At 38.6% G+C, this 144179-nt stretch overlaps 2 protein-coding genes and 2 non-coding genes across 6 annotated transcripts in view; 2 read left to right on the top strand and 2 right to left on the bottom strand.

Annotated features, from left to right (window-relative positions):
• The window catches only part of AFG1L (AFG1 like ATPase), a 221512-nt gene extending 151175 nt beyond the window's left edge, over positions 1-70337 (bottom strand). For 2 of the 3 annotated variants that reach the window (XR_007152444.1, XR_007152445.1), the window contains exons 1-3: positions 69977-70293; positions 28784-29007; positions 7646-7697 (exon numbers count right to left, since the gene is read on the bottom strand). Coding sequence is in view for 1 of the 3 variants with exons in the window: in XM_047860287.1 (XP_047716243.1) it covers positions 7646-7697; positions 28784-29007; positions 69977-70112 (412 nt within the window). In the remaining 2 variants the exon portion in view is untranslated. Of the gene's footprint in view, positions 1-7645; positions 7698-28783; positions 29008-69976 lie in introns of all 3 variants that reach the window. The other variant, XM_047860287.1, reaches the window with a different exon arrangement.
• Positions 8470-8607, top strand: LOC125166922 (small nucleolar RNA SNORA70). Its single transcript, XR_007152621.1, has one exon. It is a non-coding gene; the product is annotated as a small nucleolar RNA SNORA70 (small nucleolar RNA).
• Positions 70338-87764: 17427 nt separating the features above from the next.
• SNX3 (sorting nexin 3) lies at positions 87765-138063 on the top strand. The gene is made up of 4 exons (XM_047860595.1): positions 87765-88222; positions 126455-126550; positions 135784-135908; positions 137305-138063. Exons 1-4 carry the CDS (start codon positions 88061-88063, stop codon positions 137408-137410), a joined length of 489 nt encoding a protein of 162 aa, XP_047716551.1. The 5' UTR covers positions 87765-88060; the 3' UTR covers positions 137411-138063.
• LOC125166975 (U6 spliceosomal RNA) lies at positions 93320-93426 on the bottom strand. Its single transcript, XR_007152652.1, has one exon. It is a non-coding gene; the product is annotated as a U6 spliceosomal RNA (small nuclear RNA).
• Positions 138064-144179: the final 6116 nt, after the last annotated feature.

Here is a 144179-nt window from a genome sequence, read left to right as displayed (position 1 = left end):
GAAAACAAGCACTCCGACACACTTCTGGTGGTAGTATAAAACCAGCCCTCCTGGGGGCGCCTGGGTGACTCAGTCGGTTAAGACTCTAGGTTTCGGCTCAGGTCATGATCTCACAGTTGATGAGCTTGAGCCCCACGTTGGGCTCTGCGCTGACAGTGCAGAGCCTGCCTGGGATTCTCTCTTTCCCTCTCTCTGCCCGTTCCCCACTTGTACATGTTCTCTCTCTCACACACACACACACATACACAATAAATAAATAAAATTAAAATAAACAAAAAAATCCTTTCTGGAAGTCAGTTTGGCAGTATCCATCAAAAGATAAGTATTTAAAAATACTCAGAACCAAAATCAATAGTATAAGGAGATTTTTTTCCCCTAAATTACTTCAAAGCTCAGTCAAATCCCAATCAAACTCAACTTAGGGGGGCGCCTGGTTGCTCAGTCAGATGAGCGTCCGGCTTCAGCTCAGATCATGATCCCACGGTTTGTGAGTTCAAGCCCGGCATCGGGCTCTGTGCTGACAACTCAGAGCCTGGAGCCTGTTACTGTTATTGATTCTGTGTCTCCCTCTGTCTCTGCTCCTCCCCTGCTCGTGTTCTCTCTCTCTCTCTCTCTCTCTCTCTCTCTCTCTCTCTCTCTCTCAAAAATAAATAAACATTTAAAAAAATCAATTTAGGAATAACTTGACAACATGATCCTAAAGTCAATCTCTTGGTAAAAAATAAATAAATAAAAAATAAACAAATGCCTATCAACAGGAAACTGGTTAAGTGAATTGTGAAATGTTCATATAATAAAATATTATACCCAGTAAAATGAATGAGGTAAATCTATATGTTCTGATATGGCATGATATCTAAGACCCATGATTAATTAGAAAAAAATAAAGCACTTAACATTTGAGTAAAACAAAACACCCACACTTTTAAAAATTCTGCTGAGCAGTTAATTTCTTTTTAAAAAATGTCAAAAATGTTCTAAAACAAGATAAGTAGCAAGTAATAGAGATGGGGGGGCAAAGACAGGAAGAAGAGAAACTACATAATACAAATATACTATGAAATTAGAGAAATTATATTTGAGTGGTACTGAATTTTTTAAAAAATCAACTAAACCAATTAAGCAGATCTGAGTATATATGAGTGTATATGAAAAAAAACAGTGATTGCTAAAGACAAATGCTCAACCATTTGCAAAAAATAAAACTAGATCTCTACCATCACATTTCACACCAAAATTATTTCCAGATGAATCCAAGGTGCTAACAAATATGAAAGACCCAGCAGATAATGTGTGAACATTTGTATCACCTTGGAGCAAGAAAAGCTTGGCAATGTGTACCAAGAAAATGAAAACATTTGAGAGACTATGTGAGAGTAACTGGTTCCAGACTTGCCATCCCAATGTAAACAACTAGAAAACGGGATGAGATACATGAAACTAATGTTTTCAGACACTGGAAAATAACATACAAGACTCTGATCCATGATGGAAGGAAAAAACAAGATGAACCCTAGATCACTTCAGCTTTTGGCTTGGAGGCACCCTCCAGACTGCTGAACAGAATGGAGGAATCCAAGCAAAACACCCACAACTGGCTGAGATGGGTTAAGAGAGATCAGAATTAGGAGTCCCACAGAGGTGAAATTTGCAAGGCAAAGTGCCAGGGAAAAGGAAGCTATGAAAGAGCTCCAGAAATCAACATGAGGGTATTCTTGAGTCTTTGGCTGAATACTAGCTGCTCATGTGTAGGGTGATCCTCTACGATGTGAGGCAAAGAATGGCCACCAGGGAACTGTAAGATGAACAATTTCCAGAGATACTGAACTCATACGACTTGAATGAATGTCCAAAGAATTACGCTCAGAAAGAAAAAAACAAAAGGCCAATCTCATGAGGTTACCTACTATGCCATTTATGTAACATTTTTGAAATGTCAGAATCTTAGGAATGGAGAACAGATTCGTAGTTTCCAGGACTTAGAAACAATGGGTGACTAGGTATGGTTATAAAATTATGAGCAATACAAGGGACTCTTGCGGTGACAGAATGTGTAGTCCCTTGACTTGTGGTGGTGGATACATGAACCACCAGGTGATCAATAATATAGAACTAAATACACACATACATAAATGAGTACAAGTAAAACAAGAAATTTGAATGAGATCAGTGAATTGTATCAATGTCATTCTGTTTGTGATATTTATAGTGTATGTAGTCTTTGTAAAATGTTATCTTTGGGGAGAAATGAGTAACATGTACACAGATACCTCCATTATTACTTCTTACTAGTATATGTGAATCTATTAATTATCTTAATCAAAATTTCAATTAAAAACACCTTCAAATAAATTGAGCTGGCATGTAAGTAACTTAACCCCCTGCCAAAATAAAATTTAACATATAAAAACCATATAATCATCACACTTGAAAAAAACTCAACACGCATTTATGATCAAATCTCTCAGCAAACTAGGAAAAGCAGCATACTTTCAAACACATAAAGGACAAATACAAAAGAAACCTACAATGAAAAGATGCTCGATATCACTAATCATTTGAGAAATGCACAATGAGATACCACTTCACACTCATTGGGGTGACTATTATTTTTTGAAGAAGAAAATAACAGGGCGCCTTAGTGACTCAGTTTGTGAGATTGAGCCCCGCATCCAGCTCCGCCCTGAGCATGGAGCCTGCTTAAGATTCTCTCTCTACCTCTCCATCTGTCCCTCCCCACTCATGCTTGCATTCTCTCATAAATAAATAAATAAATAAATAAATAAATAAATAAATAAAATTTATATGGAAATGCAAAAGCCATAGAATAGCCAAAACAATCTTGAAAAAGACAAAGTTGGAAGACTCTCACACTATACCACAGGGATGCACCAGCAAGATCCAGGTTGTAGGAAATCCTACCAGGCAAATCGGTTTATATATGTATGTATGTAACATTATACATGCATTACGTATGTTGCATATATATGAACAGCCTGAATTTTGCTGATGCATTTCTGTGGTATGATGTGAGACACACACACACTCACACACACACACACAGACTAAAGACTTAACAATATCACACTGAAAACAGAAACGTTTATGATATAATTAGAAATCTGAGTAACTGAATACTTAATGAAATTTAAAATGTTAATATGAAAATGGTATGGCTTATATATACTTAATTCTACTTATTTTGTATTTGTTCTCTTATTAATTTCTACCAATATCTATTTTTTTCTCTACTTCTAACAGAGACTAGTAAATATACCCAAGTAATTATTAATATTTGACTTTCCTCAGCACCAAAGAGTGTTTAGGGAGAATAGGAGGAAAATGTTAAGTTCATGACACTAACAAAAAAAGGAAAGAAATGGTAGCAAAGATCTTTCTAAAATGTAAAATTCTTTAAATGTGTCTATGATAAGCACCATTAGATTTAGTATGGGTGGGCAAGAGCCTGTGTGTGGTAGAATTTCAGAGATGTTAAAAGACGTCTCTGCCCAGGGGGCACCTGGGTGTCTCAGTCGGTTGAGTGTCCGGCTTCGGCTCAGGTCATGATCGTGCAGTTGACGAGTTCGAGCCCCACGTCGGGCTCTGTGCTGATGGCTCTGAGCCTGGAGCCTGCCTCAGATTCTGTGTCTCTCTCTCTCTCTCTCTCCGCCCCTCCCCTGCTCATACTCTGTCTCAAAAATAAATAAACATTAAAAAAAAAAAAAAAAAAAGATTTGTCTGCCCAAAATCACCAACTGGCCAGCTGAATCACTACAGTTCTATTTCATATACTAAGTTTCAGTGAAATTCTAACTCTCAGAAGACTCTCTTTAAATGCAAATGTTCTGGAACGGTAACCCATTAATCCAATGGAACCCATTAAAAACTTAAAAAGTAGTGGTGCCTGGTGGCTTAGTCAGTTAAGTGTCTCACCTTGGCCCAGGTCATGATCTTGCAGTTCATGGGTTCAAGCCCCACGTCGAGCTCTGTGCTGACAGCTGGAGCCTGCTTCGGATTCTGTGTCTCCCTCTCTCTGCCCCTCTCCCACTTGTGCTGTGTGTGTGTGTGTGTGTGTGTGTGTGTGTGTGTCTAAAATAAATATTTAAAAATTTTAACAAAAACTTAAAAAGTAGTTTAGAATAGTTTAGATTAAAAACAACTTAGAAATAGTTCAGAAGTTTAGCTAGAAGGCTAGAAGATCCTGGAATAATATGAGTCCAACCAGGTAAGTTTAACTAGTAGAGAAAGCTGTGTCTCATGGAAGATCCAGCATGAGAAATCCTAATGCCCAAAGAGATGAAACAGCAGGAACAAACCCTAGAATGCCAACAGCTCAGAGCCTGAACCCTGATTCAGATTCTGTGTCTCCCTCTCTCTCTGTTCCTCCCCTACTTGCACTGTCTCTTTGTCTCTCAAAAATAAATAAAGATTTAAAAGAATTTTTTAAAAAACTGCCTCTACAACCAGAATTATTTTTTCATAGAATAGAATAGAAAATATCAAAATGTACCACATGTAAGGGTAAGTTTTCTTTCATGAAACTATTTTTCAGGGTGTGTGTGTGTACATATGTGTGCACACACACAAACTCACATGTAGGTCAGAATGTAAAAATATTTTTTTACTGTAGGTTATGTTCAAAAAACGTTTCTAGAGCCATCACAAGAGTCTGTAAGCTTCGGGTGAGCAAAGACTGTGTCTGCTTTTATTGACCACCACCATCTGCAGAAACAACACGGTGCCTGGCACACAGCAGACACTTGTCAAGTGAACGCAAGAATGAGGACAGATGTTGAAAAAACGTGGGGAAGAAACCAACAATAAATTTTATCTACCTCACAATTTTGCTTTGGTCTCTGCAGTATCCTAAATAAAACCTTGTATTTTTCTCAAGAGAAGATTCTTATAAAACCTAAAACCCTTTTAAGTTCTAACTTTCAAGCCTATATAGTTAGGAAGCCAAAAAGGACTACTCAAGTGCTAGCCCCCCTTCCCCACGGTGCACTTTTCACAGCCAATCTTCCTGCTAAAGGAGCTGGGGGTGGTGTCCTCCATCACTGCCCCAAGCCCAGAGTTTTGCTTCCCAACTCCTAATCCTAAAACCAGCCTGCCTTTTGACTGGTGAAATTATCAATGTGAAGCAGGTGAGGTTAAATCAGGAGGCAGCAGAAAAGGGACTGATAAACAAAAACCTCCTTTGATTCTCTCCAAATGTACCAGGGAAATCAACAACCTGCCATCACCACAGCAGTCTGCTAGCCAGAGCTGAAACCCAAGAAAGCCAACTGCAGGGTAAGAATGAAGCCACAAAACACTCCTGGGGCGTCAGTTAAGCATCCAACTTCAGCTCAGGTCATGATTTCACGTTCGTCAGTTTGAGCCCCACATCCAGCTCTGTGCTGACAGCTCAGAGCCTGGAGCTTGCTTCCAAATCTGTGACTCCCTCTCTCTCTGCCCCTCTACCAGTCATACTCTGTCTCTCAAAAAATAAATAAATTTAACATTAATAAAACATTTATATAAATATAACATTTAACATATTTATACAAAATTTTATTTAAAAAAACACTCCTATTGCAGCTTTTGGCTTCTGCAGGAGATGTGCTAATAAGCATTTTATTAGTGAAAATGAATGAAAATTACTGAATCAAATCTACTGGGGCTCCCTGGATTGAGGATCCATCTGAGTCAGTCATCTCCACACGAGTAGAAAGAAGCATGCATGACAGAGCCTAGGGCAAGTGCAGAAATAAGGAAGGGAAGGGGGTGCTATGACACAGACCTCTCTTTGTCATGAGTCTCTCTGAAACTGAACACCTGTTTCCCAAGTCTAAAAAAAGGAAAATAGTAACAAAAAAGAGCTTGGGAGAGCATTCTGAGGCTATTCTCCCAGCCAGAGAACGCCCTCAAACTGAGAATTGACCTATCTTTTAGTACCTGTTTTTGTAAGTATCCTAAACTAAACTGAGTATAGCCACCAAAATGTTCATCTTCCTTCCTATTTTAGAATTCCTTTCTCTTCCCCTCTCTACGCTATAAAGATGTTCTTAACCAAAGGTTGCCACACACCCAGCTCTGTGAACATCCCATGTTATCACATCTTCTCCAATTCCTTCAAGCACTCGGACGAATGACGCTTGTTATACCTCCCTTCAATTTGTTAGCATATGGCTGTATTTTCCAAACTAAAATCCAGTAACTTTTATAGGTTTTGGGTTTTTTTTTTTTAAAGCCCTTTTGCAGAAGTAGAAACAGTTGTGCTTTACTAACCATCTCCATTTATGGGTAAGTGGTTAAGGTAACAGGAGAAACAAAGATGTTGATTTTAGCAATGACTAAACGTGAAAGTGAAGGTATAGGAAGTAAATGTTCTCCAAAGAGGCAAAGAATAAGAGATGACCACAGAATGAGAACAGTACCCAAAGGTGTAGACACATAAAACTGTGGAATAAATTGCTTTGTAAATAAGCCTTTGGAATAAATTGTTTTCTAAATAAGAAATAAGCATATGCTATTCTTAAAAATACCAATTAGCCAATGAACTAAGAAAAAGAATAGCTTGGGGGCGCCTGGCTGGCTTGGTCAGAAGAGCGTACAACTCTTGATCTTGAGGCTGTGAGTTTAAGCCCCATGGTGAGTGTAGAGATTACTTTAAAATGTAAAAAAAAAAAACAAAAAACAAAAACAAAATAGAATAGCTTGAACTTCTTTGACATTTTCCAAATCTGTAAGCTCCAAGAACTTGATGAATCTTAAAGGACAATCTCTTATCATCCACTTGTTTATGAACTCACTGATTCTTTTTCTTAAACTTGCTAAATCTCTAAGTGTAGAGCAGGTATTTACAGGCATTCATAAACAAATGGGAAGAGGGAGGACCCAGAAAAGAACAGTTGGATCTTTAAGGCACCATAACTACTTATTCAACTCCTAATACTTTTCTGGTCCTAAAATTCTTATTAAGATAAAAACTTTTGCTACCATTTCCTCATAGCACAAATTTGTTATGGCTGTAGGGGAGCCTGAGGTTTATCAGTTGAGGAGCAAACCGATTTTGCTATACGTAAATGTGCATTTTGAGTAAGCCAATAAAAAAAATGATTGATAAGCATTAAGACCAAATAAAATAAGAGCCACCTTTATGACATCAATAAATGTGGGTAAACAGGGAAAGGTTTAGGACCAGGAGAAAAGAACTTGTTTGAAGGAAACAGAAGCCAAACAATAGACAATTTCACCGAGAACAAAGTCAGAAAAGAAGCAGACATTCATTGATTAGTTAAATCTAGAAGGTAAGCAATAGCTCATAAGGTTTCCATGAAAAGGTAAGTCTTTGTGCCCAGTATGTGGATGTGGGAGACCAAGGAAACATAACCACTCATCCATTAAGAATAGGGGTGCCTAGGAGCGCCTGGTGGCTCAGTCAGTTAAGCATCCGACTTCAGCTCAGGTCACTTCTCTATGAAAAGTGAAAGTGAAAACTAAGATAGCTCCCACCTCTCCCCTATCCTCTCCTCCTGTTTTACTTTGCCCCATCCTATTCCCTACCTGGTGGCAGACTAAGGGATGGAAATGGAAATATCCCTGGGCTAAAGCTGGGAAATTTCCTGTTTGGACCACTCAAAACTTATTTTAGCACACTTACCAACATCTCCATAAACATACAGGCCCCTTGGAGGTTTGCTCCTTGAAAACAGCTGTAAATTAAGAACAAATAATAAATCTCTAACATGGAAATAATTAAATATCACCATATACACAGTGTTCCTAACTATAACATATAGGACTAAAACAGGCTATTATACATAATGAGTACAAAAAACTTGATGTAAAAGCTATGAAGCCCAACTTCCATTTTAATGTAGGAGGCAAGAACCACAGCAGCCCAGGGCAAGGGCTGAAGTCACACAACTGGAGTTTACCTCCCTTACGTCATTTAATAACTATGCCGTCTTCCCCAAGTGGGCTCCCCAAACAATGACAGCCTAGCTCATTCCCAGCTAGCAAGAGAGCAGAGGAATTTTTCTGGAGACACTAAATAGTCTACAGAAAAGAAAAAGCCCAAAGGTACTTATGTGTGGACTTTTCCCAAAGAAATACCTGGTCCCTATTAGATCACCTCACAACAGAGCACCACCAATCAACCACCCTCTTATGATGGAGCCTTCAATCGGCTTGTCAGTATCTGAAAAGATGCTAAAATGAATTGACAGCCAAGAATCAATAGAAACGTGAAAAGAAAATGCCCAAGATGAAAGCTGGAGACCAGAGCAAGAGTACAGAGAGGATAAAAACTCAGAGGAAACAGAGACTACCTAGACAGCAAAAGGAAACTTCAAAATAAAACTGGAATCAGTATAATTAACATGCTGGGGAAAACGAGAAAAGCTTTTAAAACTGTAAAGCAAGAACAAAATGCAATTTTTAAAAAGGAACAATAAGAATGAAATTCAAAATACGGTAGCAGATCTGCAGCCAATTAAGTAAGTAGGCTGTGCTCTTTCCCTGTGGGGGCTCAGTATGCAATGGCTGCGAACAGTAGCCTCCTTGGTAGTATATGCAGCCTGGTGATTGTATGGGTTGCCCTAAGGGACCTTGGAGACAGCCCTTTCCAGTGGACATTGATGTATGACCTCACCCCATCTCCAACTTAGGCTCCAACTGTAACCAAGCTGCAAAACAAGGAACATGTGATTGAGGCCCCACACAAGGCCAAGTTCAAGTTCTCTGGCTGACAGAAGATGTACATTTCTAAGAAACGGGGATTTACTAAGTTTAATGTGGATGAATTTGAATTCATGGTAGTAGGAAAACAGCTCATCCTAGATGGCTGTGGGGTCAAATACATCCCTAATTATGGCCTCTTGGAAAAATGGCAGGCTCTGCACTCATGAGAAACTTGGCACTGTACCTTCCCTATTCATGACCACCAATAAACCCTACTGCCTGTCTAAAAAATAAATACATAAATACATAAGTACATAAATACATAAATAAATAAAATATGGTAGCAGAGGGGCACCTGGCTGGCCCAGGCAGTGGAGCATGTGACTCTTAATCTTGGGGTTGTAAATTCAAGCCCCATGTTGGGTGTAAAGATTACTTTAAAAATACAAAGTCTTTAGGGGTGCCTAGGTGGCTTAGTTGGTTAAGCCTCTGACTCTTGATTTGGACTCAGAATATGATTTCATGTTCGTGAGATCGAGTCCTGGATCGGGCTCTGTGCTGACAGCTCCAGAGCCTGCTTGGGATTCTCTATCTCCCTCTTTTGCTCTCCCCCTCCACCACTCTCTCTCTCAAAATAAACAAACATTTTTTTTTAATGAAAATACAATAAACAGCAACAATAATAAATGGAAAATATAAGATTACTGGATTAATTCATCAGGAGGTCCAATGTCTGGCCAAAAAAAAAAAAAAAAAAAAAAAAAAAGGAATTCCAGAAAGGGAAAATAGAGGGAAAAGAGAGGAGGAGTTATCTAAGGAATAATACCAAGATTTTTCTCAGATCTGAAGGACTTCATTTCTAGATTTGGGAGGAAAGAGTAAGTGCCCAGCAGAGAGAGGGAAATAAAACCAATACCAAGTCATAACCCTGAAATTTTACACACCAGGGATAGAGGAAACATTCTACAAATGTCTGAGGTGGCCATTGGGGAGGGTGACAAAGGAGTAGGGTAATAAGTCACAAACAACAGATAAAGACTTGAATAAGATTTGAGGGGCAACGATTTCCAATCTAATCTACCCTAAGTATACATCAAGTATGAAAATGGAAAATTGACATTCCAATCATAGAAGGTCTATTTTTTTTAACATTTATTTATTTTTGAGAGAGAGAGACAGAGTGTGAGCGGGGAAGTGGCAGAGAAAGAGGGAGACACACAATCTGAAGCAGGCTCCAGGCTCCAAGCTGTCAACACAGAACCCGACGTAGGGCTCAAACTCACAAACCATCAGATCATGACCTGAGCCCAAGTCAGACACTTAACTGATTGAGCCACCCAGGTGCCCCCATACGTAGCGGGTCTTAATAATATCCCCCTAACAGAAATAGGAACCCCTAGACTCCAGGAAAGACAAAGGATCCTGTGAAGGAAGCCCTGGTGAGATAGAGAATTGCTCCAGAAGCAGAGACACAAGCAGATGAAGAAGGCAATCAAGTCCAGATCAAAATAGGAGGATGGAGGGCTCCAAGGAAGAGACAAAATGCAACTTCTCTTTGCCTGATACTACTGTCAACCCAAATAACCATACTAAATTTTGTTCCACTTAGAAAAGTAACCTTTGAACTCTGCAAATTTCTAGACACCTGTGCAAAAAACCAAGGTAAGCAAGAGCAGAGAGAATTCAGGAAGGGTAAAAGCGGAAAGAGGCAAAGGTTATGCCTCTTAGAACAAACCAGAGCAGTCAGGATTTTGGCTGAGAACATACTCAAAGGCTAGATACAATCTAGTACATAATGGCTGTTGTTTTTTAGTCTGTGAGTTCACTCCAACATGTCTCAGAAACTTCTGTTGCTTTCCTGCCCCTCTCAGCCTTCTCTATAAATCCAGCCCCTGACTCTAGCATGCCCCTTCCCCACCATTTAGGCAAAAGGACGTTCTTTGATTTGATTTTGCCAGCTGACTGCATTCCCTGTGTTCCTCTGCACATTAACTCTCAATCTATTCTTAAATCTCAGCTGAAAACAGATTCCATTCCTGCCAAAACCTCTTAATTTGTTTTGTTTTAAGATCTTATACGAGCCATTCTTGTACACTGGTTATGCTATTTTCAACTTGCCAGAAAAAAGCATTATGCTCTTAAATAATTTTAGAACAGCTTCAAATTGGAAAGCTTACATAGAACTTCATAATCTCTAAGTATAGTCTATGTATTAGAAATCTTTTGAAGGGTGCCTGGATGGCTCAGTCAATTAAGCGACAGACTCTTGATTTCAGCTCAGGTCATGATCTCATGGTTTGTGAGACAGAGCCCCCATCTGGCTCTGTGCTGACAGCATGGCGTTTGCTTAGGAGTCTCTTTCCCCACCCCCCTCTCCCTGCCCCTCCCCCATCTACCCTCTCTCTCAAAATAAATTTTAAAAAATCTTTTGAAAGCAATGTTCTGTATTAGGTAACTCCAAGGGTCATAGCAATTCATAATTCTTCATAACACACTTTGCGGGAATAGTCTAGGGTCTCTAGTACTATCCACATGAGATCACCAATATATGCTAAATAAATGAAGTTCGAGGCAAAAACTTAAAGATTGGGAGGAAAAGATGACACAGAGAGAACTCAATGCTGCCAAAAAAAACCAGCATTTGGTCCTATCTTCTGTTTTACCCACTCATACTCAACATATTTTGGAAAAAAACATTTTGGCAAATGTTATTTTACACTATATATTACATACATATTTTTAAATTATATAATATGTATTACATATACATATTATATTATAATTATAACATGTTAGATACCATCTACCTAAACAAAATATACTCCAAGTATTTTCACTTTTCACTTTTTCAATTTTCTCCTAATATACTTTCAGTCATCCAAAAATTACTGAAATTATTTCAAGGGATTTAAAAATCTATATATTTTTTTAAGGTTTTTTTAAATTTGTATTCATTTTGACAGACAGAGAGCATGTGCACAGGGGAGGGGCAGAGAGAGAGGGAGAGGGAGAATCCCAAGCAGGCTCCTTACCGCCAGCACAGAGCCCAACGTGGGGCTTGAACCCACGAACCGGGAGATCATGACCTCAGCCCAAAGCAAAAGTCGGATGTTCAACCAACTAAGCCACCCAGGCACCCCTAAAAATCTATAGTTCGGGGCACCTGGATGGTTCAGTCAGTAGAGCGTGTGACTCTTGATCTTGGAGTTGTAAGTTTGAGCCCCAAGTAGAGATAGGGTGTAGAGATTACTTAAAATCTTAAAAAAAAAAAATAAAAATAAAAAGATAAAAATCTGTATTTTAAGGGGAAAATCAGAATCAAATGGTGAACAGTAAGACTATTTAGAAGACTATAAAATGGGTCCTAAAGAAGTTTTAAAATTCCTTATTTATAGTAGTGAGTTCACAGAAAGTAAGGTTCACAATTTTCTTCAAAATGACTTAGACAGAAACCCACATCATTTACATGCTCCTAATTTACATTTTCTCACAATTTACCCTATTTTTCAGTTCCATTAAATTTCCTTTATGATGCTTTAATTTTTTTAAGTTTATTTTGAGACCACAGCGTGAGTAGGGGAGGAGCGGGGGTGGGGGGGGGGGCGGTTGCGGAGACAGAAAGAGAAAGACAGAATCCCAAGCAGTGTCCATGCTCTCAGCACAGACTCTGAAGTGGGGCTCCAACCCACGAACCTTCAGATCATGACCCGACCTCAGACTCTTAACCGACCTAGCCACCCAAGCACCCCTATAGTGTTTTAATTTCTATCATTTGTTCTTAGGTCTCAGAAAACTCCACCCTGCTATCATTCTTAGGTGCTGATATTCTCCATTTGCTCCCCTCCCCCAACCATCTCCTTCCTCCAGCTCTGCACCCCAGGAGGCTAACCTTGCCGGCGGCTGCTAGCTGGCGTTAGCCTCTGTGACATACTACTTGCAGGAGATGGAAGAGAGGGAGGAAAGAAAAATCAGACCATTCCTTCCTGTTTCCTCCTGGCTTCATTGCTAGTCTCTGGCAGAACTGCATCCCTTCAGGACCATCAATCAGGCCCTCATGCCACAGCTCCAGCCCACTCCAGGCTCCTCCTTACGTTCTCCATCTCGTTTGCTGTCTTAGGCCTGATTAAGTCATGACTAAGTCATCTTGATTCAGTCTTTATTTGAAACATCTGCTGTGAACGGTTTCCTGCCAGGACTCTGATACGCACCCTATCCTTTAAATGCATGCACTTAACACTAAACAAAGGCCTGAAACTCTGAAGATGAACAAGTTTCATTAGTGACCAGTTGTAAGATTTGCTATGTTACTTGTATCTTCAGAAATTCATAAAGCAGGATGACGACACCTTCTCCACTGGGCTTTTGATAAATCTCCAATGACTCTGTATTATAGACTGTGCAGATGGTAAGATTAAAGATGATGTTGTGGGGGGCACACCTGGGTGGCTCAGTCAGTTGAGCTCTGACTTCAATTCAGGTCATGATCTCACGGTTCATGAGTTTGAGCCCCACACTGCGCTCTCCACTGACAGTGCAGGGCCTGCTTCGGATCCTCTCTCTCCCTCTCTCTCTGCCCCTCCCCTCCCTCCCTCCCTCTCTCTCTCAAAAATAAAATAAACATTAAATTTAAAAAAAAAATAAAAAAATAGGGGCACCTGGGTGGCTCAGTTGGTTAAGCATCCAACTTCAGCTCAGGCCATGATCTCATGCTTTGTGGGTTCGAGCCCCACGTCAGGTTCTGTGCTGCCAGCTCAGAGCCTGGAGCCTGCTTCAGAGTCTGTGTTTCCCTCTCCCTCTGTCCCTCCCCTTGCTCATGTTCTGTCTCTCTCGGTCTCTCAAAAATAAATAAATGTTAACAAAAAAAAATTTTTTAATTAAAAATAAATAAAGATGATGTTGAAAGATAGTGGTAACCTATCATCTGCCTCTACTAAGCATAAAAGAGCAGAAGAATACTGGAAATGAGCCCCAAAGGGCTGGGTAAAAATGCTGGTTCTGCTACTTATTAGTTTTGTGACCCTGGATAAGACTTATCAACTCAACAGCCTGCTGTTTCCTTATCTACTGAGTACAGGGCAGAGCACAGGGCGTTCCCACTAATTGCAAGGTCCATTCCTTCATGCTGAAGACTGCAAACTTTATGTTTTAGGGATGTCTGTTTCCATCAAAGTCTATGCACCAAAAAAAAAAAAAAACAAAACACCGTACCATTTGAGACATCTCTAAGATCTGAACACCAATGTGCACTCAAGCTATTTTATATCTATGTAAACCCTATGTTCAACAAATAAAGAATATATTCAGGAACATGTAGCCCAATTTCAAATATAGTCAATATGCTAAGCCATAAAGGAAACCTCAATAAATTCCAAAGAATCACTTTAGTCCAACCATAATGAAATAAAATTAAAAATAAATGATGGAAGGATAGCTAAAAATAGAAAATCAACCTTCCCATCATGTTCACCCAGCCTTCGGAATATTGCTGAAACAGTCTGAAATCTCTTTAGAGTGCAGCTTCTCGCCAGTCCCTTCATATTGCCAGCAATTCCATTTCTCTGGTTAGTTCACTCTCTGTTTCTGCAGTGCTTCTCTGGAACCTTCTCAGCTCTCTTCAAGCCGAACTACACCTCCCCCATCACTTTCAGCAGATGTCTCCTACTTCTCCTTAGAGAGAAAACAGAAGGCATTGAGGTGGAACTCTTTCAACTTCCTATATGAAATTGCAATCCCACCCATATCTGCACCCATCCTTTCCTCTCTCCCTCCCGTGACAAAGTAAGAGGATTCCTCTTCCTATGCAATGTTCTCTCAATTTCTGAATCTCAGTCCTCACCCCCACCCCCACCACCTTTTCAGGAACCATGACCACCAAATTAAATGTTTCACTTCTCCTGTAATCCTTTTCATCAACATCTTTATAAAAGCCTTCCTGTAAATTCATTTTTACAATCTTTAAGTGTAATGTCTTACAAAGCAAGACATAAACCCAAAAACTATAATGGAAAAGGCAGAAAGACTTAAAGCAATGAAATTAACCATTTCTGCTTGGGGGAAAAAATGCTAACAGTAAAAGACAAGGAAAAAATCTTGCAATATTTATTAGAGACAAGAATTTATTTCCTTAGTAAACAGAGTTTTTATAAATCAGTAAGAAAAACAAATACAAATGGCTTAAACATTTGAAAGAGTACTTCTCATTCACGATAAAAGTGGTGTGATTTAATATAACAATGAAATATTGCCATGACAAAAATCTAGAAGTCTGAGGGAATACGGTGTTGTCAAAAATGTAGGAAGACAAGGAAGGCTCATAAACTGGTAAGAATATGAACGGCTATAATCTTTTTTTTTTCATAGCACAGTGAATTTTAACGTACTCCCATTTGGGGAGGTCACACTGCACACTTTTGGAGACACCCCATAGATGTCCAGCTTTCCATTTCTGGGCATTTATCCAAAGGAAATGAAAACACTAACTCAGAAAGATATCTGCACCTCCATGTTCACTGTGGAACTATTTACACGTGTCAAGACATGACAACAACCTAAGGGTATATGAATCGATGAACAGATAAAGAAAATGTGGTGTATATTTACAGTGGGATATTAGGCATAAAAAAAGAAGGAAATCTTGCCATTTGTGACAACATGAATGGACGCTGAGGGCATCAAGCTAAGTGAAATAAATCAAGCAGAAAAAGATATGTACTGGGGTGCCTGGCTGACCCAGTTGGAGGAGCATGCAAGTCATGATCCTGGGATTGTGAGTTTGAGCCCCACGTTGGGTTTAGAGATTCCTTAAAATAAATAAACTTAGGGGCACCTGGGTGGCTCAGTCAGTTGAGTATCCGACTTTGGCTCAGGTTGTGATCTTGCAGTTCATGAGTTCAAGCCCATCGTTGGGCTTGCTGCTTTCAGTGCATAGCCTGCTTCTGATCTTCTGTCCCCCTCTTCCTCTGTCCCTCCCCTGCTCACACACTGTCTCTCAAAAAATAAAGAAAGCATTAAAAATACTTAAAAATAAATAAACTTCAAAAAATAAAAGAAAAAGATATATACTGAATGATACCACTTATCTGTGGAATCTAAAAAACAAAACAAACAAAAAATCTCACAGAACTCTCTAGTCACAGAGCATTCTTAAGTTTAGGAGACCTGCTGTAATAACTTAAATCAAAAGGGAGGATTAGGAAAAGCAGGTGTTAAAAGAGTGTCATTAAAATTTTTCAAAACAATACAGCTAAACTGCCAACTGTCCAATGAAAAATGTGCTGATAGCACCAATGTTTGGGGTCCTGCCTGTGATGTACTCCAAACTGCTAAATTCAGTAGAAACTTTTGTTTTGAAGTTTATATACAGTATATAAAAGCCCATTTACACCCATAGAATCTTTTGAACATGGGGCTTACATTGTAAGAAGTAAATATCCAATCATTATTCTACCAAAATTTTATGAGACATAATCAAATTCAAAGTGTGAATCCAAACACACACAGAGTTAAAAGGATATTTAGGGGACAACTGAAGAAATTTTAACATGGGCTTCATATTTAGGGTTACCAGAGAAAATATAGGATGGCCGGTTAAATATGAGTTTCAGATTAACATCAAATATTTTTTTAGTATATATTATGTCCCAAATATTACAAGAGACATACATACACTAAAGAAGTATTATTTATCTGAAATTTACATTTAACCAGACATCCTGTATTTTTATTTGCTAAATCAGGCAACTCTATTTTAAATAATACTATTATACCAGTGTTAAATTTCTTGGGTATGATACTGGTAATATAGTTATTCAGGAGAATATCCTTGTTAGGAAATACATAATGATTTTTTTTTTTAATGTTTTTTTATTTTTGAGACAGAGAGAGACAGAGCATGAATGGGGGAGGGTCAGAGACAGGGAGACACAGAATCTGAAACGGGCTCCAGGCTCTGAGCTGTCAGCACAGAGCCCAATGCAGGGCTCGAACTCACGGACCGCGAGATCATGACCTGAGCCGAAGTCGGCCGCTTAACCGACTGAGCCACCCAGGGGCCCCCATAATGATGTTTTTAAGGGTCAAGTGTTATTATGTTGCATCTTTCAGGTAATTAAAGAAAAAACAAAAAGAAAAAAACATAATTTAGAGAGAAAAAAACAAAAGTGGCAAATTGTTAACATTCATAGACTTTAAGTATTGTTGAAAATTTTTGTAATGGTTACTTATTTTTGAGAGAGAGAGAGAGCACCAGTAGGGTAGGGGCAGAGAGAAGTAGGTACAGAGGATCCAAAGTGGAATAGAGGATCTGAGCAGGCTCTGTGCTGACAGCAGAGAGCCCGATGTGGGGCTCAAACCCGTGAACAGAACTGTGAGATCATGATCTGAGCCCAAGTTGGATGCTTAACCAACTGAGACACCCAGGTGCTCCAAATTTTTTCAAAATAAAAAGTTGGGGAAAAAATGTGGTGACTAATAACTAAATTGCTTTTACTCCCCGCCTCCCCCTTTGGTGAAATGCTTTTACTTTTGAATTCAGTCTAAAATTATTCCAAAAGTATCTGCATATTTACATTTTAGACAACTGCTTTCAAAACTGTTACCAAAACTATTCCTTTAACTGAGGCAAAGTAAACATTTGTTATCCTCATTCTGAATATTTTGATTTAATCATTTTAACTTATGTTTTGTTCCTTATGTTAAAAATTCTAGCATTAAAAAGTAATCCGAGGTGATTTTCACCAAAGTTATAAATTGAAATAGCATGTCCTCCACCTTTCCGGGTTACTCCCCACCTGCTACTCCAGCATAATTTCCATTAGGACAATTAGATAATAAGGGTGGTGCTTTAAAATAAAAAGGGTTGTTTTCAATTTGTTTAAAATGCAGGAATACTACTTTTCCTGTTTCTCCCCACTCCCCTCATCATTCCATTATTATCTCCAAAAATGATAGAATCAGAGACAATGATTCCAGCTGGAATGCTGGGCATAATTACATCTTTTAAAAACTAGCATTATATCATTCTCAACATAGACCACTTTCTGATAAAAGTAGATCACTTCAGGTTTCTAAGGAGATCTTTAAAAACTAAAAGAATGAACTATATGTTAGCACCCATAAAGGCTCTTTAAATGAAAATCTTTTTTAAAATGCCTTCAGTTGAATTGCAGAAGAACCCTCCTAACCTAAAGTACACCAATTTGTTCAGTTTACTCCTATAATTAAGCCTATTTATGTACCTAAATAGCAAGTATGTATGGGGGGGCGAGTGGGGGGTGAGCTTAAACCTCTAGAACAACTAGGATAAGAAATGGCTCCATTTTTTATTATAACATAGTTTGAGGATGCAAATGACTTTTTAATGCCTCATGCATTCAAGCAACAAGCATTTTTAAGTGCCTACATGTGCCACTGGGAAACAAATGACGGCAGGTAATTTCTTCAGCAAATCTACACTGTCTGCTCACTCCTAACTGGTACTCTGATTCTAACTGGCTTAGACAAAGCTATACTAGGTATGATCTATTCCAGTCCACTACTAGTTCAGAGGGATATCCAAGACACAAGCATAATTCTCAAACCAATCTGGAATTCATTAAAAAAAAAAAAATGTGAAAAATATCCCTTGGTCTGAATATCCCTGGTTGAAGTTCTGAATTTGAAGAATTAAAGTGACCTTCCAGGCTTCTCCTGGATTATCAAAAACTGATGCTAAGGAGGGAATGAGAATACAAACACATCCACAGAGACACATATGGATATAGAAACTCACAGAGACACCAACACTCACACAGACACATGGATAGACTGATAGCCTATCATTCAGAATTATCAGAGAATTGACAATCAGAGAATTGTCTTCTGAATCTTCAATGATGGCTTTGTCATTCATTTTTTCATTTATTCTGCAAACAAGGATTAAGGACTGAGCACCTACTTTGTGCCAGGCAGTGAGCTAGGCTCTGCAGACCCAGAAGATTCAGAACACAAAGTATTTACTAAAGGAATATGTGGTCACCAGGTGGGCAATATGAGAGGTGCTAAACAAAAGATGAGATGTAGCATTGGCAGACTCCAAGGCAAGAGAAGGTCCTAGTCTTGCCCAAGGTGCTTCAAATAGTTTGTCACAGCTGGTGCTTTAACGGCAGAGAATTAAAACAGATGAGGCTGGCTAGAAGCAGGGACCAGGTTCTCAAGGACCCTGTAGAACACACTAATGTGTCTGTACTTTTTCCCAAGGGCATCAAGAACCCTTAAGTGGGAGAATGGTATAATCAGATTATGTGTTAGAAATATAGTTCTTGAATGACTAAAGAAGATGTGGTATATATATACAATGGAATATTACTCAGCAATCAAAAAGAATGAAATCTTGCCATTTGCAACAATGCGGATGGAACTAGAGTGTATTATGCTAAGCAAAATTAGTCAAAGAAAGACATCATATGACTTCACTTATATGTAGAATTTAAGAAACAAAAAGGTGAACATAGGGGAAGGGAAGTAAAAATAATATAAAAACAGAGAGGGAGACAAACCATAAGAGACTCTTAAATACACAGAACAAACTGAGGGTTGCTGGTGGGGTGTTTAGCGAGGAGATGGGCTAACTGGGCAATGGCCATTAAAGAGGGCACTTGTTGGGATGAGCACTGAGTATTATATGTAAGTGATGAATCACTAAATTCTATTCTGGAAAACATTACACTATATGTTAACTAACTTGGATTTAAATTTTAAAAAGAAAAAGAAAAGAAAAAAAAAAAAGCAAGAAAACACTTGTCTCATTATTTCCCCAGTACTTGAAATGGGCACATTACTTGAAAAAGACAAAACATTACCAAACATAAGATAAGATTAAATCGATATTAAATGAACACATAACTACAGGGGTGCATGGGTGGCTCAGTCAGTTAAGCATCTGACTTCGGCTCAGGTCATGATCTTGCGGTTCATGGGTTTGAGCCCCCCATCGGGCTCTGCACTGACAGCTCAGAGCCTGGAGTCTGCTTCAGATTCTGTGCCTCCCTTTCTCTCTGCCCCGCCCCCATTTGCGCGCGCGTGCACGCGCGCGTGCTCTCTCTCGCTCAAAAATAAACATTAAAAAAAATAAATAAATAAAAATGAATACCTAACTACATATATAGGACTCAGAAACATCTGGCACTCATGAAAAAGATTTAAGCCAAGACAATTCAGCTTATGGAACTTCAGAAAGAGAAAAAAATTTCCATTGCTAAAAAGTCTATAGTACTTTCTAGGCCTTTCTGAGCTATGTGCTAATAGTTCCCCTTCTTTAGTCTATTTGTAAGAAGCAAATGATGAAACAGTAGAGTCTAAAATTACATCATCAAGTTGTAATTTCCCCAAAATGATTTTTAAATTGTGTTTTTAAAATTTTTTCTAATGTTTATTTATTTTTGAGAGACAGAGACAGAGCATGAGCGGGGGAGGGGTAGAGAGAGAGGGAGACCCAGAATCTGAAGCAGACTCCAGGCTCTCACCTGTCAACACAAAGCCCAACACAGGGCTCCAACCCACGAACCGTGAAATCATGACCTGAGCCAAAGTGGGATGCTCAACCGACCAAGCCACCCAGGTGCCCCTAAAAATGATTTTAAGAAACCTGTTGAAATATCTAACAATTACACTTAAAATATTTTTACTATAGAATATAATAAATAGGCTAAATTGGATAAAATATTGAATAGCTAGCTACCTACCACCCAACTTTTTCAAATCTTTATATTTTAACATATTTATCCCAAAATTTAAGTAATAAAATATTAGACACAGCTGAAGCCTCCCTTTGTATCCTATTTCCTCAGAGAAAACATCCCCATGTTACGCAACATTCCATTTTAGAAATACATTCTGATTTATTTATCCAGTTTTGTGGCATCTGCTAGTTATCCCCACAAGACAGACTCTTCATCCATTTTTCTACTGAGGTGTTTTTTCTTCTGTTTTTGATAGTTCTTTATGCAATCCAGATAACAATCCACAATCAATTATTTTTAATGCAAGTATTCTCTCCCAGTCTGTGTTCTGCCTTTTCACCTTTTCTACGTCACTTTTTCTCAGCTAAAAGTTTTAAATTTTAGTATAGTCAAATGTATCCATCTTTATCTTCATAATTTAGGTTTTCCTATCTTATATAGGAAATTTTTACTATTCCCAGGTTCATAAAGATATTCCTTTATATTTTCTTCAAGAAGTTTAAGACATTAATTCTATGTAATTTATGTTTATGTTTAAAGAAAAAGATACCTAATTTTATTTTACTTTTCACATAATCAATTTTCTCAGCCTCTCATCCATATTTATTGACTAGACCATCTTTTTCCCCACTGATTTTCAGTGCCAAGTCAATAGCACATCAAGTTTTCATTCAAGTTCTGAACTTTCTATTTTGTTCTATTTGTCTGTCTAATGGAACACTGAATGGTTCTGTTGACTAGAGGCAGGTATATATAAAGAGAGGTAATGGGAAATCAGACTGAAAAGCTAGACTAAGTACAGTTTAAGTAGAATTGTGAATATAATGAGTGGTCTCCCACTAGCCATCAAATCTGCTCAGGTAGCACTCATTTAGAGCAGGAGTCAGCAAGTTATGACCTGTGGGCTAAACTCAGCCTGACGCCTGTTTTTGTAAATAAGTATTTGTTGAAGTACATTTATTTATGTATTTCTGTGGCTGCTTTGACTACAGCAGAGCCAAGTAATTGGGAGAGAGGTCATACGGTTCCCAAAGCCTAAAATATTTGCCAAATAAGTAAATAAATAAATAATTGCCAACCTGTGATCTAGAGATCTGACTATAATCTCAGCATAGATTCCACAGTACTGATTCCTCTTTATGGCCTATGTAATTTTGCTTCCATAACCAAAGTAGTCAGCTTTGGTTGATAAAGACAGAAAGCATTCCAATCATCAATATTATGAAGTAGGGCTATATCCCTTCCTTTAAATTCATTTCAAGGGAATTATTAAAGATATTCTCATCTATGTTGATGGCATAATTTCACCTTAGAAAATAAAACTGAATGCACTGGTTAATTATTCTGTAGATGGAAACAGGCCTATTACACTCTGTTTCTCAAATTTCAGATTTTAAATGAGTCTGGGATATGTTAGTTCTCAATAAACAATGTGGTCTGACTCCTGATCTTACTTCTTACAGACAATACCAACATTGGGTTAGGACATAATTTTGCTACAGCTTTCAGAAAATTTGATACAAGAAACATTCATTCAAAAATTATTCCTGGGGCACCTGGGTGGCTCAATCGGTTGACCATCTGACTTCGGCTCAGGTCATGATCTTGCAGTTCGTGGGTTCAAGCCCCACACCAGGCTCTGTGCTGACAGCTGGGAGCCTGGAGCCTGCTTTGGATTCTGTGTCTCCCCTCTCTCTCTCCACCACTTGCACCCTGTCTCTCTCTGTCTCTCAAAAATAAATTAAAATGTTACATATTTTTTAAAAAGTAAAAAAAAAAAAAAAAAATATTCCTGGTCTTCAATAAAGCTGTATATAGCTACAGATGTTGCCCATTTTGTATTCAAGGTTGTTTATGGTTTTCTAATAAATGAAGGGATCAGAGAAAATTTAACCAAATCATGCTGCTTAACCCATTTTACCTATAGGAAATGCTGGTTCTAAGAAGAATGGAGAGAATAAGTATTCACTCCCTTAGGTGGAAGAGAGAAGGGAAGAACTGAGGAAAAGCAGCAAATAGCCTAGTCTTGGATTCAGACAAGTAGGGCTCCCACATCCCCTATGAGGAAAGGCTACAGCCCAGCATTCCAGGTATCCTGCTCATAGCCTACAGGTACTAGAAGCCAGAACAAGAAAAGCATCAAGACCTGAGATTAGCTGGCTTTCAAGGCAGGACAGGTCTTTTCTACGCAATCTATGCATTGTTCTTAGGAGGGTAAGAACAAGTATCCAAATAAAAGATGATAGGATGTAAGATGAAGTTGAAATAATTTCTCATTAGGGAAAAGCTGAAAATTATTTTGTAGAGAGCAGGAGGAAAAGGAAAGGAATACCGTGCCTTCCACTCCTATTCCCAGGTCTCTTAGGCTATGATGTCGCCTCCCAAGAGATGAAAAAACCTGGCTGCCTGTATACCCCTGATTAATGGAAACAGAGATGTTCACAGTAACTCCACACTCTATTTAATTCTCTCCCTCCCTGACTCTAGAAATGCTTGATTTGGCTGTGTAAAAGTAATTCTAATTATAGTGATTTACATGAACTACTTACCATTTATGCCTAATTACCTCACAGCACAATAACAATTATGCATACATTAAATGTGTCAGATTAACCTGGTTGTAAGTTTTATTTGATAACAAAGGTAAAGTGTTCATAAATGCTCATTTTTCATAGTTTGTTGCTTCTATATAATGGTCATCTGCTCATAACTTTTTCAAATTTTTAATACAGAAAACATCGTTATACAGGTACATCAAAGCAGCCTAATACACTGCCACCAGTTTTTTTTCTCATCAATAATTCAGATGTATTTTATTTTAATATTATAGTTTAGCTTTACAGCAAGTTTCTTAGGAGTACAATGAAAAAAAAGTCCACTATAATGAACGTTTAAATATCTGCATTAAAAACAAATGCCCAGGGGCACTTGGATGGCTCAGATGGCAGAACATGTGACTCCTAATCTCGGGGTTGTGAGTTCCAGCCCCATGATGTGTAGAGCTTACATTAAACACAAAAACCAAATACTCATATAGCTAAGTGAAAAAAGTCACACAGAGAAAGACAAATGCTGTATTTTCCCACTTATATGTAGAATTCTAAAAAAGCCAAATTTGTAAAATGGTGGTTACCAGGGGCTGGGGCCTGGGGGAAATGGCAAAATACTGGTCCAAGAGTACAAACCACCAGCTATAGGGTAAGTTCTGGGGATCTAATGTACAGCATGGTGACTAAAATTAATAATACTGTATTATATACCCAAAATTAGTTAAGACCGTAGATCTTAAGTGGTTTATCACAAAAGTAAAACGGTAATCATGTGAGGGGATGGTGATATTAACTAATTTCATTGTGGTAATCTTTTGTAATACATGAGTATCAAATCATCACATTGTACCCCTTGAACTCTCCTAAGCTAAATGTCAAAAATTTCTCAATAAGCTTAGAAGAAAAATAAAATCATAAATCCTACTTTCCAAAATCAACAAGTTTATAATTAAAGTTCTCCTTTCACTAAAAAAACCTAGTAGCCCAAATTTTCCTTCTTCTTGGCATATCAGTGCTTATTTTTAGAAGAAATAGGTCTCCAACTATGTGGTCAATTAATCTTCAACAAACCAGAAATCCAATGGAAAAAAGACAGTCTCTTCAACAAATAGTGCTAGGAAATTTGCACAGCAGCATGCAAAAGAATGAAACTGGACCGCTTTCTTACACTATACACAATAAATTCAAAATGGATTCAAGACCTAAATGTAAGACAGGGAACCATTAAAATCCTAAAGGAGGACACAGGCAGTAACCTCTTTGACATTAGCTGTAGCAACTTCTTACTAGATATGTCTCCTAAGGCAAGGGAAACAAAGGCAAAAATAACTATTGGTACTTCATCAAAATAAAAAGCATCTGCACAGCAAAAGAAACAATCAACAAAACTAAAGGCGACCTACAGAATGAGAGAAGATAGTTGCTAATGGCATATCCAATAAAGGGTTAGTATCCAAAGTACATAAAGAACTTCTACAACTCAACACCCAAAAAACAAATAATCCAGTTAAGAAATGGACAGACAACACAAATAGACATTTGTCCATAAAAGACATATAGATGGCTAACATACACATGAAAAGATCACTCATCATCAGGAAAATACAAATCAAACCACAACAATACCACCTTACAACTGTCAGAATAGCTAAAATTAACAATAAAAGAAACAACAGGTGTCATAAGATGCTGAGAAAGGGGAACCCTCCTACACTGCTGGTGGAATGCAAACTGGTGCAACCACTCTGGAAAATTGTATGGAGGTTCCTCAAAAAGTTAAAAATAGAACTACTCTATGACTCAGCAATTGCACTACTAAGTATTTACCCAAAGGATACAAAAATACTGATTCAAAGGGATACAGGCACCCGGATGAGCCCAAATGTCCCTCAACTGATGAATGGATAAAGAAGATGTGATATGTATATACACAATAGGACATTACTCAGCCATAAAAAGAGAATAAAATCTTGCCATTTGCAACGACCTGGATGGAGCTAGAGTGTATTACGCTAAACGAAAGAAGTCAGTCAGAGAAAGACATACTGTCTGTAAAAACTGGACCTTGGGCTGATGTTACTCCTCAATGAGGATCCAAAGCCCCAGAGGGAACCAGCCAGACTGCCCTTGCCCAGAAGGGTGAGGAATTTCCTCTCTTGCCCTTCGGAGGGATCCTACCTTCCCTCTCCTTCCTCTCTTTGGGTCTTTGGTGGTGTAACCCTAGTACTCCTCAGACACCTGAAGGTCTTGGCCAGGGCAGCTCCCTGGTGTGGTCTGAAGGTGAAGAACCCCGTCTCCTCTATTCAATAAACTTCTAGCTCTTTAAAAACAAAAAAAAAAAAACAAAAAAAACTAAAGCTTTTATATATGTTTTATTCAAATTATGTTAGATGTTGGGGTCTTTTTCAATGTTAAAGAGTCGGCAAGCTTAAGGAACTACAGGACAAATACCATCACAAAGAGATGTTGATTTGTCTACAAAAGACTATTCACGGATGCATTAGGATTTAACAAATATAAGATTTCAGTAGATGTGTTTAAAACTACCGAGATGTCTAATCTCTTACTTCTATAAGATTACAACTACACCTTAAAACCAGGGATCCTATATACTAAATATTACATTTACATATTGCTAAATAGCTATCAATTTACTAGGCAGACGCATCACTTCCAATTCAGAAATCAAAAGACAAAATGTGGGAGAATACCCCTAAAAAGAGCCAAACAACAATTTTAAAGGAAAAAAAAAAAAACAAAACCATGTTGCATTGGCAACCAGATACTTTAATGATTAAAGGATACTTTTCACTGAATGTGAGTTCACCACTCACAGTAAGTTGAGCCCCAAGGATGATACAGAATGGGGAGGAGGAAAAAAAAGGACTGTATTTCTAAAAGGGAGAGAAAGGACTAGAAACAGAACAAAATAGAACATTCATGAAAGCAATTTAACTCTCAGATAGCCAAAAACCCAGTTAAGTAAAACATCCTGTTTCCTGGCTATGACACGTAACTACGCCAATATTTTATTTGGAAGACCATCTGTATTACAAACTATAATTAGGTGCACAGTACATAAGCAGTCTACATTTTCCAAACTTTTTAGTTCTTTACTCACCTATAGACTTTTGGAAATACTGGAAAAAGAAGGGGTGGCCATCTAAAGGGATAACTCATTATTACTTCCTATAACCATTGTGCTGGACTGGCCAATCATACTGGCCACCACACTCACAGTCTACTTCTAGGGGAAATCAGCACACTTATGGGAGCCCTGGATGGTACCTTAGGCAGAGATATGATCTGTACACTGGCTGGTGGCCTCTGAAAAACCCGGTATGAAAGCTCTGCCCAAACAGGGATAAAGTGATTGGATGTCCTATCAGGTTCTTACCCAGGAATTTAAACCACTGATACAGGAAGAGAGTTAATAAGCTGGTAGAACAAACAGAAATGGAAATGGACACGGGGGAAAGGAACAACAAAGTAAGTCAATGACATGAACGGCAGAGGAATGGAGGAAGAATCAGAAAGAACGTGTTACTACCGCCAATCAAGTCATTGGCCGCTTTCAGAGCCACTGATGTAAAGCCGGCTGAGGCCTGGCCATATGAGGGAGATGCCCTTCATTGTTATTTGCATATGTAGTCTTGCTCTAAATCTCCATTTCTTTCTGTAACCTAAATGAATCCCTACTCCATTTAACCAAAAGACATTTATACAATGACAGCCTTTTTCTTTCCATAAAAATAAAACTAAGTATACTCTAAAGACTTTTTTAAGTAAAATTACTTTGATTACAGGTTTTATTAAATTTATTTGAGAGAGAGAGAAAGAGAGAGAGAGAGAGAGAGAGAGAGAGAGTGTGTGTGTGTGTGTGTGTGCACAAGCAGGGGAGGGGCAGAGAAAAGGAGAGACAGAATCCAAACCAGGCTCTCCACCATCAGCACAGAGCCCGATGTGGGGTTCAAACTCACGAACTATGAGATCATGACCTGAGTCAAGATCAAGAGTCAGATGCTTAACCAACTACACCACCCAAATGCCCCTAGAGTTTTTAAATAAAGTACTACTAACATATGTTATACTGAACCTTTCTCTAAAGACCTCATGGTAATAGAATATTTGTGTTGGTCAGGGGGAGATGGTTTGGCCAGTCAGTTAAAACAAAACTAGTTTCTCTGGTTGAGCCATACTCTAATTCTTATTACTATTAATATCTCTCATAATTTGAAGATGACACTGCTGATGACAATGGCTTCTATAATGGGATAAGGAGGGGCGCCTGGGTGGCTCAGTTGTTTAAGCATCCCACTTCGGCTCAGGTCATGATCTCACAGTTTGTGAGATCTATCCCTGGATCAGGCTCCAAACTGATTGCTCGGAGACTGCTTGGGATTCTCTCTCTCCCTCTCTTTCTCTGCCCCTCCCCCACTCTCTCAGTCTCTCTCAAAATAAATAAATAAACACTTAGAGAAAAAAAAAAGGGTGCCTGCGTGGCTCAGTTGGTTAAGCATCCAACTTTGACTCAGGTCATGATCTCACAGTTTGTGGGTTTGAGCCCCGTGTCAGGCTCTGCACTGACAGCTCAGAGCCTGGAGCCTGCTTTGGATTCTGTGTCTCCCTCTCTCTCTGCCCCTCCCCTGCTCATGCTTTGTCTCTGTCTCTCTCTCAAAAATAAATAAACATTATAATGGAATAAGGAATGGGAGTTTTCCTGTTGGTTCAGAATTTCAGCAAAAGCTCAAAGCTAAGGACAAGGAGAAATAGGTTTCCCTACATTCTAAAGAGAGTATTAGTCATACCCATGCAGGAATTACTTCAAAAAGAAAAACAAAAGGCAAAAATATTTCTAAAAACAAAGTGTAACTGAAGTAATCAAGGTAGAAAGCTGTTAACTAAGTAAGGAATGCTGTGGCATCTATTTCCCCCAGATAAACCTCATGCTAAGAGCAGGTAGTCCCAAGAGAAGCATCCAAAAAGACCAGGATTGAGCATATAACAAGAGGATATCCCCCTCCTCAGCTGGATGCTTGTTTAGGTGAGGAAATCCACAGGCAGCTACCAAAGCAGGCTATTGAAGTGTTCATGGAAATACTTGACACGTGTTCCCAAGAGGGTTACTGATGCTGGAGTATGGATTAGAGAAAGGAGATGTTATTCTCCCTGTGGCCTAAGTGGACACCATAAAAGGTGTCCTGGCTAGAGCTGTCCTGAAAGGAGCCTACTCAAGAAGGTCAAGTGTAAAGGCAAGGGGAGGCAGCAGAAAGCAATGTTGCAAGGTATTCAACTAGAGTCCTAAGAGATCCAAAAATGGAGCAGTGGAGAGGTCCCCCAGGGTCCAAAAGAACCCCCCATTGTGCCCCTCAACAAAGATCTAGCATGTCAGTGTCTACCACACCAAAAGCTTTTAACTGGTCACTGAAGACTCCACTGTTTTTCTGTAATCTTCCTTCCCTCTCATCCTGACCCTGGAGAAGCCAGGCAAGCAGAGAAAGGAGGAGGAGGGGAGAAAGGGGAAGAACAAATCACTCCGCCTTCTGCACTGCTGGTCCTGGGACAGGCCTGAGCTAGAGACAGAGGAAGTATTTGAATTGCACAGCTGTCATCTGGACTAGACTGCATCAGTCATTACCTAAATATGAAGCTATCTGAATCCCCCCCGCCAAAGGTAAAAGAAAGCTATGGAGCATCAAGAGATCAGGAATGGAGATCCAACAGAGCTTGTTTAAAGGAACTGGTGAGAAATCTTGAAGCGGTTTAATGATTGTACTAACTGCACTTAATCCATTTTATAAAATGCCTACACTTTTAACTGTTTGATCTTTAATATCACACAAATCTTACCTTTGAAAAAAGACCTCCTGCCTCTATATCATATCCTTTAAGGTCCTCGTGTAATTTCTGCAAACACTGTATGACTCTTCTTTGATGTTCATCATCCTTTAGCTCATGAGCTTTGATCAGAAAGTCATAGTGGTCCAGTGGTCCATGGCAAACAGCCAAAGCTTTTGAATAAACCTCTGTAGTCGCAGTTGGAGACATAATCTCAGGTGTCTGGACTGTATAGGCTATAAACAAAAAATATATACAACTTTAGACTTTCTTAAAGGAAAGTATTTCATAATACTCCTCAGGTTTCTTAATGGTCACATTAAAACCTTTCTGTTATAAGTATGTATATGTGAGCAGTTATTGTAAATCTCATTTTGATTAAAACACATTCTGTTCAATAAATATAATCATCTCCTTTTAATAAAAACGAGTAGGGGCACCTGGGTGGCTCAGTAAGTTAAGCGTCCAACTCTTCATTTTGGCTCAAGTCATGATCTCACAGTTTGCAAGATGGGGCCCCTGAGCTGCTAGCGTAGAGCCTGCTTGGGATTCTCTCTCTCCCTGCCCCTCCCCTGCTCACACTCTTTCTCTCAAAATAAGTAAACATTTAAAAAACTAAAATAGGGGCACCTGGGTGGCTCAGTCGGTTAAGCATCCGACTTTGGTTCAGGTTGTGATCTCACGGTTCGTGGACTCAAGCCCCATGTCTGGCTCTGTGCTGACAGCTCAGAGCCTGGAGCCTGCTTTGAATTCTGTGTCTCCCTCTCTCTTTGCCCTGGCCCCGCTCACACTCTTGTCTCTCCCTCTCTCAAAATAAACATTAAAAAAAAAATTAAAACAATAAAATAAAAAGGAATAAACTGCAAACCCCATAAGCTATCACTGTAACCCCTCTTCTAAAAACCTAACCTGCCACAGAGTCTCTGCTTTATCTCTACTCCATTAAACAAGCCACTTCGGTTCATCAGATCCTTCCCCGCAGCAGGGCTGGCCCCTCTGAATTAGGCCTAATTCTGGCTCTTGAGTACCAAGGCAGAGACACAGAGACTAGTCACAAAGTGTTTTCTACTGTCCCTTTATTCTTTATTCTCCAAAATCACACAGCATTCATATATTACCACATTGATTTCAGCCCTCTGCTTATAAGATTCCTTCCCTTTTCCACAACTTTTAAGTTGGACACAAAGAGGTGAAACACAATAGAGTGTCTGTTTCAAAGCAGTGAGGTTTTCTGATCCTTTTTTTTTTTTTTTTTTTTTTTTTTTTTTTTTTTTATGAAATTTATTGACAAATTGGTTTCCATACAACACCCAGTGCTCATCCCAAAAGGTGCCCTCCTCAATACCCATCACCCACCCTCTCCTCCCTCCCACCCCCCATCAACCCTCAGTTTGTTCTCAGTTTTTAAGTCTCTTATGCTTTGGCTCTCTCCCATTCTAACCTCTTTTTTTTTTTTTTTCCTTCCCCTCCCCCATGGGTTCCTGTGAAGTTTCTCAGGATCCACATAAGAGTGAAACCATATGGTATCTGTCTTTCTCTGTATGGCTTATTTCACTTAGCATCACACTCTCCAGTTCCATCCACGTTGCTACGAAAGGCCATATTTCATTTTTTCTCATTGCCACGTAATATTCCATTGTGTATATAAACCACAATTTCTTTATCCATTCATCAGTTGATGGACATTTAGGCTCTTTCCATAATTTGGCTATTGTTGAGAGTGCTGCTATGAACATTGGGGTACACGTGGCCCTATGCATCAGCGCTCCTGTATCCCTTGGATAAATTCCTAGCAGTGCTATTGCTGGGTCATAGGGTAGGTCTATTTTTAATTTTCTGAGGAACCTCCACACTGCTTTCCAGAGCGGCTGCACCAATTTGCATTCCCACCAACAGTGCAAGAGGGTTCCCGTTTCTCCACATCCTCTCCAGCATCTATAGTCTCCGGATTTGTTCATTTTGGCCACTCTGACTGGCGTGAGGTGATACCTGAGTGTGGTTTTGATTTGTATTTCCCTGATAAGGAGCGACGCTGAACATCTTTTCATGTGCCTGTTGGCCATCCGGATGTCTTCTTTAGAGAAGTGTCTATTCATGTTTTCTGCCCATTTCTTCACTGGGTTATTTGTTTTTCGGGTGTGGAGTTTGGTGAGCTCTTTATAGATTTTGGATACTAGCCCTTTGTCCGATATGTCATTTGCGAATATCTTTTCCCATTCCGTTGGTTGCCTTTTAGTTTTGTTGGTTGTTTCCTTGGCTGTGCAGAAGCTTTTTATCTTCATAAGGTCCCAGTAATTCACTTTTGCTTTTAATTCCCTTGCCTTTGGGGATGTGTCCAGTAAGAGATTGCTACGGCTGAGGTCAGAGAGGTCTTTTCCTGCTTTCTTCTCTAAGGTTTTGATGGTTTCCTGTCTCACATTTAGGTCCTTTATCCATTTTGAGTTTATTTTTGTGAATGGTGTGAGAAAGTGGTCTAGTTTCAACCTTCTGCATGTTGCTGTCCAGTTCTCCCAGCACCATTTGTTAAAGAGGCTGTCTTTTTTCCATTGGATGTTCTTTCCTGCTTTGTCAAAGATGAGTTGGCCATACGTTTGTGGGTCTAGTTCTGGGGTTTCTATTCTATTCCATTGGTCTATGTGTCTGTTTTGGTGCCAATACCATGCTGTCTTGATGATGACAGCTTTGTAGTAGAGGCTAAAGTCTGGGATTGTGATGCCTCCTGCTTTGGTCTTCTTCTTCAAAATTCCTTTGGCTATTCGGGGCCTTTTGTGGTTCCATATGAATTTTAGGATTGCTTGTTCTAGTTTCAAGAAGAATGCTGGTGCAATTTTGATTGGGATTGCATTGAATGTGTAGATAGCTTTGGGTAGTATTGACATTTTGACAATATTTATTTTTCCAATCCATGAGCAGGGAATGTCTTTCCATTTCTTTAAATCTTCTTCAATTTCCTTCATAAGCTTTCTATAGTTTTCAGCATACAGATCCTTTACATCTTTGGTTAGATTTATTCCTAGGTATTTTATGCTTCTTGGTGCAATTGTGAATGGGATCAGTTTCTTTATTTGTCTTTCTGTTGCTTCATTGTTAGTGTATAAGAATGCAACTGATTTCTGTACATTGATTTTGTATCCTGCAACTTTGCTGAATTCCTGTATCAGTTCTAGCAGACTTTTGGTGGAGTCTATCGGATTTTCCATGTATAATATCATGTCATCTGCAAAAAGCGAAAGCTTGACTTCATCTTTGCCAATTTTGATGCCTTTGATTTCCTTTTGTTGTCTGATTGCTGATGCTAGAACTTCCAGCACTATGTTAAACAGCAGCGGTGAGAGTGGGCATCCTTGTCGTGTTCCTGATCTCAGGGAAAAAGCTCTCAGTTTTTCCCCGTTGAGGATGATGTTAGCTGTGGGCTTTTCATAAATGGCTTTTATGATCTTTAAGTATGTTCCTTCTATCCCGACTTTCTCAAGGGTTTTTATTAAGAAAGGGTGCTGGATTTTGTCGAAGGCCTTTTCTGCATCGATTGACAGGATCATATGGTTCTTCTCTTTTTTTTTGTTAATGTGATGTATCACATTGATTGATTTGCGAATGTTGAACCAGCCCTGCATCCCAGGAATGAATCCCACTTGATCATGGTGAATAATTCTTTTTATATGCCGTTGAATTCGATTTGCTAGTACCTTATTGAGAATTTTTGCATCCATATTCATCAGGGATATTGGCCTGTAGTTCTCTTTTTTTACTGGGTCTCTGTCTGGTTTAGGAATCAAAGTAATACTGGCTTCATAGAATGAGTCTGGAAGTTTTCCTTCCCTTTCTATTTCTTGGAATAGCTTGAGAAGGATAGGTATTATCTCTGCTTTAAATGTCTGGTAGAACTCCCCTGGGAAGCCATCTGGTCCTGGACTCTTATTTGTTGGGAGATTTTTGATAACCGATTCAATTTCTTCGCTGGTTATGGGTCTGTTCAAGCTTTCTATTTCCTCCTGATTGAGTTTTGGAAGAGTGTGGTTGTTCAGGAATTTGTCCATTTCTTCCAGGTTGTCCAGTTTGTTGGCATATAATTTTTCATAGTATTCCCTGATAATTGTTTGTATCTCTGAGGGATTGGTTGTAATAATTCCATTTTCATTCATGATTTTATCTATTTGGGTCATCTCCCTTTTCTTTTTGAGAAGCCTGGCTAGAGGTTTGTCAATTTTGTTTATTTTTTCAAAAAACCAACTCTTGGTTTCGTTGATCTGCTCTACAGTTTTTTTAGTTTCTATATTGTTTATTTCTGCCCTGATCTTTATTATTTCTCTTCTTCTGCTGGGCTTAGGCTGCCTTTGCTGTTCTGCTTCTAGTTCCTTTAGGTGTGCTGTTAGATTTTGTATTTGGGATTTTTCTTGTTTCTTGAGATAGGCCTGGATTGCAATGTATTTTCCTCTCAGGACTGCCTTTGCTGCGTCCCAAAGCATTTGGATTGTTGTATTTTCATTTTCATTTGTTTCCATATATTTTTTAATTTCTTCTCTAATTGCCTGGTTGACCCACTCATTCGTTAGTAGGGTGTTCTTTAACCTCCATGCTTTTGGAGGTTTTCCAGACTTTTTTCTGTGGTTGATTTCAAGCTTCATAGCATTGTGGTCTGAAAGTAAGCATGGTATAATTTCAATTCTTGTAAACTTATGAAGGGCTGTTTTGTGACCCAGTATATGATCTATCTTGGAGAATGTTCCATGTGCACTCGAGAAGAAAGTATATTCTGTTGCTTTGGGATGCAGAGTTCTAAATATATCTGTCAAGTCCATCTGATCCAATGTCTCATTCAGGGCCCTTGTTTCTTTATTGACCGTGTGTCTAGATGATCTATCCATTTCTGTAAGTGGTGTATTAAAGTCCCCTGCAATTACCACATTCTTATCAATAAGGTTGCTTATGTTTATGAGTAATTGTTTTATATATTTGGGGGCTCCGGTATTCGGTGCATAGACATTTATAATTGTTAGCTCTTCCTGATGGATAGACCCTGTAACTATTATATAATGTCCTTCTTCATCTCTTGTTACAGCCTTTAATTTAAAGTCTAGTTTGTCTGATATAAGTATGGCTACTCCAGCTTTCTTTTGGCTTCCAGTCGCATGATAAATAGTTCTCCATCCCCTCACTCTCAATCTAAAGGTGTCCTCAGGTCTAAAATGAGTCTCTTGTAGACAGCAAATAGATGGGTCTTGTTTTTTTATCCATTCTGATACCCTATGTCTTTTGGTTGGCGCATTTAATCCATTTACATTCAGTGTTATTATAGAAAGATACGGGTTTAGAGTCATTGTGATGTCTGTATGTTTTATGCTTGTAGTGATGTCTCTGGGACTTTGTCTCACAGGGTCCCCCTTAGGATCTCTTGTAGGGCTGGTTTAGTGGTGACAAATTCCTTCAGTTTTTGTTTGTTTGGGAAGACCTTTATCTCTCCTTCTATTCTAAATGACAGACTTGCTGGATAAAGGATTCTCGGCTGCATATTTTTTCTGTCTAGCACCCTGAAAATCTCGTGCCAATTCTTTCTGGCCTGCCAAGTTTCAAAAGAGAGATCAGTCACGAGTCTTATAGGTCTCCCTTTATATGTGAGGGCACGTTTATCCCTTGCTGCTTTCAGAATTTTCTCTTTATCCTTGTATTTTGCCAGTTTCACTATGATATGTCGTGCAGAAGATCGATTCAAGTTACGTCTGAAGGGAGTTCTCTGTGCCTCTTGGATTTCAATGCCTTTTTCCTTCCCCAGTTCAGGGAAGTTCTCAGCTATTATTTCTTCAAGTACCCCTTCAGCACCTTTCCCTCTCTCTTCCTCCTCTGGGATACCAATTATGCGTATATTATTTCTTTTTAGTGTATCACTTAATTCTCTAATTTTCCCCTCATACTCCTGGATTTTTTTATCTCTCTTTTTCTCAGCTTCCTCTTTTTCCATAACTTTATCTTCTAGTTCACCTATTCTCTCCTCTGCCTCTTCAAGCCGAGCTGTGGTGGTTTCCATTTTGTTATGCATTTCGTTTAAAGCGTTTTTCAGCTCCTCGTGACTGTTCCTTAGTCCCTTGATCTCTGTAGCAAGAGATTCTCTGCTGTCCTGTATACTGTTTTCAAGCCCAGCGATTAATTTTATGACTATTATTCTAAATTCACTTTCTGTTATATTATTTAAATCCTTTTTGATCAGCTCATTAGCTGTTGTTATTTCCTGGAGATTCTTCTGAGGGGAGTTCTTCCGCTTGGTCATTTTGGATAGTCCCTGGAGTGGTGCGGACCTGCAGGGCACTTCCCCTGTGCTGTAGTGTATAACTGGAGTTGATGGGCGGGGCCGCAGTCAGACCTGATGTCTGTCCCCAGCCCACCGCTGGGGCCACGGTGAGACTGGTGTGTGCCTTCTCTTCCCCTCTCCTAGGGGCGGGATTCACTGTGGGGTGGTGTGGCTCGTCTGGGCTACTTGCACCGTGCCAGGCTTGTGATGCTGGGGATCTGGCGTATTAGCTGGGGTGGGTAGGCAAGGTGCTCGGGGGCAGGAGGGGCAGGCTTAGATCGCTTCTCCTTAGGTGATCCACTTCAGGAGGGGCCCTGTGGCAGCGGGAGGGAGTCAGATCCGCTGCCGGAGGTTTGGCTCCGCAGAAGCGCAGAGTTGGGTGTTTGCGCGGAGCGAGCAAGTTCCCCGGCAGGAACAGGTTCTCTTTGGGATTTCGGCTGGGGGATGGGCGGGGGAGATGGCGCTGGCGAGCGCCTTTGTTCCCCACCAAACTGAGCTCTGTTGTCAGGGGGCTCAGCAGCTCTCCCTCCCTTTGTCCTCCAGCCTTCCCGCTTTCCGAGCAGAGCTGTTAACTTATGACCTCCCAGACGCTAAGTCGCGCTTGTTGTGGGAACACAGTCCGTCAGGCCCCTCCGCTTTTGCAAGCCAGACTCGGTGGCTGTGCTTGGCCGGCGAGCCGCCCCTCCGCCCCGGCTCCCTCCCGCCAGTCCGTGGAGCGCGCACCGCCTCGCCGCCCTTCCTACCCTCTTCCGTGGGCCTCTCGTCTGCGTTTGGCTCCGGCGACTCCGTTCTGCTAATCCTCTGGCGGTTTTCTGGGTTATTTAGGCAGATGTAGATGGAATCTAAGTGATCAGCAGGACGTGCGGTGAGCCCAGCGTCCTCCTAAGCCGCCATCTTGCCCGACATCCCTGATCCTTTTTTTAGCTTCTCCTGGGAGAGAAATGACTGTCCGTGGCAAGATCAGTCATAACTATTTATCTGGGGCAGGTTTCAGTGAGCAGAAACTCCCTTTCTATTTTTATTTATTCTTTTACTGAAGTATAATTGAGATACAATGTTATATTAGTTTCAAGTGGACAACATAGTGATTCAATAATTCTATACCTCATGCAATGCTCACCACAATAGATGGTCACCACCCATCACCATACAAAATTATAATATTGACTATCTCTCTCCCTATTTTGTAAAAGCAACAATAAACAGCAGCAACCCGGCACATTTTTAGATAGGGCTGTGCCCATCTTTGCGTCTGACAAAACTTTTGCAAAGACACACTGTGAGTATTGTTCTCATTTCATTGAATACCATGTTTCCTTTGTTTCAGTAACATGAAAATTACTTACCTTGGGGAAAAAATGAACAGTCAAGGTTATTTCCATCTTTTTCCCAAGAGAGGAAAAAAAAATTCTAAATAAATCACAAATGTTGGGGATAGGGCAGGGCTGTCTTCTAACAGCTCTTCTTCCTTTCTGAATAAAAGTTTTAGCTGGGTACAAGACTGCCCAGTTAAATAACCCATTTCTGGCCTCTCAAGCAGCCAGGCACAGCCATAGGACCGTTTCTAACCAATGGGATGTAACCTGAAAAAGCAGCTCTGGTGGATGCCCTTACAGAGAAAGGGCAAACCGCTCCTTCTCCCCTCCCCTTTTTCTAACTGGCATGTAAGTATAGGGACTGCAGCTGGAAAAGCCAGCCTGGCAAGAAGAGGCCCGCAGAATGCTGAGCAAAGCAGAGCAAAGTTCTCCAACAATGTTAAGCTGCCAAATCAGCTCCGGACCACCTACTGGATTTTTATGGAAAAGAATAAAAAACTTCTATCTTGCTCTTCAACCAGGTCCTCAGCCAATCATCCGTCCATACTACTCCTTTTATATGGCAAATACTCTAATCCATCCCCTCCCACTCTTCCTCATATCACCACCCTAGCTGGGACTCTCATGATCTCTGGCTTGGCCTCCCTGCCTCTGATCACCTCCACTGACCCCAAATTTACCACAATCTCTAAATTATCTTCCATCAACTATAGAAATGATCTTGCTAAAATCCAAATGTGATTTTATCAATATTTACCTTGAAATTCATCTCCTTGTTTAAAGGATGGTTTTCAAACATAATTTTAACAGCAGCATTGTGGGGTTTTTTTGTTGTTTTGTGTTTTTTACATACAAAACATTCCATGGAATCCTAAATTTATTAAAGAGAAAAGTGGGAGGAGAGCACAAAATCCCACCCTCTTCACAACTCCTTTATTTCTACAACTGTACCACCCCCATTTCTAAAGCAGCCCTGAAACCACTTTTCCACCTTATAGAATCACATTAAGTACAAACAGTGTACAGAAAAGAGTGAGCACAGCAGGCCTGAGATTACTGTCCTTGGAAAGGTCTGCTTACACGGTGGGCCCTTGGCTGGGAACTTGGATTCCAAGAGGGTTCCCACCATTCCCAGAAATGGAAAGAGTGACTCACTGTGCCTGAACCATTTATACCATGTATAAGCAACGTGGCTTAGGCTGAACACCTAGTTTCCTTCTACGCATATAGAATGTTAGTACATGCTATGCAATAAGTAGCTATGTGACCATCCCCACTCCACCCTAAGCATTGAGTCTCTATGGGGCTTCCCTAACAGACAACATTTCATATCTGTTGTCACAATTCATTACTGGAGAAACCAAGTATGTCTTATGTGACTCCACTGGGAGAAGACTCTTGGAAGCTTGCACCTAATTTCTTCCAGATTTTGCCCTGCGTGCCTTTCCCCTTTGCTGTACTGTGTTTGTATACTTTTACTGTAATAAATCACAGCCGTGAGCGCGACTATATGCTGAGTCTTGTGAATTCTCCCAGCAAGTCACCAAACCTGGAGGTAGTCTTGGGAATCCCCAAACACAGTATCCTCATTCTGGGGTTCGAGAAATCCAGAACAGGGCCCCAGTCTGCATTTCCAGACTGCTCTCCCTCTACTCTCCAAAAGGCATCCACTGATACAAGAAACGATTGAGCATCCATCACATGTAATGGGTAACAGGGTAATAGAGAATATCAAGGTTGCTTTTTTTTTAAATTTTAAGTGGGGGTGGAGGGGCAAAAAAAATGCAGCAGTAATGTATCAGATCAACTGGCACTAGCAAGTGAAAGAAATCTGGGTACAGAGAAACTGGTCACGAAACTATTCTGGGTGGGAAATAATAAAGGCCTAAATTGGGACGGGCAGTAGTAGAAATGTCAGGAAGCTGGTTAAATGGAAAATGCAAAGGGAGATTCAGTAATGGGAGTTGTCTTCTAGTCAAGTGGATTACTCAGCACATCTCAAATCCATTCTTTCATTTCATAGTGCCTTTGTTCATACAGATTCCCTGGCTGGACATCCTTCTCTTCCAGCCTCTGCCAGCCTAATCTCTCCCTCACAGAACCTCACCACCCTTCAAAGTCCCTCAGCTCCCTACCACCAAAACCTCCAAACTCACCTGTATTTACCCCATCCTTTTCTCTTTCCTTAGCCTAAGAGTTGTTTCTCATTCCATCAAGGATATTAATGCCTCCTTGTTCTCTAATCAGAGGCTTTCAAATTTTTGAACCCTCTTTAATCATCATGATCCAATATTCACTCATGTATAAATAACTGAAAAACAATTTTCATGAAATAAGACATTTAGTAAGAGTATAAATGGTTTAAAAAGAAAAATATGCATGACATACTCTGGTATTTTTCATATTTTACTATATGTATGTGACCTAAATATGTGCCCAAAACTACTAGATTTAGTTATATTAAATGCCATATATTATACTTATTTACCTTTTTGTTTTCTGTCTGCCTTCCCCACCAAGAGTGTGTGTTTGTTTGTTTGTTTGTTTGTTTCCCCCCAGGGTATATGCTCTTTGAGGACAGGAATTTTTGTTGTTTTGTTTAATGCTGTATATTCCCCAGTGAACAGTGCCTGGGGCATAACTGGTGCTTATGAAATATTTCTTGAATCCCCTCCCTTCCTACCTTTCCAGAGATGTCATTCTCTTCACTAACCACCTCTGTATTATATCATCAACCTTCCCCTCTCTACCAGCTTCTTCATACCGATTCAACCCTTTCTTATCTTCAAATTATATACTAACGACAAAACCAGTCATAAGACATCTGTTCTTCCTCCTTTCCTTCACAAGCCAAACCACTTGATTACCTTTACTTCTTCTGGCCACTACCTCACATCTTGCTCAATTCTCAACCCATTGTGGTCAAGGTTCTACTGAGACAGATGCTGCTAAATTCACCCAAGGCCTACTATTGCCAAATCCAGGAGCTACTCTTCAGTCTTCATATTCCTTTTCACAATCATAAAATATCTGATTTTTAAAGGTAGTCATTAGAAAGATCAGGACTGTGGGCAATGTACGTTGTTTCTCTTGGTCCATAGAGAGGCTTAAGTTCTTTGCTTCTGATTTTTCACTAGCCTAACATCTTTATTTAGTAGTATATATACTTCACCTGCATTTTTCAAAAAAGAGAACCAAGGCACACTGAAGATAAGACATCACTTCAGCTAGTTAGCAGTCATAAAAAGAGAAATAGCAGTTATCCAGTTCCACATGCAAGGAGCCTGAAAGTTGCCAGTCTATCCTAACAATGAAAAAGCTAAGCAGAGGGGCGCCTGGGTGGCGCAGTCGGTTAAGCGTCCGACTTCAGCCAGGTCACGATCTTGCGGTCTGTGAGTTCGAGCCCCGCGTCAGGCTCTGTGCTGACAGCTCAGAGCCTGGAGCCTGTTTCCGATGCTGTGTCTCCCTCTCTCTCTGCCCCTCCCCCGTTCATCTGTTCCTCTCTGTCCCAAAAATAAATAAAAAACGTTGAAAAAAAAAAAAGAAAAAGCTAAGCAGACTGAAAAAACATCTCTTCCCAGATTCATAGGACAAGGGAGGATGCAGGGCAAACCACTGCCCCTAAGATTAAAGAGAAACACAGGCAAATACAGGGAATAATCGCTTACCGGAGCAGAGACTCACAAGTGGAAACCATCCCAGGAACCAGTGCCAGGGTAGGAAAACCTGAACTTATTTGACAAATTGCTAGAAGCTCAATGTGAACAACTCAAGATTTAAAAACTCCAGGGGTAACCAGCATAGAGGGGCTCCCATACTTTCCTGAATTTTACCTCCAGGAGCTCAACCAAGTTCTTAGTGTCAATACAGGAAAAAAATCCCCTTAGGCTTCTAAATCTTCTAAATCTGAGCTGTCAGCACAGAGCCTGATGCAGGGCTCGAACCCATTAAATGTGAGATCATGACCTGAGCCAAAGTAGGACGCTCAACCGACTGAGTCACCTGGGCGCCCCTACTTTCTTTATTCTTAATTGATTTAACACATAACAATTTGTTCAAAATAATAGCAACAATGTATTCAATCATTTATGCTTAGGCATAGGTCATATACATGTTTATGCATGCTTATATATAAGTGAAATAAATGACAACAATAATACAAGGAACAGAAGAGAGCAGTTGGGATTATTTTGTTATTATAACATGGTCCTTGCACTACCTTTGAAGTGGTGTAGTGTTATTTGAAAGTGGACTTGGATCAGCTGTGAAGGTATACTACAAAATGTAAAAAGAAATATAACTGACAGGCTAAGAAAGAGAAAATGGAATCATAAAACACTCAGTTAAAACCACAAAACACAGAAAAAGAGAAGTCAACAAAAACAAGAACAAAGAACAATGGCAACAGCTAGAAGATAACAAACACGTAGATACTAATCCAACTATATCAATAATCACTTTGAAGATCAATGATATAAATGCATCAATTAAAAGACAGTTATGATCAGAGTGGATCAAAACACACAAGGCCCAAGTGTATGTTGTCTACAAGAAACTCACTTTAAATATAAAGACATGGATTAACAGTAAATGAATGGCGAAAAATATATACCCTAACACTAAAGAAAGCAGGTGTAGCTGTATTAATTTAGACACAGCAGATTTCAAAGCAAGAAAAGTTATCAGAGATAAATAAGGGCATTATATTACATAATGATAAAAGAGTCAGTTCTCCAAGAAGAATCAATCCTTAATGCATATGCACCTAATAGCAGAATATCAAACTAAACTATAGGATGCTAGAATTGACAGAAATATAAGGAGAAATAGATGAATTCACTATCATAGCCAGATATTCTAACATCCCCCTAGCAGAAGTGGACAGATCCAGCAGGCAAAAAACTCAGTAAGGGCATACTGAACTCAACATTAACAATCAACTTGCCCTAACTGACATTTATAGAATACTTCATCCAACAGGGGAATACACATTCTTCCCAAGCTCACATGGAACATTCACCAAGACAGACTACTTCTAGGCCATTAGACACATCTTAACAAAGTTAAAAGACCTGAAATCATATAATGTCTGCTCTAGACAACAACTCATTGAACCACAAATCAGTAACAGAAAAGTAACAGGAAAATTCTAAAACATATGGAGATTAAACAATACACTTCTAACATATGTGTTAAAGAAGAAATCTCAAGAAAAATGTACAAGACCATATACCCTTCACAAAAAATTAACTCAAAATGGATCACAGACTTAAATGTAAAACACAAAACTATCAAATTCCTAGAAGGTAACATAGGAGAATTGTAAAAAGACATAGAAGAAACCTATATACTCTTGAGTTATGGTGATGACTTCTTAGATACAACACTGAAGGCACAATCCATGAAAGAAATAATTGATACGCTGGACTTCAATTAAAATTTAAAATTTCTGCGAAAGTCAATGCCATGGTGTCATTGGAAGACAAGAGACAGAACAGGAGAAAATATTTGCAAAAGACCCATCTGATAAAGGACTGTTCTACAAAATATACAAAGAACTCTTAAAACTCATAACAAGAAAACAATCCAATTTAAAAATGGGCCAAAGACATCTCACCAAAGAAAATATACAGATGGCAAAGAAGCATAGGAAAAAATCTACACATATGTCATCAGGGAAATGCAAAGCAAAATAATAAGACACCACTATTCGCCTATTAGAATGGACAAAATTCAGAACACTAACAAATGCTGGCCAGGATATGGAGCAAGAATGTATTCCCATTCATTCTTGGTGGGAATACAAAATGGTACAACCACTTGGGAAGACTGTTCGGCAGTTTCGTGCAAAACTAAACCTGTTACCATATGATCTAGCAATCATGTTCCCTGGTTTTTAACTAAAGGAATTGAAAACTTAAATTCACACACACACACACACAAAACCTGCATACAGATGTTCACAGGAGCTGTATTCATAACTGCCATAACTTGGAAGCAATCAAGATGTCCCTCAATAGGCAAATGGCCAAATAAATTGGTACATCTAGACAATAGAATATTATTCAGCACTAAAAAGAAATTAGCTATCAAGCCATGAAAACACATGGACAAAACTTAAATGCATATAACTAAGGGAAAGAGCCAATTTGAAACAGCTGCATATTGTAAGGTCAGATAGTCTAACTATATGACATTCTGGAAAGGACAAATCTATGGAGACAATAAAAAGATCCATAGTAGACAAAGGGTTGGGGAGGCAGGGAGGAGGGAATAGAGCACAGAGTATTTTCAGGGTGGTGAAAACACTCTGTATAATACTATAATGATGGATACATGTCCTTATATATACATACATACATGCCCATTGTTTAAGAGTGAACCCAAATGGACTTTAGGTAATTATTATGAATCAATGTAGGTTCATCAGTTCTTATAAATGCACCACTCTGGTGAGGGATATTGATAATAGGGGCATCAATACATGTGGGGGGCAAGGGGGAATGTGGGAAATCTCTGTACCTTCTTCTCAATTTTGCTGTGAACCTAAAATTGATCTTTTTTTTAACTGATCTTAAAAAAAAACGTCTAAAAAAAGAGAGAGAGAATCAGACAAGACACTCAAGGCTGAGAGATTGGCCAGCTTGGGCCTGGAGAGCAGCTGTATAAATTGAAACACAAAAGACTTCTCAAAAGCTGCACTAAATTAAATCTGTTACTACATCAGTGTACACAAATTATGGGATGCTGCTGCCATATTATTTTGATTTGTATTAATTTGTCTTATTGTACTCCAAATGGACAGTGGGAAAATGCCATTCTGAAGATCCACACAGTGATCTACAAACATAAATGGAAGATTTTAGAGGCCCATAAAGCCTGCACTGTTCTAATGCCTCAATTTGTACCTGATTTTACCATTTTCTCTTAAATGTTTTAAGAAGATCTCACTACACTCCATAGTTCACATGCTACAAGACTTAGTCAATATCATGATGTCCTTCTGTCTGAGTGCTTATGACTTCCTAGATAGTATTTTAACAATTATTTCTACCCACCCTCCACCCCAGGAGAAAAGTTTCCCCAACCTTTGAGTGAATTTGTGATTATTCCGATTTCCTTTTTTTTTTTTTTTAAGTGAACATAACCTCAGGATTCTATGGTCTTCATATTAAACAAAAGATGAAGCGTAGAACTGGATCACTTGGCCCTTTCTCTTATTGCCTCCCAGTTCAAAATGCCTGCGTGTCTTAATGGCCAGCACTGCCCAGATCTGCGGTTGGGTTCAATGCATTCAAGCATCATCACAATCTCCTTTGTAGTTTTAGCTTTTTCTCAGAAAATCTGTTTAGTCTGCCCACCACAGCCTCTCTGCTTCCTGTAATAAGATCACTTTCCCTGGGCTTACAAAAAAATCCTTGCCCTTCTTGTCCCATGTCACTTCGTGCCCCATTTCTTACAGGAAATGCCACAGGTTTGGGGAATATTTACCATGTTTGTTTGCTGGGGCACTATTGGCAGGGAGAGCAATTTGGAAGAAAACAATTCTGAAGTTCTGCAGTCTACAAGCTAATACACTCCACTTAACTAATCTCACTACATTAATAAATACTAAGCTACAATTACAGGTTTTAATGGCACATGGTAGCATATAATGCAGAAAGAAGAGGCAACTACATAGCACAATTATAAAAGAAACTGGAAAAAGGCAAACAGTCACCAATAGCCCTGACAAGAGCTATTATAGAACACACAGTTCTTTTTTAAACAAGGTCTTAATTTATGGTTCATGACCGGGGTGGAGGTGGGGAGGTCTGGGAGCCTATTAAAAACAAACTATGGGTATGTATATGTGTTAATTGTGTATTTTTTCTGAGGCAAGATCTCTGAACATACTATAGCCTCCTTTGGATTGTCAAACAAGTTTGTGAAAACTGGTTAAGAACCACTGTTTTAAAGAACTACCAAAATTTAAGAGTTTTAGAAGGAAAATCTATTAATAGCTGCTCACTTTTTTTGAGCACTCACCGTATGCCATGGACTAGAGTAATGACAATTATTTTTATTAATCCTCACAATAATCTTATTATACAAATAACTAAAAAATCCAGGGATAAATTTGTTCATTCAGTCATTCATTCATTGTTCGCTGAAAACCAGCTACATCTGGGGTATTATTCTTGACACCAGTGAAAAAAACACACTAAAAATTCCTTCCCTTGTGGAGCCTTCACTCCAGTCAAGGGGAAAAGAGACAAAAAATTAAAGGAGCAGACAGTGATCTGTACAGTGATGAAAATAAAAGGGATATCCTAGAGTCTCTGACCAACAGCCTAGGCATTCCCAGAGACTTTAATAGAAATATAGAATCTCAATCCCCACGTCGAAGTCTGAATCAAAATTTGCATTATAACAAAACACCTGAGTGTTTCATATACACATTAAAGTTTATGAAGCACAGGAGTGCTTGGGTGGCTCAGTCAGTTAAGGTTCCAACTCGATTCAGGTCATGATCCCAGGATCCTGTGATCAGGTTCCACCTCAGGCTCCACACTCAGTGTGGAACCTTTTTAAAATTCTCTCCCTCCCTCTTCCTCTGTCCCTCCCTCTCTCTCTCACTTTCTAAAAATAAAAATAAAAATAAAAATAAAAATAAAATAAAATAAAATAAAATAAAATAAAAGCTATTACCTATATTTTCTTAAGTAGTAGCAGAGACCAGTTAGGAAACTATAACAATAATCTAGCTCAAAGATCCCCATAATTTGGACCAGAGTTAGCACTGCAACTTAAGTAAACTGATGAAGATCATGTGGCTAATAACAGTAGCAGCAACAACTGCTGACCTCTACTAAGTACTTCTAAGTGCCAGGTACTTTTCTAAGTACTTTACATATATGAACTAATTTAATATTCACAACTACCGTATGACATAGGTACTAACAGTATCTTCAAAGGTGAAGAGTCAGGGGTACGCTGGGGCGGCTCGGTCGGCTAAGGGTCTGACCCTTGATCTCAGCTCAGGTCATGATCTTATATGCTGTCAGCTTGGGATTCTGACTCTACCTCTCTCTCTGCCCCTCCCCCAGCTCACATACACTTGTGCTCGTGCTCTCTCTCAAAATAAAGAAAATTTTAAATAAGGAAATAAAGGTAGAGAAACTGAGGCACAAAAGGGCTAAGTAAGTAACCTGTCCATGTTCCCATAATCAGGTAGTGGCAGAGCCAACATCTGTCCCCACAGGTACAACAGGGAGGCAGAATATTATGGTGGAAGGAGGATGGGCTCTGGAATCGACTCTCAACCACGGATGGTGGATTGGGGAGATTGGGCATGTGATCACCATCCTAGCCAATGAGGACTGATGCCTAAGGGGAAGTCAGTTTATGCCAAAGTTTCCTCCAATGCTTTTTTTTTTTTTTAATATAACTTACTGTCAAGTTAGCTAACATACAGTGTATACAGTGTGCTCTTGGTTTCGGGAGTAGATACCCATGATTCATCGCTTACATACAACACCCAGTGCTCATTCCAACAAGTTCCCCAAAGCTCTTTAAAAGGAGACCAGAACAAGAACTCATTCTTTCCTGCCTTTTGTACTTTTCTCTGTCAAATGGGGAATCCTGGACTGCTGCAAACATGTTAAGAACATGAGGGAAAATGTTGACACATGGAGGAGGACAACAATAGTCTTGATATATGTTGTGACAGTTAATTTTATGTGTCAAGTTGACTGAACCATGAGATGCCCATACATTTGGTCAAACATTATTCTGGATGTGTGTGGGAGGGTACTTCCGGATGAGATGAACATTTGAATCAGTAGACTAAGGCAAATTGCTCTCCCTAATGTGGATGGGCCTCATCCAATCAGCTGAAGGCCTAAATAAAACAAAAAGGCTGACCCTTCCTGAGTCAGAGAGAATTCCTGCCTGCCTTTAAGCTGGGATATCAGTTTTCTCCTGTCTTTGGACTTCTGAAATATGAGCTGTAGACTGAAATATGGGCTTTTCCTGGGCATTAAGCCTGCTGGTTTTGAAAGAATAAAACTACACTATCTGCTCTCCTGGTTCACAGGCCTTCCTTCAGACTTGGACTGGAATTACACCACCAACTTGCCTGGGTTTCTGGGTTTCCGACATGCTGACTATAGATCTTGGCACTTGTCAGCCTCCATAATTGTATGAGCCAATTCATTACAATAAATCTCTTTCTAAATGTGTGTGTGTGTGTGTGTGTGTGTGTGTGTATTCTATTTGCTCTGTTTCTCTAGAAAACCCTGATTAATACATAGGTTATAAACCTTAATTGTACTGACACTGTTTCCATAGAGCTGGAGTGATAATAGCATAGGGGATACATGGCCTTTGTATTCTTTGGTGCTTTAAATTGGAGTGGATTTCTAATTCTACACATAGGTAGATAGTTGAGAATATCCTGAAGATATTGTTTAGATACTTTAGAAAATGGTGGACTAGACTGTTTCAGCAGAAGGTAAGCACTTTTCCTTTAAGAAATGTTATTTTAGGGGCACCTGGGTGGCTCAGGCAGTTAACCATCTAACTTCGACTCAGGTCATGATCTCACAGCTTGTGGGTTCAAGCCCCACGTCTGGCTCTGTGCTGACAGCTCAGAGCCTGGAGCCTGCTTTGGATTCTGTGTCTCCCTCTCTCTGCCCCTCCCCCACTTGTGCTCCATCTCTCTCAAAAATAAATAAATGTAAAAAAAAAAAAAAGAAAGAAATGTTATTTTAGGGGCACCCGGCTGGTTCAGTCATGGAGCATGTGACTCTTGACCTCAGCGTCATGGGTTCAAGTCTCACTTGGGTGGAGAGATTACTTAAAAAATAAAAATCAAAGGGGTGCCTGGGTGGCTCAGTCAGTGAAGCATCCAACTTCAGCTCAGGTCACGATCTCACAATTCATGGGTCCAAGCCTCACATTGGGCTCTGTGCCAAAAGCTCAGAGCCTGGGGCCTGCTTCGGACTCTGTGTCTCCCTCTTTCTCTGTCCCTCCCCCACTTGTGCTCTGTCTCTCTCTCTCAAAGATAAATAAACATGTACAAATTTAAAAATAAATAAATAAATATTTAAAATTTTAAAAACTGTCATGTTAAAAGTCTGCTTCATCCTGAAGTTTTTTTTAATACTTGAAGTTAAATATTTTTTGAGAATCTATCTCTAACTTTATACTCAGAATCAGTAAAGATGTGGTTTAATGGCCAGAAATTTTACATATATCTTGTCAGTAAAGCAGGGTTCAGCTCAAAAATCTTCTATAAAGATTTCTAAGCTCAAAAATATCCTATGATTAAAAGAAAGAATCGAAGATATGCAAGATGACACATGACCGTACAAATATAAAGAGTCTCCAAGGTAACAATTTTTTTGCATTATTCATTCCTAAAAATTATATATCTAGAAATACTTAATACAATGTGATGAATCTGACCACTTCAAGGCATTATGTATGTTTACTGCAGTAGAATAATCAAAGAAGTTATACAAAATCAACAGACTACCAGAGGCATTTATATAACTCAGGAAAGCTATATGCTTTATGTTGATTTTAACAGCTTCAAGTTTTCTTTGTGAAACTTGGATTCATTTGAAAATTCATGAATGACAAAACTCTGAAAGGTAAAGAAAACTAACACTATTAAGTGCCTACTATATACTTAGCACACAGGCAGCACTTTCTACACATTATCTTCTCTCAAAAAAGATGAGGTAGCTATTATTATTCCTTACAAATAAAGAAACTAAAATAACTTAAAAGGTTAGAAAACTTAAGTGAACGGCCAAGCCAGGATCTGAAGCTAAGTGACCCAAACCACCAGGATGTCACGCTCATTAAAACAACCATAATACTATGGATAAGTGAAGGCTGTGCTCCCACTTGTCGTAGCCAGGCAACAGAAAATCAAAACACAAACCTCTCTCAGGCCCTCTAATTTGAAGTCCTCAAGCCTCCTGGAGCAAACACCAACCCATTCCTCCTGGATCTCCATCCTCCTCAGGCCCTGCCAGAGCTCTGTCCTGCCTACATTCTAGGGTCAACCTGTCTCTTCTAGTAAATGGCACTTCCAAAATGTACCAGCAGCAGATTTTTCTATTAAAAGTCCCAAAATGAAGTGTTACAGGAAAGAAATTCCTTTCCCTATGAATCTAAAAACCCTTATATTTCACACAGTTGGCTTTTAAAAATTTTGACAAACCAGGTTTATATATACATACCTTTCTGAGCTTTGATAACAAAATATTAATACATTTGGCACTAAATAAAGACATAATGACCTAGCCCTCAAATAGGAAGAGGACACAAAGTTGGAAGACACATCAATGATCACAATCCTGATTCAAGGTGATGTTAATGTGCTACAAAACTGGATGAAAATACCAACATAAAATTTAACTAAGATGAATTTAAGTTCAAAAACTTAATTATACTGAAAAGAATCAGTTGAAAACCTATTAAATAGAAGAATTCAGTCAGCAGCAAATAAACAAATATTTATAAAGCATCTACAGAGTGCAAAGCTCTCTGCTAAAAACTTCTTATATAATCAGTGGTGAGCTGGAAAGACACAGTAACTGCACTCAAAATACTGGCAGTGCCCTGGGAGAGATACAAACAAGTGGATGAACAACTCTAACACAGTATAGTACATAAAGGGAAGAGAAGAATGCTAGATCATCACAGCCAAAACTAGTAATCTAGCTTAGGGAGTTAAGGGTACTCAGAGGAAATGATGTTTCAATTGAGAGCAAAAGGATGAACAGGAGTTAGCCAGGTTAGGAAGGAAGGGAATGAGATGCATTAGCCTGAGGAGGCTTTGAAACATAAGAGTATGGCACACACTAAAGAAAATGAAACAAGTTCAATACGGCTGAGATGTAAAGTGGAAAGCAGAATGGGACAAGAGATGAGCTACTGGAGAATTATAAAGGAACCAGGTGCCACAGGGCCTTGCAATGACAGGCAGGTTGAATTTAACCTTGAAAACAATAGGAAGCCATTTAGGAGTTTTAAAGAATGCAGTAGTTTGATTATGCCCCTCTTAAGCAAAAAAGGAGGATACTGGAAAAATATTTTAATGGTTTCATCATTCTAACGAGCTAGCAATAACCAGTTGGAAAATACAAGAGAAAAAAAAAGGATAATACTTACCATTACAATAAAAAGTCTAGAATAAAGATGAACAATATCATCAATTTGTAAGATTTATATTAAAAAAATCTTTCTCAAAGGCTTAAATGAAAATTTGGAAAAATAGACCTAATATTAGAAACACACACAACTTTACCAACATCGCCAATTCTTCACAATTTATAGGTTAAATACAGTTCCACCAAAATCCTTAGAAAACCGTGAAAATTAATACAGGGGTTCTTGCCTACCAGATGTGAAAATAAATGTAAAACACTATGATCAAAAGATCAATGAATAGAATAGATACTTTTACAAATATGGCATAATATATAATAAAAGAAGGAAGCATACCAAATCTTATCACTGTTCTTTTATCACCTAACTTATATTTTTGTTATCCATCTTGTCTATCCCTCTTAACTAGACTGCAAACTACAAGCAGGTAGGCTGTCTGTTCAATTCGCTATATACCTAGCACCTACAATGCCTGGCATACGATAGACACACAATAAATATTTGTTGAATAAATAAAGCAATGGAAGCAACAGACTCTTCAACAAGTGATATTTGGACAACTGGGAGACAACAGAAGAAATTAAATTATCCCTTCATACTACACACCAAATAAATTCCAGGTGGTTTTAAAATGTAAATATTAAATTCAAAGAAACTACACATGAATATTTACCTAGTACAAAGATCTGCAAGCTATGGCCTACAGGCCATGCCTACTAGTTTCTGTATTGTCTATGACTGTTTTCACACTACAATACCAGAGTTGAGTAGTTGCAATAAAGAACATATGGCCTGCAAGGGCAAAAATACTTGTCATCTGGTCCTTTACAGAAAAAGTCTGTCAATCTTTGATCTATTCTCCTAATAGGTGTGGACTTATTACTAAGACCAATCCTGTCTGGACATCACACTCAACCTGTGAAACTCAGACTTCCTGAATCCCAACTAAATCCCAGTAAGAATGGATCAAAAACCTAAATGTAAAGAACTATAAAATGCTTAGAAGAAAACATAATTGTAAATCTTCATGACCTTGAATTAGGCAATGATTCCTAGATATGACACCAAAAGCAACCAAAGGAAAAAAAAATTGAACTTCATCAAAATTAAAACTTTTATACAAGAAACATTATCAAGAAAGTTAAAATCCAACCCACAGAATGAGGAAAATATTTGCAAATCACATATCTGCTAGAGAACTTGGCTCCAGAATATATAATTCTTACAACCCAATTTTATAACCCAATTTTTTAAATAGCAAAGGATTTGAATAGACATTTCTCCAAAGATATGTGAATAGTCAATAAATACATGAAAAGATGTTCAATATGAGTAGTCGATCAGGAAATGCAAATCAAAGCCACAATATGATACCACTTCACACCCACTAGGTGAGTGAAGATCAAAACGACAATAATAAATGTTGAAGAGGGTATGGAGAAATTAGAACCCTCATATATTGCTAATGGGTATGTAAAATAGTGCAGATATTTTGGAAAATAGTAACAATTCCTCAAAAACTTAAACAGAGTTTACACATGGCTCATTTCACATGAAATGAAAACACATGTCCACACAAAAAATGTATACAGAAATGCTTGTAGCAGCATTATTCATATTAACCAAAAAGTGGAGACAAGCCAAAAGTCCATCAACTGATGAACAAACTAAGGTATATCCATCCATACCATGAAATATTATTCAGCCATAATAAGGAATGATGGGGCACCTGGCTGGCTTAGTTGGTAGAACATGCCACTCTTGATCTCAGGGTCATGAGTTAGAGCCCCCCATTTCATGTAGAGATTACTTAAAAATAAAAAATTTTTTAAATTTAAAAAATTTAAAAACTAAGAAAAAGGAATAAAGCACTGATATATACTACAACTTGAATAAACCTCAAAAACATTATGTTAAGTAAAGAAGCCAACACAAAAGACCACGTATTGTAGGATTCCATTTATAGGAAATGTCAACAGACAAATCCATAGGGACAAAAAGTAAATTAGTGGTTGCCAAGGGGTGGGGGCAGTGGAGGAGGGAAATAGGTAGTGAGTGCTAATGAGTATTGGGTTTCTTTTTGGGGGTGGTAAAAATGTTACAGAATTAGATAGTGGTAATGTCTCCACAATTTTGTGAATATACTAAATACCACTGAATTGTACACTTTAACAGGGTGAATTTTATGGAATATGAATTGCATCTGAATTTTTAATTAAAAAAATTCCAGGGGCACCTGGCTGGCTCAGTCAGTAAAGCATATGATTCTCGATCTCCAGGTTGTGAGTTCAAGCCCCATGTTGGGTGTACAGATTACTTAAATTAAAAAAAAAAAAAAAATCTTAAAGAAAAATTCCTGCAGGAATATTCCCAATACATACATATGACAAAAAACAACAAAAAAAAAAAACCCCACCTGTTTCCAGTATACTTAAAGAACATCTCCCAATAAGACCAACAACCCAATTTTAAAAGGGACAGAAGAGTATCAAAAGATACTTGACAAGATACATGAATGGTGATAAGCACATGAAAAATTGCTCAACATGTTAGTCATTAGGTATACAAAAATTTACTTTTTTTTTAGTTTATTTGTTTTTTTATTATCTCTATACCCAATGTGGGGCTCAAACTCACAACCCCAATATCTAGAGTCACATGCTCTACCAGCTGAGCCAGCCAGTTGCCCCAGTAGATGCAACTTTATAAACCACAATAGGATACCATTTCCATTCACTAGAATGGTTAAAATGTAAAACCTTGACAACCCCACATATTGATAAAGATATATAACAACCAGAACAATCACACTTTTTTCAGAGTATAAAATAGTAAAATCACTTTAGGCAACAGTTTGGCAGTTTCTTATAAACTATACTCACTATATGAACCAGAAATGCCATTCCTAGGTATACACCCAAGAGAAATGAAAACATATCCAAAATAACCAATATAAGATTATACCAGCTAGAAATAACTCAAATGTCCATTGAAAGGAGAATGGATAAACAAATTGGGGTATATTCATATAACAGAATACTACTCAGCAATAAAACTGCTAAAACATGAAATCATAGGAGTTAATCTGAAAAATTATGTAAAGTGAAAGAAACCAGACACAAAAGAGTATATACTATATAATTGCATTCATGAACTTCAAGAACAGATAAAATCATTGTGATAGAAAAATTAATCTATGGCAATAGAAATCAGAACAGTGATCAACCTATAGGATATAAAAAATAAGTAAAAGGGGCAGAATGAACTTTCTAGGGTGATGGAAATGTTCTTTATCAGAAGTCAACAAGCTCTAGACCATGGGCCAAATCCAGCTCACTGCCTGTTTTTGTAAATAAAGTTTTACTGGAACACAGCCATGTTCATTTATATGATCTACAGCTGCTTTTACACAAAAAAGGCAAGAAAAAATGTGGCAGAAACCCTACGGCCCACAAAGCATAAAATATTTACTATCTGGTCCTTTACAGGAAAAGTTTGTCAACCCCCATTCTGTATCTTCATTGAGTGCAAGTAACAGTGAATACATTTACTACAACTCCTTGAATAATACATTTAAGATTTATGCATTTCACTCTAGGTAAATTTTACTTCACTTTTTTAAAAATCCCCACTTTTTGTTTTGAGGAAATTTCTAAACTGATTCTGAAATTTATATAGAAATGCAAAGGACCTAGAATGGCCTAAAGCAGTGCTGTACAAAAGAAATGCAATATGAACATATATAATTTAAATTTCACTATGAGCTACATTTTTAATTTTTTTTTTATGTTTATTCACTTTTGAGCAAGGGAGAGACAGAGCATGAGTGGGGGAGGGGCAGAGAGCGAGGGAGACACAGAATCTGAAGCAGGCTCGAACTCACTAGCTGCAAGATCATGACCTGAGCCGAAGTCAGATGCTTAACCGACTGAGCCACCCAGGCACCCCTAAGAGCTACATGGTTATAAACATTTTTTAAAAGAGGTGAAGTTAATCTCAATCACACATTTTATTTAATCCAATATAACCAAAATATTATTTCAACTGCTAAAAGACAATTTTTCATAGATCTTTTACATTTCTGCACACCTGTGAGTAAAGAAACAGACAGCTTTTGTTCTAGTCTTTCCAACAATATTTGTTGTACAATAAGGTCTCTCCCAGGTCAAAAGCCAAAATTTCCTTGCACCTCCCTTATAAAAGATAGGATTTCCTAAGTTCAGGGTTCTTCAATTGTGAAACAAAACCACTGAGTAGGTCAGCATCCACCTGGATCAACCTCTGCACCACCCCCCATGGAGCTTGAGGGGCAAGGGGAATGGAGGCATACAGGACGCACATCGCCTGCTGGGCCATGAGTAATTAAATTCTTTGTCTCTGACCCAGGAGTTTCATGTCTTCTGCCAACATTCAAGAAATCCTGACAAGCTAACATGTTTCCTGCAAGCGGGATAAAATCTCAGCTCCTTCACAGTTCTTTTTTTTTTTTTTTAATTTTTTTTTTCAACGTTTATTTATTTTTGGGACAGAGAGAGACAGAGCATGAACGGGGGAGGGGCAGAGAGAGAGGGAGACACAGAATCTGAAGCAGGCTCCAGGCTCTGAGCCATCAGCCCAGAGCCTGACGCGGGGCTCGAACTCACGGACCGCGAGATCGTGACCTGGCTGAAGTCGGACGCTCAACCGACTGCGCCACCCAGGCGCCCCACCTTCACAGTTCTTAACATCAAGAACAGTAATCAACATGTACTCAGATTTTTAGATTTATTTTTTTCAGGGGCGCCTGGGTGGCTCAGTCAATTAAGCATCTGACTTCGGCTCAGGTCATGATCTCAGGTTCCTGAGTTCGAGCCTCACGTTGGGCTCTGTCCTGACAGCTCAGAGCCTGGAGCCTGCTTCAGATTCTGTGTCTCCCTCTCTCTCTCCACCCTCCCTGCTCAAGCTCTGTCTGTCTGTCTGTCTGTCTCTGTCTCTCTCTCTCTCTCTCTCTCTCTCCCTCTCAAAAATAAAAATTAAAAAAAAAAAATTTAGGGACGACTGAGTGGCTCAGTCAGGTGAGCATCACAACTTTAACTCAAGTTGTGATCTTGTGGGTCATGGGTTTGAGCCCTACATCTGGCTCTCTGCTGTCAGCATGGAGCCCACTTCAGATCCTCTGTCCCCTTCTCTCTCTGTCCCTCCCCTGCTCATGCTCTCTCTCTCCCACTCTCTCAAAATAATCATGAAATTTTGTTTTTTTTTTAATTATTTTTTTCATGTCTTCAAATTAAGTATGTAATTTACACTTAGAACATGTCTCAATTTGGATGCTAAATTTTCACTGGAAATATTTAATCTGTACTTAGACTTCACAAAATCTACAGTTGAGAAAGTAGATTCACCTTCCTAAGTTGTTTCAAGATTACTTAATGTTACTGAGAAAAGCTATGTAAGTGTGAGGGCAAGAGGTATGGGAAATCTCGGGGTGCCTGGGTGGCTAAGTCAGTTAAGCGTCCGACTTCGGCTCAGGTCATGATCTTGTGGTTTGTGAGCTCAGAGCCTGGAACCTGCTTTAGATTCTTTGTCTCCCTCTGCCCCTCCCCTGCTCATGCTCTGTTTCTGTCTCTCAATAATAAATAAACATCAAAAAAAAAAAATTTTTTTAAGAGGTATGGGAAATCTCTGTACCTCATCCTCAATTTTACTGTGAACCTAAAACTGCTCTAAAGATAAAATCTTTTTTAAAAATGTCTTCCAATAGCTGAATCAAGTATCCTTTTTAAAATCTATATTTAACTAAAATTAAATTAAATTAAATTTAAAATTTAGTTCCCCAGCCACATTTCAAGTACTCAATGTCCATGTGTGGCTAGTGGCTGTGGTACCAGACAGCTCATTTAGGTCTAGTCAATCTTGAAAAAGAGTGAATTTAGAGGACTCATACAGACAGATACTAAGATGATAAAGCTAAATAATTAGGGCACTGTGGTACTGGCACAAAAATAGACCAAACAGAACAAAACAGAAACTCACACATATACATGGTCACTGGGTTTATGTCAAAGGTAATGCCGCAGTAGCCTGGCAAAGAGATTCTCTATTCAAAAAATGTTCCCAGGTCAATGAATATCCACATTAAAAAAAAAAAAAAAATCTTGACCCAAATTTAACATCATAAACAAAAATTCCAGATGGATCATAGATCTAAGTGTGAAAAGTAAAACAATAAAACTTCTAAAAGATATCAGAATACCTTCATGACCTTAAGATAAGGAAAGATTTCTTAAATAGGATCACAAAAAAAGGCTAATAAATGGGCATTACAACTAAGAACTTCTGTCCATGAAAAGACTCCATGAAAAAAACTAAAATGCAAGCCACAGACTGGGAGAAAATATTTACAATTTACACATCTGACAAAGGACTCATATCCAGAATATATAATGAATTACAATTATTAAGAAAGAGACCTTGGGGTATCTGGGTGGCTCAGTCGGTTGAGTGTCTGACTCTTGGTTTGGCTGAGGTCGTGATCTCACAGTCTATGGGTTCAGGCCCTGCATCAGTTCTGTGCTGACAGGGCAGAACCTACTTGGGATTCTCTATCTCCTTTTCTCTCTGCTCCTTCCCCACTCACTCTAACTCTCTCTTTCAAAATAAACAAACATTTAAAAAAAAAAAGAGAGAGAGACCAAAAAATGCATTAGGAAAATGGGCACAAAACCTGAAAAGCTAAACAAAAGACTGTAATCCAAGTATCCAATAAATATGTAAAAAAGGTGCTCAACCTCAACAGTCATCAGGGAAAAGCAAAATAAAACCACAATGAGGTATCACCACACATTTAGTAGAATGACTACAATTAAAAAGAATACCAAGTATTCATGAGGATGCGTGGCAGCTGAAATCTCATACGCTGCTAGTAGAAATACATATTGATATAATACTTTTGGAAAACTGGCCTTATCTGCTAAAGATGATCATATATTGTATGATTCAGCAATTCTCAGGTATCTGCCCAACAGAAAGCATACATATGTACACCAAAAACTTTGTACAAACATTCACAGCAGTACTATGAACAGTAGTAGCCAAAAACTGGAAACCCCAATATCTAAAAGTATAGAATGGATTTAAAAATTGTGGTAGAATTCTTACATCAGTTAGAAAGGCAAGTATCAAAATGACAGGAAATAACAAGTGTTGGTGAAGATCTGAAGAAAAGGGAACCCTCATGCACTGTCGGAGGGAATATAAATTGGTACACCACTGTGGGAAGCAGTATGGAGATTATTCAAAAGATTAAAAATAGAAATGCATAGGGGCGCCTGGGTGGCTCAGTCAGTTAAGTGTCTAACTTCAGCTCAGGTCATGATCTCACAGTTCGTGAGTTCAAGCCCCGTGTTGGGCTCTTTGCTGACAGCTCAGAGCCTGGAGCCTGCTTTGGATTCTGTGTCTCCCTCTCTCTCTCTGTCCCTCCCCTGCTCGAGCTCTGTCTCTCTCTGTCTCTCTTTCTCTCAAAAATAAATAAAGATTAAAAAAAAAAATTTTTAATAGAAATGCATATTGATCCAGTTAATTCCATTAGTGGGTATTTATCCAAAAAAAACCAAAAACACTAATTTGAGAAAATATAAGCATCCCTAGTTTATTGAAGCATTATTTACAATAGCCAAGATATGGAGCAACCTAAGAGTCCGTCAATAGATGAATGGATAAAAAAGATATGGTGTACATAATATATATGCACGCACGTGCACACACACACACACACACACACACACACACAATGGAATATTACTCAGCTATAAAAATGAATGAGATCTTACCATTTGCAATGACATAGATGGACCTTGAGAGTATTACGCTAAGTGAAACAAGCCAGGCAGAGAAATACAAATACCATACGATTTCACTTATGTGTGGAATCCAAAAAACAAATGAACAAGCAAAAAAACCAGAAACAGACCCATAAACACAGAACTGGTGGTTTCCAAAGGAGAGGGAGGTGGGGGACGAGCAAAAGGAGTGAAGGGGATTGGGAGGTACAGGCTTCCAGTTACAGATCATGTAAGTCATGAAGATGAAAGAAACAGGGAATATAATCAATGGTATTGTAATAGCATTGTATGGTGACACATAGTAGCTACACTTTTGGTGAACATAGCATAACATATAGAGTTGTCTAATCACTATAGTGTATACCTGAAACTACCATAACATTGTATGTCAACTATACTGCAATTAAAAAAATAGAAGACCTTTAAGAAAATTGTGACATAATCATACAATATCTTGTTATATTCAGCAAATGAATTAACAGTTGCTATGTGTAAAAAAGATCAAAGAACCTCACAAACATAATTTTAAGTGAAATAAGCCAGAATTGTGATTCTATTTATATAAAATTCAAAAACAGGCAAAATAAATCAATAGTAATATATATATCAAGATGTTGATTACCATTACAAGTCAAGGGCTAGGGACTTAGAGGGTCTACAACAGTTGCCTAGGGCTCTATAAATGTTCTATTTCTTGATTTAGATTTCTATTTCAGATCTATTCTCTTTATGAAAATTCAATAGGCTTTACACTTATTATTTGTGTACTTTTCTGAATATTATATCTCAATAACTTAATTTTTAAGTATACTTAATGTTTTTTTCTGTATTTTCTACTATGCACATATACTATGTTTTGTAATTAAATATCTTTTTTTTTTTAATTTTTTTTTTCAACGTTTATTTATTTTGGGACAGAGAGAGACAGAGCATGAACGGGGGAGGGGCAGAGAGAGAGGGAGACACAGAATCGGAAACAGGCTCCAGGCTCTGAGTCATCAGCCCAGAGCCCGACGCGGGGCTCGAACTCACGGACCACGAGATCGTGACCTGGCTGAAGTCCGACGCTTAACCGACTGCGCCACCCAGGCGCCCCTATCATTTATTTTTTAAAAAGAAAAAAGTAATCAAATATGAATTGGAGAGATCAGTCTTAACAGCCCTAGGAATCTTAAGGTGAGACAGAATCTAACAGGACACAGGAAAGGTAACCTACAACAGTACTCTAGCCAGACATATCTGAAGGAATATATTGAGATACAGGGGCCATATTTATAGAGTGACATTCAGAAAGTAGATTGTAATCTCAAGAAGGGAAATTGTTCCAGGGATCTAGAAACCATTTCATAAGAGTTGACCAATAGGACAAGGGATGGCTGACATTGAGAAGAGACAGTAATAAGATCCAAGCACCCTAGGTCTAGCATATAGATGGCATCAAGAAATATTTGGGGAATAAATGAATGAATGGAAGAAATCTAAGTCTTTAATGTTTGAAAAGTTGTCAAATGGAATCAAGACAAAGAAGCACCCAATAATCTGATGAATGAATGAAAAAATGAGTAAATAAGGTAACGATATTATCAGTCTTGATATGCTTAAAGAACTGTCATATATGCAATCAGGACTAGAGTTGTATAGGTTGTGCCTGGGGAAAGATTCAAGATGAATGGAGAGAAGGTAAAGAAAATCTCAAATTTCAGTCTACTTAAAGAATTTTCTATGGGCACCTGGCTGCTCAGTCAGAAGAGCATGCGACTCTTGATCTCACGGTCGTGAGTTCAAGCCCCATGTCAGGTGTAGAGATTACTTAAAATAAATAAATAAAATTTAAAAAAAAAGAATTTTCTAACATGTAGGGCTCTCCAAAAATGAAAGAAACAGTTAAGGCAGAAACTACACGCCTATCTAATATCCTTTGACTACATGACCCAGAGGACTTCTTCAGTTCTAATATTCTATGATTCTATAAAATATTATCTTTATATCTTCTTCACAGAAAATAACTTGCAAGTAGTTGAGTTACTTTTGAAAACAGTATCAATTTCTTACTAAATGAAGAGATTTTACTTTCATACTATAAATCAAACTTCAACAGGTTTCTTTGAAACATCATGACAAAGAACCTTTAGGTATTCAGAGAGTATCCAGAGAAAAGGTAGTTAAGTCCAGGAGAACAAAAACTATCCCTGGCTACCTACAGAGGCCCCTTCCACAACTGTTAAAAAAAAAAAAAAAAAAAAAAAAAAAAAAAGCTTCATGTTCTAGAATTCAAAGCACTGAAATCAGACTGGGTTCTTTGCCGTTGTTATTATAACAGAGTCCTCCTCTCAAATTAAAATGATTCCAGTAATTCTGTAGAGAGTTGAATTCATTCCATTTCTGTTCACTGACTGGAATCTACCACCTCTGGTATTTTAATAATATTTCAATTACTCCCAGCATAGCTCCACATTTATGTAACAGTTCTTATAGTTTTCAAATTATTTTCTCACATAGTAACTTATTTGAGCCTCATAAATGACCTGTAAGGAAGGTAGAATTAGGATAATTAATCCCATTCTACAGATAAGAAAATGGAAACACCAATTAAATGACTGTCTTCATACAACAAATGAAACCAAAATCACCATCTAGTTTTGCAGGTCACATTTTATTATTCATCTGGTATCCTGCATGTTCATCAGTCCTAAGATAGAACTGATCAAAATTCTTCAAAGTAACAGTTATGGAATAAAAGGAGCTTCACTTCTTCACAAAGAGGAAGAAGCTTGTTGCCAAAAAAGAACACACGCTTAGTTAAATGAAATCAAAACTATATAAGAAATTTAGATTTCCAGTTTAAAATGTTTACCCAACTGCTGTGAGAAAAATGCACAATCAGGAAAAGCACGTTTAATATTTCTAAAGGGCTGGATTAAAATTTCAGCTGTAAACTTCATTACTGTAATTAGATTTTTAATGCATATTTATTAAACATCTATTCAAATACTGTGTTCACAATTATTCATGAGTTATTTGTACATTTGTGTTGATTTTAAAAAACTGTAAACAGTGGCCACTGACCAGAAATTTTCCCCTACAATGACAGAAGTCCATACTAAGGTCATAGGCAGCCCATTTATTCTTTTATTATGTTCTAAATCCTACCTGAAAGATAAATATTCGGCTGTTTCGTTGAAAACTGCAATGGTCATCAATGACCCAAAAAGTCAAGACTTACCAGCGGCATTAAAGACCTATGTTTGATTCAGTGATGAATAAACAAAGTGCAGAATAGAAGAAAATCAAATCTTAATTAAACTCTTTCTTTAGAAAAACAACATAAGCCATCATCAAGGAATGCATCACAAGATGATTTACTTTATTTATAAAAGGCTGATTTAGGGGCTTTAAAAGGGTGCTTTTGATTTAAATAGAAAAATTATGAAAATTAAAACTAAATGCTTGCTGGTTATCATTCTTTTGCTTTAGAAGCTAGTTAATCTTAATGTGCCAGTGTATAACTTTACAAAAGGAAAAAAATAGTACTTTAAATTTCATGATAACAAATCAGTAAAATACCGCCTAAAAATCTGAATAAAGCTATTCTGAAGTAATTATAGGCATGGCCTAGCATACTGAGTAACTCCTTAATATTCACCCTGTTCACACACTATTTAATAATGAGATCTAAGGGATCTATTTTCTTTCAAATGATAAAGAAAAATAACATCTATTATGTTATGTTCATTTACTTTAAATTTTATACACTCACACATACATATAAGAATTTTTTAATGCAATCTACACAGTTTACAGTTAAGATATAGTTGCATTATGGAGTTATGAAGGAACTACTCTAAAAGAAATACACATTCAGGCTTTAAAAGTTGTTGAAAACTGCCATCCAGGAAAGAATATGAATAGATACATGGCCCTCTATGGATAGCCTGGGTGGTTATCCACTATGGATAAACTGGATGGCTCAGTCAGTTAAGCATCGGACTTTGGCTCAGGTCACAATCTCCCAGTTCACAAGTTCGAGCCCTGCGTTGGGTTCTGTGCTGACAGCTCAGAGCCTGGAGCCTGCTTCAGATTCCTTGTCTCCCTCTCTGTCTGCCTCTCCCCGTCTCATCCTCATTCTCTCTCTCAAAATAAACAAACATTTTTTTAAAAAAGAAGAATATGGATAGATAGATGCTAACAGCACAGAGCTTACTTGGGATATTCTCTCTCTCTCTCTCTCTCTCTCTCTCTCTCTCTCTCTCTGCCTCTCCCCAGCTTGTGCTTCATCTGTCTCTCTCAAAATAAATATTTTTTTAAAAAGTTTATGAACAGATAATATGTTGAAAAGTAACTCCTAGAAAGGGCTCAATGAAGAAAAGAAATAAGGCAGCATGAGCAGGACAGGAAAGAAAACCTATGAAAAAGATTCTGGAGATTAAAGAATCTGGTACCACCAGCTGAATAGATGCAGAAAGGGGACCTCAATCAAGGACCTTAGGTAAGGAAGACATAACAAAGTAGGAAGAACAGATATATCCAAAAGGTTTATAAGAGAGACATTCGGACAAATATTAGATACAGGTCAGTGAAAAATATGAGTGACCTAGGAAAACAAGTGTTAGATATATTCAAGCAGAGGCTAGATCACTTGCCAGCAAATATATGGAATATATCACTATACTGCACCCAAGGCTGAACTACCAGGTTTCAGAGTCTTAACACCTATTATTTCTGTGGTACTTTTTGTAAAAAGACAAATCAAGAAAATAGTTATACCCCATTTAAATATTATTTTCTTAAACAAAGAGGATGAAGCTCCTGAGGTGTAAAGCAGTGCTAATCTACAGTAGCTCAATAACCCATATCTGGACCTCTTACATTCCTTTCTACCAGTTCTATTCTTAGACATGCCCTGTTTCATCTGCCCCTCCTACCACCCCAGAACTACATCTAGGGCACCAGCTATGCCTATGTAATAGGCTCTGCTATCCTTTTTAAAAACTATTTGGAAGAAACCATTATCATAAAGTTATCAGTCTCAAGAGTAGGCATGAACATTCTTCTAATATAATAATAGATATTAATGAAAATCCAAGAAACAAAGTTTCACGTAAAGGTATTCATCTAATTGGGTAGTAAAGTCGAATGCCCATTTTCTTAATCACTAATATATACTACCAATTAATTATACCAATTCATATGGCTGAGGTGCATTTGTTCTCATATTAATGCCTAATGGAGATCTCATGTATACATACACGCAGTAAAGAAAAGATTGTGGAGCCAAAGGTAAATGTGAGTCATCATTTAATAAAGACACCTAAAAATACAACACTGAGATACAAAAAGACTCTATAATAAAAAGAAATCACAAGACGTGACTCTCATATTACCTTGCCTTTATGAAACAAACTTAATTTCCAAGGCTAGCTTAAATAAAATATAATTTTCAGATATGCCAATTTTCAGTTTTAGAAAACCTAGTAAAATTCTCCTCTTTGGCTTCTCTTCTCATTTTCCTAGGACCTCTCTTAATGTTCTCTGACAAGGTCAGGTTCTTCTCATAAAGTGTCAGCTTTCCTTCAAGGAAAATTTTCTCCTTTGCACTCTACAAATACTCCCAGGCTAGTTCTTACATTCTCGTGGCTCTCGACATATCGTATTTCCTTTCTCAGTCTCAGACCTTCATATTTCCCAGAACTAATTAAACTTATTTACCCAGGATGTCATAACCACCTCAAATTTAACAAGTCCGAGATGGAATCTCTCCCTAAAATGCCTCTGGCCCTATTTTTTGTTTGGTTTGATTACCCTGATTAGATGGACGGTGATGCCATCAAATTACCCAAACTAGGATATCTGAATTGATCCTAACCCTTCTCTTTCCTTGTCTCCCCCAAAGCCTGGCAATTCTACCAAGCAAGTGCCTCTGAATTCCCCCCTTCCCCCACCTTGCTGCCCGGCTCTCCACCTCACCACAGCAGTAATTCAGGCCCTGAACAGCTCTCTCCCGAACCACAACTTCCTCCTAAATAACCACTGCACTTCCAATGTTCCCCACTCAGGCATTCCTGATCTGTTTTTCAGGCAGGAATAAGAATAATCGGGGCGCCTGGGTGGCGCAGTCGGTTAAGCGTCCGACTTCAGCCAGGTCACGATCTCGCGGTCCGTGAGTTCGAGCCCCGCGTCGGGCTCTGGGCTGATGGCTCAGAGCCTGGAGCCTGTTTCTGATTCTGTGTTTCCCTCTCTCTCTGCCCCTCCCCCGTTCATGCTCTGTCTCTCTCTGTCCCAAAAATAAATAAACGTTGAAAAAAAAAAATTTTAAAAAAATTTAAAAAAAATTAAAAAAAAAGAATAATCATGCTAAAACTGATCTGATCACCTTTCTTCTTATGAAACCTCCATCAGCATCCCACTGAGCCTAGACATCTTCACACACTATACAGGACTTTTAACCAGAGCCAGTCCACCTTCCCAGCTTCATCTCTAGCTGCTCTCCCTGAGGGCCCATAAACCAGTAAGGGCCATGTACAGCTCACTTCTACACTTGTGCTACAACCCCCTTCTCTCTCTTAGCAGAGCTGCCTTCCCCTCTGTAGTCCTACAACACTTAAGATGAACCGAAATGATGGGTTATTAATGTCCAATGTTAAGGAGCTGGAAGATAAGGGTTAAGTTTGTGCTTCTAGAGTAAAAAGTACCTGGGTTCAAATCCCAGTTGGGTGGCCATACCTGTTTATTCATCTATGAAACAGAGTTAACAAGTATTTTACAGGGCTTTTGTGAAGATTAAATTATGAGAAAAAGAAACTGCCAGTGATGGCCTGGAACACAGAAAGGGCTTGATAAATATTAGCTATTATAATTTCATCTCCCTTCCAAGACCGTGAGCTATTCAAGGGCTGGGACCCCATTTCATTCACTTCCCCTCACCCAACACACATACCCTAAATACAAGGCTCCAACTGAATTTGAGGCATTTTTCACCCACACTATGGCCACTCTAATCTCGAATAAAATGTTTCCCCTTAACTATCTGGATGTTAAACATTACATTAAATGAAGATACACTTAGACCTAAAAGAAAACAGGCAGTGAAATAAAAATGGAGCATATTACTTAAATTACAATAAGATAACCAAATTTCAATTTAAATTTTTAATAAACTAATGGAAATACACAGATCCCAAAATGGAATTCATAATATTGTATTTCCTAAGGAATTTTAAGTTAAGCAATCAAATAGGCAATTTGGATGAAGAATATTTTAGGACCCCCCCAAGTCTTCATAGGTCAGTTTCCAAAACATCTTGGAGCCAGGGCTGGCACGAAAGCTTAGATGAGACATAAAAACAAAGAACATGCTCTTCTTTTCCCCTCATTCCTTTCCTTTATGTATTTCCTTCCGTTGTTTAACATTAAGCCAATGCTTCCCTCACGTTATACTGCAGTAAAGAGTAGACTTGAAAAGATGAAAAAATGGAGATAAATATAAATGTAAACAGTAAATAACACCCACTCCCAAGATTGAGGGATACAAGACCAATTTTAAAATTGTACTCTAAATACGGAAAAACATTTCAACTTAAAATTTTCTTATTTAAAGAGAGGAAGGGAGTGTATGTAGTTACAACTAAATTTACCTCTCCCTTACCTGTATTTTCATTAAATCTCCACACCCAAAACTGGCTAAATTCTGAGTATAAGAGGCAGTATTATAACTGAACCCAAGTTCGTCTGCCCTGATGCCCAGCAAAGACCATCACTGAGATCCCAAGTATGTAGCAAGGAAAGGGTTTATTCCAGATGCAGCTAAACAAGAGGACAGGAAGGCAAGTCTCAAATCCACCTCGCCAAAGGAGAGTCAGGGAGATTTAAAGGAAAAGGAAGAGGTCTGGGCTTGTTAGTTTGCAACTGCAATTAGTCCCATTAACCCTTTGGTTACTGGTTTCAATCCCCACTGTCTTTTGACCATTCCTCATTCTTAAGAGAATTGGGCCAATGACCTCTATTAGTTACTTCCTGCTGAGATGGGGGTGAAGATCAGGGTTAGAGGAATAGAACCTTTCTGCAGTCATCTAGAAATATTCCTTGGTTCCAGGTTGAAACCCAACATCCTGCATTACCAAGATTTTTGTACTTTGGTTATTAGTTCTTGTACAATATTTTATCTAGGTCTCAGGGGAGATTTGTTGTAACCAACTAGCTTGTTGTACTTATTGATTTCTTCAGACCAGCTCTCCTAAAAAGTAGTTTCAGGTCCATCAAAGGCTTGCCAGTCCAAGCAGGACGCTTTTTGATGTTCTTCTTGCTGACAAGATATAGGGAACCTGTAGATTTCTATTATTCAAGTGTGATGGATCCAAGGCTTAATTCCCTTTGGTTTCCCTGAAAAATGGGTAGTCAACAGCATCTCATTAAGGTCCTGTCTATGGTGGCTGGAGCTGGTCCTCCAGGTGCTTGTTCTTCCAGGTCATTAATAACACCAAGTCTCCAGGATTCAGGTGGTATAAAGGCACATTAACCTCCTGGACGCGAATTTACATACCGAATGTAGCTGATAGTATTCCCTAACGTGAGCCCCATCAAGAATTCCTAAGTCACGAAATGAGTATAGAAAGAGTCTTCCAAATAACACCTCATAGGGGCTTAAACCAAGCTTACTTCTAGGGGCCACTCTACTCAAAGCAGAGAAGCTGGCAAGGCTTCTTCCCAAGTTAAGTTGGTTTCTTGGCATATTTTTGCCAAAGTTCATTTTTCCTATTTTCCAATCTGTTGGCTTCTCCAGGAGGCATAGAATTTCCATTGAATGCCCAAGGCATTCAACACTGCTTGTGTGATTTTTGCCCCAAATGCGACTCCATTGTTGCTCTGAATTGTTAGTGAGACTCCAAAACAAGGAATAATTTTGCTTAAAAGTATTTTTGAAAAATTCTGATGAGGCCCTCTCTGAAAGGCATGGAAGTTTCAACCCAACTTACAGGGCTGTCTACAAATACTAACAAATATCAAAAACTACCTGCTATTGGGCACATAGGTGGTTCAGTCAGTTAAGCATCTGACTCTTGATATCTGTTCAGGTCATGATCTCAGGGTCATGGGATTGAGCCCCAATTGGACTCTGTGCTGAGCATGGAGCCTGCTTAGGATTCTCACCCTCCCTTTCTCTCTGCCCCTCCCCAGTGCAGGCATGCTTGCATGCGTGCTCTCTCTCTCTCTCCCTCTCTCCCTCTCTCACTCAAATTAAATAACCATTTAAAAGTAATAATAATAGGGTGCCTGGGTGGCTCAGTCAGTTAAGTATCTGACTCTTGATCTAGGTTCATGAGTTTGAGACCCACATTGGGCTCTGTGCTGACAGCAGGGATTCTCTGTATCCCTCTCTGCCCCTCCCCTACTTGCATGCAAGTGCTCTCCCTTGCTCTCAAAAATAAACTTAAAAAAAAATTTTTTTAATTCCTCTTTAAAAAAAAATAACCAGTCTCACTTTCCTCAGATATAGAGTTGTCTCCCTTATCATTTCCAGTAGTCTTAATTACATTTATTTAAATTATTTATATTTATTAGGATACTCATAAAACTTCTTGAGGCATTAGACAAAGTTCTAATGTTTTTTTTTTCTTTTCTCAATGGAGAGAACATTAATTTATTTGACTTTAAGACAGGCAGAATAAAAGTTTTACATTTAATGCTGATAACTCTAAAGACATGTCATTTTTATTAAACCAATAACCATGAATTAGCCTTAATACCAAATATTTTCCAAGATCATGTGAATTTAAAAAACGTCTGGGTTAGTTTCTATCTTTCTTTTAGAATGCCCAATTCTTATAAGTGCTAGCCTTTAAACCAATTAAATAGAGCTCTTTTACAAATTAATTTCAGCAATAACATCTGGAGATAGAGAAAATATCTCAAATTTACAATATACATGGACACACACACGATGCAAACAAAATCTTAAAGGCCCAATTTCAAATATCCCCCTTTTACAACACAAATCTAATTGCAAGATGGTATTACAATTAATGGATGTGGCCAACGGTGTTGCAAAAAAAGACTGCCCAATTTTGCAGAATACAGTCCAAAAGGTTGCATGTGGGGATCAAATTGTCACTTTCCATTTTCCAGTTAGAACGTGGCTAGTTTTATTCAAAAATACCAAAATCTACAGCAACAAAAAAACACACGAAGCCCAGAGTACTTCTGTGAACATCAGTTCCTCCCCAAAAGTTGGGGTTTCACAGACTGAACCAAATGGCTCCCTAGTTTCTGGCTCCTCCCTAAAGATCAGAGCTTCACTGACTGAACCAAATGGCTTCCTAGTCAGCCTTTTCTTAAACAAGAAAGGAGGCTAAGAGAACCAAAACCCACTATTTGATGGCAGCCAAATGGGAGTAAGAAATCTGAGAGCCAAACCAAAGGGAGAAAGAAATAAACTCACATGCTGTCCATCACACACAAAGTAGTCACCAAGAGACATCTGTCCAAACTGAACCCAAAAAAACATTTCCTTGCCACAAGAGTGAAAATTAGGCACCAAAGGTCAGAGGTACCCAGGTAGGTGGGACCCTAGGGACAGTTCCTAGAGCAAAGAACCTGTCACCTAGGCAGCTGCTTCAACCTGTCACGAGGCCCCCATCACCAGCTGGCGGCCAACAAACCACGCAGGGCCAGGCAAAAAAGTCTTGGCTAGCTTGCCAAATGTGTAACTGAACCCAGGTTTGGTTGCCCAACTTGCAGCAAAGACAATCACCAAGACATCAAGTATGCAGCCAGAAAAGGGTTTGCTTGAGAGGTAGCCAAACAAGGAGATGAAGGAGCAAGCCTCAAATCCACCTCTCCAAAGGAGGAGGGAAATATGAAGGCAAATGGAAAAGGCCTGGAGGAAAAGTTGCAGCTGTGCTTATTAGCTTGCTGCTGTAATTAGTCCCATTAACTCTTTGGTTACCAGTAAGTTTTGAAATTCCAAATGATAATTCTGAAAACAACAAAATCTTGATTTAATTTAAAAATATATATATGAATACAGGTGCATAGCAAAGCTTTTGTTGTAAGATATAAATCCAAATACAGCCTTTACTTGACTTAACTAGCCATATAACTTCTGCAACCCTGGATTCATCATCTCCAAAATGGATCATGAGAATAATGAGAATTAAATGAGATAATATATGTAGAAAGCACTTAGCATACTGCATGTTATTGTGATGATGTTCCTTACATCTTAGTTTTCATAAATTATGATACATCCATAGAATTCTATTTCAACCATTTAAAATCAGGCAGTTCTAAATTGATTGATATGTACTGATCTCCAAGATATATTAAACGAAAAAAAAAGAAAGGTATCGAGGGGTGTGTATATGTTACCACTTCTATTTTGTTTTTTAAATACAGATGTTTATATGCATATATGTTTGTACATACACAGAATGTCTCTGGAAGAATACAAAAGAAACTAGTATTAGAGGTTGCCTCTGGGGAGGAAAATTAAGTGGCTAAGCGATAGGGGTGGAATAGTCTTAACATTTTACCATATTCTTTCTCGTATCATTTGTTTTTATTACCTATTCCAAAATTAAAAATAATAAAGTTTATATTATGACCCAACCTTTATGCTACCAAAATATTTCATTATGTAGTAAATAGATTATGTGAAACTGCAAAAAAAAAACAAAAAAAAAACCCCTAAGGTGACTTAATCAGAGTTCTAGTATTAATTTCAACTCTATTGATGATAATAATGAAAGACTGATAAGGTTTTAACCAAATGAGCCAATGAGAGTTAATTGATTAAGACACAGAAGAAGCGGTGCTTGGAGATGAGAAAAAAACGGTATGTGGATGGAAGAGACAATAAGAATATCATTCATTCATTCATTCAGAAAATATATCTTGCCCATCAGGTACTAAACACTGTGCTGAAGAAACAAGACACTTAGTCCTTGTTTTTAAGTAGCCCATAGTTTCATGAGAGTATATGAATATACGCAGCAAAATCAGTATTCCTGGGACTCGGTTACTCACAGTATATGTTCATTCACTCCTGAACACTTAACAATTTGAATGAATGAATGAATGAGCAAGGCTGGTAACAAAATATACCCCACTAAGGCCTCTAGTGGCTTGAAAAGAACAAGAATTGATCGCTCCATCTGCGAAAGCTTGCACATCTGTGTTCCCAGAATCCTGAGAGCCAGCAGGGCCCTCAGAAGTCCGAGGTTTGGCTTTTAGATCCAGGCCAGGGTCACCAGCCAGGAGAGTAGGTGAGGCGCAGGTGTAAGGGTCCTCAGCCCCCAATCCCACATTTGTATCCATTCAAGCCAGGCACTCCCACGCCTGGGCTCACCAGGTAGGTGTTAACTCTCTGAAAGCCTGAAGGGAACAAACTCTGAGTTGACCTCTGACCTCAAAAATGTAAGTTGCTCTGGGTCAGTTTCCTCAGTGCTCAGGGCTCCTTCATGGGCAGCCAGCCAAAGACAAGAGAGACTGAAACTCCTCTCCAGGGACCCTTAGCTCCGAAAACCGTGAAACCAGGAGGCAACTGGGAGAGGTAAGAGGGTGACTGACCCGAGGCTTCCCCGGTCATATGCAGTCGGCTCGGGCTACTCATGGTACAGTCACTGACCTTTCCAAAAGGTGTTTCCAGGGGCGGTGGCCGGAGGGGCGAGAGCAGCAGCCCAGGCCCCGCACCCAACACATCTCCCTCTCAGCCGGCTCTGCACTAAGCGCAGTGTAACCAAGGGCGACCAGGAGGCCGCCATCTTGAGCTCTGTACAAAGGGAGGAAGAGGAAAACTTTATTGAAACCCAAAAGAGAAACGGTGGCACAGACAAACCAAGCCGTGCTCACAGAAGGCTACGCAGGAAAGAACGAAAGGAAGCAGAGGAAGAACGCGACCTCCGGTAGCAAGAGGACCGGCTAGACTCGGGTGCCCTTCCGTCCTTCCGGGCGCTGCCAGACAGACTACGACTCCCAGTATGCAATGCGGCAGCGCCGGGGGCGGAGCAGAGCGAGGGGAGGGACAGGCTTGGGGAGAAGGGCGATCCTGCGCCCAGAGCCAGCCCACGTCCGTGGCACTGGATCCTAAAACGTTTTCAGGGAATTGGAACGTGGAACGCGGTAGTGACGTACGGTCACGTCACCACCCCTGAGCATTTTTTCGGTTTGCGTACCTGACCGAGATTTCGAAACCTAAATAAGATGTAGGTGACCCAGTGGGCACTCATGTTTTAATGAAATAGTGATGTTTACCTGGTCACACCTCCCTAAATGGTAGCCCTAATTCCTTTGCCTCCAGCGTCCGACTCATCTTTGCCAGAGTACCTGAAATGAGCACCTTCCACTTTTTCTTCCTATATTTGAATAGCATAAATCATTTTCAATATGGCATACACTCAAATGTTTTTAAAGAGTGTATAACTGGCATAGGAAAGCCAATGGCCCAAGATGTACAACGAGTGGATGGAGTGGCCATGGGATAGTGTGTCCAAAGAGGAATTTCTCTTAAGTGATTGCCCTAATTTGATTAAACAAAAAATGTTTGAGTTATTATAAGTGTATTGAGAGGACAAATTCCTGTCCAGAAGAGGCTGGCAATCCATCAGCAGGGATGAAAAAAAGCAACAAAAGATTCTACCAGATGTTATGGAATCAATGAAAGGAGAACACTTAAGGAGAGCACTTTGGCTGGGAAATCAGGAGGGCGTTCTGGAAGCTTTACTTTTATCAAGAGATGAAGACCTTCCAAGAACAGGAAATAGAGTGAACCAAGGCAGGCAGGCAAGAAAGTATGAATTACAGGAAGGATAAAGCCACATTTCGATTGAGTGAAAATTAAAAAGACTACACTAGAAAGAGTTCCAGGAAGTCAAACAATTCATCCACAATAGAAGATTCCTAAGAAACAGGAAAAAGAGCACAGCATAGAATAATAATTTGGAAACTCTCTACTGTCAAATTGTTTATGGAAAAGTTATTTTGATTGTATCTTTCAAAATAAATTTTCACTTACTATTTGATATCTATCTTAAGTTGTATTGTCTGACATGACAAACTATTCCTCCATGCTGTAGTGAATATTTCTTTTTTGCATTTAATACTATTAATTTGGAGTGTGACACTTTGTGAAAGATCTTTTGAAAAAAATCTATTCTTCCTTGATTTACATATTTATCACATTCAAGATTTTCAGAGAGTGTCTGTGTGTCATTTTGTTTGCTCTGGAAAAATAATTGCTTGCCTTAGTCAATGAAATTACTTTAAATTTTTTTAATAATTTTTTTTAACATTTATTTTTGAGAGAGAGAGAGAGAAAGCACAAGCAGGGGAGGGGCAGAGAGGGAGGGAAACACAGAATCTGAAGAAGGCACCAGGCTCTGAGCTGTTAGCACAGACGCTAACATGGTTAGCGTCTAACCATGTTAGTGGAACCCGCTAACATGGGTTCGAACCCATGAACCATGAGATCATGACCTGGGCCAAAATTGGACACAACGGACTGAGCCACCCAGGTGCCCCTGAAATTACTTTTTATTAGAGATTCCAACAGCTTAACAATTATGGAAGTGAAATAAGCACTCGTAGACAGTTTAATGCCAAATTGGCGGGAATATCTACAGGAAATTTTCACATGGCTGTGCAAGTGAACAGAAACATAGCAAATAAACTTTATTGTGTGCCAGTATTGCGTGCCAGTATGAGGTAACTTAGATTACATCTGTTGTATTCAAGAGAATTCATTATGACCAGAAGAATAATTAAGTAGCCATTATAAACCATTTTATTAAAACATCAATCCTGTGCTCCTGCAGTTCCTGCAATTGCTAAAACAAATAAAAAAGCAAAAATAACCCTGAAAGAAATTCATTGAACATTATCAGAAAAAGTAATAGAAGGAAATCAGAAAATCAGAAAGCATTATTTTGTCCTTATTTTTAAAATCTCCCTAAAGAAAATGCCAAGTGGTGTTGGCATCTAATCTCATGGTCAAAACCAAACGAAAAGAACCCAGATGACAAATAAAGTAATAAAGGAAATGGGAAAGAAAGTAGTCAATAGACAACATACTATATAGAAATCATAAATTATATTTGGGTTCTGATTTTGTCACTAAATTAAACTCTCCCTTTGTTTTCCTTATCTATAAAATTAAGATAATGTCTATCCTAGCTACCATCCAGAGGTTTTGTGAGAATTAAATGAGATAATATATATACATAAAGGGTTAATCATATACACTTATAAACAGAAACTGAAAGAGGATAAGGTCAAAATATAAAATAATGAGTCTAGGACAGCATGGATTCATGATATCCAAGAATTATAAAAATAAGGAATGTACTCTTAAGCTTGCAAAAGGTAGGGAGAATTTTTTAAATAAATAGAAGAAAGTTCTACTGAACCTTAATACTTCAAGTAGCAAATTTATGAAACTCATTAAAAGCAAAAAAAAAAATCAGGATGATAATCCATAATAAATATGGGTGATTTGGAATATTTAGTTCTTCTCCAACTCTAATACACTATGATTTTTCATCCCTAAGTTCATGAGGTTGCCATTTTAGAGTGCCTTTTAGCCACTGTCAGAGACACACTGTAGAGGAACAGATATAATAAGCCATTGGCAGGAACTAGCTAGGATCCCAGTATAAATCTAACACTGTTATTATTGTTGTTCTAAAACCAATTCCTTTGAAGGAAGAGGATACCCTAATACATGATTCCCACTTCCACTATCCTATCTGTAGCCCTCTCCATCTCAGTAGATGGCAACTGGAAGGCTACTCATAAGAGAGTTATCCTCTTCCTCTCTCATCCCACATCCAGTCCAACAATGAATTTGTAGCTTCACCTTAGAAAGTGTTCAGAATCCCATTACTTTACACCATCAACATTGCTACCGCCATATTGGTCTAAGTCACCATCACCTCCCTCCTGGATTGCTGCAGTTACCTTCCAATTGGTCTCTTCACTTCCATTCTTGTCCCCTACAGTCCATCCTCCACACAGCAGCCAGATTTATGTTTTACTTTATTTTAAAGATTTTGTTTAGGGGCGCCTGGGTGGCTCAGTCAGTTAGGGGTCTGACTTCAGCTCAGGTCATGATCTCACCGTTTGTGGGTTCGAGCCCCGCGTCGGGCTCTGTGCTGACAGCCCAGAGCCTGCAGCCTGCTTCGGATTCTGTGTCTCCCTCTTTCTCTGCCTCTCCCCTGCTCATGCTATTTCTCTCTCTGTCTCTCAAAAATAAATAAACGTTTAAAAAAAAAAGATTTTATTTTTTTAAGTAAACTCCCTTACCCAACATGGGGTTTGAACTCACCACCACATGATCAAGAGTCACATGCTCTACCAACTGAACCAACCAGACTCCCCCAGATTTGTTTTTAAAATTTTAAGTTGAATCATGCCATTCTTGTGTTTAACATCCACTAGAATGCCTTCCCTTGTCACTCAATTGTTCAAACATCCTGCAAGACCTCATGACTTGGACCCCAACTGGCTTTGTGATCTCATCTCAAGCCCCTCTCCCTTACCCTCCTTCAGTCCATCCACATTGGCTTTCTTACTATTCCTGGAACTCACAAGCCTGCTTATCACCCCAAAGCTTTTGCATTTCCTATGCCTTCTCCTAGAATGCTCTCCTCCCAGATATCTACTTGGTTCACTTCTTCATGCCCTTACTTCCTTATATCTTCTCAGTTAAGGCCTTCCCTAGTTACCTATATAAAATTACAGTCTCACCCTGCACTCCTTTCCCTCCTTCCCAGCTTTATTTTCTCCACAACAATTACTTCATGGCATAATACACACTGTACAAATTTATTAGTTTATTATCTGCTCTTCTTAGAATTTAAGCTCCATGTGAACAGGAATTTATGTCTGTTTTGTTCACTGTTATATCCCCAAAGTTTAGGAGAGTACCTAGATTAGCAGACACTCAGTGTTTATTGAACGAATAAGCAGTCTTAATAAAAAATACAAAATTTATTGTTTTAGTCTCTGCAAAAAAGCAAATAACCTGCTTCGTGAAATCAGTTATACTCCTCATATTTTGAGCCCATTTTAAAGATTTATTAAAAACACCATCAAACTCAGTATCACAGAAGTGGAATACAAACAAAGAGCACTTATTTTCCACTTATTTATTTATTCGCTGATTTGTCATTACACATAGATCCTCATAATTACAGCTCCTCATAATTACAGGTTCTTCTAATTTGTAACAAAGAAATACTTCAGAGCTATAAGAAACACTATGATTCATTCAAAGACACATAAGGAATGATTTAAAACCATAATAACTCATTTTATAAAGTAGAATCAAATATCTAGCTTCTAAATTCCAACATTTGTATTTAAAAGATTCTGAACCAAGGGGTGCCTGGGTGGCTCAGTCAGTTGACCATCGGGCTCTTGATTTCCAGCTTGGGTGATGATCTTGCAGTTCACGGGTTTGAGCCCCATGTTGAGATTCTCTCTCTCTCCCTTTTTGCCCCCCCCCCCATTCGCTTTCTCTCTCTAAATAAATAAACTTAAAAAAAAAAACACAAAGATTCTGAACCAAAAATATAATTTCAGGAGTGCCTGAATGGCTCAGTCGATTAAGCTTCTGACTTCGGCTCAGGTCACGATCTTACGGCTTGTGGGTTCTTGCCCCACGTCGGGCTCTGTGCTTGCTGACAGCTCAGAGCCTGGAGCCTGCTTCGGATTCTGTCTCCCTCTCTGTCTCTGCCCCTCCCCCGCTCATGCTCGTGCTCTCTCTCGCTCTCTCTCTCTCCCTCCCTCTCGCTCTCAAAAATAAATAGACATTAAAAAATTTTTTAATATAATTTCAGTTACTTAATTTCAACAAACTAATCAAACATGGTTAAGTACCCTACTAACTATGGAAACTTCTAAACACAATATACAGTACCTACTTCAGTAACAAATTTACATAAAGTATAAATGTTGTCTCAAGCAGTCCATTCCTTCTAGTAAGTAAGAATTATATATTTGCTAACTTTCCAACAAAAGTTACCATTTTTCCCTTTATTGAAACATTGTTTAACCTGTAACTAAAGACTACCAAGACAAAATACTTGAAGTCAAGTCCGGGGCTCAAATCTTTATTTAGTTCCTTTCCACTTATTTTCAACAACAGATTAAAAATAACTTGTTCTGGGGCGCCTGGGTGGCGCAGTCGGTTAAGCGTCCGACTTCAGCCAGGTCACGATCTCACGGTCTGTGAGTTCGAGCCCCGCGTCGGGCTCTGGGCTGATGGCTCGGAGCCTGGAGCCTGTTTCCGATTCGGTGTCTCCCTCTCTCTCTGCCCCTCCCCCGTTCATGCTCTGTCTCTCTCTGTCCCAAAAATAAATAAACAACAACAACAAAAAATAACTTGTTCTGTTTGTTTTTCAGTTTCCAATGTCCTTTACTGGGATATTCTTTTTTTTTTTTTTTAATTTGAACCACATGACAACAAGTCTGTATTTACCTATATCTTTCCTCCTTAAGTGTTCCTTACCTAAACTTTGAGGGTAGAGGGGAAGCTTTCCTTATGTAATTTCTCCACATGCCCTCTCTGCCATCTTTCTTTTTAAAAGAGCAGCGACCCCCAACCAATTCTAACCTCCTTCAACTCCACATGCAAATTTGTAATCTGGTAGCCACCTTCAATTAGTTTCTGTTCCTCATCCCTCAAATCCAGTCTTTCACCAGATATGTCTGAATCCTATAATGTTAAAATGACTTAAATCCATACATTATCATTGGATCTTCCTCCTGTCTTTCCAAGGCTAAATGCAGCCATTTCCTAATTGGCTACATCTCTTTCTCCTCCATTCCAGCCTGCTGTCAGATTTGTTTCCAAAAATATGATCTGACCACATCCCATCACACAATCTAAACCTGCAATGCCTTCCTACTATCTACAGAATGAAATAAAATTTCTTTATTATAAGCCTTTGGAAAATCAAACTCTGGCCCCTACCTAACTTAACATTTTCTCCTGTCAGTCAAATGACTTAGACTCAGAAAACATGTACTGGGCGATTTACCAAATATCTCATTTGTTTTCATGAAACTTTCTCTATATTATTTTAGAAAAACTGGAAAACTGATCCCAGCCCCAACTCCCTACCCCCTTCTTTATTTTCTAAGTATGTTCTGGTATTTTGTGTAATTAGAAAAAAGATCATATTAATAAAAATTACAAAAACAACTTACAAAAAAAATTGAAATTGAGTACTTCCAGGGCAATTCCAAGGATGTTCCAGGTTTAATACTGCATACGTGTTCAGCATTCATCACACACACACACACACACACACAACATTCACATAGATGGACTATGGACTATTCACATGGATATCCAGACTTAGAAAAAATAACTTACCCAAGATAACACAGGTATTACTCCTTCTTGAAGTTAACTGACTAGTAATAGAGGCTGAAAGCTTGCCTATTCAATGAGATAGTTCTTCAAATAGCCTTTAAATCAGATCTATATATAGACAAAAAGAAAGTAGACCATGCTACATAGAATTTTGATTGACACTCAGTGATGGTCATAACAAATCTAGTTTTGTCAGTTGGTTTAGTTGGTGGAAGCAATACAGGCAACCAAATAGACCAAATGTTTTTCAGTTCTATAGACTGCATATTCTAAGGAATATAAGTTGGCCTGAAATGCAGCCAATATTTAAAACTCAAAGATGCAATCATAAAATTGTATGAACTCATTTGTTTGAATAAATATTAGTACTTGCAGCAGATGATTAGTCTCAGAATTAGCAATGATTTGACCTAGACTTCAAAGGAATCAGCTGGGTATTTCTTTTGTTTTGTTTTGCTTTCGATTGGACATCTTGGGGAGATTAAAACCGGGATAAGTTTTAAATCAAGGTGAGTTTTATTTACCCAACTTTACTGACAACAGAGAAGTTCCTAATCTAGACTCTCTAGATGATAAAACTTGAATATCTGTTAATCATAGGACATATCTAATTCAAGAAGGGTTCATTCCAAAGTTGAGTATCTTCTGCCAAAACCAAGACTGTGCAGAAAACTAAGGGAACAGATGAGGAAAGTGTCATGAGACCTCTAATGTCTATACACACCAATTGTAAGGGCCCAATTTTCCCAGCATGTATCTCACTTAGGCCAAGCAATTCTCATCAACTTCAAAGGGAGAGATGTGCATCTACAGACCCAAGTTTGCAATATCCAGGGCTTACTCAGCAGGAATACATACTATAATTTATGGTACCAGGCTTCATTTCTTTAGTCCAAATCAACTCAGCTGGATTTTGAAGCTTGAGTTCTTACAAATAATCAACTGTCCCTTAAAATATTAAATTCCTTTGGCTTTATTTTACACATCAGTCCTGTTGATTACCTAGGATATGCCATAGTTTGAGTTTATACATTGATATGCAAGACTTGTAATACACAGCGATATACTATATTACTCTGAAGCATTATAGTATCAGATTACCAGAATTTATTCTGGAGGTAATTTTATGCATAGCAAAGAGAGAAGCAGGAGATATAATTTGCCATGTTTGCTGTTCAACAATTTTTTAAAAATATAATTCTGTTTACAAGTACTGTTTTTCAGCTTTAATTTGATACTTTACTACCAGGTAAATTATCTTCTAATGTAATTACTTTTATATAATAATTATGATCTTGAAAGTCTATGAAGTGATTAAAGGGCATTTTCTAAGAAATAGATTTCTGGATTTAAATTATGCAATTTTTCTGCTTAGAGTTTTGGTGTTATCTAATTCATTATTATCATTATTACTATTACTATTATTAAATAGTTATGAAATGACAAGTATAGAGATAACCTTTACAAATACCTGAGACTTTAGGTCTAAAATGTTTTTAATTGCGGATTTCAAAAGTTGACACAAGTATATCCCCCTTATCTTTTTTTTTTTTTTAGCATTTATTAGTTTTGACTCACTCTAGCATGTTATACACATCAGCACCTGTGCCCATTTAGCAAAGAATTTCAGTACAAATCATTTTTGAATTGAATAGACATCTCTATGAAGCATTGCAATTGTTGCAATATTTTTAGAAACTGAAACAAGGAAATAAACAACTTCAGTAAAAGTGATTTAAATAACAAATAACGTATCTTTATAAACAGCTTATCTCCTTGAGAACAAAGAATAAACAAGGAGACAAGGTTTTTTTTTCTTTCCACTATTAAAGCAGATCACAATATGAATGGGTGAAATGTCATGAATAATTGGAGAAAATCACAGAGTAATCTTCGGCAAAAACATCTGATTTATTTAAATTGTCGCTGTTTGTCTTATTAGAACCTTTATTTAACCTTGTTATCCACAATGCAGTATCCAAGCTGGTTTATCAAAAATATACTTTGGAACTAACCATATTTTGAAAATTGTGACTTTCTCAAATGTAAGCTATAGTAATGTAAACCTCCTATGACAGCTGTCTTACCTGGGACCTAAATAATTGACATTACCTTACACTGAAATGCCTGTGACCAATGTTTTGAATCTAAAACAACAGTAAATAAATCAAGGCTTTGAAACATTCTGTCAATAGATTTAAGCTCAGGTTTCTGGTCAAGAGGATCATCAAGCTTTCCACTACTAGATTTCATCTAGATACAACATTCACTATCCTCTGCTCACAAACCTAGCCACATAAGATCAGTCATTCCTGATAATGGCGTTCAGGGCCTCATCCTATGAATTTCCATCCATGTTCTTTCTTTCCAGATAAATCGATTTCCTTACAGACTCCTACATAGATTTCAGGGCTTAGCATGTGTCTAGCACTGCTTTAATTGCTTTACAAATATTAACTCTTTCAATGCTCATAACCACCTTGTAAGGTAGGTACTAATATTTTCCTGATTTTATACATGAAGAAATGGAGGCAGTGACAAGCAAAGTACCTTTTGTAGGGTTACACAGCTATAAGTATTTTGCCCATCTCCTCTCATGAACCCTGATTAAATAGAATTGATTTGCTCATAGTATTGTCTTCCAGTCAGACACATTTATATAGCCAAGAGATATTTATAATATAAAAACATATCAGAATAGTAATATTTAAATCATGCTAGTATTATGCATAATGGATAGGATAGGCTAGAGAAAATAAGGAAGTACGAGATCTTTGCAGTCTAACATCAACCAAAACTAAGCTATGGCAGGGGAGTCAGGGGTGGACAAAAAGTAATATTTACAGCAAAAAGGATTTAAATATTAGAGATACTGTGTAAGGGCAAATAGGATGAGACCAATTTTAGACATGTTGAGCTTGAATTAGACAATAAGACAACAAATGGAAAGAGCATACGGATATCTGTGTGATATCTGTGTGGATATCTGTGTGGTGTGATGCATGGTAAGTATTGTAGTGATACACCCACTCCAAGTTGAGATCTTTATAGATTTGGGAGCATTAGACAGCTTAGTGGATCAAGCCCTGGTCCAGCAGGTTTGGTCAAGCTCTCTACCAAAGCCAACCCACAGGTCCTGGACAAATATATCTCTTATGCAGATATGTTTCCAAATGAGTAGTTAGAAGAGTTTACTTCTTTTGCAAATACAATTACTCCCTGGTATTTTGCAAATACAAATACTGTATTTTGCAAATACAAATACTCCCTGGTATGCCTGGGAGTGTATGTCCTGGTGCCTAAGATCTTTCACTAGAACACTAGCACCAATCCACAGATATTTATTTGCCAGGCCCTCCATGTTCCAATAAGAGTTGTGGCGCTGTTTGTATCCTGACATCCTCCTTTGACTTGGCATCTCATAAACTTTTGGTCTGAACAGTTTTCACTTGTTAGTGCAGTACTTTCGTAGGGTCAAGCAGGGGTAAATATTTTTCAAGTCCATTCACTTTTCTACATTCCCACCATTAACCATCTTAGTTCTGCCGAAGTGACCTTTCTAAACTAAAAATCAAATCAAATCACTCCTATTCAGTGGTTTCCTTTAGAATGCCTTTAGATAACATCCAGAACCATATACATGGACTGTATGGTCCTCATGGCCTTGTCCCTCTGGCCTTAGTCCTTTCTATTCCCTTTTCATTCCAGTAGCACTGAACTATGTGTAGCTCCTGACCTATGCTCTTTCTTTCCTCTGGGCCCCTGCATGTTTATCTCTATCTCCAGAAGGCACCTCCTACACACATGCACACCCCATCACAGGCACCTTGGCCGTCAGACGCCAACTTTCTGTCTTAGTCTTCTTGCCACTTCCTTCTGGCATTCTTCCCTTACTACCCTCAAGACTGGGCAATACAGCTCTTATCACACCCCACTCACATGGCTTGTTCATTTTTATGTCTCTATGACCATTCTGAAAGATCCTGGAAGCAAGAACTGTGTCTTGTGTACCACCTTCCCTCTTCTCCATGCTCCTCCTTCCCCTAGCACCAAAAACATTGGTTTATTGTGGATGCTCAGTGCATATTTGTCACATGAATGGCCAGAAGGACCTAAAAGTCCAAAGAGGAACATATCTGTTCACCTAAAGAGACCATATGATGCCACTGTTTCTGGAATGGGACTCGCTCCCCACCCCACCAGTTCATCAACTAATCTTGCATTCTTGAAATTCTCTAGATCTTTGCTACTCATTGTGGTCTGGAGACCAGCAGCATTGGCATTACCTGGACCTTGTTAGAAATATAAAATCTCAGGGGCGCCTGGGTGGCGCAGTCGGTTAAGCGTCCGACTTCAGCCAGGTCACGATCTCACGGTCCGTGAGTTCGAGCCCCGCGTCAGGCTCTGGGCTGATGGCTCAGAGCCTGGAGCCTGTTTCTGATTCTGTGTCTCCCTCTCTCTCTGCCCCTCACTGCTCATGCTCTGTCTCTCTCTGTCCCAAAAATAAATAAACGTTGAAAAAAAAAATTTAAAAAGAAATATAAAATCTCAGACTTCATCCTGGAACTCCTGGATCAGAATCTGCATTTTACAAGGCCCCCAGGTGATCTGTATGCACATTAATATTTGAGAAACACTGCTCTAGATAACATTGGTAGTTTTTTAGTCAGAAAGTTGGTAATCCTGGTTTCCAGTGCTCCCACAGCTGAGGACTTATTTTTGCCCTGATCCAGGTGTATACCAAGCTTGCCTGTCCTTACATGTTTGAAATAAGTTACTTTGCATGTCAGGGGCCCTATTGCAAAAGGCATCCTGTACCTGCCCCTCCCCGGCCCTGAAATCAACCACTCAACTAAAAACAGGAATAGCTCCTTGTCATGGGTGCTTCTGACTTCTAGACATTGAATCCAGCACTGTCTATCAGAAGAATCCCTCCTTTCCCAGGAATAGGACTTATATCCCTGATGTCTGAGCAGTCTTCAGCCATTGGTTGGGAGCAGCTCATGGGAAATGTGGCCTTGGAGCAAATGCAGTAATGAATTTCAGAGCACAGCAGCTGAGGCCATAGGTTAATTATGTTTCCTGAGGCTGGAGATCTGAGAGGCACATTCTCATGGCTACCACAAAGAGTATGGAGAAGATATAGGAAAAAAGGAATAATTAGTGGAGAAGAATTTGAAAAAAACAAAAGAGAGTGGTTCTGATGTTAATACAACCAGCTGGACACTGCCTGCTTTACCAAAACAGAAGAGGCACTAAATAAAAAAAAGGGGGGGGGGGCAGAATTATTTGTTTTGGAAGAGATATTTTGTACAGGATCTCAGGGTGGGAATTAAGACTCCTCAAAGGGCATGCCTAAAACACAGCAGGTGGTTACTAACCTGCCTGCTGACACTTAGAGTCACTTTACCCGTAGGTTTTCTTTGTTGAGTGGGGTATGAAACCAGGGCCTGCCTGGCTACCTCCAGTTTCAGGAACACTTAGCCTCTTTAAATAAAACTGTAAACAAATATACAAAGAAAATCAGTGTTAAGATGTATTTAGCTAAAGTATAAGCCTCCCAGAGACTCCAAACTCTTAGACTGTTTAAGGAGCAACCACATGCTGATCTCCTTGACTGTGGAAGTAGAGAGGTTAACCCCTGAGAGGAGAAGGATCTGTCTGATGTGCAACTAGAACAGAGTAACATCATCTCCAAAGCCTTTGATTCTCCAACACCAATTCAGTGTCCAACAATTCAAATCCATTCTGACACAAACTGCCTGAACACTTCAGACACCAGCCTATTCCAACGGGGTGCCAAAGCTATCCACTTCTGCCCAGTCAACTACACATTTGGGGCGTTCTCATAATCTCCTCCCTCTCAGGTTTGATAATTCAACTCAAAGATATCAGAAAAACACTTTCCTTATGCTTGCTGGTTTGTCTCTTCCATTTGGCTCAGGAACAGCCAAATGGAAGAGATGCATAGGGCAAGGTCTGGGGAAGGGATGTGTGGAATTTTTATTTCCTCTCCTGCCTGCCACCTTCCAGGAGATGAGGGTGGGGGAGGGGGTTAACATTTCCCATCCTCTCCTCAAGTATTTGGTCTTTCTGGTGACCAGCTCCCATCCTGAAGCCATCTAGGGGACCTGCCCTGACTCACCTCATTAACATAAACTCAGGTGTGATCAAAAGGGGCTCCTTAGAAATAACAAAAGACACTCTTACCACTCAGAAAATTCCAAAGGTTTTAGGAACTCAGTGCTAGGATCCAGGGATAAAAACTAATATATTTTTTATTACACCAGATACAGTCTCAGGTACAGGAATGAATGAGAAATATAATTCTCACGTGACTTTAAGTGTGATAATACAACCATCTCCAGGCACCTGGGTGGCTCAGTCGGTTAAGCATCTGACTTCAGCTCAGTTCATGAGTTTAAGCCCCGCATTGGGCTCTGTGCTGACTATTGATCCTGCTTCGGATCTTCTGTCTCCCTCTCTCTCTGCTTCTCCCCCTTGCATTCTCTCTCTCTCAAGAATAAATAAACATTAACAGAAATTAATAACCAAACCATCTCAAATCATTAAATAATAGATTTTTAAAAAATAGATTGCTTAATAAATGGTGTAGGAACAACTAGGTAGTCAAAAGGGGGGAAATTTAGATCCATACTTATACTAAAAGAAATACTAGATAGATCAAATATATTTAAAAAAAAACTATAAATATTCTAGAAAAAAACGAATTTTTTTTATAAGATGAGGGGGACTTTCTAAGCATGCTTCAAAACTCAGAAGCCCATAAAAGATTGATAAATTCCACTACATAAGTTAAATACTGAGTACACGGTAAAAACCGTTATCGGCAGAGTCAAAAGTTAAACTGAAGAAGATGTTTGCAATTTATATCACATGAAAGGGTTACCTTTTAATATTTAATAAACTCCAACATTAAAAAAGGAAGTCAATGGAAAAATGGGCAAAGAATTTGAACATGTACATCACCAAAAAAGGAAATATGAATAGCTTATAAACATATGAAGAGATGCTCAACTGTGCTCAGTTGAATAAGGAATATGCAAATAAAAATACCATTTAGATTAGTGAAGATTAAAAAGTTTTATAACACTTCATGTTGGTGAAGGTATGGACAAAGAGGTACCTTCATACATTGCTGAACAGGGTGTAAGCTGGTTAAACCTGTACAGAGGAAATTTTGTAATATCTCTGATAAGTATCTATACCTGTATATCCTTTAGGCCCAGTAATTCCATTCACAGCAATTTATCCTATAAATATAATACCATGTGTGTGTAATGATGGCATATTCAAGGCAATTCATCACAATACTGTAATAATGAAAGGTTGAGACCCCATATATATTTGTTAATAGGGGACAAGTTAAATTATGGCACACCGCGGGGCGCCTGGGTGGCGCAGTCGGTTAAGCGTCCGACTTCAGCCCGGTCACGATCTCGCGGTCCGTGAGTTCGAGCCCCGCGTCAGGCTCTGGGCTGATGGCTCAGAGCCTGGAGCCTGTTTCCGATTCTGTGTCTCCCTCTCTCTCTGCCCCTCCCCGGTTCATGCTCTGTCTCTCTCTGTCCCAAAAATAAATAAACGTTGAAAAAAAAATTTTTTTTTAAAAATAAAAAAAAATAAAATTATGGCACACCGCATAATGGAATACTTTGCTGCTGTACAAGTATGGAACTATCTTCAAGATACATTGTTAAGTGAAATAAGATACAAAACTGTGTATCCTGTGGTGTTATATATACCCTAATAGACTACTGAAGGGACACAATTTTTATCTCTCATGGTCCCATAGTAATACAGGCACACTATAATTTATTTTTTCTAATGTTAGGCGCTTAGGAAAACATAAAATTAGTAATGTATTTCTAACATCTTAGCCTATCCCTGGAATATGCTGATGTCTTCCCATTCCTATCCCCACTACAATTGCCAATCTCTCTTGAGTTACCAGTATTAATACCCTGGTTATATATCTTTCCACACTTTTTCCCATGAACATACAAAAATATGCACATATAGATGTACATATCTTTATTATTTTTTTGTTCTGTTTGTTTACCCAAATGAGATAATATATTGGACATATTTTTCTGTGATCTTCACCAATACACCATGGATATTCCTCTTCTAATTCTAATAACTAAAAATAGATATAGTCTTCATTCTGACTAGACATTGCCTGGACAGAGAAAAACTATAAATAGGGTCTTTACTTTCATTCAGTCACTAAATTCTCCTGTTAATTCTAGCAGCTTATTCTTTTTGGGTCTTTCTAGGAATACAATCATATCTCCTGAAAAACAATTTTCCTGCCAATGTTTATACCAGGAAGCTCTTCTTAGCTGTATGACTGCTATAATGCTGGGTTACTATCCTCTCTGACTGCTTCCCACTGCAGGCAACTGTTGCTGCTGTCCAAAACTGCTCTGAGTGGCCTTCAATGAATGAGACAGGAGCTTTCTATGAGAACACCTCAGGATATTTTGTTCAAGTGTCACAGATGACAGCACAATGCCGCAGTTCCTGATCTCTTAGTTCTCATATACTCTAATTCAAAGTGTCATCTTGTAGGGGCCAAGAGCACACCATCCTAAAATATGCTACTTTGGCAAATTATTTTCAATTTTTTTAGAGTTTGTTTTGAAAGAGAGAGAATGAGCAGGGGAGGGGTAGAGAGAGGGGAGCAGAGGATCCAAAGCAGGTCTCTGTTGACAGCAGAAAGCCGATGGGGGGTTGAACTCAAGAACAGTGAGATGGTTACCTGAGCTGAAATCAAGAGTCAGACTCTTAGCCGACTGAGCCACCCAGGTGCCCCTGGCATGTTATTTTAAATAAAAGTTACTTGGGAAACAGTGGGTGCAAGCACAGTCAGACCCTTCTCTCTGCCCCCTGAAAGCAGGAAATAAATCTCCCACATGAAAGGTATCCTTTTCACACTAAGTTTAAAAAAAAAAAAAAAAAAAAGCCTTATCACCAGAGATAGGGACTTTAAAGCCTAGAATGCTATAGAAAAAACCTTGGTACTTTTTACTAATCTATCATCCTAGCCCAAATTCTGCTCAGAATTCCTTACTAATTAAAGATCCCAAGCTTTAATTAAGCTCTGTGTCAATTCTTCACAGATTTATTGGCTTTTTGTCTAAAAAGTATAAAAATTGCCTGCCTTAGTCATTTCTTTGGATCTCAATTTTCATTCTCATTGGGCCTCCATGAGCATGTAATTAAATTTTGGTGTTTTTCTCCTGTTAATCTGTCTTATGTCAGTTTGACTCTCAAACCAGCTGGAAGATCTTAAAGGGTAGAATGAAATTTTTTTCCTCCCCCACAATCTGTACTCATTTCTTGAACTCAATCTGTACTCATTTCTTGAACTCACTGTTGTTATAATACAAGCCAAGTTCCCATTTGGTCTCTGGCAACAGGACACAGGCCCAGCAGAGTCCTGTCTGAGCATACTTATTCTGCTATTCCCTTTACTCTCTGAAAGAGGTATATTCTTGGAGAGGATTTTTCTGACCACCCTGTCTAATGAGCTTGTCTCATTCTCTATTACGTTATCCCAGTTTTATTTTCCTTTTTTTTTTTTTTTGTTCTTTGTTTTTGCAGTTTTACTTTCCTTACAGCACCAATCATATTGGCAAATTTATTATTTATTTGACTTACTGACTTATTATGTCCCCCCAAGATAGACCATATACTACACTATAAACTTGATGAATTTAGAGAATTTCAGTCTTATTTGCCCTTAGCTCTCTAGCATGTACAACTGAAAAACACCTACTAGACCTTCAACAAACAAGTGTTGAATCAACAAATGTTGAGTTTTCTGGATAATAGTCTATATCATGTTAAAGTAATTTCTTTATTCCAACTGCTCCTAGTGTCATTAGGTTGCCAATGATCTGGGCAATTTTTCAACTTAAGGGACAGATCCAATTATTTAAAGTGAATGAGGTTTCTGAAACTCAACATACTTTTATTTTATTTTTTATTTTTTTTTCAATGTTTATTTATTTTTGGGACAGAGAGAGGCAGAGCATGAACGGGGAGGGGCAGAGAGAGAGGGAGACACAGAATCGGAAACAGGCTCCAGGCTCTGAGCCGTCAGCCCAGAGCCTGACGCAGGGCTCGAACTCACGGACCGTGAGATCGTGACCTGGCTGAAGTCGGATGCTTAACCGACTCCGCCACCCAGGCGCCCCTCAACATACTTTTAAAAATGTAGATACAATTGCAGAGCTATGACATAAACAGAGACAACTCTCTAGGTAGATTTTTATCCTTCTACCTCAATGTTCCAAATCTGCATTTGCTAGAGATGAACTACCATCTACTTGTTTTAGCTTTTTTTTTTTTCATTTCTTATAAAGGCTTATCTGAGTTTCATTTCAAATATTGTAAAAATACGTTTTTGTTTTGTCTTGAACTTACTGGAACTTTAGGGAAATGAGGGAAGAAAGTTGCAGGTCACCCAAAATAGGTCATGAAAGGCAGATTTCAGCCTACTTACTACGTTATTTTGTTTTAGACAGCCGACCAGTCCCCAAATGGTGTGACCTTAGTGCTGTGATCTGCCAAGGTCTTTTGTCTGTATTCCACTCTACTACTTTATCTCCCTCCGTTTATCAATCCATACACGTGTATGGTCAAACTGTCAAGTTGATATCAAAATCATGACGTGAGGCACTAACTGTTAATGGTTGCCTAGAAAGGCATTTTCAGTGGTTCACGGTGAGACGTTTGGTAGGCTGCGACAGTTTTGTTTCGAATGCGGGCACACCCTCCCAAACTCGCCGTTTAACTTTTGTCCCCGCAGCAAGGCCGAGAAGACCATTTCCGTTGTCCCTCCCAACGCTCCAAGCCCAAGCTGCTTGCAGAAAGACAGGAAGCGCCCACCCCCGAGCCCCTAGGTCCCGCAGCACCTCTGCCGCAGCCAGGCGGCGACGCGCCCTCCCGGTGCATTATGGGCGCTGTAGTCTGGCCGGAACCTGCTCGCGACCAGAAGTCCCGTGACCGTCGCCGCTCCTCCGCCGTCTAGCCTGCAGTCCCCCTCCGCGGCCTCAGCTGGGCTTTCCGAGCCCAGGTCGCTGCGTCCCGGAGAGTCAGCTGTTTTTCCCCTGGGCATAAGAGGCGGAAGCCGAAAGGACGCAGGGAGGGGCTTCGCGCGCTGGGTGAACGCCTGTCCTACGTGCTCGTTCGCTTCGCGACCGCTGTGCGCGAGCCCGGTGTCCCCGCGGCGGGCAGCAGCGGCGGCGCCGGTGGAACTCGGAGGGGGCGGAGGGAGTCCGCGGCGGCGGCGGCTGCAGCAGCGAAATGGCGGAGACCGTGGCGGACACCCGGCGGCTGATCACCAAGCCCCAGAACCTTAATGATGCCTACGGGCCGCCCAGCAACTTCCTCGAGATCGATGTGAGCAACCCGCAGACGGTGGGGGTCGGCCGGGGCCGTTTCACCACCTACGAAATCAGGGTCAAGGTGAGGCCGTCTTTTCCCCTTCCAGGGAGACCCCCTCCCGCCCTCCGTGGTCGTCCCCAGCCAACCCACTAGCGAACCCCCTCTGGTGGCTACAGCCGCCCCGGCCAGGAGCCCCGGGCTGACTCGTTGGGCAGCCTTGTCCACGGGCGGGGTCGTGGGCCAGGGCCCTTTTTCATGTAGGGTTTGGAAGGGGGCTGCGGAGTGAGCTGAGCCCAGCACTGGCCCTGGGAGAAGGTGCTCGAAGAAGAGGGCGTGGGTTGAGCGCCGCTTGCCCCTCAAGCAGCTGATCTGGGAATGACATTTGAGTTGGAAAGGTGTAGATCTTTCGAGAACGCTGTACTTCATCGGGAGGGGAGCTACATGTGATTGAAAGGGGGTTTGCGCAAAGTTGAAGTTTTCCCAGTTTTCTTTTCCCGGAGACTTTTTCCAGAGGTGGCCAAGCTGGTTATTCCAGGCCCTTCCTGAGCTACCAAAGTAATCTAGGTTGTACACTTTTCTGAACAGAATCTAGTGGCAGCTCACAAAAGCCTGACGAATTTGGTAGGGCTGAGCCTGGCGAGAACGGAGAATTGACCTTAGCATTCTGGGCCACAGTCGTGCTAAAGGCTGAGGTGTGGCAAGTGTTGTCTACTTCCCAATCCAAAATTGCAACTGCCTTAAGAAAGCCTATTCATTTAGGGATCTTGCTCTCTTAATTTCGAGATTTGCACTTCACTGAATGAAGGAATCAGCTTAAGTAGAAACACACTTATAATTTCATAGCTAGTATTTGATGGCAATAAGTAATTCAGATGATTTGAAAGATGCTAATTGAGAATAGTGCTTCACTTTCACTGTAGTTCACAATTAAAGAACTTGCTCGTGTATGGAAGTATCTTTAAAAATTAATTACATAAAACGAATCTAGCTGTTAAAAACGACAACAAACTGTTTTACTAAAAATTAAGCATAATAAGAATTTCACTTCAGAGTAATCGAAATTTACATAAGTTACTATAAATAAATTGAGTAATTTCTCATTAACTTGTGCACTTTCGGCCTGTGTGGTTAAAACAAAAAAAACCCAAAACCTGTAATCTACCATCTTAACGCTTTTTAAGTATACAGTTCAGTAGCGTTAAGTATATTCATATTGTGACACTTACGTACATAAAAATGATTTATCATGTATTGCTATGAAAATGTTAATGATCAAACTTTAAGATATGAAACTAACAGTTTAATGTTATAAGCCACCCTTGTGTCCCTTTGGATGTGTAAAATGTGGACCCTAAGCAGTCTTATTATAGTGAAATTGCAAACTCCAGGCTCCAGTGTACTTAGCGAAGTACTTTACCACATAAGCCTAGTGAAAAAGGCCTTCCTTCCTTTCTTTTTTTTTTTTTTTTAAACTTTTGGTATGATTTTGGATACATGACAGATTGTTCACTAAGAAGAACTTCCTCTTATGCCCTTATTTACCACCATGTTTTCCTTTCCTGTGCTAAAACAGAACTTGGTATTCCTGTTTCTAAACTTCCATAGCTTGTACTTCCTGTCATGCAACTGAAGCAAAATCTCCTGCCTACACTTCCTCCATTTAATAACTTTGTGTTTATGTTGCTGAGTGCAGGGTATTAAATACACTCTAGTATAGCTTAATTATTTAAAAAAAATACATCTGATACTTTACTGAATAGCTGATGTGGCACTTAAAATATAGTGTTCATTTGTATTTTTGAGACTAATTTTTTTTAATATTGGTTAATGAGTTATGGAATTAATAAAGTATACACCCACATCGGTTTTTTGGGGGGGAATGATGTTTATAGTCATAAATGCAAGTATCCTCTAAAAAACTGTGGGTTTCTAATGCTTATGAAATGCCACTGGAGTTTTTCTTAATATATAATGTGTTAGCTTGAAACTTAGGATACCATATAGTAAAGACAATAGGTTTTAAGGAGCATGTGATTTTTGAGAGTAATAACAATCTTGTGTTAAGGGAGAATGGCCAGCGAGATGAATAGGTAAATCATTTTGTAATTTTATTTATTACTGCCTTTCTAAAATGTTGCTGCTGTCCCTAGCCCCTACTGCCTGCATTTTGCTGTTGAATTGCCATGTGGAGTTTGGGCCCTTAAACTATCTTCTAGTTACTCTCTAATTCTGGTCTTGAGAAAAATGTTCAATTTTATAGGCTCTGATTGAAATTACTCTAATTTACAGAGTAATTTTATCTAGATGGTGGCACTTTAGAATGCAAGTTTCCCAATCTCCATTTATCTTTTGGTTTAAGGGTAGTGTTTAAGACTATTAGGATCACTTGATTAGTATCTCTGGGCTTTTGAAAATAATTGGTACATTGTTAATGTTTTTAAAAATTGTTCTAATGGGTAGGTACAGCAGAGAGCACCATAAATGATGAAAGGTTTAGGAAAGCTCAGGGTCTAGAATTATTTTGTCATATTAAAGAGAAGTCTAAAGGGGAAATTCAGTCACTGTTTATGAAGTTTGTACTATAATGTAACCTTAATTTTCTGGGGATTTTGAATTAGTTAAGATCTTCTGTTGTAACTAGAGACAGTGGTCTCAAACAGGAATGAAGTTAAGGATCTTTCTTGAGCCCTGAGTTCAAAGAATAGATTTATCATTTATTAGCAGAATAAGGTACACAATCTAAGTTCCACTTCCCCTCTGTAAAATAGGTATGCTAACAATAGCACCTACGTTGTAAGACTAAATGAGATAACGCACATAAGTCTCTTGAGCATTGACTGATAATACTAAGTGTTCAAAAGTTACCTTTTTCTAAATGTGGGTATATTCTAATTTAAAAGGCAGTTATCAATTAACTACATTTTCTGTATTACTGTGCAGTTGAATTAACTAAAATTGTTAGATTTTCTTGGCATGGAAGTATACTTTCATTGAGGCAAGTGTGGCATAGAAGAAGCCGTCTTGTTTAGTACTTAACCAAGTAGCTTGTTTGTTTTAAATTTTTATTTTTTGTGTGATTCCATGTAGAAAGTTGTGATGCCATATTGAGTAGAGTATTTCATATTTTAAGGTACCACATTTCCTATGATGGTACTAGTATTTTTTCCAGTTTTATTGAGGTATATTTGCTGTGTAATGTTCATGTTTAAGGTGTTCAACAGAATGATTTGCTATATGTATTATTATGAAATGATTACCGCAGTAAGTTTAGCTAACATTTAACTCCTCATGTAGTTCATATAGTTACAGAAGTAGCCTTTTAAAATTGAGGCTTATTAAAATATAAAGCTGAACAGTAAAGTTTGATAAACATTTTGACAAGAAAGATGGTCAGTAAAAGTATCATCTTGATAGTGTTTGCCATTCTAAACCTGTATTGGTGATTTTTCTCTAGGTGAGTCCACTCTTTTTTTTTTTTTTTTTTTTTTTAAGATTCTTTTTTTTTTTTTTTTTTTTATTTAAAAAAAAATTTTTTTTTTTTTAACATTTATTTATTTTTGAGACAGAGAGAGACAGAGCATGAATGGGGGGAGGGCCAGAGAGAGAGGGAGACACAGAATCTGAAACAGGCTCCAGGCTCTGAGCTGTCAGCACAGAGCCTGATGCGGGGCTCGAACTCACAGACCGTGAGATCGTGACCTGAGCGAAGTCGGACGCTCAACCGACTGAGCCACCCAGGCGCCCCAAGATGGTCAGTAAAAGTATCATCTTGATAGTGTTTGCCATTCTAAACCTGTATTGGTGATTTTTCTCTAGGTGAGTCCACTCTTTTTTTTTTTTTTTTTTTAAGATTCTTTATTGATTTTTATTTGTTTTTTGAGAGAGAGAGAGACAGAGAACAAACCGGGGAGGGGCAAAGAGAGAGAGGGAGACATAGAATCTGAAGCAGGCTCCAGGCTCTGAGCTGTCAGCACAGAGCCCGATGTGGGGCTCAAAGTCACAAACTGTGAGATCATGACCTGAGCCGAAGTCAGAGGCTTAACTGACTGAGCCACCCAGGCACCCCGAGTCCTCTCATTTTAAATTGGGAGTTATTAATATCCAGGTTGGAAGCTGAGAAATAAATTAATTCTTAGACTTGTTTTTAGGATTTATAAGAATGTATCATTAAAGGGCCAAAGTAATATTTTAAAGAATCAAGGTATTTTAGTGCCAAAGGACATCTGCAGTATCTATGCAGCTTTCTCAGTTGGCCATGAGATGTCTGATACACATCTTTGCTGCTGGCTAAGGTTGACATCCAGTATCTCCGTTAAGGAAGGGCATGTGGGGGCACCTGGGTGGCTCAGTCGGTTGAGCGTCCGACTTCAGCTCAGGTCATAATCTCACAGTCTGTGAGTTCAAGCCCTGCATTGGGCTCTGTGTTGCCAGCTCAGAGCCTGGAGCCTGCTTCGGATTCTGTGTCTCCTTCTCTGCCCCATCCCCCCTTTCAAAAATAAATAAACATTAAAAAATTAAAAAAAAAAAAAAAAAGGAAGGGTATATAACTAGCTTTGAAGATTCCGTTCTTACTTAGTCCATCCCTTAAGTTGGGAAGAGGGAGTGGCCTTGCTATATGGGGTTATTAGGGACTGTTCTATCTGTATTGTTCATTTTAGTACATCAGGGACCCAAGGCACAGAAGGTTATCTCTTACCCAAAGTAAATTATCTAACTAGTATTAGAGCCAGGGTTAAATTTGAAGTATTCTGGGTCCTGGTTCAGAACTGCTTCACAGCCACAGTTCATTTAATTCAAAACAGTACATTAAAACCTTTGTTATCAACAGCCTACTGTTGGAGCATCCTCAGGTGTCTGAACCTTGAAGGAAATCCCATAGTTGGCACTATGCGGTAATCCACAGTAGGTCGGATGCACGCAGGAGAGAACAACTGCAAAGAGCTTGCTATTAAATTTTGTGCTCTGATGAGATGACCTGAAGAGAAAGTGTTGTTGACTGGCTAATGATGTTATAAAAGAGATTTTTTTTCCTGTGTGTGTTGAAGCTGAAGAAGAGATTTACAACTTGAGTACTTATTCTGTTCAAGGCATTGTGCCATATATATATATATGTGCCATATATATATATATATACGTATGTGTGTGTATATATATATATACACACACACGTATATATATATAAATATGGAATGCTTCACGAATTTGCATGTCATCCTTGTGCAGGGGCTGTGCTAATCTTCTCTGTATCATTCCAATTTTAGTATGTGTGCTGCTGAAGAGATCACTGTTAAATCTATATAATGTGATCTCTGAGGTAACTAAAGAGAACAGATAATAATCCTGTTTTGCAGATGTAAAAGCTGGGGTCCCTGTTGATCCTTTCTTGTCCCTCCCTCATTCTTTCTTTTTGTTCCAGTCCTACTGAACTACTTGTATCTCCTGAAGAAGCTGAATTCTCTTTTATCTAGGCCTCTTGTATCTATACACTTCTTCTGCTGTTAAAAACAGTCTTTCTGGGGTGTCCAACTGGCTTGGTTGATGAAGCATGTGACTCTTGACCTTGGGGTTATAGGTTTGAGCACCGCGTTAGGTGTGGAGATTACTTAAAAAAATAAAATCTTAAAAAAACAAAACAAAACAGTCTTTTCTTTAGTGGCCTCATTTGGCTACTATTACTTGTCCTGTAGGGCTTAGCCTTACTGTCACCTTTTTAGAGATTTTGTTCATCCTTAGAATTTAGACTGGATTTCCTTCTTGTGTGCGCTTGTAGCCCTATTGGGATTACGTTGTTTGCTGGTTTGTGATTTCCTTTAGTTCCTGTATCTTTCAGTATAAGCTCCTAGAGGACAGGGACTGTCATTATCACCCTTACTCAACACCTGGCACTGCGCTTGGTGCATAGTGACATTATGAATAAGTGAAATTTAGGAAGGTTAAGTAACTTGCCGTAAGTCATGGGTATTAAATGGCAGAACTTGGATTTGAATCTAGATTCTTCTGACCTTCAGAGCCTGTAGTGAACATTCACCTGGAGCTTTGGACACTGTTGAGATTCTCATTTCATTAGGTAGAGGTGGGATATGGAAAGTGGGAGTTTAAAAAGCACCCCAGCAAGAGCACTTAACTGGTACACAGCAAGGCTTGTTCCTGGTTGCACCATGCTCTCTGTCTCTGAGAAGTATGAGAAAAATATATGGAACCACAGTGATTGGTAGCCATGATGGGATTTAAAAAGGCAAATTCTAAATAAATAGAAATAAACAAATCAACAACTAACCAAAACAAAACAGTGCATCCTGACAGATCCGAGAGCAGAGAGGAAAACCAATGACATTTGCCAAAGATAGAAAACTGTTTTTGGAGGGGAGGCAATTTAGATAGTAGCTGAAAGCATAGCAACTTGTACAGCTTAGCTTTTTGGGAAGAAGGGGAGGATTTTACTGTATTCGGCCAAGACAGATCTCTTCCCCCTTGCACCATCCTTGTCTGTATCACTGTGTAATAATCATGGAGGTAAGCTGGGAGTTCAGAAAATGCAAAATATATATCCATATAAGAAATTACTATATTTTATTAGTATTGCCGTTCTGTCTTTAAAGTGGAACAATCTAAAAGCACTTAACCTTTAGCTATCTTGGTGATTCTTTGTTCATAGAGATTTTCCCTCTCTTCACCATCATAATCATGCTTACCAAAAAAAAAGAAAAAGAAAAATGCTGAACTGTTGTTTTTAGATACTTTGATGTTGTACCATATTGTGTTGCTTTTATATAAGCAGACCCAGCAATTTTTTGAATATCAGATAAGAAAGATGGTGTCCAAGAAAAGCAATACTATAATCTTGGTACAGCTGTTTACTGATTTATTAGTTAGATGACTTGAGGCTTTCAACCAAAGTTTTACTTCCTTAAGGAAATACTTAATTTAGAGCCTAGGAATTTTGACATGATGGTAAAGTGGGACATTTGATGTAGCTTTTGCAAGAAAGGTTGTATCCGTTAGGATACAGTTTGGGCCGTTCTCATGGAGACTTCAACAGTAGTTTATTTTTTTTACATGAGAGGTCTCAAGGGCAGTCCTGGGCTGGTACATGACTTGACTGTCTGCTTCCAGCATCACATCCATCTTCTAGCCAAGGAAAGGCATATTCCTGCCCAGTGCCCTTTCCCACAAAGGAAGCTGGGAAATTTAGTCTATCTGGGCAGCCTTGTGAAGATAGGGAGAACACTGTACTTTGCTTTGCCACAGTAGCAAATAAGTGATTGGGATTAGTTCCTGTAGGGTGTGGCTTTAGCAACATTCTGATCATCTTTCTTCATTCTTTCCTTTTTTTTTTTTTTGTCTGTGCCTGATACTTCAGAGTTTAGAGAGAGTTCATTTGATTTGTAAGAAATAAAATTGATTTCTCATTAGTTTTGACAGTCTTCAATGTGAATGAGTTCTGATCTCTTCCTGAGAATTAATTTTGATGAGTTGAGAAAGGAGACAAACATGAAGATATGGCATATCTGATACAGGGGTGTACCACGGGATTGGGGTTGGATTAGAGATACTGAAAATAGATGATTAACCTTTTTTTTCTTTTCTTTAATGGCTGTATAAAACTATGTAGGCAGTTAGGACTAGCATTTTAACTGATGGTATTGAATGAGTATATAATTTGAGCCACGAATATAAATAAGTGAGATCAGTATCTCTTATCAGAGAATCATAGGAAGACTTAAAATAATTTTTATAAAATTACTTTGTGTCTCATAGTATCAGAGTGGGCACTTTCTAATTCTTTGCTCTTTAGACTTTGATTTTATCACTGATAAAAGCATCTACGTTTGCTTGGCTTTCCTTAAATTATTCCCACACCTGCCACCTATAGATTGCTTGCTGTTTTTCCCCATTCCTGCCTTGTGGGAAGTTTGTCTATTCCATAGTAAGAAACAACATTTTGGGGCACCAGGGTGGCTTAGTCAGTTAAGTGTCCTACTTTGGCTCAGGTCATGGTCTCATGGTTCACAAGTTCAAGCCCCGCATTGGGCTCTATGCTGACAGTTCAGAGCCTGGAGCCTGCTTCGGGTTCTGTGTCTCCCTCTCTCTCTCTCTCTGCCCTTCCCCTGCTTATGCTCTGTCTCTCTTTCTCTCAAAAATAAATAAACATTTTTAAAAACCCAATATTTTGACAAGTGCAGTCTACTTAAATTTACAAATGCAATGACTTAAGATATGTAAACTCATTATACAGTCAAAAATATTTCATAGTTTAACTAAAGAGGGGCACCTGGCTAGCTCAGTTGGTAGAGCATGCAACTCTTGATCTCAGGGTCGTGAGTTTGAGCCTTATGTTGGGCTTAGGGTCTACTTAAAAAAAAAAAAGTTGGGTACCTTACTTAAATAGGCTGTAGAGAATTATTTTTCCAAACTGAATAGAAAATTACCAAAAGACGAAGTCACTTTAGCTGTTCAGATATAGGTCAAGATTAATACCACTAAACAACCAGTGCAGTTTTGTTTTTTTTCTTTTAAACTGAGTATAAGACAATGGAACCACATAGTCTTTGATACAGTGGTTTATCCTTGTGATCTTTTTTTTTTTTTTAATTTTTTTTTTCAACGGTTTTTATTTATTTTTGGGACAGAGAGAGACAGAGCATGAACGGGGGAGGGGCAGAGAGAGAGGGAGACACAGAATCGGAAACAGGCTCCAGGCTCTGAGCCATCAGCCCAGAGCCTGACGCGGGGCTCGAACTCACGGACCGCGAGATCTTGATCTGGCTGAAGTCGGACACTTAAACGACTGCGCCACCCAGGCACCCCTATCCTTGTGATCTTATGCCTTCTCATATGAAGGCACCAACTTCTAAAACTAGACAAATGTAAAATTATGAATACTATATGGTGAATACTGTAGGTTATTGGCTTTTGGTTACAATTTAACTCAGAAAAGGTGTCATGCTTATTGTTAGGCCTCTGACCCTCCATAATTCCAAGCAAGGTCTTGGAAGCAATAATATCTTCCATTTACTGCACACATTAGGAGAAAAATACTTTGACTTTAGCAACTTGTGATTCCAGGTCTCAAAGTCTAAAATATATTTAAGTATTTCGGACGATAAATGTGTAACTACACAATTTCTTCTGATGTTACATTTTTTTTGTTTGTTTGTTTCTTGGTTTCTATTTTGAAAAGAAACCTGCATGTTAACTTCAGGCATTTATTTATAATGAGCAGGAATAATTTGTTCTTTTAAAAAATCCAGATCCATTTGTGACAGGATAGATTTTAAAAATCCAACTTAGAAGACTATGAAGTAAGGGCAGCTGGCTGGCTCAGTCAGTAAAGCATGCAACTCTTGATCTCAGTGTTGTGAGTTCGAGCACCACGCTGGGTATAGATATTACTTAAAAAAAAATTTTTTTAAATAAATAAAAGGCTATGAAGTAAAAAAAATACATGTATCAAATATGTAAGGCACCCAGAGCTGCTATATGAAGAAAGTTCAAGAATGTCAAAGCTAAGGAAGCATTGTAGAAGAATTCTAATTATATAAAATCTGGTAAAACATTCATAAAAGTGAGAAAGGCTTTATAGGTTGGAGTAGGCCATCAGTTATGAATAAAAGTTCAGGGGATTATTTAGAAGGAATATGTTCTTCGATTTGCTTTTCACTAGAATTTTGGATATGCCTTTGTCTAAAACTGTTCTAACATAGTAGCCATTAGCCATGTAGGGCTGTTTAAATCAAAGTGTTAGATTCAAACTTCCAGACATCTATTTGTCCAGTTTCCCTGGGATGAAAGTTGACTTGTTGTTAGTTCATTATAAGTGATAATTGGCCTTGAATATACAGGATGGTTCATATATGAAGGAACCAGTATATATATAGGGCTTCTCCTGAATTTCTTTAACCTTTTTGCCCCTTTTCACTGTGTTTGTAGTCATTGGTCCCTCCATAGTCTGTTCACTGTTCCCCTGTGCCAAACTCCAAGCATGCACTGATTTCAAACACACCCTGTTCTCTGCTGATTAAGATAGACAAAATTGGGGGCTCATCTGTCTCTTGGTTTTGGCTCAGGTCATGTCCCAGGGTCATGGGATCAAGCCTTGCATTTGGCTCCATGCTAACAGTGCAGAGCCTGCCTGGGATTCTGTCTCTTTCCCTATCTCTCTGCCCCTCCCCTTCTCGCTGACGTGTGCATGACGTTTTCTCTCTCTCAAAACAAACAAATTTTTTAAAGATGTATGAAAAAAATCTCTAATGCTTTAAGAAAAAAAGGAGGAGGGCACCTGGGTGGCTTAGTTAAGTGTCTGACTTCAGCTCAGGTCATGATCTCATGGTTCATGAGATGCTAACTGACTGAGCCACACAGGTGCCCCAAAAGAGAAAATTTCTTAATCCAGCCAAAGGTTACAGACTTTTCTTTGTAGGATAATGGTTTTATATTAGGAAATTGAGCACACATCTATAAATTGTAGTTAGACTATAGCTTAATATAGCTTAACCGAAAGAACTGGGATGAGAGTAAATGGTGCCATTCAGAATGCATAGAATTTCCCTTTTCTTCAGTCCTGTACAGGTAGATGTAAAATCTGTGTGGTTCAGACAGATTTCAGTTGTATTTGCTTTCAGGTCTGTAGAAAGCCCCAAGGCCTTCCCAGGATATTTACATTAGGGCCCCTGAAGTAATTTCCTATTCTGCAATGAAGTTGGGTCTCTTACAGACAGGCCTTGCTGTGGCCAGTGAAGAGGAAATGCTTCCCAAAATCCCTTCCTGCTCCACTTCCTCAAGGGTTTTTTATGAGGGCCTCAGAAAAAGTCTGTTAGATTAAAACATTTTGAAGTCTTTATGACTAAATTCTCATGTAGGCAAACTAAAAGCAACTCACCAGTGGATATTACGTCCGGATTTTAAAGCACTTTCGTAAATCAGTGTTGTTCCGCACTATACACTTTAATACCTTCTTTTCTTGAATACCTGAAGTTGGTGAGGAGTCCACATTGGCTGCAAAGGATTGAACAAGCTGTGAAGCAAAAACAGCTTCAGATGTAGATTCATTGAAATGTCCTAGAGAACTTCCATTTTAATAACTTCCTAACTTAAATTCTTGGTTGTTGTTATAAAGATTGTTTGAATTGTTGCAACACTTTCTTTTAAATTAAAAAAAAAGTTTTTTTAACGTTTATTTTTGAGAGACAGAGCATGAACAGGGGAGAGGCAGAGAGAGAGAGAGGGAGACACAGATCCGAAGCAGGTTGCAGGCTCTGAGCTGTCAGCACAGAGCCCAATGTGGGGCCTGAACTCACAGACTGCGAGATCATGACCTGAGCCGAAGTTGGATGCTCAACTGACTGAGATACCCAGGGACCCCTCTTTCGCAATTTTTTAAAAAATTTACATCCAAGTTAGTTAGCATATAGTGCAACAGTGATTTCAGGAGTAGATTCCTTAATGCCCCTTACCCATTTAGCCCACACACCCCCACAACCCCTCCAGTAACCCTCTGTTTGTTCTCCATATTTAAGAGTCTCTTATGTTTTGTCCCCCTCCCTGTTTTTATATTATTTTTGCTTCCCTTCCCTTATGTTCATCTGTTTTGTATCTTAAAGTCCTCATATGAATGAAGTCATATGATATTTGTCTTTCTCTGACTAATTTCGCTTAACATAATACCCTCTAGTTCTATCCTCATAGTTGCAAATGGCAAGATTTCGTTCTTTTTGATTGCCGAGTAATACTCCATTGTATATATATACCACATCTTCTTTATCCATTCATCCATCGATGGACATTTGGGCTCTTTCCATACTTTGGCTGTTGTCTATAGTGCTGCTATAAACATTGGGGTGCATGTGCGCCTTTCAAACAGCATACCTATATCCCTTGAATAAATACCTCGTAGTGCAATTGCTGGGTCGTAGGGTAGTTCTATTTTTAATTTTTTGAGGAACGTTCACACTGTTTTCCAGAGTGGCTGCACCAGCTTGCATTCCCACCAGCAGTGCAAAAGAGTTCCTCTTTCTCCGCATCCTTGCCAGCATCTGTTGTTGCCTGAGTTGTTAATGTTAGCCATTCTGACAGGTGTGAGGTGGTATCTTGTTGTGGTTTTGATTTGTATTTCCTGGATGATGAATGATGTTGAGCATTTTTTCATGTGTCGTTTGGCCATCTGGATATCTTCTTTGCCCATTTCTTCACTGGATTATCTGTTTTTTGGGTGTTGAGTTTGATAAGTTCTCTATAGATTTTGGATACTAACCCTTTATCTGATACGTCATTTGAAAATATCTTCTCCCATTCTGTCTGTTGCCTTTTAGTTTTGCTGATTGTTTCCTTCACTGTGCAAAAGCTTTTCATTTTGATGAGGTTCGAATAGTTCATTTTTGCTTTGGTTTCCCTTGCGTCCAGAGACGTGTTGAGTAAGAAGTTGCTGCAGCGAAGATCAAAGAGATTTTTGCCTGCTTTCTCCTCGAGTATTTTAATGGCTTCCTGTCTTACATTTAGGTCTTTCACCCATTTTGAGTTTTTTTTTGTTTATGGTATAAGAAGGTGGTCCAGGTTCATTTTTGTGCATGTCGCTGTCCAGTTTTCCCAGCACCACTTGCTGAAAGACTGTCTTTATTCCATTGGATATTCTTTCCTGCTTTGTCAAAGATTCGTTGGCCATATGTTTGTGGGTCCATTTCTGGGTTCTCTATTCTGTTCCATTGATCTGGATGTCTGTTTTTGTGCCACTCTTTGGCAATTTTTGATGGCTTGTGGTTCTCATTAGCATTTGTTCTGTATTCACCTGACTTTATTGAGAGAGCACAGTTTATCAGTATCACGTGGTTTCAGAGACATCTTGGCAGTTTTTTGCTATCGGTATTGTCAGAAATTCTATATTCTGTGTCAGAATGTGCCGAGAAATTTTATTCTCTTAATTTATGTATGCTGTTATTACTATTAATTCCTACACTTGCCCTGATACTACATTTTGTTGTTCTCATTCTCCATCAGTCCCTGTGTAGGGCTCCATACTCCTACCTCACTAACAGTCCTCATTTCTTGTTGAGTTTTGACTGATTTCATTCCCAGGGAAGCTAGACTTCTCTCCCAGTTGGTCTAAGCATCTGAGGCTATCTTTCCCTACCCAGTGATGGTAGAAAAGAACTGGAAACAGACTTGAGTATTATATGTGTGGGGAGGAGGTCGGGCGGGGGAGGTTGTAGCAGAGGAGCAAAACTGTTGCATACCTGCATAGCATGGACTTCCTTTTTTAAAAAAAAAATTTTGTAGGGGCGCCTGGGTGGCGCAGTCGGTTAAGCGTCTGATTTCAGCCAGGTCACGATCTCGCGGTCCGGGAGTTCGAGCCCCGCGTCGGGCTCTGGGCTGATGGCTCAGAGCCTGGAGCCTGTTTCCGATTCTGTGTCTCCCTCTCTCTCTGCCCCTCCCCCGTTCATGCTCTGTCTCTCTCTGTCCCAAAAATAAATAAAAGTTGAAAAAAAAAATAATTAAAAAAAAAATTTTGTAAAGTTTATTTTTAGTTATTTTGAGAGGGAGAGGGAGGGGCAGAGAGAGAGGGAGACAGAATCCAAGCAGAATCCACCCTGCCAACGCAGAGCCTGATGCAGGGCTCAAACCCATGAACAGTGAGATCATGACTTGAGCTGAAACCAGGAGCTGGATGCTTAACTGACTGAGCTACCCAGATGCCCCAGCATTTTTTTTTTTTTTAAGATTTTTTTTTTTTTTTTTTTTTTTTTAAAGTAATCCTAGTGCCCAGTGTGGGTCTTGAACTCATGATCCTGAGATCAAGAGTTGTGTGCATCTCCAACTGAGCCAGTCAGGCACCCCTATAGCATAGACTTCCATTTTTTTAGAATTTCCACTGTTTTTGTTCTTTGGGGGATAGTGTTTATCTAAGAACACTTAAATTATGAATGTAAATTCATATCCCAGTTTGCCCAGCCTGTTGAGTGCCCTTGGGCAATTAACCCCTCTGAACCTGTTTTCCATCCTAAAGATGACAGTGTTAGTATGTTCCTTAGAGTTACATGAGAATTAAATGATGTGTGTTATGGACTTTAAACACTGTCTCATTAGGGTGCCTAGGTGTCTGGGTAGGTTGAGCATCCAACTCTTGATTTTGGCTCAGGTAAGATCCCAGGTCAGGCTTTGAGCTGCGTGTGAAGCCTGCTTAAGATTCTCTATCCCCTCCATCTCCCCACCCCCACCCCCCACCTCTTTCCCCAACTTGTGCACTTTCTCTTTCTCTCTCTCTCTCAGATAAAAAATAAATAAAAATAAATACTGTCTTATTTAATATTAACTATTATTATTATTACTATTATTATTACTATTATTATTGAGTTGGCTCTAGCTTTCTATGGCACTATCAGAAAAGAGAAGGGGGTGTCTGGCTGGCTCAGTCAATAGAGCATGTGACTCATGATATCGGGGGTTGTCAGTTTGAGCCCCAGGTTAGGGCAGAGTTTACTTTAAAAAAAAAAAAAGTACTGATTTCAGTAAATGGTTTTCTGACATACAGTACCAAATCTGCATTTTCTCCCAAAACTCTTCAGAATCTCTTATATTATTATAGAGTATATTATTTTAAACATGGCAGTGGATAGGGGCACCTGGGTGACTCAGTTGGTTAAGCATCTGACTTTGGCTCAGGTCATGATCCTGCGGTTCGTGGGTTCGAGCCCCGTGTTGGGCTCTGTACTGACAGCTCAGAGCCTGGAGCCTGCTTCGGATTCTGTGTCTCCCTCTTTCTCTGCTCCTCCCCTGTTTATACTCTATCTCTCGCTCAAAAATAAACATTAAAAAAAAAAAATTTGAAACATGGCAGTGGATGGTAGTGATGGTTGCACAACAATGTTAATGTACTTAATGCTTCAGAATTCTGAGGGGCGCCTGGGTGGCTCAGTCCCTTAAGCAGCCGACTTCGGCTCAGGTCATGATCTCGCAGTCCGTGAGTTCAAGCCCCGCGTCGGGCTCTGTGCTGACAGCTCAGAGCCTGGAGCCTGTTTTGGATTCTGTGTCTCCCTCTGACCCTCCCCCGTTCATGCTCTGTCTCTCTCTGTCTCAAAAATAAATAAACATTAAAAAAAAAAAAAAGAATTCTGTATACTTAAAAATGTATATTCTGTAACATAAAATGTGTTTTATCATTATAAAAAAAAAAACATGGAAACAGAAATAATGGAGGAGGGATAGTTGTTTAAGTTTATATGGTAGTCTTTTCTTTCAGATTACCAAAGCAGGGGAGGAGAGCAGTTCTTCATGACCCTTTAACAAGAATCTTGGTCCTTATTCATTCATCTTATCTTAAAGTCAATTTTACCTGTTATTAATATAGTCACTCCAGCTTTCTTACGATTTTTGTAGGCAATATTATTTTTCAACCTTTCATTTTTAACCCATTTCTGTTTTTGAATGTTAAATGTGTCTCTTGTAGACAGTTTATAATGGGATCTTAGTTTTTAAAACTTTTTTTTTTTAATGTTTATTTCTGAGACAGAGAGAAACAGAGCATGAGAGGGGGAGGGGCAGAGAGAGGGAGACACAGAATCTGAAGCAGGCTCCAGGCTCTGAGCTGTCAGCACAGAGCCCGACGCGGGGCTCGAACTCACAAACCGTGAGATCATGACCTGAGCCAAAGTCGGACACTTAACCAACTGAGCCACCCAGGCACCCTGGGATCTTAGTTTTTAATCCAGGCTGAAAATATGTTTTTTGATTGAAGTGTTTAATCATTTTCTGTTTAGTGAAATTACTGGTGTGATGGGTTTATTTCTGACATTTGATACTTTCTTCTTTTTTTCAGGTTTTTAGTTTAATTCCAGTTAGTTAACATACGTTTATATTAGTTTCAGGTATGCAGTACTGTGATTCAGCAATCCCATATATCACCTGGTGCTCATCACAAGTGCACTCCTTAATGCTTATTTTCTATGTCGCATTTTTGTTTTTCTATTCCTCCTTTATTGCTTTTTTTGTTAAATAGATATTTTCTAGGTTTTAATTCCTAAGACCCTTTAAAATTCTTTTTAAAATTATTAGTGTTTGATCTAGGAATTACAGTGACTTAGCTTTTCACAGTGTAATTCAGATTAATGCTAACTTAATTCCAGTAAAATATAGTAACTTTGTTCCAATATACCTCTAGTTCCTCCCCCTTCCTTTGTTCTGTTATGTCATGTGTGTTATATCTTTATATGTTATGGGGGCAACAATACAGGTTTATAATTGTTTCATGCAGTTTTCTTTTTAATCATCTAAGAGAAGAAAAGAGAAAAGCACATTTATACATTTACCTGTGTAATTACCTTTACTGCTGCTCTTTATTTCTAGAGAACAGTAACATCTGTTATCATTTCTTTTGAGCCTAAAGGGCTTTCTTTAGTATTTCTTGTAAGGCAGATCTACTTAACTTTCAATCCTTGTTCATCTGGGAATGTCTTATTTCATCTTTATTTTTGGAGGATAGTTTTGTTGGATGTATTAGTTTTCTTTTTTTATAAATTTTTTTTTTCCAACGTTTATTTATTTTTGGGACAGAGAGAGACAGAGCATGAACGGGGGAGGGGCAGAGAGAGAGGGAGACACAGGATCAGAAACAGGCTCCAGGCTCTGAGCCATCAGCCCTGAGCCTGACGCGGGGCTCGAATTCCCGGACTGCGAGATCGTGACCTGGCTGAAGTCGGACGCTTAACCGACTGCGCCACCCAGGCGCCCCGGATGTATTAGTTTTCTATTACTGCATTAAAAATTATCATAAATGTAGCACCTCAAAATATTACCTTGCCTGTTTCTGTAAGTCACAAATCTGGGCATGGCTTAGCTGGGCCCTTTGCTCAGATCTTAACAAGGCCTACAGTCAGAGTGTTGTTCAGGATTGTGGTCTCCTGTAAGGCCTGGGACTCCTTCTAGGCTCACATGGTTGTTGGGAGAATTCATTTTCTTGTAGCTGTAGAACTTATAGTGGCCTTCCTCTTCAAGGCCAATGGGAAAAATTTTCTTGATTTCAGGGGAACTGAAACCCTCTTTTAAGGGGCTCACCTGATAAAGTCAGGTGCACCCAAACATTTTTTGATGAACTCAAAGTCAAACTGATTAGGGACTTTAATTTCATCTACAAAAGCCCTTCACCTTTGCCACAAAATGTAACCTAATCATGGAAGTGACCTCCATCATATTCATAGGCCTCACCTACACACATATGGGAGGTGTATACAGCAGGGGTTCCCATATCACATTTCTGTCTAACACTGAATATAGATTTCTTTGTTATTTTTCTTTTAGCTTTCTGAATTGAATATTCCACTGCTTTTTGGTTTCCATTGTTTAAGGGGAGAAGTCATCTGTTAATCTTACTGTGTGTCTCCCTATATATGATGAGTTGTTTTTCTTTGCCATTTTCAAGATTTTCTGGTTTTTGGCTTTTAACAGTTTGACCATGATGGGTACGTGTGGATCTCTTTATGTTTCTCCTACTTGGAATTCATGGAACTGCACGGATGTGTAGATTAAAGATTTTAGTCACATTTGGGAAGTCTTTGGCCATTCTTTATTGTTTTTTCTCTTACTGTGAGACTCCCATTACATGTGTGTTGGTTCCTATGATGGCATCTCACAGGTCTTTGAGGCTGTTTGTTCTGTTTTCTTCCTGTTTTTTAGAATGAACAATTTTTATTGATCTGTCATTTACTGATTTCTTTTGTCTGCCAGCTCAAATCTGTTGAGGTCATCCAGTGAATTTTTAATTTTAGTTACTACACTTTTCAACTCCATCAATTCGAATGTGAGTCTTCCTTATAATCTCTTTGTTGAGATGCTCTATTCATTGAATCACTGTCATCATTATTTCCTCGAATTCTATAAGCATAGTTTCTTTTAGTTGTTTGGACATATTTATTGTGTTAGCTGTTTTGAAATCCTTGTCAGCTAAGTCCAACATCTGAACCTCTTCAGAGAGTTTTTTTTTTTTTTTTAATGTTTATTTTTTTTTTTTTGAGAGAGTGCACCCATGAGCAGGGTAGGGGCAGAGAGGGAGAGAGGGAATCCCAAACAGGCTCCACACTGTCAGCACAGAGCCCAATGCAAGGCTCAGTCCCATGAACCGTGAGATCATGACCTGAGCCCAAATCAAGAGTCAGATGCTCAACCGACTGAGCCACACAGGTGTCCCAAGATAGTTTCTGTTGAAAACAATTCTGTTTTTTCCCTGTATATGGAATACACTTTCCTGTTTCTTTGCATGTTTCATAATATTTTTTTGTTAAGCTGATCATTTTAGATAATAGAGACTCATGAGTTATGTCACCTCTCGCCCCTCTCCAGTTGGGAGAGGGTCTGTTACTATATCTTTATTTTTTTAAGGACCTGCCTGCATGAAGTCTGGAGTATGCTGTTGCTAATATCTCCGATTTTTTTTCCCCACAATTCTTGTTTGTTTTTTAAGCCTGGTTTCCTAGAGGTCACCCTTGGATCAGTATGACTTAATGGTTAGCCAGTGACTTGGTCAGAGGTTGTGCATAAACACCTAGAGCCATGAAAGCTTCTACCCTTTGACAGTGAATTTGTATGTAGGTTGGGGAATGAATTCGTATGTAGGTTGAGGAATGAATTCAAAGCATAGGCCGTTTACAAGTTCTAACTTTTAGTTTGTGCCAAGTCTTCTCATGTCCATGGCTCTTCTGTATCTGTGAAAGACCTCACAGCCAGAGATCTGTAGGTAAGTAGGGTCCTTGCCATCTTTTCTGAGTCTGCATGCAGCTTTGTGCAAGGACACGGCCTTTCAGACCACCAGGGATAAGGGGGAACTTAATTAAGGCCCATCATGGTTGTGCCATTCTTAGGACATCTCTGCTAAGCTTCCATCAAGTCTGCTGATTTGTTTCTTGTCCTAGTCAACCTTGGAATTGTCCAAAGTCGATCTTTGGCTGCTGCAATATTGGCCTTCCCCTTGTTTGCCACCAAGATCCCTATTGTTCTCAACAATACGCCCTGCATCTGGAACTTTTCTGCATTCTTATTTTAATCAAGTCACTCCCCTCTGGCAGTGATGGTGCTGGTTTAACCCCACTGGTAAAACTACCACAGATGGAGCTGTTAAAACAGCACAGACTTCCACTGTTCTTACCTGAGGTTCACTATTTTTTCTTGAATAAATGTTTTTCAATTTGTTACAGGTCTTTAGTCAGTTTTCAGAATCCTGATAGGGTTGTCTTTGACATGTTTGTCTAGGTTTTTTGTTTTTTGTTTTTGTTTTTTCTTTTGAGAGAGAGCAGGGGGGAGAGGGCAGAGAGAGAGAATCCCAAGCAGGATCTGTGCTGTAGCACAGAGCCTTACACAGGGCTCAAACTCACAAACCGTGAGATCATGACCTGAGCTGAAACCCAAGAGTCAGGTGCTTAACCGACTGAGTCACCCAAGTGTCCCTAGGTTTTTTTGTTTTTTTGTTTTTTGTTTTGTATCTAATGTTTATTTGTTTATTTAGAGAGAGGGGGAGGGAGGGACGGAAGGAGAATTCCAATTAGGCTGCACACTGTCATTGCAGAGCCAACATGGGGCTTGATCTCACAGACCATGAGATCATGACCTGAGCCTAAATCAAGAGTCGGATAGATGCTCAACTGACTGAGCCAGCCAGGCACCCCAACACGTTCATCTAGTTTTTATCACTGATTTTTTGTGGAGGGGGAGGCTTTGCTTATTAGTTTTTTACTCCACCATTCCAGCAGCTCTACCCTTACCTTTTTTTTTTAATTTTTTTTTTTTAACATTTATTTATTTTTGAGAGGCAGAAGGAGACAGAGTATGAGTGGGGCAGGGGAAGAGAGAGAGAGAGACAGACAGACAGACAGACAGAATCCAAAGCAAGCTCCAGGCTCTGAGCTGTCAGCACAGAGCCCAATGTGGGGCTCAAACTCATGAACCATGAGGTCATGACCTGAGCCGAAGTCGGCGCTTAACTGACTGAACCACCCAGGTGACCCTACTCTTACCTTTTTAAAATTTTTTACTAAAAAAATTTTTTTAAGGTTTACTTTTTTTTTTTTTTTTTGAGAGAGAGAGAGAGAGAGAGACAGACAGACAGACAGACAGACAGACAGACAGACATGGAGCATGAGTTGGGGAGGGGCAGAGAGAGAAGGAGACACAGAATTCAAAGCAGGCTCCATGTTGTCAGCACAAACCATGAAATCATGACCTGAGCTGAAGTCGGATGCTTAACCAACTGAGCCATCCAGGCACCCCCACCCTTACCTTTTTACATTATACTTTTCTTTGAGATTTCATATTTTTAAGAGATCTTACTAATATTATTATGCTTTTAATGTTAACTTATGTGTGCTCAGAAGCACTTTTTGTGCAATGTTCAAGTGTTTTTAAAGGCTTCTTGATCAAGTATTACTTAGTTTCTTGCACATAGTAGTTGTTTAGGTACTTATTAGATGCTTAGTGGAGTTTTTAAAGTTTTATTTATTTAACATCTGGTTTGGGTTAGGTACTATAAGTGTGCCTTAAGAGCATGAACTTTGAACTTGAACATGAATTCCCTCTCTCTCTGCCTATTTGTATGCATGTGACCCTAAGCAAATTACCTCACTCCACATTTTGAGTTTCTTCAGCCATAAAATGAGACTTCAGAGGATTAAATGTGACATATGGCATGACATTTGCCCTACACTGGGTAGCCAATAAGTGATAATGTGTGAAGTAATAGTAGTTCCTCTTTAATTATTGAGGTAAATGGCAGTATCTTCATTTTAAAGATGATGCAACTCAGATTTAGAGAAGGAAAGTAACTTGACATGGTCATACTGTTTATGAGTTCCAGAGGAGAACTTGAGCCCAGGTCTGTTTGAGTAATTTATCTGTTTCTTACCGCTTCCAGAAATCAGAAATGGTATCACAAATTTATGATTAGCTCCTACTATGCTAAGTTTAGAAATGTACAAAGGAAACATTGAATGAATATATACACTCACATATATTTGCTTGCATTCCCTCCCCCCTCCCCCCATAATGTAGCATGTCAGAAACTTCCACTGAAAGTGGAATAACAGTAGTTTAAACCTAAGATACAACCGTACTCACTAGAACCTTGAATATCCTGGTGAGTGGAAAAAGCAGGGACTTTAAACTCTTCATCTACAGAATTGAACATTAAACTTGAAGTTTTTTCATACATAATGATGTATACATAAAAGTATACCTAGAAAATATTTTTATTAGCTTTGAAAGGTTGTGTATACATGTCTTTTTCATAATAATATACTCCCCAAACTGTGTACGGTCTTACAGAAGCTTGCCCCATGGTATCCTACTATTCTTAATTTCTCTGTCCTTACCCTTACCTATCCTTGTCTGTATAAAGTCTGCTAAATCAGGGACCATGTCCATGTACTTAGTGTTCATGGTAGATTCTCAATTAATGCCTTTTATTCTGTATTGTTTTTAGCACTCCAGGTAACATTAGTGGCTTATGAGACTTCATAATTAATACTTACAGATGTTATGACTTAAAATATATCATTTGCCATACTTCCAAGTAGGGTTTGGGAGCTAGAAGTGAAGGATCTGGAATGATTTCCTTTTCTTACACACTTCACAATTCAGAGGAGACGGCAGAGAAAGGAAAGTATAAGGAGAAAAGAAGCTAGACTGGGCCGCCTGGGTGGCTCAGTCGGTTATACATCCAACTTTGGGTCAGGTCATGATCTCGCAGTCTGTGAATTCTAGCCCCACGTCAGGCTCTGTGCTGACAGCTCGGAGCCTGGAGCCTGCTTCAGATTCTGTCTCCCTCTCACTCTGCCCTTCCCCTGCCATGCTCTGTCTCTCTCTCTCTCAAAAATAAATAAGCATTAAAAAAAAATTTTTTTTTAAAAGAGGCTAGACCAGGTACTCAGAAATGAACCTAAATTATGAGGGACAGAACCAGAATACCCTGCTCTCCAGCCCCCCACCCCACTGCCAACACTGAGTATACCTAACAGTTAAAGAGAGTATGCTGGCAAGAAAATTTTTTGAATTATATGGACTTAATAATGTATTGAAATCTTTGATGACAAGTTACAACTCCTCTTGTGACCTGTGCTCTTTCCAGTAGTTTATTATGAGGGTTCTTGAGAGAGTTATGTACTGTTTCTAATAAAAGGGTTTTGTGTTAGTGATTTGAGTACCTTCGGGTTATTAGAACAATAATCACTCTTTGTGGGGGTTTATGAAAGGAATAAAGTATTGTAATGACACTGCTGTCAGTCTCTACATTTAAAGCATGCCATGTATATAGTATTTAATATCATTGTCTAGTTGCTCTTATTATAGCTAATCACTCTTCCAAGAAGAGAAAGGAGTCTATTAATATAGGTATCACTCATGTCTTAGAGAATTAAGACTCATTAAATATGCTTTTTCATGTTTTCACGTTACAGGTAATATTTCATTCTTTGAAGAAACACCTCAGCTTCTTTCTTTTATAATGTAGGTGGCAAATTATTTCATACTATCTATTCTTAGAAGTTTATCAGGTTAGTGCAGAGAAAGCAATTTAGTCTTAAATTACAACTTTTGTTTTGGGACCTTGCTTTTGTTTAGAGTAGGAAATCTTCAGTTCCATCAACTTCTTAAGTTACAGAGGAACACTTCCTTAACCGAATATTCCATAATCAATTAACTATTTTAGCTTTTCTGGGAACCTCAGCTGCTCAGAACATAGTTAAGAGCTAACAAGGAAGCAAAAAAGTTAGCAGCAAGGAGTTAATTAGGAACCGTATTTTTATAAGTGAAATACTGCCCTCTCAATATGCTTCTTATTTAGCATAATTCTGCCAAAGTCAGATTACTGATTCAGTTATCTGTTACTGTGTAACAGACAACCCCAAAAGTTGGTGGCTTAAAACAACTAACATTCACTTTATCACATTTCTGCAGTTTGGTTAGGTCTTAGAAGGAACATCTTATCTCTGTTTTCCTTGATATCTGCTGGAGCAGCTTGACTTGGGGCTGGAGGATTTATTTCCAAGATGATTCAGTCATATGGCTAGCTGGCAAGTTGGTGCTGGCTACCGACTGGGAGTTCAGCTGGGGCTATTGATCAGGTCCTGAGTTTCCTCCATGTGGATGACTAGACTTTTTTTTTTTATGTTTCTTTATTTTTGAGAGAGAAACAGAGTATGAGTGGGGGAGGGGCAGAGAGAGAGGGAGACACAGAATCCAAAGCAGGCTCCAGCTCTGAGCTGTCAGCACAGAGCCTGATGCAGAACTCAAACCCATGAACCACGAGATCATGACCTGATCCAAAGTTGGACACTTAACCGACTGAGCTACCCAGGCACCCCTGGATAACTAGACTTCTAACAGAATAGTGGTGTCTGGCTTCCAAGAGAGAATGTCTTTATGAACAGATGTTCCAAGAGGACAAGCCCCATTCACAAATACTTGCTAATATACCATTCATCAAAGGCATTCACATGGCCAAGTCAATATAGGAGATGATACAGAAAGCTACTGGGAGGCATGATTTTTTGCAGGCAACGAAAGTAATAGCCTACTACAGTTATGTACCTCCTCAATCTATAGTATAACCTTTCTGGAGGATATTTTGAAGCCTTAATATTTACAGCCTTTGGCTCAGTAATTTCACCTTTAGGACTTTGTCCTAAGGAAAGTATACAAACTCCCTGGATCTAGCTTCATCTAGCTGTCATCCATAGCATTTTGCGAAGGGTGAGATAGGTGGTTAATGCAGGAGTTGGGATTAAAACCAGATTGTCTGGTTCCAGAGCTGCATACTTAATTATTGTATTATACCACCTCTCGTATAAGTAATGTGTATATAATCATGTTAGTGATACCAATTGAGAAGCTCATAACATAGTTAATAAAAATAGAAGTTGTACACATAAAAGTCTGAAAGGATATATATCAAAGTGAAATCTCTACAAAGGAATGTGTATTACTGTTCTAATTTTTTAATTGTATTGGACACTTTTTGTTTGTTTATTTTGAGAGAGAGAAAGAAGGAGCATGTGCATGCAGGGGAGGGGCAGAGCGAGAAGGAGAGAAGCCTGCATACAGGGCTCAATCTCAGGAACTATGAGATTGTGACCTGAGCCAAAATCAACCTGAGCTTAATTGACTGAACCACTAAGGTGCCCCTAATTTTAAGGATACTTTTTATGAGCCTGCTATGCAAACTTAATGTGTTCTTCATATGTATGTGGTGGGTTTTTTTTTTTAAGATTAAAAAAATTTTATTTATTTTATTTCATTATTTTTTTAGTGTTTGTTTGTTTATTTTGAGAGAGAGGGGAGAGTGAATTCCAAGCAGGCTCTGCACTGTCATCATGAGCCTGATACGGAGCTCAAACCCATGAAACCATGAGATCATGTCCTGAGCCAAAACCAAGAGTGGGACATTTAACTGACTGAGCCACCCAGGCCCTTATTTTATTTTTTAAGTTTATTTATTTTGAGAAAGAAAGTGCAAGTGGGGGAGGGGCAGAGAAAGAGAGGGAGAGAGAATCCCAAGCAGGCTCTGCACTGTCAGTGCATGGCCCAATGTGGGGCTCAAACCCACCAACTATGAGATTGTGACCTGAGCTGAAGTCAGATGCTTAACCAATTGAGCCACCCAGGCACCCCACAATTTTTTATTTTTAATCTCTACACACAATTTGGGACTCAAACTCACAACCCCAAGATCAAGAGTTGTATGCTGCACTGACTGAGCCAGGCAGGCACCTCTTTATTTTATTTCTACTCTACCTCTTTAAACCCTCCCCACCCTCTGATTTCATGCTGTATCTCTTGAGATCTTTTTTTTTTAAGGTTTTTTTTTAATTGTTTTTTTTTATTAATGTTTATTTATTTTTGAGACAGGGAGAGACAGAGCATGAACGGGGGAGGGTCAGAGAGAGGGAGACACAGAATCCGAAGCAGGCTCCAGGCTCTGAGCTGTCAGCACAGAGCCTGACGTGGGGCTCAAACTCACGGACTGTGAGATCATGACCTGAGCCGAAGTTGGACACTTAACCGACTGAGCCACCCAGGCGCCCCTCTTGAGATCTTTTTTAGATCCCTGTAGTCCATATGTGCCTGATAGTACATAAATAGAAGTTTAGAATACACTTAATGAATAGTTTCTTAACTAATATTCTTTCATTGGTTTCCACATTAAAGTTTTCTTAACAGTGACTTTGCATCCCATTTCCACTTACCCTCCTAAGGATTAGTTCCAAATCACTGTCCTTGAGGAGGTAAAATATTGTTGTCCATAATTGTCCTGGCTAAACTCACTTGGTGGTCTTACAGATTCCTTAGCTCCCCTACCCTGTTTCACAGTTAGTAGGTATAGGACAGTGGTTCTAGAGCAGTGATTCTCGACCCTGGCTGCACCTTAGAATTACCTAAAAATACTGATGTTTAGGTTCCACCTCAAACTAATTTGAATGAAATTCTGTAGGTGGTAGCACTGGGGATGTGTGTGTGTGGGTTGTGTGGGAGTGGGTGGGTGTTTAAAACTCCTGAGACAGTTCTAACCATGAAGCATGTTGGGAAGATACAGAAGATAATTTTGCACTTTTAAAATTGTTCAAAAAAGCTCGTAAGCTATTAATAGGCAGTTTTCTTTCAGGAGAAGCCTATATAAGCTTATGTAAATGTTCATAAACTATTACAAACAAATTTTTCTTTACAGTAGAATTATTACTGCTCGGTTTCCTTAAAGGTTGCTCATTGGAAACCTTGCATGAGCTCATAAAATGAGTCTTGTTGCCGATTCACAAATGAAGACTATGGACAAAGTAGGAAAAGTATATGGAATTACTTGATTTATGCATTAAAACAGTCTAGATAATTTCTTTTCTACTGTTTTGGAAATTATGCCGTAAAGGATACTTCTTTCGTGTTGTGCACCTGAAACTAATATCATATTGTATGTCAACTATACTTCAGTTTTTTTAAAAAAGGATACTGCTTTTAAAATAATGGGAAATTGTATCACTAGAAGGCCATGTCCTTATTTTTTTTTTTTTTAAAGAAAGAAACTAAACTAAATACCTTGGCTTAGTGACAATCTACATTTCAAAGGTTCTCTGGACTAAAAGCTTATTCTTCACTTAAATGACTTCTCCCCAGCCATATTTAGAGTTCATCTAGGTTATAAACCATATCTCCAGTTATTCATGCTGTTCCAGATTGGGTAAAACAAGTATCAAAAGTACTGAAGGGCGAGGTAATAGCTTAAGCACTTCTCAGCTTATCCTTTATCTCGAGATGTAGATATTTGGAGAAATGCAGCCGTTCAATGAGAACTTGAGTGAGGCATCCATTTACATCTCTTAGGATTGGTTAAATAGAGTATGGTCTATTGAGTATACTTTTGATGTTGTTGCCAGTCTCTTTTTTTCAAATGTACACGTGACACTATCTGAAGAAATACTAGAAACACCTAGTAAACATTTTTCTAATATCTATTGTTAAGCTATATTCAGGTGATCACATTTTGAGGCTCGGTTTTCTGTTTGGCTACCAGTGATAATCAGGTTACATATAGGATATCTATGAGCTGCTGACTTTAATAGGTCAGCCTATGTAAATGTGTAAGACCCAGCTTTTTGGAGACCAATATGACTGTTCCCTCTGCTTACATGTGAAGGGAGCACTTATTTTAGAGCTCTATACTGTGGTTTCAAAAATCTGTTCTTCAGTATATAATGTCTGTTTGGATTCCTGATGATTCTACTCTGTGTGATTAGTAATATCTTCTGGGAAATGGCTGGTTTCTCTTTTATACAAATGGCAGGGTTTTTAACTTTATATTTGTGTATAGTTGACACAGTGTTATATTAGTTTTGGGTGTACAGCCCAGTGATTTAAAATGTCTACAGGTTGTCCTATGCTCACCACTAAATAGCAGTTTTAGAGTCCAGGCATACAGACATCTCATGACGTTTCATCCTTTTGGAGTTTTGTTTCTAGTATATTATTAGAACAGATAAAAACCAACTAAATAATACTGAATAGTTTTCTTTAAGCCTTTACTCTCATTCTTTTCAAGTTTTCTAAATATCCCAGGTATCTGATATAATTAGCCCATCACCTTTTCACGTGCTCTGCAAAATATATTCTCTTGCAAATGAAAAGGCAAGATATACAGAAGCTTGAGAATTGCCCTGAATTTCTCCTAAAACAAGTACAGATATCCATGGCTTCGTTTAGACTATAAATCCTCTTCTTAATCTATTTACTAAATCAAATTGTGAACATAACATACTTAACCGATCTGTATGTTGACACTATATTTGGCAGAGAGTAGGACTTTCATGCAGTAAGCCAGCCTCCTCATCGTTAAAGTCAGGCAGATAACTTTACCTGAAAGTGTAAATTTCTCCAAGAAGCAGAAAGCATTTTGTGCTCTGACGGTTCTGTAAGTTTAAGTTTAGGTGGATAAATTCCAAATGGCACTAAATTTTATTATGAGGGCCAAGTGCAAAAATAAGAAAAAACTTAGTATAAAAAGGAAAAAAGGTAATTTTACATTGGAGAATTCTGGCTGACTTAACCTTAATCAAGTGAGCCAATAATAGGACAAACTGACATCATGTCCCTTCTGATGTGATGATGCACTGAGAAAGCTTCGACATTCCTGCCGTTAGGAACATTGCTGCCAGAAATGCAGGACATGAAACTGGTCATGAGGAAACAGACAAACTCAAATGTATAAAGTATCTCAAATATCTGGCCTGCACTGTGTAAAACTGTCAATGTCTTGAGTGACAAAAAAGTCAGGAAGGCTGTTCTAAGTTGAAAGACTAAAGAGATAACAAGACAGAACTTGATTCTTTTTTTTTTTCCCCCTAAAATATTTATCCTTTGTATGGTTTCCCAAGTAGTAAACAAAAAATTATCTGGGCTAGTTTAACTTCTAAACCATCTATTTTGATATACTTTCACATTATTACCCCCAGTTTATATAGGTGAGCAAATTGAAAAACAGGTTAACTTGCCCAAGTCATACAGCTAAATGATAGTGCTGGAATTTGAACCTAGACAGAGCCTGAGCTCTTAACCACTGTTGTAATGTAGAATATTATAAAGTGTATGCTTTCATATTGAATGAATTAATCTCTGAGATTTGAAGGTAAGAATGACAAAGAGTAGGGTTACTGACTTTAATTTTCTTTGACTATAGAAGGAATAGTATGACTGCCTGTCAAAAGTTTTATAAAACAAGGTATTAAAAATAATCTTAAATTTCACTAAAATGTCATTTATTTGAAGCATTGAATGCTTTTCTTTTATATTTTCCCTTTTTCTGTTCTGTATTTCATTTGTTTCCACTCTGATCTTTATTATTTCCTTCCTTGTTTTTTATTTAGTTTGTTCTTCTGGTTACCTAAGGTGGAAGTTTATTCATTTGAGATATTTCATCTTTTTTATTTTTTATTTTATTTTATTTTTTAAGGTTTATTTTTGAGACAGAGAGAGACAGAGCATGAAGGGGGGAGGGTCAGAGAGAGGGAGACACAGAATCTGAAGTAGGCTCCAGGCTGTCAGCACAGAGCCGATGCGGGGCTCGAACTCAAACTGCGAGATCATGCCCTGAGCCAAAGTTGGTCACCCAATCAACTGAGCCACCCAGGCCCCCCTTGTCTTTTTTAATGTGGACATTTACAGCTGTAAATTCCATCTCAGCACTGTGTAGCTGCTTGTTGTATGATCTTTTGAACCAGTCAGACGTGTTATAGTAATAGTTTCTAAGCTTGTGTATTAATCATCTGGGGAACTTTTTTAAAGGCCTCTTTCCGCTAGAAACTGAAGAGGGGGAAGGCCTCTTTCCCCTAGAAACTGATATAATGGCTCTGATGTAGTCCTCAAGACTGGTTGTTTGGTTTGGTTTGGTTTTTAGAGACTACCCAGATTACTACCATTTGAGAATGTATTGAGCTATACGTATACCTCAATGTTATTTGTTCACTTTTCTCTACTTGTGTTATAATTCCATTTAAGAAATTGTTTTAAGCTGGGCACCTGGGTGGCTCAGTCGGTTAAGCATCTGACTTCAGCTCAGGTCATGATCTCACGGTTCATGAGTTTGAGCCCCGTGTCAGGCTCTGTGCTGACAGCTTAGTGCCTGGAGCCTGCTTCAGATTCTGCATCTCCCCCTCTGTCTGCTCCTCTCCTGCTCATGGTCTGTGTCTCTCTTTCTCTCAAAAATGAATAAACGTTTAAAAAAAAATTTTTTTTTTTAAAGAAATTGTTTTAAGCTGCCTACGTAGTTCTGAAGCATAACTGGGTTGAAGAATCACTGATGTCTTTGATTTTGGTAGTAGTGGTAGGATATAGAGTAGAAATTTTGGATTTTTTTTCTCTTTTTAACATTGTGTCCCATTTTTAGATGTGTATTTTAAAGTTCCTTTCAGTGCCAGATGTGAACATTTCTTGTAGTCTCAGCTTTTGCCTCCCTTGATAATATAGGTAATTTATTTTATAGTTTTCCAAAGAAATGTTATTAAGTACTGGTGACAAATTTACTAGTATTTGGGTTATAATGATTAAAAAGGCATATTTTGGAATGGTGAATAAAATAGTTTTTATAGACTTTGTGAAGTCCAGGCACCAACCTACTTATTTTCGAGAGGCAAATAAATGTAATTCTTTGCCTTTTAAATGTTAGTTTGGGCCATAGCCCTGACATAGCTTTAAGTGATTGTTGACATTGTGTTTCTTATATAGATCCTATGGGAATAGTTGATGGAAATGTTCGTAGAAGTCTGTGTCTTTCCTTCAGATGTATAGTGACACCTGATTTGTTCAGCTTTCATAATTCCATGAATGTAATTGAGAAGACCAGGCCTATTCAAACTTGCCTTCAGTTCTTACTAATGATACATACGTCCCAAATAGATGAAGACTATGACTTAGTTTATTGTTCTTGCCTGATAGTGGACTTAAGTTTTACTTGTCTCAATCTTGCCTGTCTCTGGTCACTGTTCCTACTAATAAAATACTGTTATTTTATACAAATGGCTGAGTTTGACACTTTTACTTATTAGGTAAAGTAACGGCAGTAAATAGTGGCTTCTAGTTTATGCTCAGTGTGAGTTTAGATCACCTTCTAAAATTAGGGAGAAAATATGAATGTCAGGGTTACAGAATACTAAATATTGCCTTTTAAAAGATTCAGAAGTTTTAGTCATCTTAAGTAAGTTAACCATATTTAAGTCTAATTTACATTTAATTTCAGAATTCATTTTATTTCTCTCGGGGTAAGTCTAAAGCATTTTAAATGAAATCCAAAGTAAAACTTATAAGGAACTTTTGCTATAATTTGCCTCCATAGTTTGGCTTTTGTCCATATTCTACAAGCAGATAAACCCTAGAAATAACTAGAACCAACTATTTTTTATTTTTAAGGTACAGTTGTTGTATTATATTAGTTTCAGGTGTACAGCATAATGATTCCATATTTATGTACACTGTGAAGTGATCATAGGAAGCCTACTTATCATCTCTCACCATACATAGTTAAAAATTTTCTTGTGATGAGAGAACCAGCTTTTCTTCATGCTGCCTCATGCACAACATGTAGCTAATCTGTCCAGTTCTGTGGCTTCAACTTTTGTGGTAACTTCTCTGTCCTATTTTTCTGTGTCAAAGTTATTTTCCTGTTGGGAGATGTTTATTAACTCCTGGTTCTAACAGATACATACTTCCTCCAGATACTCAGGGTACAGTTTAACCTTTTCAGTTTTCCCATGATCTGTGCACTTTAGACTACTCTGCATGTAGTTCACACTGTTTTCACCATTCTCCACGGTCTTCCTATAGTATGGCTTACTCCGTGTGTTAAAAGAAAACTGGCCAAATCAATTGTCAATTCCTTTATTATTATAGGAATATTATTATATTATTATTATATAGTATATATATACTTTACATATTTAATATGTATAATACATATTATATTATATATAAAAATACCATTATGATAAAAATGGTATCATACTGTATATACTGTTCTGAAAGTTCTTTTGTAAGATTTTATTTTTTTATGTAATCTCTGCCCCCAGCATGGGGGTTGAACTCCCGACACTGAGATCCAGAGTCGCATGCTCAAAAAAAAAAAAAGAGTCGTATACTCTACTGACCGAGCCAGCCAGTCTCCCCTGTTCTGAAACTTATACTTAATATGTCTCAGGCAGGCTTTCCAATCAGTCTGGCTAAATTGTAGTTTGTAAAAGCTGTATAATATTTCATTTTATGTTTGTAACAGTTTTACTAGGTTTTGTTTGTTTTACTGTTACATGAACATGCTTAAGTAAATTTCTATATGCCAATATCTTTTTGTATATGTGGAAATATTTGTAGGATTAATTCCTAGTGGGATTGTTGGCTTAAAACATATATGCATTTAAAAGAGTGATAGATGTCACCAAAATGCCTTTCTTAAAGATTGTACAGTTTTTACTACCATCAGCAGATTTTTCAAGTGTCTCTGTCTCTCCCCATACCTCCACTAGGTATTAAAATGTAATACCTGGCTGTCTGATGAGTGAAAATGGGATCTTACTGTTTTAACTAGCATTTCTTGTGTGAGTGAAGTTGAACATTATTGCCATGAGTCTTTCTGTGTTCTGCCCGTTTTATTCATCTTTATCCTTCACTGTCTCTAAGTTCTTTACATTTTAATAAAGCTATCCTTTTGTTTTATGTTGCAAATATTTCTTACAGTTTGTTCTTGGTCTTTCCGCTTTGTTTTTGTTTATGGTGTATGTTATTTTTAACCACGTAGATTTAAACTTTTTAACCTCCCTATTATAGTATAAGCTTCATAAGGGCTGGGGCTCCATCTCAGTCATCTTTATATTCCCCACCTTACCTAGCACTAGTCCTATTATAGATGTTCCCAAACTGTAATTATAGCTTGAATCTTCCTAAACCTGTAGGGAAAAAAATAATCATCCTAACCCTTCCCTGTTTAAAACACCAAACTGGAACATTTTATGAGTGTTAAATAAGTTGAAAGTGACCAATGAAGTGTTTGTAATTAACACTGGCTTAAAGAAAACACCTCACTTTTTCATTTTTATTTTGATCAAATTGAGTTGAAAAACAGTGTTGATCAAGAGGAAGTTAACAAGCAAACTTGCCACTCCAAATGTAATGTGTAAATATTAAGAATTACATGATGCAGGGAGCCTGGGTGGCTCAGTTGGGTGTCCAGCTCTTGATTTCAGTTTGGCTCATGATCCCAGAGTCATGGGATCGAGCCCCACGTTGGGCTCCACACCTAGCGTGGAGATTGCTTAAAATTCTCTTTCTCCCTCAGCCCCTCTTCCCTGCCCACTGTGTGCGCTCTCTCTGAAAATAAAAAATTAAATTTAAAATTAAAATTCCCTTAAAAAAAACCAAATTGCATAATGTGACTTGATCAAAACTCTATAAAGCAGTTCTCATATAAAGAGAAATCCTACCCAGCTGAGGAAACTAAATAAAAGAATTTTAAAATATATAATCTATCAAGCTATTAGCTAATCATAGAAAGGAATGGACTTTTTCTCCATTCTCCCACTCCTCTTCTATTAAAGTGAATCAGATATAGTCATGATTGTGTCAAAAGTTCAAAAGGGAAAATGGAAGGTAAAATGAGCTGAATTGGCACTCTTCCCTCAACATTGTACCTGTAAGCTTGATATGTTGTTTCAGAGATTAACTTTATGGACTTCCGTACCCAGAAGTATGAAAATTCTTAGGGAACTCTTTCACAAGCTTGATCTTAACATATTGAATAAAGAGAGCAGCTAATCCCTTTTGTAAAGTAATTTGAGAGGAGGGAATTCAAAATGTAAAATCTCACCTGCAGAAAACACTCAATTCTATAAAAGCCTTTCTATCTTTAGACACTTACAAAGACTTAATATTTTAATGCGGAAGGGTGAGCTTGGTTAAAAAGCCAATGGGTGAAATTAGAGAGAAATAATCCAGTGCTTTCTTTCTGGGAATTATCATCCTGCTCCCCAGGGGACCTAATTTTATTCCCTGTGGGGAATGAGAATACCTTTCTGTATAGCAAGCCAGCATCTCTAAATATAAGCTTGACTTTTAGTATAATAAGAGTCTTGTTAGGTGCAATTTTGCTCTTAGTCATTAATACAATGAACAAATGTTGTGGTTACCTGGGAAAGAAAATTCAAGTGCTTTTAAACCTCCTGTGAGATTTGGTTTCATGCTTGAAACCTATCCAGTGTTCTGCCCAATAGCATCTGTAGAGGATTCCAAGCTATAAGGTATACAACATAGAGAAGCTAATACACTTTGGAAAAAATTGAGAATACTACAAAATGGGTTTAAGGTCCTGAATAAAAAGCTTTTCTTTTGCTGAATGACAATAACTTATCAGTGGCATTAAGCTTAACAGATGATTGAAATTTTCTTTTTTAAGAGTGAGTTTTACATAATGGATGATGTCCCTATATACAATGTATTTCTTCTGGTGACACTTTATTCTTTTTAACTGTAAAACATTTTGCTGTTCTAGAAGTGCAGAGACTGAATTAAAGACAAAATGTAATCTAAGAGTATATACGGTTGTTTTTTTTTTTTATTTATTTTGAGACAGAGAAAGCACAGAAAGCACAAGTGGGGGAGGGGCAGAGAGAGAGAATCCCAAACAGGCTCCACACTGCCAGCAGGGATCCTGGAGCGGGGCTTGAACCCACAAACTGTGAGCTCATGAGCTGAACCAAAGTCAGATGCTTAACCAACTGAGTCAACCAGGTGCCCCCTAAGAGTGTATAGTCTTAAATAGCATATTCAGTATGGTATGGCATTAATTGTTTTAGATCATTTTTGTCCCTTATAAACGTTGTGATATTATATGCATTTTAAGTTCTATTCTTGATAATAAAGTCATGGTGACATACTGCTTCTGCTAATAGTCCTTAATCATAAGCCATTCTAAATTGGGTTTGGTAGTATATTTTCTCTCTTTATAGGATCAGTATAAGATAATAGAAATCTTTCTTGTTACTTTAAGTTTAGAGGTTGTCATAAGTGGTCCTTGCTATCTTGTAAAGAACAGTCTCCATTCCAATATAACCGCAAAGTACTGGGTATTATATTTTCAATTCTTAAACTTGCTGTCAGCCTGTAAAGCTGTGGATCTATGAACCTGATCTAATGTATGTAACTCATAATTTCACACTAGTAGTAAGACTGCAGACATTGCACTCTTTCCCTACTAGTTTCTGGCATTCTTTTTGAAGATCATTAAGAATAATCTTTTATTAGAGATCACAACTAACACTGCAGAAATACAAACAATAATAAGGGAATATTATGAGCAGTTATAAGACAATAAATTGGGCAATCTGGAAGAAATGGACAAATTCCTAGAAACATGTAAACTACCCACACTGAAACAGGAAGAAATAGAAAACTTGAACAGACCCATAACCAGTAAAGAAATCGAATTAGTAATCAAAAATCTCCCAAAACACAAGAGTCCAGGGCCAGATAGCTTTCCAGGGGAATTCTACCAAACATTTAAAGAAGACTTGACACCTATTCTATTGAAGCTGTTCCAAAAAATAGAAATGGAAGGAAAACTTCCAGTCTCATTCTATGGGGCCAGCATTAACTTGATTCCAAAACCAAAGACCCCACTGAAAAGGAGAACTATAGACCAACTTCCCTGATGAACATGAATGCAAAAATTCACAAGATACTAGCCAACCAGATCCAACAATACATTAAAAGAATTATTTACCATGATCAAGTGGGATTTATGCCTGGGATGCAGGGCTGGTTCAATATCGACAAATCAATCAATGTGATACATCACATTAATAAAAGAAAAGACAGTGGGGTGTCTGGTTGCTCAGTCAGTTAAGTGTCCGACTTCAGCTCAGGTCATGCATGATCTCACTGCTCACGATTTTGAGCCCTGCATTGGGCTCTGTGCTGACAGCTCAGAACCTGGAGCCTGGTTTGGATTCTGTATCTGCCTCTCTGTCTCTTTCTCTCTGCCCCTCCCCTGCTTGCGCTCTGTCTCTGTCTCTCAAAAATAAAAAAAAACATTAAAAAAATTAACAAAACAAAGGACAAGAACCATATGATCCTCTCAATAGATGTAGAGAAAGCATTTGACAAAATACAGAATCCTTTCTTGATAAAAGCCCTAAAGAAAGTAGGGATAGAAGGATCATACCTCAAGACCATAAAAGCCATATACAAAAGACCCACTGTTAATGTCATCCTCAATGGGGAAAAACTGACAGCTTTCCCCCTAAGATCAGGAACGGGGCAGAGATGTCCACTCTTCACCACTGTTATTCAACATAGTACTGGAAGTCCAGCCTCAGCAATCAGATAACACAAATAAAAGTCCTCCATATCGGCAAGGAGGGTGTCAAACTTTCACTCTTTGTTGATGACATGATACTCTATATGGAAAACCCAAAAAATTTCACCAAAAACTGCTAGAACTGATCCATGAATTTAGCCAAGTCACAGGATATAAAATCAGTGCACAGAAATCAGTTGCATTTCTATATGCCAATAATGAAGCAGCAGAAAGAGAAATCAAGGAATCGATCCCATTTACAGTTGCACCAAAAATCATAAAATACCTAGGAATAAACCTAATCAAAGAGGTGAAAAATCTATACACTGGAAACTACAGAAAGCTTATGAAAAAATTGAAGACATAAAAAAATGGAAAAATATTCCATGTTCATGGACTGGAGGAACAAATACTGTTCAAGTGTCAGTGCTACCCAAAGCAATCTACATATTCAGAACGATCCCTATCAAAATAACACCAGCATTCTTCACAGAGCTAGAACAAACAATCCTAAAATTTGTATGGAACCAGAAAAGACCTCAAATAAAGCAATACCGAGAAAGAAAACCAAAGCTGGAGGCTTCATAATTCTGGACTTGAAGCTGTATTACAAAACTGCGATCCTCAAGACATTATGGTACTTGCACAAAAACAGACCCTTAGATCAGTGGGACAGAATAGAGAGCCCAGAAATGGACCTGCAAACGTATGGCCAATGAATTTTTGACAAAGCAGGAAAGAATATCCAATGGAATAAAGAGTCTCTTTAGCAAATGGTGTTGGGGAAAGTGAACAGCGACATGCAGAAGAATGAATCTGGACCACTTTCTTACAGCATACACAAAAATAAATTCAAAATGGATGAAAGACTTAAACGTAAGACAGGAAGTCATCAAAATCCTGGAGGAGAAAGCAGGCAAATACCTCTGACCTCAGCCACAGCAACTTCTTACTCAACATGTCTCCAGAGGCAAGGGAAAAAAACAAAGCAAAAATGAACTGTTGGGACCTCGTCAAGATACAAACTTCTGCATGGCAAAGGAAACAATCAGCAAAACTAAAAGGCAACCTACAGAATGGGAGAAAATATTTGCAAGTGACATATCACATTAAGGGTTAGTATCCAAAATCTGTAAAAAAAACTTATCAAACTCAAACCCAAAATCCAATCCAGTGAAAAATGGGCAGAAGACATGAATAGACACTTTCCCAAAGAAGACATCCAGATGGCTTACAGACACATGAAAAAAATGGTCAACATCATTCGTCATCAGGGAAATACAAATGAAAACCACAATGAGAGACCACTTCACACCTGACAGAATGGTTAACATTAACAACTCAGGCAACAACAGATATTGGCAAAGATGTGGAAAAAGAGGAACATTTTTGCACTGTTGGTGGGAATGCAAACTGGTGCAGTCACTCTGGAAAACAGTATGGAGGTTCCTCAAAAAATTAGAACTACCCTATGACCCAGCAATTGCAATACTAGGTATTTATCCAAAGGATACAGGTATGTTGTTTTCAAGGGGCACATGCACCCCAATGTTTATATCAGTGCTATCGATAACGGCCAATGTATGGAAAGAGCCCAAATATCCATCAACAGATGAATAGATAAAGAAGATGTGGTATATATAAACACAATGGAGTATTACTTGGCCATCAAAAAGAATGACGTCTTGAGGCACCTAGTAGCTCAGTTGGCTAAGCATCCGACTTCAGTTCACGTCAGGATCTCACGGTCCATGGGTTTGGGCCCCACATTGGGCTCTGCACTGACAACTTGGAACCTGGAGCCTGCTTCAGATTCTCTCTGTCTCTTTCTTTATCGAAAATAAACATTAAAAAAAAAAATTAGTCTTTCCATTTGCAATAACATGGATGGAACTAGAGTGTATTATGTTAAGTGAAATTAGAGAAAGACAAATATATGACTTCACTCATGTAGAATTTAAGACACAAAACAGATGAACATAAGGGAAGGGAAGCAAAAATAATATAAAAACAGGGAGGGGGATAAAACGTAAGAGACTCAAATATAGAGAATAAACAGAAGGTTGCTGGAGGGATTATGGGTGGAGGGATGGGCTAAATGGGCAAGGAGTATTAAGGAGGATACTTGTTGGGCTGATAACTGGGTGTTACATGTAGGGGATGAATCACTGGATTCTACTCCTGAAATCATTATTGCACTATATGCTAACTGGGATGTAAATTTATATATATATATATATGTATATGTATGTATGTATATGTAAATTCATATATATAATTATATATATAATAAAGAATAATCCTTTATTTCTTTTATTGTGAAGCATCTAATCTAGTCATAATAACAAAATATTTTTTATTCCATTTCAAAGTAGTTAAGGTCTCTTTCCCCTGTGAGCATTGTATAGTAAGGTACTATCTAAACCATCTCACAGCAGTCAGAGCTAGCTTTATTCTCACTCCTGTTCAGTTGACATTTGTACAGCTCACTGAAATAGAAAAAAAAAATGGACTATATTTATGTAGCTGACCTCAGGCAGAATGATATCCTAAAGCATATGTACAGACATGCATTTTAAAGGTTGTACTCTAGGGGTGCCAGGGTGGCTTAGTTGGTTTGAGTGTCCCACTCTTGATTTCAGCTCAAGTCATGATTCCAGGGTCGTGGGATCAAGCCCCATATCGGGCTCCGTGCTGAGTGCTTGGAACCTGCTTGAGATTCTCTTTCCCTCTCTCTAAAAATTAAAAATAAATAAATTGTACTGTAGTGTAAATGATACACGTTTTTAACATTTAGTGAAGTTTTATTTTGTTAGAGGTAAAAATGTCATCTTGATAACTTCATGATTTTCTTACCTTAAGATAACCAGGCTTGCCATATTACCAATTTGACAAACAGATCCCCCAGCCTCCTTATTTTGAAGTCCCTGTCCCATGCTTCAACTTAGGAATTATTTTTTTTTTTTTAATTTCAGACAAATCTGCCTATTTTCAAGCTGAAGGAATCTACTGTTAGAAGAAGATACAGTGACTTTGAGTGGCTGCGAAGTGAATTAGAAAGAGAGAGCAAGGTAAGAATTATTTGTAATAGGACTTTAAAGCAAAACACTCTGACTTTTAATGTTTAAGAACCTTTCAGAAAACTTACCTAGAATGAAGGAGGTAAAAGCATATATGATTTCTTCATTTCAAGGAGTTCGATTTTATCTTACGGGAGATAGAGGAAGTCTGATTTTTGCTCAGAACTCTTTCTTGTTTACTTAAAGGCCCAGTTGAGGTCTTTACTAAGTCATAGTTGAGTAACACTTACTTCTTAGAACTTTTTTGCTATTACTTCCTTCCTTTCCCTCATCTTCCTATTCAGTCTTGCCCTCCCACACACTCCTTGCCAAGTTTGTCTTCCTTAATACATCTCATGTATCAGTGGATTTCCAGGGTTTTTTTACTGACTCATAATAAATATTTTATTTCATCATCACACATGTATATATAACAAAAATTTTCAAAAACCAGTATTTACCTTACTCTGTGATATGTCCTTTCTTCAGCTTAGCTTTTTAAATGACGGTCATGGTCTCATAGGTTGCTACATGCGGTTTTTTTTCAAGTTTATTTATTTATTTATTTTGAGAGAGAGCAGGGGAGGGACAGAAAGAGAGGGAGAGAGAGAGAATCCTAAACAGGCTCTGCACTGTCACCGATGCAGGGCTCAAACTTATGAACTGTCAAATCATGACCTGAACTGAAATCAAGAGTCAGATGCTTAACTGACTGAGCCACTCAGGCACCCAACTACATGCAATTTTAAAACTGTTATATACCTTGGTAAGAATCATCTCCTCTTAAAAGAAAATTTGGTGACTTTGGCTGCAAGAAAAATCAGCAAGGCAAGGTCTCCTACTAGTCCCTTATTTCAGCCCTATGTCAGAAGAACATCAACAACGTAGAGTTCTGGAAGGGCATGGTGTGCTCAGAATGATGAAAAGTTACTTTGTGACTAGAGTGTAATAGGGAACAAGTTGATATGGTAGGAGCCCTGAAGTAGGATCGCTTCTACTCATTTCTCAAGTGTGATAAGTTAAAGCGGAAGGAAAACTTCCTTAACCAGACCTGTGGCTGGATAGAGAACAATATACACAAATCATAGCATTCCATCAAAATTTAAAGGAAAAACAACTTTACTCAACAGACTATCAAAGTATAGGGGCACCTGGGTGGCTCGGTCGGTTGTCTGACTCTTAATTTTGGCTCAGGTCATGATCTCACAATTCATGGCTTTGAGCCCTGCATGGGGGCTCTGCGCTGACAGTGCAGAGCCTGCTTGGAATTCTCTCTCTCCACCTCCCGTGCTCATTCTTGCTCTCTCTCTTTCAAAATAAATAAATAAAATTTTTTTAAAAAAAGACTATCAAAGTATAAAATGTTTATGAGTAAAAAAGAAATGTAAGACCATGTAAAGAAAATTTCAAAACTTAGAAATACTACATTCTTGTTTTGGAATATTCACTTTTTTTTTTAACTTGTTTTATTTTTTATTTTTTTAACTTTACATCCAAATTAGCATATAGTGCAACAATGATTTCAGGAGTAGATTCCTTAATGCCCCTTACCCATTTAGCCCATCCCCCCTCCCGTAACTCTCAGTTTGTTCTCCGTATTTATGAGTCTCTTCTGTTTTGTCCCCCTCCCTGTTTTTATATTATTTTTGTTTCCCTTTCCTTATGTTCATCTGTTTTGTATTTTAAAGTCCTCATATGAGTGAAGTCATATGATTTTTGTCTTTCTCTGACTAATTTCACTTAGCATAATACCCTCCTGTTCCATCCACGTAAGTTGCAAATGGCAAGATTTCATTCTTTTTGATTGCTGAGTAATACTCCATTGTATATACATACCACATCTTCTTTATCCATTCATCCATCGATGGACATTTGGGCTCTTTCCATACTTTGGCTATTGTTGATAGTGCTGCTATAAACATGGGGGTGCATGTGTCCCTTCGAAACAGCACACCTGTATCCCTTGGATAAATGCCTAGTAGTGCAATTGCTGGGTTGTAGGGTAGTTCTATTTTTAGTTTTTTGAGGAACCTCCATCCTGTTTTCCAGAGTGGCTGCACCAGCTTGCATTTCCATGGAATATTCACTTTTTTTAAACTTGTTTTATTTTTACTCTGTAAACATTTGAGAGCTAATTCTTTATGTTCTATGAGTTATAGATAGAGCTGTGAATAAATTAAGTTCCCACTTCTATGATGTTTACATTCAGTTGGGAAAGTTGGGGTTGTGGTGAAGGAAAAGCAGAAAAAATAGTAAGATATATAGTATGTCTGATAGGAATATGTTCTAAAAAAACCAAAAACTATAGGAAGCAAGGAATTCCAGGAGAGTACTCTTTTATAGAGTAGTCAAAGGAAGCCCTCACTTAGAGGTGACATTTTAGCAGTAAACCTGATCAAAGTAAAGCATTACCTCCTAACTTACTTATGAATTCATAAAATTCTAACAGAAATCTTAATTTTTTTTTAATGAACTTGCAGATTTATATCTGAGCTTTACAATCCAAGAAAGCTCAAGAAGAGTCAGAAATTATTTTCAGCATGTACTAATAAGCATATGCAGACATCAGAGTTTATCTTAAGCTATAGTAATTAAAATAGTTTGCTATTGCTTTAGGAATAGGCAAATAGATTAGTTGAATGTAGTAGAACTTAGAATGAATGTATAGATCTTAGCAGCTGACTTGCGTGTTTATTAGAAATTTAGTTCAGAACAAAAATAACATTGTCATTCAGTAGGGAAAAGAATTTATATTCAGTAAATGGAGTTGAAACATTTGGCTATCTAGGAATAAAAATTTATAACTGTGTATAAATTACATGGTTTTAAGCTCTAAATGTACAAACCAAGTTAGAAAAGTTATGGGTAACAAAGAAGAAATGTTTTATGACCATAGGGAAGAAGTGTCCTTTTTCCCCAGCTTTAAAATTGAGATATAATTGAGGTGCCTGGTGGCTCAGTCGGTTAAGCATCTGACTTGAGCTCAGGTCATGGTCTCACATCACAGTTCATGAATTCAAGCCCCACGCTGGGCTCTGTGCTGACAGCTCGGAGCTTGGAGCCTGGTTTGGATTCTGTGTGTGTCTCTCTCTCTGCCCCTCCCCTGCTCGCACCCTCTATCTCTCTCTCTCTCAAAAGTAAACACTAAAAAAAATTTTTTTTAAATAATAAAATTAGGATATAATTGACAGATAACATTATGTAAGTTTAAGGCATACAGTATAATGATTTGTTATATGTATATATTGTGAAATGATGAACTCAATAAGCTTAGTTACTATACCGTCACTTCACATAGTTACTTTTTTTTTCGTGGTGGTGGTGGTAAGAACATTTCAGATATGCTTCTCTTGGCAATTTTTAAATATATGATACATTTTTGTTAACTATACTCCCCATGCTCTACTTTAGATCCCCAGAACTTACTCATCCTATAACTGGAAGTTTGTACCTTTTGACCAGCATGTTACCATTTCTCCCACCTGCCAATCCCTGGCAACCACTAGTCTCTGCTACTCTCTGTTGCTATGAGTTTGATTTATTTTAGATTCCACCTATAAGTGAGATCATACAGTATTTGTCTTTCTCTGACTTATGGGAAGAAGTGTCTTGATGGGCTTTGGGCTTTGCTTAACATAGTGCATGGCATGTTGGAGTGTTTAATAAACATTTGGTGAATGTATATAGCACTTTTTGAAAAAATAACAGCTTTATTGACATATAATTCACATGCCATACAATTCACCCATTTAAAGTGTAAAATTCAGGGGCCCCTGGGTGGCTCAGTTGGTTAAGAATCTGACTCTTGATTTCAGCTTAGGTCTTGATCTCATTGTTTGTGAGATTGAGCCCTAAGTCGGGCTCTGTGCTAACAGCACGGAGCCTGCTTGGGATTTCCTCTCTCCTCTCTCTCTGTGCCTCCCCCTGCTCACACACACATTCTCTCTCTCAAAATAAATAAATAAAAATAAACTTTGAAGAGTAAAATTCAGTGGTTCTTGATATATTCATAAAGTTGTGCAACAATCACTAGTCAGTTTTAGAACATCTTAATTAGTCCATAAAAGAAATCCCATACCTATTAGTAGTCGGACAGCCATTAATCTACTTTCTCTATGGATTTGCTTGTTCTGGACATTTCATATAAATAGCATAGAATATTTAGCCTTCTGTGTCTGGCTTCTTTCACTGAGTGTGTTTTCAACATTAAACACTACTTCTTTTTTTCTTTTTTTTTTTTAATTTTTTTCTTAATGTTTTTATTTATTTTTGAGACAGAGAGAGACAGAGCATGAGCAGGGGAGGGGCAGAGAGAGAGAGGGAGACACAAAATCCGAAGCAGGTTCCAGGCTCTGAGCCCTCAGCACAGAGCCCGATGCGGGGCTCGAACTCACAGACTGTGAGATCATGACCTGAGCCGAAGTCGGACGCTCAACTGACTGAGCCACCCAGGGGCCCCACTAGTTCTTTTTTTCTTAACTCATTTCTTTTCATTGCCCAATAATAATATTCTGTTGTGTGGATATAACACATTTATTAATCAGTTTGCAGACATTCGGTTGTTTCTACTTTTTGACTATTATAGATAATGCTGCTGTGAACATTTGTTTACAGGTTTTTGTTTGGACATATATTTTCATTTATCTTGAGTATATACCTAGAAGTGGATTTACTGGGTCCTGTGACAACTCTCTTTAATTTTGAGGAACTCCCAGACTGTTTACCAAAGCAGCTGCACCATTTTACATTCCCACCAACAATGTGCGAGAGTTCCCGTGTACTCCACATCCTCACCAACACATAACTATTATGTCTTCTTTATTATAGCTGTCCTAGTATATGTGAAGTTGGAATATCATTATGGTTTGAATTTTCATTTTCCCAGTGGCTGATGATGTTGATCATCTTTCCATGTATTTATCAGATATATATATTTATTTATTTATATTTATTATCAGTTATATATATATATTTTTTCAGATCCTTTGCCCATTTAATCGAGTGTTTTGTCTTTATTATTGAGTTGTACCTAGAATATACAAAAAACTTTTAAAAGTCTCTTACAAGATAGTTGATTTGCCAAAATCTCTTTATCTGTGAATTGTTTCCACTTATTACTGTCCTTTGAAGCACAATACTTCAGTTTTAACAATAGACCAGTTAAATCTCTGAGGGATTTAACCTATGTGAAAGTTGTATTTTTATTATAGTATTGCTAAGAACAATTAATCAAGTTATTTTAAGTACCTTTTTTTTTTAATTTTTAAATTTTTTTTTAGTTTTTATTTTTGAGAGAGGGAGACAGAGTGTGAGTGGGGGAGGAGCAGAGAGAGATGGAGACACAGAATCCAAAGCAGGCTCCAGGCTCTGAGCTGTCAGCACAGAGCCCAACACGGGGCTTAAACTTACGAACTGTGAGACCATGGCCCAAGCCGAAGTCGGATGCTTAACTGAGTGAGCCACCCAGAAGCCCCTGTTTATAAGTATTTTTAATTAAATAAGATCTGTTATATGAGGCTAGGAAGTAGATGATATTTATTGTGTTTACTGGTCATTTATAGTGATATCTTTTTAGCTTTTATTTTAGTATGCTTTCACTATATTATGCTGGCCAAGTATTTTCCTGTCTACTTCTAACCCCACATGTACACACGTATCTTTGGATTAATGATGATTAGATTGGTATAAGAATTCTATCAGACTTCAAGCTGTATTACAAATCTGTAATCATTAAGACAATATGGTACTGGCACAAAAACAGACACTCAAATCAATGGGACAGAATAGAGAACCCAGAAATGAACCCACAAATATATGGCCAACTAATCTTTGACAGAGCAGGAAAGAATATCCAATGAAATAAAGACAGTCTCTTCAGCAAATGGTTTTGGGAAAACTGGACTGTGACATGCAGAAAAATGAACCCGGACCACTTTCTTACACCATACATAAAAATAAACTCAAAATGGTTGAAAGACCTAAATGTAAGACAGGAAGCCATCAAAATCCTCAAGGAGAAAGCAGGCAAAAACTTTTTTGACCTTGGCAGCAACAGCTTCTTACTCAACACGTCTCTGAAGGCAAGGGAGACCAAAGCAAAAATGAACTACTGGGACCTCATCAAAATAAAAAGCTTCTGCACAGCAAAGGAAATAATCAGCAAAACTAAAAGGCAACTGATGGAATGGGAGAAGTATCAGATAAAGGGTTAGTATCCAAAATCTGTAGAGAATGTATCAAACTCAACACCCAAAAAACAGATAAGCTAGCGAAGAAATGGGCAAAAGACATGAATAGACACCTCTCCCAAGAAGACATCCAGATGGCCGACACATGAAAAAATGCTCAACATCACTCATCATCAGGGAAATACAAATCAAAACCACAATGAGATACTACCTCACACCTGTCAGAATGGCTAACATTAACAACTCAGGCAACAACAGATGTTGGCAAGGATGTGGAGAAAAAGGATCTCTTTTGCACTGCTGGTGGGAATGCAAACTGGTGCAGCCACTCTGGAAAACAGGATGGAGATTCCTCAAAAAATTAAAAATAGAACTACCCTATGACCCAGCAATGGCACTACTAGGTATTTATCCAAGGGATACAGGTATGCTGTTTTGAAGGGGCACATGCACCCCAATGTTTATAGCAGCACTACTGGGAAGAGCCCAAATGTCCATCAATGGATGAATGGATAAAGAAGAAGTGGTATATATACAATGGAGTATTACTCGGCAATCAAAAAGAATGAAATCTTGCCATTTGCAACTACATGGATGGAACTAGAGGGTATTGTGCTAAGCGAAATTAGAGGAAGACAAATATCATATGACTTTACTCATATGAGGACTTTAAGAACATAAGGGAAGGGAAACAAAAATAATAAAAAACAGGGAGGGGGACAAAACATAAGAGACTCTTAAATATGGAGCATTGCTGGAGGGGATGGGGGGGTGGGCTAAATGGGTAAGGGGCATTAAGGAATCTACTCCTGAAATCATTGTTGCACCATATGCTGACTTGGATATAATTTTAAAAAGTAAATAAATTATTAATGAAAAATTAAAAAATAAAAAAATTCTAACTAGATCTTTCCAGACTTGTTCAGCAAAACTAATTTGATGTTGAAGAGGATCTTTGGACTCTTAGCTGGGCAAGCCACTCAAGATTTTTGTAGATCATTAAATCCTGTTACCTACAACCTCACCATCCATTTCAGTGACTGTTTTGAATATTATGTTAGGAAGAATATATCTCTGCAGATAATACATACTGATCTTAAATTTCATGCTGAATTATGTCCTGAATTAATGGTAGTCATTTGTTTAGTGCATTGGTTCTAGATTCTTTTTTTAATAGTAGTTTCATAGATACAGATGTTTTCCCCTGTCCTTCAGAAAAGCCATTCTGCTGGAGCTCTGTTAATGGTCATGATGTGTTTCTCAGTTGTAAGGTCTCTGCAGGTTTTAACACTCTACTTCACAAATATCAATGCAGGGAGAGAGATTCAAGAATACTGAGGCAGAGTTACAGAGACAAATCTCTAGATGTGTTAATCATTGGTCCTGGAGAGAAGACTACATTTAGGAAGGAATCATGAATTTTATGTTGGGTATTTGGTTTTGTGTTTCTTTTTTGCTGTCATTTTGTTCTTTGCTATTCTTTATGAAGTTGTGTTGCTCTTTCCCTTTTTTTACCCAGCTGGGTTATTGTCTTAGGATAGAAACTGCATCAGGGGTTTAAAATTTTTCCTCTTTTAGGGTATGTACAATTACTTCTGTTTACTATTTATATTTCTTCTTGTTTGATTTGTCACTTACACCTTCTCTCTGTTTTGGTGTAAGATATGGATCCCGCTAAGTGGTTAGTCATTTAACAGATATTTGAGTGTCTGTTGTGTTGTGTGCCCAACTTTTCTTTAAATAACCATAGGAAGCCTGAGACAGGATCCTTGATTTGAAGGCATTAGTAGAATAAGTTGGTTTTCCACCAGTGCCTGTTTTATCCCCCAGGAGACATTTGACAGGGTCTGGAGACTGTTTTTATTGTCACTACTGGGTGCTACCCAGTCTAGTGGGTAGAGGCCTGGGATGCTGTTAAACATTCTGCAGTGCACCAAGAAACTCCTTCCCCTACTCTCCCCCCTCTACAAAGAATAATGTGACTCAAAATGTTAATAGTGCCATGGGCGAGAAACCCTAACTAACCTGTGAAGTAAGTAGCTAGGTGCTATTTAACTCAAATATTTGAGCTCTAGATAATTCCTAGAAGAGATCAGTATAAGTTGACCCTAGAGGATAGTTAGACTTTGAAGGGGAAAAATAGGATATTGCTATGTAGGAAGAAAGAAATGACAGGTCTTTGGGGAAAGATGGAGTAGTAGATTTGGGAGAATGTTGACATGTTTCTTAACATAGAAAAAGGAAGTGTGGGGCACCTGAGCAGCTTAGTCGGTTAAGCATCCAACTCTTGATTTCAGCTCAGGTAATGATCTCATGCTTCAGGAGATGGAGCCCTGCGTCAGGCTCTTTGCTGACAGTGTGGAGCCTGCTTGGGATTCTCTCTCTCTCTCTCTTTCTCTCTCTCCTCTCTTTCTCTCTGTCCCTCCCCCTACTTGCATGTGTGCTGTCTCTCTCTCTCAAGTAAACATAAAAAAAAAAAAAAAAATGGAAGCATGGTGACAGAATTGTTGACTTTTTTATCATCACCTCAAACACAAGTAGGAAAGACTCTATGAAGATGGTATGAGGTGGAGGAAATAGACCACAGAATTCTTATCTGCCCATGCTGGAGAGAATGTTGTTAATATTTTATTTCTTCATTAATTGAAAGTTGATTTTGATCTCTGTAGTTTTTCATTGTAATAAAGCATGGTCTTCCCTGAGTGGCATCAAAACTGGAGGCATCGTAGGCTTCATTTCAGCATTGCTTGAATGCTCTTTTTGTATACTTATGCTTCAATAAGTTCAGGAAAACCTTAAGCTATGGGCCATGCCATTAAGGAGCATTGATCTAATGGGCTATTTATTCTGTCTACCTTTGGTTATCTTGCCTCCAAAACATTGACTGTTTTTTAGTGTGGTTTTTTTTTTCAATGTGTTCTTTACTGATTTTTTTATTTAAACTAGTTGAACAGTGGAATAGCTGTCACAGTGAACATATACTTTGTCTTCATGTTGTGCTCTATAATTTTTCACAACCCAGTCAGCATCTTCAAGAACTTTCCTGTGTTTTTTTAGGTTGTAGTTCCCCCGCTCCCTGGAAAAGCATTTTTGCGTCAGCTTCCTTTCAGAGGAGATGATGGAATATTTGATGATAATTTTATTGAAGAAAGGAAGCAAGGGCTGGAGCAGTTTATAAACAAGTAAGTACTTTCTGTCCCTCAAGAGGTGTAAGAGCGAATAGTGTTCTGAGACAACTTTAAGCAAATACTCAAAATTTAGATATTAAGCTAAACTGTAGTATTGCTTTTCTTTTTTGGCCATTTCCTAACTAACATTTTGTATCATTTAAATAAAGTAAAAGTATATAACAAGTTGAATATCATGTGATAAATATTAACACACTTGAGTGATTAAAATGAGTATCTTTGTGTTGACCTAAGTTTTGTATTTGTTTTTCTTGGTTAATTTATGCAAATTACATTTAAAATTGCAGCATTTAAAAAATAGTTTTACTTATGATTCTTTCTCATTTAAGGTATGTTCTAGCATGAACAATAAAACTTGCGGTACACTTGCAATCATTTTGTTTGATTGCAAATGGAGGTATTATCAGCATGTCTTGTGTAAAGGTGCACATTCAAAATTTTCACAGCAAAATGTTTCTTTCCAAAATGTAAGAAGACTTTCAATTGTTTATCTTTTACTTTAGGAACTCTTAAACCAAAATTTCTAGCTTTTAATTTTATTCTTAATTTGAAATATAGCCATTTTTAAAAGCCAAAGTAACAGAGCTAATGTCAGGAAGGGGCTTGCTATAAATTGTGCATTGGCCTTAAATTTGACCAAATGAAGTCAAATGCTGAAGAATATAGTTGTACGAGGTTACATACTAACCAACAACTTCAATTTTTAGTAATTTGAAGATCTGTGAGTGGTAAACAGGAGGGAAAGTTGTACAAAGCCTTTAACTTTTAGTTTAGCACATAGCCTTCATTGTCTTTTATGAACACGCTTTCCTTTTGGAGAAGGTAGTGTTAGCTGAGGTACTTTTGAATTCAGAAATAGAAGTCTGGTTACCCATTTTGATCTTGTGTTTAGTCTGCAATGGGAACCTTTAAAGCAGGCCAAAAAAAGGAAAAAGAAGAAAAACCTGGACACACTTGTGCCTCTTTCTTAGTGTTTTGGGCTTTTATTGAACTTCAGTGTATTTTTTTTTTTTCAATTCAGTATATTTCTAATTTTGATCCTATATCTTTTCCTTCTTTAAAATGGGTTCTTAGAATTAATGACATGTTTCACTTTTAACATTAAAATTCATTTAGGTTTTTTGTGAATGTACAAACTGCTATATAAAGAAGTTTACTGGGTACATGTGCCAGAAGCAGTGCAAATACAGTGATTAAATGTTTTCTAAATGACCCTTGTGAACCAAAGGAAATTTCCCATTAGTTGATAGAGCATAGCCTAATGGGCAGTCCAGAATAACACTTATTATTGCTAAATCATACATGCTTTTTAACTATAGAATATGTGTGTGTGACTCCTGACCCCACTTTTATAAAGTATTGGGACTAAATTTGTAATTTTTATTCCTAGGGTCGCTGGTCATCCTCTGGCACAGAATGAACGTTGTCTTCACATGTTTTTACAGGACGAAATTATAGATAAAAGCTATACTCCATCTAAAATAAGACATGCCTGAAATTTGGTGAGAAGGGGCAAAAAAAAAAAAAACAACCTCCTGTGACTATTAATGATTCGTATGCACCAGTGAAGAAGTTCTATCTAACTTTTAGCATGCTGCACAGAAACTGGTATAACATGCCTTCAGTATACTAACATTCATATGCTCAGTTTTGTTTTGTTTTGGCAGTTGACAAGAAGTTAATTTGCTTTAGTGAAAATCCCTTGTTCCAGCCTTTCTTGCTCTTCCTTGCTTTTTTAATGTGGTACACGCTATAACCCCACAAACCTGTTACTCCAGTATGATCTGCAGTGTCCTAACTAAAGTTACTGACTTGGTCTTATCTGCACAGTTTTTGCGTCCTGTTTGCTTCTTGAATCTGATTAACTAGAATATTTCTCTTACCCCTTTTTAATATGTGATGTCACTTGTCCTAATTTATGTGTAGAAGCACTACACCATTGGTTTCCAGTCCCCTACGTGTGAGATACACACTTGTGTGCAGAAAGTATCTCCCTTCAGGCTTGTAATACCCTTCACATGGAAGATCAATGAGGGAAATCTTTATATTCTGTATAAAAACAAAATCCAATTTATATACTAAAATCATTTGTCTAAAAATTTAAGTTGTTTTCAAATAAAAATAAAAATGCATTTCTGATATGCACTGATTGTGTTGTCTCCAGCTTCTTTTTTTCCCCCTTTACGGCTGTCCTACTTAACTCACTTGTTGAGAGGGATTATTTACTAATTATATACTTCTCATTCCTGTAACTCCATTCCTCTTAAACAGGGGTGATATCAAATACGCTACCACCCTTTGAATTGGGGTATTTTCTTTTATACAACAAAAAAAGTGATGTACTAAAAGAAGCATTCCTTAAAGCTTACTGAGTTGTTATGAAGCACTTTGTGTATTTGAAAAATGCTTTGTAATCTCAAGTCATTCTTAAAAGGCCTTTTAAGATAAGTCAACACTGTGCCTCCTGTTTTTCAGAGGAATTTTTTTCCTAGTTCATCTAAGTGACTTGTTTAAACAAACCTAGCAAGGGTATAATAACGTTTTTCTTGATCAGCAGATTCACGCTTTCTCTTTAATTTGGCTTGGGATGGTGGCACACTTTATCTTCTTTAACCAAGGGAGAAGGGCACAGCGTTCTAGCCCGACTTGTATAAGTGATAAGAAACCAGAAAATGCATGACTCCTTGCTGTCTAACTTGTGTTGTAGCCAGACCTTTGCAGCCAGAATGTGGTCTCTGACTTGAATTTGAACAACATCTGGTGGTTTGGGAGGGTCCCATTGTGACCTAGAGTTAAACCACGAGGTAAGGAAGGTTCGCCTTCCCACTCCAGTGGCGTCTCCTCTAGAGACAGGTCAGTTCATTGGAGAGGACCAGCTTTGGTCTTAGCCAGACTAGGATGTCCACCTAGCAGACTGGAAGTCCTAGGAATTAGAGTAGCCCTGTAAGACCTTTTGTTGCTTAAATAATATTTCACAATTCCATAAACTGGACATTTCTGTTACTATAAATTAAGAAGGTACAAAGCTAAACAACATGTGAACTTTATTTCAGGGAGCTAGAGAAGTAAACTCAAAAGGCTGTCGGTTTTTGGTATGCAGAACAGAGTCATGGTAGCTCTGAATCAGTTCCTCTCAAGCAGTGTTTCTCAAGCAGAGATGAGTTTGCACCCAGGGCAATTTGGCAATATCTCGAGACATTTTTTGGTTGTCAGAACTGGGGAATGTTATTGGAATCTAGTGGGCAGAAGTTAGACATGCTGTTAAACCTCCCACAGCGCACAGGACTGCCTCCTACAACAGAAAAACCTCAGTAGTGTGGACGTTTCTGCTCACTGGAATTCTTTTGATTTTGATCATTTATAGACAAAGGAATAATGTGGCTTAGGATGGGTTGTACTGGCCTGCTTACTTTTTTTTTTTTAATGTTTATTTGTTTTTGAGAGAGAGAGAGAGAGAGAGAGAGAGAGAGAGAGAGAGTGCAAGTGGGGGAGGGGCATAGAGAGGGGGAGACACAGAATCCAGAGCAGGCTCCAGGCTCCAAGCTGTCGGCACAGAGCCTGATGCGGGACTTGAACTCACAAATGGTGAGATCCTGACTTGAGCCGAAATTGGACACTTAACTGACTGAGCCACCCAGGTGCCCCTGGCCTGCTTACTTTTAACCTCTACAATTGCATTAGGGTAGGTATAATCCTTAGAAATTTGAAGATTTGGGGGCACTCTATAGCTCAGTCAGTTAAGCGTCTGACTTTGGCTCAGGTTATGATCTCAAGGTTCATGAATTCAAGCTCCACGTCTGCTTACTTTTAACCTCTACAATTGCATTAGGGTAGGTATAATCCTTAGAAATTTGAAGATTTGGGGGCACTCTATAGCTCAGTCAGTTAAGCGTCTGACTTTGGCTCAGGTTATGATCTCAAGGTTCATGAATTCAAGCTCCACGTCGGGCTCTGTGCTGACAGCTTGGAGCCTGGAGCCTGCTTAGAATTCTGTCTCCCTCTCTATCTGCCCCTCCCCCACTCACACTCTCTCTTTCTCAAAAATAAACAAACATTAATTAAAGTTTTTTGTTTTTGTTTTTTAAAGAAAGTTGAAGGTTTTGGGGCACCTGGGTGGCTCAATCGGCTAAGCATCCAACTTTGGCTCAGGACATGTTTTCACAGTTTGTGAATTTGAGCCCCACTTCAGACTTGCTGTTGTCAGCACATGGCCTGCTTCAGATCCTCTGATCCCCTTTCTCTCTGCCCCTCTCCCACTCTCCCTCAAAAATAAATAAGTAAAACGGGGCGCCTGGGTGGCTTGGTCGGTTGAGCGTCCAACTTTGGCTCAGGTCATGATCTTACAGTCTGAGTTCGAGCCCCACGTCGGGCTCTGTGCTGACAGCTCAGAGCCTGGAGCCTGTTTCAGATTCTGTGTCTTCCTCTCTCTCTGCCCCTCCCCCACTCATGCCCTGTCTCTCTCTCTCTCTCTCTCTCTCTCTCTCTCTCTGTCAAAAATAAATAAACATTAAAAATAAATAAGTAAAAAAAAAAAAAAGTTGAAAGTTTCAAGTTAGGTGAAATGTTGCTTATTTCAGGTGATATGTTTTTGCCTAATGTGGGCAGGCACTTCTCACTGTTGTCTCTTAGAGAATTAAAACCATGGTCCATTTTAAAAGGACACCTTTAATCCTGTGAAGTAAAATGTAGTTGCAATTAACTCTAACCATATAGGAGGAGGTTCTGGAAGCCCATAAGGGTCTCCTAAAAGTAGAAGTTAATTTGGCAGTAAGTTCTGTTACAAGAGTCTCAGGCTGTGTCCTCTCAGTAAGTAATTGCCTTATCTTGGCTGTTAGTTGTAAAAGGTGAGCATCAGTGGTACCTTTAGTAACTTAGAGTTTTTGAGGACTAAGTGTAAACTCCACAGAACAACAGTATCTGGGACATATAAAGACTTACTTATTTGATGGCAGTGATAGTGATCAATACATTAGTAGTAGCAGCAAATGGCACCATTAAATCCATGGCAGTTTGTAGATAGGTTTATCTGGTATTTGGCTTCCTTCTTGGAGGTTCTGCCATCATGACCCTTGGTTGTGATGATGACCTCTGAAGGGAGGATGTGGGGTGGGGGGTGGTGAGGGGCACATCTTTTTATTACATCCTGTGGCTTTCAAGCTCAGCCCTCTTGTTATGGTCACCTCTAGATTAAAAGTCCTTGTCCTGGGGCACCTGGCTGACTCAGTCGGTAGAGCATGTGACTCTAGATATCAGGGTTAGGAGTTTGAGCCCCATGTTGGGGGTAGAGGTTACTTAAAAATAAAATCTTTAGGGGCGCCTGGGTGGCTCAGTCGGTTAAACGTCCGACTTCGACTCAGGTCTCGATCTTGCGGTCTGTGAGTTCGAGCCCCACGTCAGGCTCTGGGCTGAGGGCTCAGAGCCTGGAGCCTGCTTCCGATTCTGTGTCTCCCTCTCTCTCTGCCCCTCCCCCATTCATGCTCTGTCTCTCTCTGTCTCAAAAGTAAATAAACGTTTAAAAAAAAATTTTTTTTTTAAATCTTAAAAAAAAAAAAAGTCCTCGTCCTGTTGTTTCAGCTTGCTTTGTCTATTTTGGTTAGTGGAGTGAGGATAAGTACAGCCAATCAAGGAGGAGGCTGCTGGCCTCCAGGCCTTCACAGTTAAAATTTGACATGTGGCTGGACTGATAGCATAACACTGCCTGGCATACAGGTTAACTGCTCAGTGAGTACTAGCTGTGATTATTTCAGTGTGCAAGTGTTTGGACTGGAAATGAGCTAGAAACTGCTTTAGGAGGATGGAGTGTAAGTCTTCCTCAACACTTTGTGATCTCTGTCACAGAACCCTATGAAGTAAGTGATATTCTCCCTTATAGATGAGAAAACTGAGGCCCTGCAAGCTTAAGTGACATGCTCACAGTTACCCAGGATGTGATGGCTCTGGATGTAGGTTGTACGGATGTCTGACTCTCAAAGCCATGCATGAGCACAGTTCCTTCTTTTGGACAGGGCCTGTGACTTGGTAACCAGCCCTTACCTGGTGCGCAATAAATTTAGCGAATGAAGAGTGAATTTTTGATAACATTTCCTGTGTCCTCTAGGCTGAACATGAATGAATGAATGGATCAGTTTTGTTTGTTTTTTTAGTTAGATTAAGTGTGGGTAAAAAAAGCACTTTTGGACATGAATAGCTCACTGATCAGAGGTATCTTATTTTTCTACACTTAGCTGTATACCACAATTACTCCCTAAGACTGAGTCCAAGAATTTTTTTTAAAGCTTCCTAGATAATTCTGCAACAGCTAGGTTTGGACATTTAGCCAGAAGGCCCTTTTCCTAGGATTTGGTCAGATTTGATCTTAACCTAGCTACTTAAGTCATTACAAAACGAAGTCAGGAAATCAAGAGAAAGACAAATATATGATTTCACTCATGTGGAGTGTAAAAAGCAAAACGAGCAAAGGGGGAAAAAGATAGGCAAACCAAGAAACAGACTCTTAACTGTAGAGAACAAACTGATAATTACCAGAGGGGAGGTGGGTGGGGGAATGGGTTAAATAGGTGATGTGGATTAAGGAGGGAATTTGTGATGAGCAGTGGGTGTTTTTTGGAACTGTGGGATGACTGTATTGTATACCTAAAACTAGTGTTACACTGTATGTTAGCTAACTGGAATTTATCTGTTTTTTTTTTTTTTTAATTTTAATGTTTGTATTTCAGAAAGAAACAGTGGTGGGGGGAGGGGCAGAGAGAGAGGGAGACACAGAATCTGAAGCAGGCTCCAGTCTCTGAGATGTCAGGACAGAACCCGAAGGCGGCTCAAACTTATAAGCAGTGAGATCCATGACCTGAGCCAAAGTCCTACACTTAACCGACTGAGCCACCCAGGTGGCCCCTCTTTATTTTTTTTTTTTTATTTTTTTTTTTTTATTTTTTTTTTCAACGTTTATTTATTTTTGGGACAGAGAGAGACAGAGCATGAACGGGGGAGGGGCAGAGAGAGAGGGAGACACAGAATCGGAAACAGGCTCCAGGCTCTGAGCCATCAGCCCAGAGCCTGACGCGGGGCTCGAACTCACGGACTGCGAGACCGTGACCTGGCTGAAGTCGGACGCTTAACCGACTGCGCCACCCAGGCGCCCCCCCTCTTTATTTTTTAATGTGGGGCTCCACACCCAACCTGGGGCTTGAATTCACAACCCTGAAATTCAGAGTCACAAGCTCTACTGACTAAGCCTACCAGGAGCCCCTAACTAACTGGAATTTAAATAAAAACTTAAAAAAAATGAAAAGGAAAAAAGAGTAAGGACTTCTCAGATCTTGAGAAGTTACTTTTGCAAATCTCGATTTACAGTAAGTGAAATTTGCATTATTCCAACCTTGCTAAGAAAAGAAGACCTTGATTCAGAGGTGACAATGATTCATTTAAAAGCACAAAAGGAGGGCGCCTGGGTTACTCAGTCGGTTGAGCATCCAACTTCGGCTCAGGTCATGATCCCACAGTTCGTGAGTTCGAGGGCTCTGTGCTAACAGCTGGGGGCCTGGAGCCTGCTTCAGATTCTGTGTCTCCCTCTCCCTCTGCTCCTCCCCTGCTCACACGCTGTCTCTCTCTCAAAAATAAATAAAAATTAAAAGCACAAAAGGAAGTTTAGAGGACACTGGGTAACATCTCACCAGATGATTTGTACTGTTAGAATGTTAGAATGAAGGCCATAAATGGAAGGGATCCAATAAAGTCAAACAGCAGCACTAGACGTTTCACATGTACAAAGTATGAACATAGGCAAGAGGTTAGCCATGGCCTCTTTTCTCAAGAAACTCAGTCTTGTTTCGACATCATCATGAAAAGACTCAGCTAGCATAGCCAGAGAAAGGTACAGCAAGAAGGGACACGGGAGTTCAGATGGAGGGAAGGGAATGGCTGTTCAGAATAAAGGGGACTTCCAGTTTTGGCTCTGACATGTACAGAGCTTAAAAGTTGGCACTCTTGTCCTTACAACAAACAAAAGCTGGACAAACTGAAAATCCGTGTCTTTTCCTGGACCCACCCATCAGAGAATTGAGATTGCAGGGCAAACAAACCATCACCCCAAAGTCTGGAGAGAGGGGCTCATCGAGAATTGATAGTCAAAATCTTTTCCTGCAACAGAAAGTGCTGGAGCCATAAACTGGTAGGAACGCTTACACAGTAATAATGGATTGCCAGAGGTTGAGTGTGGTCTAGCCTGAGAGTAAGAAATTCCTGGAGACTGCAGTGTTAGAGGAACTG

Source organism: Prionailurus viverrinus, chromosome B2, assembly GCF_022837055.1.
Source record: "Prionailurus viverrinus isolate Anna chromosome B2, UM_Priviv_1.0, whole genome shotgun sequence".
Lineage (NCBI taxonomy): Eukaryota > Metazoa > Chordata > Mammalia > Carnivora > Felidae > Prionailurus > Prionailurus viverrinus.
This window is presented reverse-complemented; position numbering and strand designations above follow the sequence as displayed.

Excerpts from the sequence above, each read along its gene's own strand:
- SNX3 (XM_047860595.1), top strand. The coding sequence starts at position 88,061 with ATGGCGGAGACCGTGGCGGACACCCGGCGGCTGATCACCAAGCCCCAG. Across the intron at positions 88,223-126,454 it reads CCTACGAAATCAGGGTCAAG|ACAAATCTGCCTATTTTCAA; the intron begins GTGAGGCCGTCT and ends TTTTAATTTCAG. Across the intron at positions 126,551-135,783 it reads AATTAGAAAGAGAGAGCAAG|GTTGTAGTTCCCCCGCTCCC; the intron begins GTAAGAATTATT and ends GTGTTTTTTTAG.